The following is a 144,179-nucleotide window of genomic DNA, read 5'->3' as shown; positions in this document are numbered from 1 at the left end:
GGTAGGCATCATAGGCTGAGATGCGCACATGAGGGAGGGAGAACATTGTCTTATTTCTGTTTTGAGCCACCTTGCTCAACATTATCCTTTCCGAGTCTACCCATTTCTTGCAGATTTCTTGTTTTCTTTGTAAGTAAGGTTCCAGTTTGTGTGTGAAACATACTTTCATTATCTACCCGTCTGTTGGTTCTATTTGCTTGCTGTCAGAAACAGGGGAACAATTTACATGGGGTGTTAGATGTGCAAATGTCTTTGCGGGTAGAATATGGGGTACTTTCATATGCATAGGTTTAAAGTCAGCGTAGAGAATGAAAAAAACCTAAATGTAACTTGATGAAGTGTCTGACACCCTGAAAAGGTTTCAGGAACCTCAATATTCTACAGACTACACTTATAGAAATACTCTAGAATCTTTCTTCTTTCCCCAAATTATACCCTCCTCAATCTCTCTTCGTCTCTCTCCCCCTCATACATATACATGCTCCTTATAAAGATTTTTCTTTTATTTTTGAGATTATAATATAATTACATCCTTTCTCCCTATTTCTGCCTTTGAACCCTACCATAAACTCCTCTTTATCTCTTTGAAATTGATGTTCTCAACCCTTGTTACACACACACACGAACATGTATGGAAAGTCTATGTATGTTTTACCCATAGTGCTACTTTTAAATAAACTTTATTAAATTAAACTTTACTCTAATTAACTCAAAAATAAAGTTGTCATCAGTTAATTTAGTGAATGCATAATACATATATTTATAACCTGCTCAGTCTAAATAGCATTACGTGTGTGCTTGTTTCCAGATTTGACCATTTGGTCTTGGATAATAAATTGCTCTGCTCTTCGCAAAGAAAAGCATTTTTCCCGCTCTCAGAGTTTTTCACTTGTCTGTAGTTCTTCATACAGAGTTGAGGCCCCATGGTCTTTTCCCGTCCACTTTGGCATGTCTTTTGTGTTGCCCCTGTTATGCTCATGTTTAGGTACTGATGTTGCTGAGACTTCTGATATTACTAGAAGACAATCTCCTGTTCCTTTGACTCTTACCACCTTTTGATCCTCTTCTCCCATAGTGTTCTCTGAGGTTTAGAGTTGCTTTGGAGACACCTTATTGGTAGTGGATTCTATAACTCTGTCTTTTGAGTTGTTGTGATTTTCTGTAATGGTTTCTTTCTATTGCAAAGACAAGTTTCTTTGATGATGGTAAGAACTACATCATCTGTGGATATCAGGACAAATATTTAGAGTGTAGTTAGGGATTATGCTTGTTTAATAATATGGTGCTTGTAGGTTCTCCTCCAGGATTCGTGACTTCCTTTGCCCTGGGTAGTTGACTGAGCTTCTAGTACTGAGTATAGTTTGATCTTAAAGAGTGTGTTAAGTTCAATTAGAGAGCTGTTGGTTACCACCAATGGATGTGTGACACTATTGCACCCTTAGGGTTATTGTGCCATGCTGGTTGTTGTTGTGATTCATAGGCACAAGTAGGACTGTTGGTTGCTTTCTTGCTTTGTAAGCTTGCATAGTGCTGTCTGCATCATAAAAGCTCCTCTGGTCAGTTCCAGAACTGTGAGCTCTGGGCCCTGTGTCTGAGTGCATGGTGTCTTTGGCATTAGGAAAAGCCTTCCACCTCTGGCGGCACAACCAAGAGCATTAGCCTGTAATATCTTGAGGGTCTCTTGGACACCCTGACCAACAATTTAAAAGAGGGCTTCTCATGCTTGGTGTTGGGGTTTTGTTAAGGAGTTTATGACTGTTGGAGGGTGCATAGTTAGCATAGTGAGAAAATTTCATTTAAACTTTAGGGATAGGTTGTGGTATAGGCAGGAGCACTGGATGTGGGCCCTGGAAGTTTGGAGAGGATGAGGAGATTAGGAATGTCAAGGAAGTGCACCAGGCTAGGCCTCAGAGAATGTTGTGAGATCTGTCTGGGAAGACAGGTTGGATGTAGCACAGAGGCACACCTTCAGTCTAGCAGAAGGGCATCCCTCTATCCTTGGAGACCTTGGATGCACCAGTAAGAAGACTCCCTGCTCCTCTCCCACATTTAAATATTTCCCTACTGCATCTTTGTTTACACTGTCTCATGCAAACTGATCTGTCGGCTCTAATTGCAGCCTCAAGCTCAGCATCTTTAACTTGTTTTCTAGAATAGCCACAGTGGGCTCTCACCGGTAAGCGATCATGTCTCTTCTCTGATGTTTTCACTGTGGTGGGTCTAAGTTTTCTGTGTGCGTGGCCTTTCTTTCTTTCTCTCTTTCTCTCTTTCTCTCCTTCTCTCCTTCTCTCCTTCTCTCCTCTCCTTCTCTCCTTCTCTCTCTCTCTCTCTCTCTCTCTCTGTCTTTCTTTCTTTCTTTCTTTCTTTCTTTCTTTCTTTCTTTCTTTCTTTCTTTCTTTCTTTCTTAAGTGTAACCTGGATGCATGTAAGCACAACCCAACAGCTCTGGGCAGAGCGGTCTCCTCCACACTGTTCTGATTCTCTTCCTGTTTTGTTTTCCTTAGTGATCCTTTCTTACACATAGTCACCTAGGGTGCTCACCTGAGCAGAACACAATCTTTGAACTTTTTTTCTAATTAATTTAAACATCATGAGATAAAGTATGTAGTGGGATATTTAGATTTTTTTCTCCAGTACTGTGAATCAGCCTCAGGGCCTTGTCCACTTACACAAGTGCTTTACCACTGAGCTATAGCCTAAGCCTCTAACTAATAAAAAGAGAGAAAAAAGACAGACAGAATGAAAGAAAGAAATGAGGTAAGGAAAGAAAGGAAGAAATAAGTAAATAAGAAAAGAGAGAGAGAGAGAGAGAGAGCAAAAGAAAGCAAAGAAACTCACATATCATAATACTATTTGGATAGACAACTACTAGCCAATTTTAAGTAAAGTATTTGCTGCTTTAGAAATTCTTAAATCAAAACCAGCAACAAGAAAAGTCATCCTTTATGAGCTTTCTGGTTCTGAGTAAAATAAATTTTACCTGTTGTCACTAGATATGGCTAAATCAATAGTTTATTTTAATATTTTAGGAATACTTCAACACTTTAAAAAGATTCTCAGACTGCTGAGATGTCTACATGGGTAAAGCTGCTTGCCACCAACTCCGTGAGTTCAATCCCCAAGACCCACAGAGTGGAAGGAGAGCTGACTTCTGTAAATTATCTTCAGACCTCCACATAGGAACTGTGGAATGAGTGTTCCCCCTACACATACATAAGTGGATGCAATAAAAAAAAATTTAAGAGTTCTCGATAAATTCAGAGGCTTTGACAGTCCTCCAAAGCCTGACTTTCTCACACTGAAGCTAAGCAGTGAACACTGCAGACCCCATGCTGGTGAGGACCATCACCTCTCATCACACAGGCAGGCACTGTGCTGCTTCCTAACCACAGGGTTTATTTCCGGACTTTTGTTAGTGACTGACCAAATTCTTTAATGCCCATTGCAAAATAGTCTCCAGGGGATTTTTCAAAACATATTCTAAATTAGGGACACAAAAGAAACTGGAAACTGTGGCTTTCAACTGAACCCAGAACTGGCGATAAAAGCTACATTAAGGCTCCTCTCTATCCTCTTATGCAACAGTGCTATCTATGCCTCCTTATATAACAGTAATAGTTTGCACATAAGCATATTTTTCCAATAGCCAGTAAGAAAATAATTCCACACAGTACGAGCAACGTGTGCTGAATTACAAGCATGCAAATCTCAACCTCTAAAGGGAGCTTGGGGTAGTAACGCAAGAATGTGTTGCTTTCTGAGTTCTTTATTTCATTGAGTGCCACAAGACAAATGTCCATTTCTAGCTGAAGTCCTTGTATGAAGATGTGGGACCACAGAACACCACTGCCAGGAAAAAAAAAAAAAGTCTTTTGTTAATCTTAGCTCTGGTTTCATTTCCATTGCTGTAGTAAAATACCGTGACCAAAGTGAAACTTACAGGAGAAAGGGGTTTGCCTCAGCTTGCAAATCCAGGTTAGAGTTTATTGCTGTGGGGATGTCAAGGCAGGGACTTAACAGAGTTAGTTACATCAAGACTGCAGAGAAATTGATGCAGTGCACACACACTTGCTTGTTTGCTTGCGCTCAGCTTTATTTCCCTACCCTTATAGAATTAAGGACTCTGTCTAGGGAATGGTGCCCCCCTACAGTGGGCTGGATCTTCCCACACCACTTACAACAATTAGTATAATGCCCCCGCAGACATGCCCACATGCCCCAATGCAGACAATCCCTCAGTGAGATTCTCTTCCCAAGTGGTTCTACGTTAAAGCAACTTGGCAGTTGAAGCCAATCGTCACACCTCCCCCATGTCACTTGGTTACGTCCAAGGAGACATTGTCTAAAATGGAAGCATTGCCCACATGGAAGCGTATTAACTTTGCTTTGCATCACTGAGAACAATGTAGCATATATATACACCTGAGACCGTGTGGTGAATTTTTATCAGCCAATCTTTCGGCAGGGAGAAAGTTTCAGTCCTGTGTCTTCGCATCACCTTTACACTGTAACTGCTCAGCACTTGCAGGGTGACATGTATGTACTTACTAGTCTTAGACCACACAGTGGTTTGCACGGGGGCAAATTATTTGTGTTGCGTCCATTCCTAAGGATGTGGGTAGACCCTGTCCAAAAAAAGAAAAGAAAAGAAAAAGAAAAAAAAAAAACTGGGTGCAATGGCACACGCTTGTGATTCAAGGGATGGCAAGGCAAGAGGCAGAAACAGGAAACTTCTGGAGCTAGATGGCCAACAAGTCTAGCCTGTGTGATAAAGTTCCAGGCTGATGAGAAGCCCTGTCTCAAACAAAAGGCGGGAGGTATCTGAGGAATAACATCTGAAGTCATCCTCCGAACCCTATCTCCAAATGCACACAAATGAGGGTGCACCATACACCTTACCGGCACCTGTCCTAATGATTTCCATTGACAGGGGCTGGTGAGATGGAAGCTCAGTGCCATGAGGGCTTTCATTCTTCTCTTAAAGGACCATCTCTCCGGGGTAATTCTCTCTGTGCATCTGGGCAGACGAAATGTAAATAAGAACAAGATGCGAGATGAGAAAGGAAAAGGACAACTAAGCTCCTAGGGTAGATGGTATGTGTGGTTGAGTTGTCGAAGTATCTCAACTAGGGTCATGGGAGACACGAAGGACAAGAACTTTGAATCTGACAATGAGCATGGCTCTTCCACTTGTCTCTAAGATGCCCCCCAAGACTATTCTCCCCTCCCCATTAACTCTTTCGCTGGGGTGGGGGTGGGGGACTCTGCTTTAACTGTTGCAACTGGCTCGTATGTCTGGGATGTGAAAAGGCTGTTTGTAAGAGAGTCAATTAAAATAACATCCTCAAACAATGTTTTTAAAATTCAAGTTCAGAGCAAGTAGTTCCAACTGCAAATACTTCTCGCTTCACACCTGCAGTGACAGCAGGCAAGAGGACTCAAGAGCAGCTCCATTTCCATAGGTTACTTTGACCTTGGGGACTGAAGGATTTAAAAAAAAAAATTAAAAAAATGAAAGGGAAACAAAAAGAAAAAAAAAACAGGCCTGGTCTGAGCCTTGAAACTAAATAAGAATGAGATAAAAATCACAGTGGAAGTGTGTGTCATTGAAATAAAGTGACTTGTTTTTATCACAAGCCTGTTTGCAGCTACGTCCACTCTCCATCTTATCTCCCGCCATCCTCCAGGTTAGAGATAATGCATGACCATATTAAAATTCCCTTCTCCGTCTGAAGCTCCCTATCTCTGTTAGACAAACTAGGTCCTTGACAACTTGATTGCGTGTTGAGCTTTAAAGGACAACACGGAACTTGCGAGATTGGAATTTCCTGATTATCTTAGGCAAAGTTGTGCACATTGCACAGTTGTTTCAGAGAACAACTGCAACAGCAGCAGCCACGAGTGCATCCAATGTGTAGAACGAATAGCCGAGGCAACCGCAGATGTGGACTGATCTTAAGAAAGGTCTTAGCAACTGGGCAAATGTTGACAATCTCAGCACTCATGTGGTGATACCAAGAGGGTTGCACATTAGAGACCAGTCAGATTGTGTAGCAAGGTTACGCGCAACTGGGAACAACTTAGCAAGACTCTATATCTAAAAAGAAATGAGTAATTCCTTAGCCCAAGTGTAATGTGTATGTAAAAACATGGAAAATAAAATCTGAACTGCTCAGTCTGATGACTTTTCACAAAGTCGACACATCCCGCTACCCATCAATCATTTTAAGGAACAGGGCATTAGCCAGCACCCAAAATTTCCATGGGGTTCCCAACCAGAAGCCCCTAGAAAGCAACCAGTCCCTTGGCTTCTGTCAGTAGGCCTCAGTTTATCCAGTATTCAGAATTTCTATGAATGAATATGTGGTCTATGTATTTTTAACTTCTGACTTCTTCAGTGTTATTTTAGAAGAGATTCATTCATCACATAACACATGGCTATGGCAGAAGTCTGTTAATTCTCACTGCTGTGTAGTTAGTCTATGTCCAGGATATACATGCTCATTGGTATATAAGATCAATACTGTTTTGGTTCATAGACATATGGGTTTGTGTTGAAGATATACTGTGAAGGTTGTGAGTCTGACATTATATTACACTGTGTTTCACATGTGTTAGTAGATACTGTCAATTTGTTTCTCAAGCCTTTTTGCCAGTTTTCAGCCCATTAAAGGTGGATGCTGTTAGCTGACGGCTGCCTTACATGACCGTCTCTCCATCTAGTCTGTCTTTATCATTTTATTCAGGTTAGTTGGAGTGTGGATATTTCACATTTCAGTATTAACTAAAATTCCCTTGACATTTAACAAAGGTGGACAGTTTCCATAAGACCGTGCTGTTTTGAGCAGGGTTTGTTAAAAAATCCTTAACTCACTTTTCTCTTGGCAAGTCTTTAAATGATGGACACATAGGCATTTCCTGTGTGGTTCCTTTGTTATTTTTGCATTGATAATATCTTTTCCCTCTCTGGAGTTCATTTTGCATTTTTTTATTTGTGTGCTTTAATGAACTTAACTTTTGTTTGCCCAATTAGCCAAAAATTTCCTTGGCATCAGTGATTTTTACATCATTACCTCTTCTACTATATGTCCAAAGTAATCCATATCTTTTCTGACATCACAAGCAGTGCCCAATTTATCCTCAGACACCTTTGTAGCACCTCTGTTGGCTGTAGACTCCCAGCTCAATTTCTGGATCCACACTTGTATCTTATTGGCTTATCTATCAAGTCACTAAACCAGCACCACATGTCTTAATAATGAAACTGGAGAAAAGGCCTTGATGCCTGATATTGTTAGTCCTCCAGCTTTGATATTCCTCCAGATAGCCTGTCCCTGGTGCATACATATGTATTATATTAATATATAATTTGTATCAAATATATAATATTTTTAATTTTCTTTGCACAATAGTTTTTCACATTCTCTAAAATGGTGATAATTTGGGGACTATTGCATAGTTTAAATAAATATGACAGTTCCCACACATCAGCTCCCTCTTTCAACAATGACCATAACAGAATCTACTGGAATGGGGAGAGACATTGTTGGGATTGCACCAGTCAGTTTGAAAAGCTTAGAAAATCCTGAAGAAACTGGGCCTTTATCAATGGGTTCAACATTAGCTCCATTGTGATCAGTCTTTCTACATATGCTACCATCCACAGTCTTGCTGCACTTGGTTATAAACAATTTAGCACTGACACTTTTGTGTCTTGATGCTAGGTACTCCTTCTGCGCAGATGGCTCTGTGTACTGTTCCACTTCTCATATTAGATCAATTGTGGAGATGAAGATGAGGTGACCTTAGTATTTAGATGCTGCTAAGATGTGAGGTGGCCATCACAGATGAGTAGGGTGCCCTCAACGTTTTTGAATTAATGATCTACTATGACCAGAGTAGAACCTAATTAAATATGTAATAAAATATATCCTTAAGAATTCTGTCCCGATTCTGGGAATAAATAAATAAAATATTGAATCTTCATTCTCTGAGCATGAATTGTACTCTGACTTATCACGCTGTCCTTTAATTTCCCCAAAGTATGTAATCTTCATTGCACGGAGGTTTTTCACTTTTCCCTATATGTGGGATAACTTGGGGGTTACTGTAATTAGAATTTTATTCCTAAATGTAAATGTCATAAATATTTAATTTAGTGCATTCTTCTTTGAACCTTATCACTGAATGACTGGTCTACTGAAAACTGTTCTATGCAGAAATGAGAAACCAAGGACAACTTGAATTATCAGTAACCATCTATCATATTAACACAATTACCACTGTGCAGGTGAAGAAAGGGTTGTTGTTTTAAATGAACATTGACTGTTGTAAGGAGGCCGCTAGTCAGTTCCTGGCCTCTTAGCCCCGAAATAATCATACAGAAACTGTATTAATTAAATCACAGCTTGACCCATTAATTCTAGTTTCTTATTGGTTAACTCTTACATAATTTAACCCATTTCTATTAATCTGTGTATTGCCACATGGCTGTGGCTTACTGGGTAAAGTTCCATCTAGTGTCTGTCTCCGGTGGGGGCTACATGACTTCTCTGACTCCACCTCCTTTCTCCCAGCATTCAGCTTAGTTTTCCCAGCCTACCTAAGTTCTGCCTTACTATAGGTCTAAAGCAGTTTCTTTATTAATCAATGGTAATCACAGCAGACAGAGGGAACTCACGCATCATTTGACCATATTCTCTTATAATAGTAGAAGCGTGATTGCGAGGGATAATGTGTTTTAGGGACTTCCGATTCTTGCTTAATTCTGAAAGTTTTTTACATCAAGGGCTGCCATGAATTCATTCTGATAGAAGCAACTGTAAAAGTTGGTGTGAAGTAACTCAGGTCCATCACACCCACGCAGAAGGAGTCAAGCAATGGGCATAGAGTTATCCCGGTCTGTGAATCTCCATCAGTGTAAATGATTTGAACGGCTAGTAACCGTCAGCTTTATTGTCGTTACCCTGTATGCATCCACTTCTTTCAGGGAATACCAAATTCACAGCTGTGAGTTGCTATACTCCCTTCCCCTGGCCTCTGACAAAGTAGCTCCTGTTCATCCCACATCTCTCTGGTTAAGGCAGAAGAACAAGGAAACACTGGTACCCTGGTAGACAGTGATTGGGATAGGTTGATTCAGAAAGTGGAGAGAAATAGGGGCATGGAGAATAAAATGATGATTATTTAAGGGTTGTCTTGGAGGGTGGTTAGTGAGTCCTATGTTTAAACAGGAAACATATTACCTTTTTATTGATTTTATTGAGCTCCACATTTTTCTCTGCTCTCCTCCCTTCCTCTCCCCTTCCTTTCAACTCTCTCCCAGGGTGTCCATGCTCCCAATTTACTCAGGAGATCTTGTCTTTTTCTATTTCCCATGTAGATTACATCAATGTATGTCTCTTTTAGGGTCCTCATTGTTGTCTAAGTTCTCTGGGATTGTGAATTGTAGGCTGGTTTTCTTTGCTTTATATCTAAAAGCCACTTATGAGTGAGTACATATGATATTTGTCTTTCTGGGTCTGGGTTACCTCACTCATATGATGAAAAATATGAAAAAAATATGTTTTCTAGATCCATCCATTTATCTGCAAATTACAAGATGTCATTATTTTTTTCTGCTGTGTAGTGCTCTATTGTGTAAATGTACCACATTTTTCTTATCCATTCTTCAGTCGAGGGGCATTTAGGTTGTTTCCAGGTTCTGGCTATGACAAACAATGCTGCTATGAATATAGTTGAGAATATGTCCTTGTGGTATGATTGAGCATCTTTTTGGTACCCAAAAGTGGTATTGCTGGGTCTTGAGGAAGGTTGTTTCCTAATTTTCTGAGAAATTTCCATACTAATGTCCAAAGGGTCTGGACAAGTTTGCACTCCCACCAGCAATGCAGGAGTGCTCCCTTTACCCCACATCTTCTCCAACTTAAGTTGTCATTGGTGTGTTTTTTATCTTGGCCATTCTTATAGGTGTAAGATGAGAGCTCAGAGTTTTTTGATTTGAGTTCTCTGATGGCTAAGGATGTTGAGTATTTCCTTAAGTATCTTTCAGCCATTTTAGACTCCTCTGTTGAGAGTTCTCTGCTTAGGTTTGTACCTCATTTTTTTATTGGATGGTATTGGCATAAAAACAGACAGGAAGACCAATGGAACCGAATCGAAGACCCAGATATTAATCCACATACCGACGAACACCTGATTTTTGACAAAGAAGCAAAAAATATCAAATAGAAAACATATTCAACAAATGGTGCTGGCATAACTGAATATCAACATGTAGAAGAATGAAAATAGATCCATATCTATCATCATGCACAAAACTCAAGTCCAAATGGATCAAAGACCTCAACATAAAGCCAACCATACTGAACTTCATAGAAGAGAAAGTGGAAAGCACACTTGAACGCATTGGCACTGGAGACCACTTCCTAAGTAGAACCCCAGTTGCACAGACACTGAGAGAAACAATTAATAAACATGATCTCCTGAAACTAAAAATCTTCTGTAAAGTAAAGCACATGGCTGATAAGACAAAACAGTCGCCTACAGAATGGAAAAAGATCTTCACCACCCCACCTCAGACAGAGGTATGATCTCCAAAATGTACAAAGAACTCAAGAAATTGGTTATCAAAAGAACAAGTAATCCAATTTTTATTTTCTTTCTGGGTAATGCATTTGGAAAATATGTATAACACAGGCTTAACAAGGAGCTATGTTCCAGGAGATCTGACTTCTTCTGTGAAGTTCCTTCATAAATGCCATTCTGAGATGCTAGCCTGATGCCCCTCTCCAACGTTCTCTGGCCATCCCAGAGCATAAATATGCTGACCTTCAATGTCACTGAATACATCAAATTTCCAATATCTTTTACATTTGCTACTTCTGAGTGTTTTGTCAATTCTGTTTGTCTTCTTTTTTTCCTCTGTGAGTTAGGCAACCCAGAGTGGCCTCATATTTATGGTGATCTTCCTGCCTCAGCCTCCAGAGTCCCTGTACTTCAGGCATAAGCTATCACATTCGGTATTTCCACGGGAATTCCCCTTGCTAGTATTTTCTCTGGACCCAACATTGTGCTTTGTCCTGTATTACAGAAATAATTCTGCAAAATAATGAAGCAGAATGGAATAATCTGCCCCGAACAGCAGGTTTAATCAAAAGCAACTTCTAAAACATCAAAAAGAAAACCAAATCAAAGTTCAAAAACCATCCCCAACACTCCAACTCTGCATTTGTTCCCCAAAGCTCTGCAAACAGAAAAGCTAAGGGCTTATTTACACCAGCCCTGAATTTTGCTTTTTCTCCCTTATTGGTTTACTCTCTTAAGAGTTTTATTTTTTCCTGAAATAAAATTAACCAATCTCTGTTTCCCAGCATTCATGGGAAATCCATGACAAGAACCAAAAGAGCAAAAGAAGAAATTGCAAAAATGTACATGGAGATGCAGTTTGCTCTATTCCCACGTTAACTGCATTTTTGTTTTAGAGAGGATCTTATTACATGCTGCCCTTGAACACAGTATAACTGATAATTACCTTGAATGTAATTCTCCTGCCTCTGTCTTTGGAGTGCTGGTATTACAGACGTGTACCAATAATTCCAGTGTTGAAGAAGATGTTAGGTACAAATGCATAATCACTTTGGAAATAACCAAATAAACTTGAACAGAACTAAACATACAAAGGTATTTAAGTACTGCATGTTCTGGAAATTCAAATACATGAGATGAATCTAATGTGGGGGAAGGTGACCTTGAAGAAGGGGCTTGGCAAAGGAGTGCATTCAAGAAGCCGATGTATAAAAGGTGTTGCCTACTGAGAAGGGCAAAACCAAGGAGTGAATAAAAAAAGATACTAAGGCAGCAAGAAGCTCAACAGCTCATCAGGTAAAGACTATTGCTATGCAAACTGGATGGTCAGAGTTCTACCCCCAGAACTTCCACATAAAAGTAGAAGAAGAGGACAGACTCGCAGGGTTGTTTTCTAATTTCCACATTGGTATAATGGCAGGTGCATGCATATATATTCACACACACACAAGTAATAATGATGGTTTTTCAAGGAAGGTGGTTGAATATTGAGAAGAAAGTAATCTTGTGTCAGATTTTAGTGGGTGCTTCTGGAGGGGGACTCCTCCAGTGTTTCCTGGGTGACGAGGTTGGGGACTGTCCATATTGTATAAATGTTGAGGTTGAAAAATCCACATGTAGCCCATCAGAAACGAGGTTAGAAAAAAGTGTAGGCAACGGGATAATCATTTGGAAGCATCAGACAAAAGCTGTGCGAATGAACTGGTGAAATAAAAGTCTACTGGTCAGGACTGGAGTCTGCCAGACTCTCATGCCAGGCGGATAGAACGTGGACCAGGAATGTCAGAAATGGGACAGGCTCCTTCAGCAGGGTCTTCCTCACTAAGGCTTCCCTGCCCTTTCGCTGTGAAAAGGCCTCTCATCAGTGAGGTAGCACAGGCAAATGCATGTATCCATTCATCAAGCAGAAGAAAGTGTCTCGTAACAGAATGAGTGACACAGTCAGAATTCTGTAGCTTGCTTCATGGATGCTTCTGGGAAAACTGTCCATTTGGGTGACCTTTGCTTTCTTGTGATCATGGAGATATGACACAATCTCCTCCCTTACATCAAAAAAGGCAGCGAATCCTCCTCATTGCTTGGTTGGCTCTTTACTTCTAGGTCCCAGCCAACTTTGTTTTCCCTCTGGGTCTCCTCCTATCTGCTCTCCTCTCACAATGATATATTCTTGGATGTTTTGTTCTGTTTGAGCCAAACTTTATGTGATTTTAAAATATGAAAAGAGTGTATGTTACCAAAGTCACTCTGGACTTGCTGTCCATAACTCAGTGATAATAACTTCACTACTGAAGAGAAAAAAAAATGTAATTTCACCACAAACACTCCCAGATGATTCAGCCCTGACTCTTGCCAGAGAGAGGACTACGCCATTTTTCTTTTCCTCTTGCCAGCACACAAACTTCAGCAAAGAAACATCGCATCCTAATTCTTTTCTATATTAGGATAAAATGCTTTTTGACTTGTTGATCTTGAAGCCCTTAGGAAAGAGCAGGGGTGGCGGCAGTTTCTCATAAAGTCTTCCTCACACGTCTAGTTGGTCTGGGTCCTGGGAACTCAGAGCCTAGGCTCGTGATGAACCACAAAGATCAATAGCTCAGAGATCATCACCTCCAAAGCTGGCCAAGACGTGTTTACTCTTGGGGTGAAGATGGTGTCTATTTAGCCAGAATCTTCCAACTGTGGCTGTTCTTCACACCCTTCATTGTGACTAGCTTCTTATAACATTCGGGAGAGCCAACATACTTTCCCACAAGCTAACTGGCTACATCATTTGATTTTCTTAGTTAAGACAAGGACTCAGGGAGCTAGTGAAAATAGAATGGGGTATAGGAAGGAAAAGATTGGCCCAGTGAGAGCTGGTCCTCTCGAACACATCTGAAGAGCATCTGACAGAAAACATTTTGGGGTGGTGTTTCCCGACCAGTGCCTTCTGAACCTCCTCCCCCACCCTTTGTGAGGCTGCTTTTGATGAAGGCAAGGGCATGCTGTTCCCATGAAGATTCCTGACCCAGGTCAAGGGCATCAAGCCAGCGGAGGCAGTGTACAAGAAAAAGTATCACCTTTTAAAGGTTGTGGGCCTATGACATGAACAGATGGGATAGAAAACCCAGAAAACAGTCGAGATATTTGCTAGTGCTGATTCTCTCTCTCTCTCTCTCTCTCTCTCTCTCTGTGTGTGTGTGTGTGTCTGTCTGTCTGTCTCTGCCTCTCTCTCTTCAGTGCTCTGTGTGCTAATGACCAGACACACAGCATGCGTGGACACGGTTTTGAAGTGGACCATAAGGCACAACCTCTCTAGAATCATTTGCGTTTGCAGTGCTGTATGCTGCCATTCATGTTAGAATATAATAATTGCTATTATGACTGCATTGCAATGCTTTTCCAGACCCATTCCTTTGACGTATTTTCCTATCACTCATCCCCACGTGGCCCCGTGAAGCTCGTTAGTAAACACACCTTAACCCACAGGTCTCACTACCTGTGTGATTATTTAAATACCACGGGAATGCAGTTTTCTTCTCTCTCCAGGAAGATGGATTTCAAAGCCAGAATGAGTCATGCCTCAATCAAAAGGACAATTTTTTTTTTTAAGGCAAAGGTGATAAAAGAAGAATGTTCTGTGATGAACATTCGATTTTTCTCAAAGCCCAGACTTTCTGCCCGGAGCTACTGCATACCTGCTCTCGGGTTTAATACTGCAGCTTTCAAAAAGCCTCCCTTGTGATTGTGGGCAATTCACAGACCTCAGCTCTTTGCTCCTTGGTGAGGGTTGATGGGCCGGGGAACAATTCTTATTAGGTTTCAATGCATCCGAGGTGCTTAAATAAGAGACTGAAGCAGGCACTTGTTCCATGCTATAGGGTGATAAGTTGCATTAATTTTTATTTTAGGCTGTCTCCAAACATGGCTTTTATAGACTAATAAAAAAGCAATTTTTATAAGTTCACAAAAAACAATGAACACAGCCAAGCATAAATATCTTACAACCAAGGGCAGAGAAAAATTATGAACCAAGAAAATCTGCTGAAAGTAGCACAAAAAAAAGTACAATTTGTAGATATTGCCTTCTGGAGGTAAATTAAATTCTCACCTTCATGGGAAAGAAATCTGAAAATGTGAATTTCCACTCATGGGAACTTCCCTCCCCACTCTCACTTTCGTGCTCGGCAATTCTCTCTCCAGATCCTCTACTGATTTGCGGCTACCCTGCTGTGAGACGAGCCTCAGGGTCTCAGCAGCTCCTTGAGTGTCTCTGCATCCATGAGCCCCAGGTCTGCGTCTTTTGTACTGTGCAGCTCTCACTGGTCAATATTTTGCCTCTAGGGGTTTCACCTCTTACTGAACCTTGACTTTTCCTCCCTGTAACCTTAGAGAGAGATCCTGTCTTGAAAATAAGGTGGAAAGCGATTGAGGTATGTATGTTATAATGGACTTCTGATCTAACCAACCCCCACCCAACAATACCAGTTTCATCAAACATAGGAGCAAGGCTTGGTGGATAGTTACTAAATTCTTGCTATTACCAGGATTTGGGGGAAACAAAGGTATTGATACCCAGTCAGCCTCCTGAGTCTTGCCCGCCACGAGAATCCTTAAAGTCTCGTGTAGGAATCTTCATAAAATGGAAAGAGTGTAAATTTAGACATTCTCTTTTGCTCTTCACTGGATCTCACTGACCATGTCGGCAGAGAGCAATGACGCCAGCTGCAGCAGAACAGAAATATTACGCAGCCGCAGTTGAAGATTACTTGAACAGTGACAGGACTTTAGCCAGGCGGTTCTATTGAACACCACACAGCCTGAACCAGGGAGCCCCGAACTTACTTACTGCTCTGTCTGACTTCTAGTTCCCTTCTCTGAAGTCTACCCATACACTTACACTTCTCTGCTTTGTTTTTGGTACCTCAGAAAATCATCAATTAGTGGCCCACTACATATTCCATACTCTTCTTCATGGTAGACTGTACTAGAAAATACTAAAACCTTAATAGAAAGTGTTTCAGCAAAATGACTCCATTGTTGTATATCTCTAAAACCACATTATATAAATTTATGTGCCGAATCAGACAATGAATTTAAAGTACATTTTGAGTAATTCTGTTAGTAAAGGTAAACTTTTTGAAGTATCACTTATCACATCATCAAACAATTTATAATGCCTATGTAAATTTATCTCAATTAATACATTAAATATTTGCCCAAAAGCTTTAACACAAAGCATCAAGCATTATCTAAATCTTTTGTTTGCCTGGTGTTAAACATCTGAATAGACTATTTGGTCCTTCAAATAGCTGACAGAGATTGTGACTTCCCTCCACCGGTCTTGGGCTCACACAATTGCATTTTAAGTGTGAAGCATAAATCGTTGCTTTTACATCATCCGTGAACTTCATGCTTCAGCCACACTTTTAGTCCAGGGTAATTTTGTTGTTGTTGTTGCCTGGCATGCAAAAAGGAAGAGACCCAAGCAAGCAAACAGCAGTATGTCTAGGAAACGTAAGGCACACTCTGACACTGTAGACCCTACGCTTCATAAGCCGGACGTAGGCAAGGCTTCGCTGAGGTAGCGCTCAAGGCGGATGTGTTTACTGTTTACAAAGATAAGGAGCAATCCCAGAATTAAGTTGTAATGCCTTTTTAAGATAGGGAGAATGCTCTTCCTGCTCCGGTACTCCACCCAGCATCACACCTTTGTGTGCAGATGTGTGGCTTGTCCTCCAAGACAGCCAGCTAGGTCTCCGGTAATTAATTCCACTGAATTCTGACATTCTCTATGGGAATGCCGTCAGCACTCACAAGCGGAGAGCCCAGTGCTATAGCGCTGCCAGCTGCAGTTCCCAGGCTGTGACCTGGGCTTCGAACAGCTGGCTAAAAACTGTGGTTCTCATGATCTCTTCTTTGGGCTAGGAAATTTACTAGAGCCATTTGAAGAACTCAGGGAAACATTTCACATATATTCACCAGTTTATTAATAAAGGACATAATAAAGTTAGACATTATTATAAAAAGTTAAACAGAGCAAGGTCTGGGAGGATCTGAGAATCTTCTATGCATTAATTATCTATCTAAATATCTATTAATCTATCTAACTATCTATCATCTATCTATCTAGATATGTATATAGATATGTAGATATATAGCTATACCACCCACCTGGCATGTGAATGAATTTTTTTCAACATAGAAGCTCTCTAAACTTGATCTCTCTTAGTTTTTTTTCCTGCGGGCGTCCTTACATAAGCACAACGATGCTCTTGGTGATTTACTCGGCCTTTGCTCATTCTATAGACTTTGGAACCATGAATAAATCTGAAAAAGAAATCTTATCACAGAGGTGGTTTCCTTAGGAGCCAGTCTCCAACCTCAGGTATTCTATGGGCTCACCAGAGACCACCAAAGATGCTTTTCTCATCCAGAGCATTCCAAGGGATGCAGTAGCTCTCCTAGCACCTCAGAAATTGCAAAGGTCTTGGGAGATAGATACCAGGAGCCAGAGATCAAAGGTCAAAGGCAGAACAAAAGCTTTTCCAGTATCTCTATCTACAAGGAGTTCTTTATGCCAGGAATCAGGGTTGGGGAGCTGAATATGTATTTCCCATTATAACACATTAATTATTGCAGGATCCTATAACTCAACACACATGACATACCATGTGTCATGTGTCATTCTTTATGTACCCCATGAAGGGAAGGTGAGTGGTAAGAGATTTGGGGACTTACTGGCTAATCTATAATTTCTAAAGAGAGAGGATTTGGAGTCATGAATACTTATCCAAAAGATGGTTTCGCCTATAAGGGCATCATTTCAGTTAAATAATGTGTTTATTTTGAGATTTTTGGGATTTTTGTAACTAATAAGAGAATTAGCTATATTTAAACTTGAATCCAACAAGTCATTGTCTCAATGACTTACTTCATACGTGTCCGTTCACATACCACAATGCCTATCTATGGCAGACGATGTTTCTCTGAGGACTAATTCCTGGCCAGTCTTCTATGAAAGACACTTCCGTGAGAGACTCCCGGTGTAGCAAGTATAAGACCAACCCAATAAAGGCTTCTGAACGAGGATTTCTTTGTCAATTGCTCATGCCTAGATGGAAGTATGTACCTTCATCTAGAAATCAGTCATATGGCCACATTTAGCTGCAAAGATGGTTGGGAATGTGAATCTAGGTATGTACCAAGAAAAGTTCAAAATGAGTTTTGTGGTCAAATGGCAAGCTTGGCATAAAGCTGATTGCACCCTCTGTGCCACACTTTGATAAGATCATTGGCAGACTGTGGTTACCGTTTCCCAGTTTCCATTTTTGATGTGTCAGTTATGGTTCCGAGATTTCTCCAAAGACACAGCCACCAAGAAAAGGTCCTTCTTGTCACACAAACCCTTTATTGACTCAGAAGTCATGTGTCATAGAAGCTACGAGGATGATTTTCAAAGTGACATCCATCATTTTAAGCCTCCATGCCTAGTCTTCTTTTCCCTCTTTCTGCAGGCTTGACATTGATTTTCTTTAGCCTTGGATGAGTTTCCTTCTTACCTGTTTTTAAATTCTGCCAGGGTGGGAGTTCTTAATTGAGACTTTTTTCGTCTCATAAATTGAAGGCTGGAAAAGGTCTGATTAATTTCTAAGAGCGTAGAAAGGTTGGCTTTTTCCCACCCCCATATACCACAGAAAATTGGATCTGCTAATTTAGCTGAAATGTTATGAAGTATGTGCTACTGGGTTGCAACTGACGATGGAAACTCCATGAGTACTTTGCACTGTGATATCTCTTCAGAGACGCCTGTTCCCATTCTACCAAATGGGTTTCTAGTTCAACAATAAAATTGTAGATACACCCAAATACTGTAAAAAGAAATCTACCTACCAATTTAGGAGTACCTAGGCTCTCTGAGGAAGTTGGTTCCATACAGTATTGCAGACAACTCGTGTCATGGATTGTTCTCACATGGCTCTACATGAAAATTAACAAGAACTACCAAGACTGTATCATCATTATTATCAAAATTTGAAATTATTACACAAATTCCAATCAGTATAAGAGATTCATTAAAGTTCAAAAAAAATTCCCAATAGAACTGACAGTTGTTTTGGCAACCCACTAGCCTTGTGTAGGCTACCGACCCCTATTGAAATACTTAGTGAAAAGATAGTTGCATGTTAGATGCTGTGTCTTTCCTTGGAATTTCACTTCCCACGGCATTTAAAGTTCTTGGAATTCCACTGATGATGTTCTCACACTGTGCATGCTCAAAAATTCACAGACCGTACACATCTGTGTCTACCCTTTCCATCCTAATAATGTTCCTGAAGGATTAAACCATAACTTTAGACTCTACTACAGTCACATGACTTAAGTGTGGCCTAGCATGATCCTACCTTCCATAACAAGAAGTGTCCAAGTCCCTTCCTTCATCCTGGAAGCAGAATAATGCCAGAGCTATCCTTCCTGGCTCAAAGGAAAATTGATCCAATAGAGGGGTATCTACGGTGATGAGAGAGAAGATGTGGTCTGGAGAGTGGCTATGGGAATCTCTTTTCCTCTTCTGCCTTTGCAACCCAAAGAAACTCTTTCGAACTGGGGAGCCTTATTTTTTCCCAATATGTATCACAAGATGGAGGAGAATCATTCATTTTCTTCTATGTTGTGTAGCGTCTTGATTATGTTTCATAAAAGGCTATGAAGGAAAGGAACATAGATTCCATAATGCTAATTTATTACAACTCTGAAATATGATGGGTCTCAAGGAACCAGAAAGTACTGAACCTCAGATGCGGCCAGGATGCTTTATTTTTATTCCTTCTTCTGAGTCTTTGAAAAAATAAAATTATTGCTGGCTCATCTATTTGGGCTACAAAGTTAATTCTGAACAGCAGGTAAAAATAACGCATATATAAAAGCACACAGCCACCAGTCTTATCCTTACATTCCCTGACTTTCTCATTAAGTTTTTTTATATTTTTAAGTCACATTAAGTTATTTTTAACATACCAAATTTTAAAATAAAAGAATATATAAATTTAAAAAAAATAAATTAATGTGTGATTATAATAACACTTCTACAACTAACCATTTAATAGTAGAAAGTCTGAAAAGCTACCAGAGGAAGTTGGTATGTTTTAAAGTTTGTTTGTTTTGGTAGTATGTCTTTTAGCAATAGGAATCCTTCCCCCAACTTACTCAAGAAAGATAATTTGAAGTCATGACATTGCCTAGAAGTAATAAAGCTATTGGTATTGACCTTAGGGTTATTTTTATTCATTTTCTTTCTTTCTTTTTTTTTGTTTTGATTTTTGTTTGTTTGAGACAGGATTTCTCAGCAGACCAGGCTGGCCTTGAACTTACTGAGATTCGCCTGCCTCTGCCACCTGAGTGCTAGGATTAAAGGCATGTGCCACCACCGCCCTGCTGGCTTTACTCTTCAAACAGAAGATTTTGTTGGAGTTGTGAAAGGTGCTACCCTGAGAAGTTTAAACTATTGAAAGTGGACCACGACCCACGCAGTGTGTCAGAAATCTCCAGAGGCAGAGAAAGGTGCCAAGAAATCCACTGAGGTCTCCGGGGGCTAATATTCTCCTGAGAAGACTTTACCCTGTCCATCTCCCACTCACTGACATCTCACGTGGCGTAGGCTGAAGAACATCACCTCACAGGCACTGACAGACTGCAAACTTAAGGTCAAGAAGTTGGGTGACTTGCAGGCGCACTCCTTAGCCTCAGCCCTACCTGGCCACCATAGAACCAAAGACATCCATCCTCTTCATTTTTTGCAGCTGGTATCAGGAGCTGATGGCTTTGAGATGGCAGGGAAGAGCCAGGTGAAAAGAGCTTTACTGCAGATATTGCTACTGGGAAAATCTCCTTTTCCCTTCCCATCTTCAGCGCCTGTCCCTACGTTGGCAAAGATTTCCTTCCTGAGGGCTGTTTGTCAAAGCTGTCAGCAGGCTTTCAGGTAAGTACATTTGTGGAAGATAAGAGTTGTTTCTTTATTTTCTACCAATCAAAGACATTGATCTTTTCCTGACACTTTGAACCCAGTGGCTCCAAAATGTTGACATGACCTAGGTTCCACGGTAGACAGACAACCTGTTGTTGCTCTGAGAAGAGGTGGTTTATTGTCCTACACAATAAGCTTCAACCCGTGATTTATTGTACTTCTATCTAAAAATAAGTTTCTTAGTGCTGTTGTTTCTTGTTATAAAACTATAATTTTATGTACCTGGCAAAAATTACATTTCTTTATAATATTACACCCATGCACAGGTTTAAAAGAGGCATGGCTGTAGATCTATTCATACCTGCATGCATATTTAGATAATGAAGCTTACACAAGAACGGATCTGTTAGTTGAAAATAACACTTTCCCAGTGTAACACCTTTTCTCTAGTCGTGGAATATTCTAGCTCTTTAATAGTCCCATTGGGCAATAAAAAGATTCATTTGCTGCTTTAAGAATATTTTATTCCTGCTATTTTTTTAATGTCTTTTCTCCATTATATGTAGCAGACACGAGTACATTTTCCTGGGTCCCGAGACCTGACACCCTTCAGTTCAGGCTCTCGCCATTCATCCATTTAATTAAGAGTTATTGGAAGAAGTGATTCCCCCCCACCCCTGCTGTGTGTGTGTTAAGTACCATATGAGATCAATATTGCCTTGAACGCCTGATCTGCCTCTACATCCTGCATAATAGGTGTGTGTCACCATTTTTGCTTTTATAACAAACGTTGAAAGTAGGATTTCTTACCGTATACATAGTGACTCATGTATTACATATGCAGTCTCCTCAGCTCCTCGTGCGGGGCACGATACTTACTTATCTACATAAGTGGTGTAGATATGAACACATTTGTTCACTTATGTGTTCACTTATTTAGTGTGTGTGTTGTGTGTTCTATTACATGTGTAGTGTATGCATTTGGGATACAGGCATATGCCACTGAGCTTTATCTGTTGGTTCTGGGCATTTAAACTCAGGTCCTTAGGCTAATGTGGCAGATCTCCGGTTCCTCTCCCCCCATCTTTTCCTCTGAGACAAGATCTCATGGATGTAGCCCTGGCTAGCCCTAATTCACCATCTTTCTGTCTCAGCTTCCCACGGGCTGGGGCACGGGCATTTACTCCACTGCTTTTACTGAGTTTTCTCCCGTTAAGCTCCAAGTTTAATTCTGCTCCTGAATGGCTATCAGAACTGCTGAAAATGCCCACAATGACCAGATATTAAAAGTATCTCCCCTCATGGGTGTTTTACATTTTAAAGTATCTAACAGACTCCATTATTTTCCTCAGGAAAAAGACATTTCGTTGTTGGAAGGAGCTACCTTGTTAATTTGTGATAAAGAAAGGCTCAAAAAGTAGCTTTATGGCAGGGAAACCTACAGAGACAGCTGACCCAAGCTCTTGGGAGCTCAGTGACTCTAGATTGACAGCCAGGGAGCCTGTGTGGGACCAAAGTAGACCCTCTGCATGTGGGTGACGGTTATATAGCTTGGTCTATTTGTGGGTCCCCAAGCAGTGGGACCAGGACCTGTCCCTGGCATGAGCTGGCTTTTTGGAACCTATTCCCTATGGTGGGATGCCTTGCTTAGCCTTGATGCAGTGGGGGTGGGGGTGGGGAGCTGGAACCTGGCCCTGCCTCAGCTTGATATGCCATGCTTTGTTGACCCCCTTTCTGAATGGAGATGGAAGAGGGGTGAATGAGGAAGGTAGACTGGAGGCGGGGGAGGGGACCGGAGGAGAAAAGGAAGGGGAAACTATGGCTGGTATGTAAAATAAAAATTAATAAAAAATAAGATCATAACAATGAGGAAAAATTATCGAATACCAAGTGAATACATACCAAGTGCATGGTCAGCACTGTTGCTAGTCCTCACCAGAAATCAAGCGAGAGGGGCTGTCCACTGAAGAAGCTGCTGGCTGTAGTGGTCTTACGCCTTGCTCCCAGGGTACGCAATTCATGGAAGATGCCCACGTCCTGACTGCACTTCTGGGTTGTTGTAGTCACACAGTTCAGGAAGTTCTCTTCATGAGGCGACAGCCCTTCCAGAACAAAACAGTGAAACTGAAAACTAGTCTTTTGTAGACAAAGTGTACATTAGATACCGTCCTTGGAGATTCCGTTGACATCCGTTCGGTTAAAGTTGTTGAGAATCCTAATTATTTTTATGAACTATTAAGGCATTTTATGTGTTTTAGACATTTCCTTAATAAGGTTTTTGCACTGCTGGATAGGAAATGTCTCACTGTCTTTACTGCTTTGAGACTCTTCCCGTTTTCAACTCGTTTGTTTCTGCAACTGTGATTTCACGTCTATCACGTTTCAGAGCGCTGCCTCTCTGAAATTAAATTCTGGGGATATTTGCATTATCTCAAACTAAACTCCAAAGGGAGGTTTATAAATTTGGGAGATGTGTTGGGATTATGGGAAGCATTTGTATAATTCTTACTGGTAAGGAATGAATTTCCTGGATTTATCAACCAATTCTGTCACTTTGGTGTTTAAAGTATTTGCTACTTTGATTCTCCAGGAATATGCTTTTCTTCCCATGTTCAACACTTCCTCTTGGAGAAGATTTTCAAGGTGTTATGTGGGTCCTGCCCACTGTGCCCTGATTCCTTCCATGCAGAGTATAAATTTAAAAGCCAGATTTCCAACATGTGTTTTTTTCATTGGATTTATTCCTTGATATAAACTGGAATCATATGAGAAGATCTCAACTGAAGAATGGCTCTATCAGATTGGCCTGTAGTAATATCTGTGGGGTGCTGTCCTGATCACTGATTGATATAGGATGGCTCCCACTCATTGCACAATTCCTGGGCAAGTATCCTGGGCTCTATGAGGAAGCTAGCTGAGCATGAAAGATCATGAAAGCAATGCTCCCCATAATTTCTCTTTGAGTTCCTGCCTCAATAATGGACTGTGACCAGGAAGAGTAAGACAAAATAAATCCCCCTCCTCCAACTTGCTTTTGGGAATAATGCATACACAGTAACAGAAATCATGCTAGAATGGTGCTATTCCCTTCATCTGCCTCAGCAGTCACTTGGGCATTAATTTCACCTATTTTACGGTCAGCTCTTTTATTTTCTCTACATCCACAGCTGTCGTCTGTGTTTCCACCCAGCATCCTTTGGGTGACCCTGTTCCCTGGGCTGAAGAAGCATCACTTCCTTTCCTGGTGTCTCCAGCCTAGAAATGGGTATGGTCTCCCACTTTGGGAATTGCTTAGATTTCCCTACAGTATCTCATTTGGCTTCTCAATGCCTCAATGACCTGAGCAACCAGTTCCCCGGTCAGTACCCAAGCTGAACTGGTTTTGATGTCTCTGTGAATACCTGACTTATAAACGTCTTGACACAACAGTCTTCATTGCATGTGTGCAGCTCTTTTGGTGTATTGTAGTAACAACAAAGAGGAATACAGAAGAAGACAATAATAGGTTTAATTCTTATCAAGATGCTTAATCATAATTGTTGAACATTTGCATGTGTGTAACATATATATACTAATATATGTTACATATATATACTAATATATGTTACATATATACTAATATATAATAATACTAGCATATATACTAATATATTATATATTAATTATATATGCTAGTAAACAGACATGAACAGGTTTCGTAAAAGGATTTTTTTCATTGTCATGCTAAACATACAACAATCCTTTCTATTTCTACTTAAGGAAAATATTTTGGAAGGAAGAAATGCTCTCATTTGTGGGTTTCTGTTTGATTCATTTCTTTCTTTTTTCTTTTGATAGGTTAATGTCTGTTAAATCATCTAATCAAAACTCTAAACCAAGTACATCATCAATTATAATTTCCTACTGAGGTCTTTTACATATCTGGGCCAATTCAAATAAAGATGTTTCTCAGATGTTTTCGCAGCACTATTTTGTAAGATTCAAGCATACATAAAATTTCTTCAACTATATTCAAAGGATTAATTAGTAGTGACTGTGTGAATTTGTACAAAGTGTAAAAGAGGGTAATGTTTACTTTCACAGCATGGTAGTTTGAAAATGAAAAAGAACAAATAAGAATTTTCCACCATTTGGCTGACTACTCCTCCATCCAGGTGACTACTCCTCTATCTGGGTGACTACCCCTTCATCCGGGTAACTACCCCTTCATCCGGGTGACTACACCTTCATCCGGGTGACTACCCCTCCATCTGGGTGACTACCCTTCCAATCAGGTGACTATGCCTCCATCCAGCTGACTACCCTTCCAATCAGGTGACTACGCCTCCATCCAGCTGACGACATCTCCATCCAGGTGACTACCCCTCCATCCGGGTGACTACCCCTCCATCTGGGTGACTACCCCTTCATCCGGGTGACTACCCCTCCCTTCTGGGTGACTACCCCTCCATCCAGGTGACTACTCCTCCATCTGGGTGACTGCTCTTCCATCCAGGTGACTACCCCTCCATCCGGGTGACTACCCCTTCATCCGGGTGATTTCCCCCTCCATCCATGTTACTATATACCTCTTTCTTTCAGCTAAAAGTTGTATTGATAGAGAAGTTGTTCATTTTTAGTTCTGTTCCCAAATTACTGTTCAAACAGTTCTAGTTTCCTCCACACCCCACTTTCTTCTACTCCTGAGTATAGAGTTAAAACTATATTTATAGCTTCCATTGCAGAAAGATGAAGTCATGTGTCTGAGTTCTGGCCAGAGGAATGTGGGAGAAAGCAAACTGTTCCCTTTTCCGTCCTGACCCCCAGAGACCTCTTGAGATATTTTTCACTTGTGCTTGATTGCTTCAACATTGCCCAAAGAAAAAAATGTAATCGAAGAATCTGAGACTCTCAAAGATGTCAAGGTGCAAGATGAAGCTCAATTCATGAATGACTGGCACAAAATGCCTCTGTCCTCCAAAAGGCTAATAGGTATTGTACTGTGATATAAGGGGACATATTGCTTTAATTGGGTTATATCACTGAGACTCCCAGGTTCATATAGCATGGTTTAGCCTCCATTAATACTCAGTTGATACACTGCTCAGGTTCAATGCTGCATAGCACCTCTGAAGCAAAAGCATTTTCAGAACTTCCATGATAGCTGTCCACCAGCCATATAAGGACACAACACTGATATCCCAGGACCACCAGACACCCATACAGGCAGTGATGAAGCTGTGCTGTAAGTGTGGATGCATGACATATTGTCAAATTGATTTGCACCCTCCATTGCTTTTAATTCATATATTTTTGTATAGATTATCCTGAATAATATATGGAATTTGGTGATATCACAAGTCATATTTAATATAATATTTAGTATACTGTTTGTACCAGTTTGCTTTCCCTTGTGTATCTTCTACTGTCATGTCTGAAGCTAGGGTATGCTAACTTCCAAATGGCATCATGCTAGAAGGCAAAGAATGTTCCTCTGGGAGGAAAAAGAGAATTAGTACTATCATTGAGCAACCCACTTTGCTTCTCTTGATTTCCTTTTTCTTTGGAATTTATGACTCCTCCATCCAGCTGACTAACCCTCCATCCAGGTGAATACCCCTCCATCCGGGTGACTACTCCTGTATCCAGATAACTACCCTTCCATCTAGGTGACTACATCTTGTTACTGAGGAAAAATACCTGACAAAAACAGATTCATGGAGGGAGAGTTCATGTTAGCTCAGGGTTTGAGAGTCCAGTTTGTCATGATAGGAAAAGGATGATGGGGGAGGGCCAGGCGGCAGGCTCTATTGTGTCTGCAGTCAGGAAGCAAAGAGAGATAGATACGGTTCTTCATTCATTTTCTCCATAGGTTGATGCTAGCTGCCTTCGGGCAGGGTCTGTCCTCGCTGACATGCCCAGATAACTCTAAATCATTTCCAGTTGACAATCAAGAGAAGTCTACACCAGCTGCTTACATCACAGAGCTGTGAGAAGCAGATATGAGAGTACACAGGACTGTAGCCAGGGTACTGTGTGGCATATGGCCGTGACCGAGGAAATCTATTGGTACCATGAAATGATAGCCTCTGAAGGCAACTGGCGTTGACCTCTCTTAATAGTAGGCAGTCACCCTACTTTTCTGACATCCACCCCCTGCAGCTGATGTTCTTCCCTGCTGGCAAGAAAGCTGCCATGGTAGGAGAGCCATGTAGGTGAAAGGTTCCAAGTTTCCTCAAACCATGTGCATTCCACACATCATGCCTTGCTTGGAAACTAGCCCCAGACTGACAAAGATTTAATTTTTGTCACCCTAAAGAGAGTGCTGATCTTATTCTCTCCTACTCCAGTAAGTCTACTTGGAGTGGTCCACCATAGGCTTGCCTCCCTTGCTTCTATAGAAGAATAATTTCTCAGCCATTGCAATTACCTTCCTCCACAAACACTAACGAAACGTTCACTTAAGATAGTCAATCATCAATAATGAGAACAAAAGTGTAGTTGATGTTAGATAACCCTTTTTAATCTGCTTTTCAAAATTTAGTATTTAATTAGTATGAGGTCAACACAGTATTTGAATGTCTAAGTCTGTTTGAGTGAAGGTATATGCTAGTGAGAGAATGCATAGAAACAGAAACACGTGTGTTCTGGAAGACAGCCTGTGCATTATAACAGGAGACTGTTCATCCATACTTGTTGAGGAAATGAAGAGGCAGCCAGGGAGACATCATGGTATGATGGTAGATGGGAAAATGGTTGAAGTCATCTTCCTGGAAGATTGTAGTTTTGAGGAGTGATTAAGATTTGAATGCAAGATGAAGATCCAGACTTGGAAGAAATTTTAAGGGAAAATACACACACATGTGCCCATGAACACACATTCATAAACACACACACACACACACACACACACACACACACACACTCACGTGCACGCACGTTGAAATAACCAGGCTAACTAAAGGATACAACAGTTATATTTTTATTTATTATAAGAGGAAAACTCATGAAACAGGAAATGAGAAATCCAAGCACAGCAGTGTCCCGTGGGAATGACACAGAGAGATCACACCTGGGTGGTGCACAGGTTTTCCCTTGGGTCCCAGAAAAGCATGCCTAACCTGGGCTCCACCTCTTAAAGATAATTGGCTAGCAAGGTTTTCCCCATCATCTCTCCCTTATGTCTAAACAAGAGCAATCCAAACTCAATACAAAACTATATACAATAGAAACAGATATCAAGTATAAAATCACAAACAACATAAGCAATATTAAGCAAGGAACACATGACAAACATTTTAATAAACATTCTATTCCAAGGTGTCTAAATCTTACATCAAAAATAAACTTGGCTAAATCATAAGAGGAAGGTTAACTACTATTATCTAATCTTCAAACCCACTGAAGGCCTGAGAAGGGAGATAATATTACTGGAGTAGACAGGAAGTGCAATCAAGCAGCTTCCAAAGCAAGCAGAATACAATGGAGACAATTAGCTACCTGAGCAATCACCCAAAGTCTCATTTGCAATGTTGAAGCAACCAACTTTGACTAAGGCCTAGTGTAACCAACAGACCATTTTCAGAGGCAGGAAATTTTTCAAAACTATCTTCTTACCCTGTCTTGGCAAGATTTGACAGTCTTCTTTCCTGTGTCCTGCTTATCCAGTCTGGATACCATGTACTTTGTCAGTGGTTGAGGCATGGGCAGTTCCTTGCCCAAAGGCCAATTGTGCCAAGAAGAAAACAAACTCTGAGTGGAGTGCCTTTGGTGCTCAACATTCTCTTGGGAATAGATTGGTGTTATCAGGAGCAATCACGCCTTGTGTCAACAAAACCCTAAGTTATTTAAATGCCTAATTCTACAGCTCTTTGAAGTGGTTGAAGATTAGCTATCTAGACAGAATACAATCTCTATGTATCTAAGGAACCTAATTAATCTGACTGTATGTATAACAAACATGAACAACTATTGACCTGTAAATACCTGTAAAACTTAAAGACTAAGCCTTCATGTCAGAATATTAAATAATCTGTAAACAAATGCGCAGCAAATGAGAACAATGACTTCAAAGTATAAACAATATATAAGTATCTTGATAAGAGGTACGAATAATATATAATGCGATATGAAAATATATCTTAAAGGTTGTATCAATATACAAAATGTCCAAAACAGTGATAAAAACATACTTGTATACAATCTGACAGAATAACTTTTTATAGTTGTACAAATATTGTGAACAGAAATAACAAATATAATTTGAATCAATTTCGTATCAATATACAAAAACTATACCAATATAAATTATCCAAAAATAATAACTCACAAGTATTTACTCTATTACCCACTATTATTACTCCCCCCCCCCTTTTTCACAAAGTTTCCACCACAACCCTCTACCTGGTACAACGCCAAGTGTTGAAATAACCAGGCTAGCTAAAGGATACAACAATTATATTTTTGTTTATTATAAGGAAAAAACTCATGAAACAGGAAATAAAAAATGAAAAAATGCCCTGCGGGAATGATACAGAGAGATCACACCTGGGTGGTGCACAGGTTTTTCCTCGGGTCCCAGAAAACCACGCCTTATCTGGGCTCCACCTCTTAAAGAAAATTGGCTAACAAGGTTTTCCCCAAAAGACACACGAGAGAGAGAGAGAGATAGAGAGAAAGAGAGAGAAAGAGAGAGAGAGAGAGAGAGGGAGGGAGGGAGGAGAGGAGAGGAGAGATTTGCAAAGAACAGTATAGAAATTAAGAAAACAAACCACCATAATGCAACATTCAGCAATGGCAAAGGAATGATGTGTATGAGTTCAGGTCAGAAGTCTAAGCAAAGTGCAGAGTTAACATGGAAGGAAAACTGAACCCCCACTTGGTGGCAAGGGTACTTTAACAAAAAATGTTTGAAAGATGAGGCTCTGATGAAAGGAATGTTTAAATAAAGCTTAAGACTGGAGTTACGGCTTAGTGGTAAGTCAATTGCTTGGCGTCTGTGAGGCCTTGGGTTTGACCTTCAGCCCTAAACAAATCAAAAGATTAAGGAGATAGGTAATTAAAGACAGAAAAAAAAGATTATTCAAATAATTCCAGTTGTTTAGGATTGCTAGTTACCCAAAAAGCAGAAGGAATGGAAGATGATGATGATGATGATGATGATGATGATGATGATGATGAACAATCTAATATAGTTGTACCTAAGTCAAGGTGAAGAATCACCCAGAGTGAGTCTTGAAAACCATTGCTTCTCAACTTGGAATCAACTGTGCTTACTGAGTTCACTGAACATTGATTTCTGAGTTTGAAGCATGAGTCCTTGCCTCTTAGTGTGTGAAATCACAAGGCAGAAAAGCCTTCAAGACTGCAGAGAAGGAAGGATTGTGTATCTAATAGTAGATGCCAGGTATCATATTGCACATATTTCATCTCCTATAATCAGAATAGAGATCATGTAAATCAGGGGATATTATTTGCCTGCTTATTGAATATCATTCATCACCTGAAAACACACAATGACAAACAATTTTCTTCTCCCAAAAGCAGATTGCTAAATCTGCTGTCCCTTTTTGAGGTCAGAGCATCAAGTGAGTAATCCTGCTGCCCAGCAGTGCTGCTCTATGCATTTTGTGGAATTCTCCAAAATGAGAGCTCCAGGGGTACATAACTCAGCGCTCTCCTTCCAGCACGTGCATGGCTCGCTCTGCCTCGTATTATGTTCTTTGGACCCGTAGTCATGCAAATGACTCAAGTGAACAGCTGCACTCAGCGAACCAGATGGCCACATGTGGGAAGAGATGGGTTGGGGACGGTAGAACTAATAGCCTATAAAGTAGGCTAATGCTACCAAATTTCTACATTTTGCTATTAATACTAAGTGAAAGGTTAATCATTTCCATCCGTGTTCACTTAACAGTCAGAATTAACCTCAGAGGCACAGTAATAAATTTTTAACAAAATTCTAGGAGTGCTTATTCTAAACAGAGAAAGGGAGCCACTAACTGTGTGCTGGGGAGCAGGATGGGGATGAAGAGACTCCTGTGAAGCTCTCCTTACTTTGGATACCTGGGCACATTTGGAGCAGCTAGGAGAGGAACAGGGAAGGAAACTAGTCCATCTTTTCTTTCCCCACATTGAATGCCTATGAAGTACAAAACGGAAGCCTTTAGCTCTCAGATGCTATTCACCTAGGAAGCCCAAGAATGAAGTTACTTTTCTCTGGGCACAAGTATTTTGCTTAATGTGGTTCTCATTCAAAGGCACTGTGATCTGGGAGGGTGGCTGAGCAGTAGAGTACCTAGCTGGAATGTGGAGAGGGCTGGGTCCCATCCCCAGCACTACGAGGACAAGTGCTACCATAGTTGGTTCACATAGAAATACTTCTAGTCTCTCTAAGTTTCACACTCATGGTTACTCCTCTCTTTTTAAAGACCTTCTCTGCCAGCATATGTGGATAAGAGCTCCACACATCAAAGCACATTTCACCATATTTTACCCTCTGTCTGAGAGGAAAGTGGGTCCTCAGTAGAACTACCCAGATGTTTATTTATTTTTCTGAAGAACTGTAAAGTTTATGAATGGCAGTAAAAATTCTGGATGATGGTAGTTCATCCATATCTTCCTTAATATAAAGAGCATGATTGCACATGTTGCCTGGTTCTGAATGCAGCACAAACACCAAGGGTTGCTGTTGTGTAGCAATATTGTATGAGTTAAGATCTTCCACTTTGGAGCAGGACAGGCGAGGGGTGGGGAGGGTGGTAGTGGTAATGCCTTAGGCAGGATACTGAGTGGAGATGAAGTATTCCGTGTTGCAGAGAAGCTCTTTAAACTTAGGAAGTAAACAACTCAGGCTTCAGGAGTCCCTGAAACTGACCAGATCTCTAGGCTCCTCCCTCCACAAGGGTATGTAAGCCATAAGAGTTACTGGGAGGTGTTTTCAGACCAGCTGGGTTCCCAGGAAGAGGCCAATCAGTAACAGCCAAGGTGCTTAAAAGAAGAAATCAGCTTAGCTGCTTGGAAAAGACACCTCTTGGTCTCTCAAGCTGCCTGGAGGCTGAGCAGGGCACTCCAGGTTCCCAGCTTGGTAAGCTGTCACCCATGCTAGGTTGGGCTTTGGTGATACAGCTGTCTTGGAGTCATTTCTGCACCGGTAACAACCCCTCACCCATACTCTTGTAAGTAACCGCAATAAAATTCAGTGGTTCACCAAGGTGGAATTTGGTGGTGTCCTCACTTTGGTATGTCATTGGTGCCTTATCTGGGGTCAGTATGCTTTTATTCATGACTCTCCAGAAATGATGAAATAGACAAGAGACTGGGTACTTTAAAGGTAGTGACATAAAAAGGATGTTGCACTCCACTGCATGTTAGTGCTTCCAAAAAACAATGAGATACAGAGCATAAAGAAGCTACCTTACAGTTCTGTAACAGAATAAACATGTGGATTGGTTATTGGAAATAAAAAAGGCTTTCTATTCAATAAAATTCACTGAATATTAAAGAACTATATTTTTAAGTGATAAAAATAGAATCAAGTCCTTAGCCTTGACAATATTGCATAAGAATTTAGCTTATACATTTGTATTATTATAACGGTAAAGCATGTTTATTTGAAAGTAATTGGAGCAAAGCCAAGAGTATAAGGAATTAAATGAAAATCATGCTTAATTCTGGAGATAATTAGGGTAAACATTTATACTACTTTTTCAGGGTCAGCTCTTTATACATTGCACACACATACACATATATAATGCATTATATGTATATTGGGTATACTAAAGATAAGTACTAGAAACAGCTAATGTTCCTTTTAAAATGTAATGATGCATATTATTCTTTCCCTATACGAGAGTTCTTTAGTCATTAAGTGAGATGGCAAGTATATCAAGCCTATGTTTTTACTTACTTCCCAAAGGAAACACATATAGAAATGATGACATTGTATGTCAGTGGTAGAGCACACACTTATCATGTACTAGACCCTGGGTTCACCAACAAAACAAAACAGAAATCCAGAAAGTCATATACAAAGCCACATTGTGCTGTTACTGATAATGATGAGATAAACTGCTTCCTATTATAGGCTCCGTTCAATTTCTTTGCACAAGAATGAGAAGAACAAGGGTTAGCAAGCAAGCAATAAGAGCCAATGCTCAGTAGACAAAGTTCTACATTTCCTTTGTTTGGGAGAGCTTGGATCTTAGAATTTTCACTTGTTAAGACAGAAAAACAGAACACAAACAGCACCCCACTTTCTGTCTGTCTCCCTTCCCCTCCTTTCCAGGAACAAGTTGTATAACATTCTGCTTTGCACTTGCTGGGCTCAGAGTGCCTTCCAGGCATCCACAGAAAAAGTTTACAGACAGAGTTTGGAAATTAAGTCCAGACTGGAGACACAATGGTTTGGGACTCATTTGGTCCACAGTTGGGAGTTCACGCCATGAATGGGACTATAATTGCCAGGGGGAAATGTTGACTGAGAATTATTAAGAACACAGGAGTCATAAGTATGAAATATCAACACTTTATAAAGAGATATAAATGTAGAATGCAAATGGGGGCAGGAAGCATATCAGCAACATTTTTGAGAATATAATCAAAGGTTTGAAAGGGGCACATATAGAAAACGGAGTGCATTACTAGGAAGAGGACTATGAACCTTCTCTGGGCTACCTACTCATTTAACACCTTCTCTCCATCGTCCTTATTTCATTTTGCCCACTCTCTTTGTGTTTGGGATGATGTGTCCTTGTGCCACATCCACAAGGTCAGGCATAACCAGCATTATTCTAATGTCTCTACTCACTCACACCCCCCCCCCCCCCAGAGCACAAATAGCTCCAACGTAACCCCTCAGGGCACGGACGTCTTTTTCTTCCCTTCCATTATCCCTTGCCACTCCATAGGCCAACACTCTCTGGTGAACCTGAAAGAAAACTCTGACCCAGGAGACTGGGAATGCTTTCAAGGAACCGTCATGAGCTCTTGCACTTAAGAAAAAAATGAGAATGTTAGACAACAGGAGAGCGTGGTGCAGCCTCATCTGAGGACATTTTTTAACAAGTAAATAGTAGCAATTGTCTTAATAGGAAAGCAGTAGACACAGCCAGTTTCCTGGTAGAAGATGTAAATGAATTCCCATTAAAAATGCTCAACTCTTTTGAGGTGTCCATTTTAAAAACCCATTTGATGTTGTAAGAGACTGCTTGTTTGTTTCCGGCTGCTCAGCCTCGAAATAATCACACAAAAACAATATTATTTGCAATACTGTTTGGTCAATAGCTTAAGCGTATTTTTGGCTAACTCATATCTGAAGTTAACCCATCTCCATTAATCTGTGTATTGTCACGAGGCTGTGGCTTACCGGGTAAAGTTCCAGCATCTGTCTCTGGCAGGGCTACATGGCTTCTCCTGACTCTGCTTTCTTTCTCCCAGGATTTAGTTTAGTTTTCCCTGCCTACCTCTATTCTGCCCTGTGCAGGCCTAACACAGTTTATTAACCAATGGTATTCACAACATACAGAGGAGAATCCCACATCAATTCGGTGATCTGAAATTGGCATTTATATGATGAATCCATGACATTCATAAGTCTCTTAGCTAAAAGAGCTGGACCCTATGGAAGACAAAGTATATTGGCAAAATGGTTGTTGTCTTGCTTTGCTTTATTCCCAGCTATACTGAGTTAATGATTTAGGTGCAAGTGTTTCCCTTAAGTGTAATGTGAGTCAGCAAAGAGAAAAGGACGTTCAGCTGGGAGAGAAGGAAGTCAAAGAAGCATGTGTTTTGTCAGTTGACCCACCAAGCGACTGGAACACACTTCTGCTAGAGAACCCAAGGAATTCAGCTTCTAGCATTTGGCTCAGTTACCCTGACCTCTCCTTGGCCCCCAGGGTAGAGATGGAATCTTTACATCTACTGCTATGAATCCTTGCGTGCCAGTGCCCTGCAGGAGAAAGCACAGAAAGTGGATAGAAGGCTGCCTAGGTTTCAAAGAAAGATAAGCCCTGCTCTGCCTATTCTAATGCCCTTCTACCCTTTGATGCTCTGAGAGATTTAGCCTTCTCTCTCCATGGTCTAAAATTCTGTAGAAACGTCAGCACCTTCTGTTTCTGGAAAGAGTTTCCTTTAACAGTTATCATTTGGGGTTCTAGCTCAATAATATCCAAAGTGTTGCTATTTATGTTACTTATGAAACCCTCCTTATTCAAATAGACCTGTTCCAGATGGCCTGGTTCTGTCTTATGCTGTAGTACAATTGAAAGATGGGGCTCCACAGTGTGCAGATGGCTGAATAAGACCTGACATGAAAGAACATTGTTCTTCTTCTGGTGTTTCTTCCCTCCTCCTTACCCGTGACCTTCATCAACACAGGCTGGCTTTATTCCAGAAGAAAGAGATTACCCTCCAGATCCCAATGGGCCGCTGTGCAGTCACATAGCATGTCTGTTGTAGTACCAAAACATTGTCTCCTCTGCAGAGTCATTTAAGGATGCAGGCTGCTAAGGGCTCAGCCATCTTCTGACTGTGCCTCAGAGAACAGCAACTGCTTTTGCCAATGAAGTAAGAAGCGAGCTCGTGAAAGAGCTCACAAAGGTTTTCAGTGTCTCCACTCAGAAGTGGCAAGTATTTCGGCCAGAACGGCTCAGACTGCAGTGCCTTACTACAAGGGACTGACAACTGCGAGGAGACAGTGAGAATGCACGGTCATCGTTGTTTTAGCCCCTTATTCCAAAGAGAAGAAAGAAATGGAGATCTTCCCTTTGTGTGCTCCCCTCAGGCATCATGTGCAGTATCTGTTTCCAAAGGTGAGACTCTCTCACCCCCTAATACAAGCTAGAAAAAGGGGTTCTTTCACTTTCTCATATTACATACCTTAAACGGTTTTGTGGAGACTGAAGAAGAGGCTTAGCAATTAAGAACATTTATCATTATAAATGATATATATAAAGAACATTATCCTCTTGCAAAGGACCCAGGTTTCATCCTCAGCATCCACATGGTGGCTGCTCACAACCACCTATATCTCCAGTTCCAGGGAATGTGACCCCTCTTCTGACCTCCGACATGCGCACAGTACTCATCCTTACATTCAGGCATACACATGTGCACATAAAATAGATGCGTTTAAAAGATTTCCCTCGACAAAAGCATTCTACTGGGAAAGCAAAAGGGTAGAAAGCTCCAACTGTGGTCTAGCATTTTCATTGTCAAGGCAAGACGACCGGAGCCTCAGTGACATGGCTTTTTAGGTCACAGAGCTGACTAATAAAGACCCTTCTCCAGAACTATGCGGGGACACCATCTGCTCTGACATTGTGACTCTACAAATTCCTTCTTATTGGGAAAATTCTTTATCTAAGATGTTTATTAAGAGTATTTGGAAAAACTGAAGTCAGAAGTTATTTGAACAACGGGAAGAATTTTGAAAATTAGACGAGGAAGATTGACTGGCTGGCATGTGGGGAAGGTTGCTTTGGAAAAGTGGTGGAGAGAGCGAGACTCAGCCCTCAGGAGAGAGCCACAGGGTCTAGACTCCAGATGCGATTACACAGCCTTTTCGAGTTCAGCACTGGACTTGGCAAATCGTTCCCCCAGATGTTATGGCTGAGCTACAGATCCTTGCACGGGTGACAGAACTGGCTGTGGTTCTTTTTGGCGGCTTCCTTGTTAGTGTCTGGTCACTGCAGGCTGCTCTGAGGTTACACCACCCTCTTCTAATCCTGAAGTCAGCTCTTTGGCTGACCCTGAGCACATAAGGCACTGAACCAAAGCCCTTTAAGGGAGTCCCGAGCAGGTCTGGAGAGTCCAGATGAACTCCAGTTCATCTAGTGTGGCCAACTTCCCAAACAGCTCAGCCTGACTGCCCAGAGCAAAGCAATGGAGAGACAGGGAGCAAATAAGGTAGACATGGGCAGCACTGCTTGCTGACAGCAGGAACCTGGTACTCTGCTTTATCTTTCTTGGACTCGACTTCCTCAGAGGGATTTGGTCAAATGGTCTCCAAGTTCCATTTGCACACTGACACTGTGTAATCCCAGAAAATGGCACCACAGAGAAGGGATCAGCAGGAAAGCCGCAGCCTTTCCCAGCTCACAGGATAGAATGCAGAAGGCAGAGCACTCTGCTTTGTTAAAGAAACACGGTGAATGCTGGGATATAAGTGCTGCAAGAGCTATCTTTTGAATCTGGCAATGAGTTGGACTCGCGAGACCTCAGATGGGATGATATTAAAGAACAGAAGATCTAGGAAGAGGGTGCTATTGAAGAGCCAGTTCTAAGCAAAAGTCAGTAAATAAATAAATACTCTCAGAAGAAAACAACTTCTGTTGCACTTAACATCTACTCTTCTATCTGTTTTGAAATGTGTTGCCATAATTACTCTTCTGTATAATAAATCACTAAAGCTATTTTTCTTCTCCAGCTGAAACTTTGTCCCCTTTGACCAATGATACCTCTTTTCTTGTCCACCCTTCCGCTCCAATTTCTGGTAACAATCATCTCAAATTTTATTTTTTAAATTTCATGTATGAGTGACGTCATACAGTATGTGTCTTTCTGTGTCTAACATGTTACACTTGGTGCAATGTCTTCTGGACTTACAGACAATGTTTTAAATAACAGGATCTTTCTCTTAGTGGTGGATAGTATTTTGGTGTGCATATAACACAGTTTGGTATATCTAGGTGATGAGGGAAATAGGTTGTGTCCATATTTTAGCTGTGAAATAATGGAACAATGAGATTAGGGTGCAGATATCTCTGCAACTTATTGGGTTTCCTCCATTGTGGATACATAACCACAAGAGGAATTGCTGCAGCAGATGGTGATTTAATTCCATGATTAGTTTTTTAAAAGATGCTAGAGTTCTCTTTCATAATGGCTATGTTGTTTATATTTCCAAATATGTGTGTTCTTATTCCTTACATTCTTTTCATTTTGTTAATGCTTCTCATTGGCTGCACGCTGCAGCCTATAGGCTGATGAGAAAGCAAACACCTCAATCTTTATCCTCCTGAGGTTTACAGTCCAAAGATGGGTACAGCCAATAGACAAAACAGTGATACAGATGGTCACAGAGGTAGGGGTGAGAAGATGAGGAAGGCATCAAGACCAAGTCTAAGGACCAAAGACCATGGAGAAAGCAGGTTCTAAACACATCCTTTGTAGAAGGATCGCTCAGACAAATAAAGAAGACAAGTTAGGTAGATCTCCTGTGACCAAGAATATGTAACACAGTCGTCTTTCAACTCCGGTGTCCTTTTCCAGAGAATAAAACCATAATAAGTTATACAGAGCGTTGTTGTTGACATTAAATAAAATGTCAACACGCACACACACACACACACACACACACACACATGGTAATGTGAACACGTATTTAGTAAAGATGGCAAATTATAGTACTGTGGTGTTCTGAAAGGACAATACAGAAGCTGCTATTGTCTAAGCATCTAGCTTTTGTGGCTGGCTGAGTGTGCTCCATCCACCTTCTTAAGGTATTAAGAAAAGGTAGATTTGGGAAAGGAGATGCAGCAAGATAATAAATTCAATTTTGAAAATATCGACTTACAGGCAATGTGCAAACAGCAGAAGGAGTTCCCGGAAAGTAAATAACTGTGCATATGTGTGTGTGTGTATGTGTGTGTATACGTCTGTATGGATGTATGTTGAGAAAAGGATAGAGTTCTGGACTGGAAATACCAACTCAACACATGCATGTCATAACAAACATAACAATAAGCCCTTCAATTTCTCCTCTCAGTATTGCTTTTGGTCTTTCTGAAAAATTCAATTTCTTGGATCAAGGTTGGCATCACAACAACTGTCAACAAATAAGCTATTAGCTGATAAGGACTTACATTTTAACAGTATCTTATTGGAAATGTTGAGAAAATTAAACACGCTTTGAGGTCTTAAAAAAGAAAGTTCTCCACTTTCATCCCAGTAGCTGCTCTCTGTGACAGACGAAGACCATCATAGAAACACAAAACTGTACATAATGCAGAGGGCAGTGGAGAGGGGAGCCCAGCCTCCACAGATCCATCTCCATCACAGCCACATCTGTGGCTCAGGGCACATTGCAGAAGAGGGGATAGAAAGACTGTAAGAGACAGAATACTCGGAATTCTGTGAAACAGTCTCTTCTAGAATGAGGCTAGAACAATGCTAATCTCAATGGACATCTTAACATGGAAGGGGAGAATTTTCATGGAGTCCCACCACTAGACAGCGAACTACAACTACTGATTGCTGAGAGAAGGAGAGTTAGCCTCTTCCGGTAATTAGCTCCATTATTGATTGTCCAATGCAGAGTAGTCAGCTTTTGAAACCATATACACAGAGACAACAAAAATGAACTCAGCAAATTGTGTGTGTGTGTTTGTGTGTGTTTATGATTATATTTAATAGATATAATCAGAGAAAAAGAAGTTATCAACTTGAGAGTAGTGAGCACGGAAGAGTATGAGGGAGGGTGGCTGTGAGGGGTTGAAGGGAGAAAGTGATAGAATTCCATTTCAATAAGGTTATTTTTTAAAAAAGAAGCATTGCATTGTTGGACAAATTATTGACAAATGACTGGGGCTGGATCACTGGGCAGAGCTGGACACAGGTGCCCAAGGCAAATTTTTCTTTCTCCCACACATGTGTTGTTTTCTCAAAAGATGGGGAAGGAGAGCAGGTTAATTGGAGCCATCAGAGTTATCTAAAGAAAATTTTCCAAAAAATATTCCTATCTAGTGAATCAAATTGGTTACATCATCAGTGTATCAAATATGCCTTTCATTTCATTTTTAATTTCTAATTACTATCAGATAAAATAAAAAATGATCATGAAAACATTTTTCTGATCAAATCTATATACGTGCACAGCAAAACGGCATTGAAAGGGGGAAAACTGGACACATAGCTCAGAGAACTTTCTAACATGTATAAAGCTGTGGCTCTCAATCCTTGCATTGAGACTAAATGGGAAATAAAACTGATGTGATCGAACATTAAACACAGAATGAAAAATTTAAAGATTCCAGTTGGGCAAGAAATGAAGGTGAGCACCTGAGAAATCTCTGGTCAGGGACAGGAAGAAGCCTGGTGAGACGCCTTGGCTGTTTCTTTGTTCATGGACAGGAAGGCTTGTCCATGAACCTGGAGGTTTAACAATTGTTCCCAGCACGTTTTCAGTTGGAGGTCTTCATATTGTGAGGTTAACCTGCCCCCTATGTTATCACCACATTCCCCGTGCCTCTTATAAAATTCCGTCAAGCCTCTACTCTTGATCAAATTCTCATCCCAGTAGGCCTCATTTTCCACTACTTCCTATGACCTGAGACTTTCTGGAAAGCCAGCTTCCGCCCTGCTTTCCTATAACCCAGAGTTTTCTGTTGCAGGCACCAGACAGGCAATAGAAGGAGAAAGGCCATGATCAGACAAAGCATTAAAAGTATTTTCAAATGCTAACACTTCTTATAAAAGAAAGTCTGGCCCCCGCCCGATGACAGTGTGATGAAATGTAGACGAAGGTGTCCACTAGGGACAGTCAATGCAGAGCGTGAGTGCTTGCTCCTACCGCGGCTAAATGTGCAGACAAAGCTTGGGGCCTCAAAGCTGACTTCCCTATTCACAGATTGGACCATGGCCCAATTGCTCTGGGCCTTAGTGCGGGCCTAACCGTAGATCTTCTAGGGACACAATGCATATGTTATAAATCCTAGGTTGAGAAGTACGTGGTGATGCCTTTCCCCCCACATTGTGCAACAAGGGCAGCCTTGGGTTGAAGTAGACTTTCCGATTTCAAATGTCTTCTGAAAGCTAGTGGTGGACAAACATTTTAAATTCAAGAGGGTCACATTCCACATGAATTTTCCACTCGTCTAGATGAAGCCCCTGCTCACTCAATATGATTTCTCTGTCCCCATTTATTTTTATTATATTGCATTGTTTTAAATTATTTCAAAAATTTTAATACAGTATTCTAGGAAAAAAACAATTCTGAATTCATAAGCAACCCCTACAGCATGTCCTTGGCATTAACTGTGAAGTTTCAAAGTACCTCATTTATTGGATTGATTGATTTTTCTGTGTTTTAATGGGTACCAAGCCCAACAGCATATAATTTTTCTCTTACTAAAAGGAATATGAATGAAGAAATGATAATTGAGGTTTTTGTGTGTGTTCAGCTTGTTGTCGTTAGGCAGTTTCTTTTTCTTCCTTTCTTCCAGCTCTGAGGTAGACAAGAAAGCATCTTTTTTCCTTTCATAGTTCATCCTGCTCCTTGTTCAACAAAGTTGCCACGCAGAGCCGACTGAGCGCCTTGCTCTTACATAACATCTGCTGGCGTGCACTCCCTCCCCTGCTGCACAGATAAGCCACGGTGTCAATCAGCACAGCACAGACACTGAAGTGATTATTGGGTAGAGAAAAGAGCTCAGCTTTAAGGTCTTTGGAGGAGGTATTCCCATTTTCCTAAAGATTGCAGACTGAAGCATAATGCAGAGGTTAGGGCTTATTTTTCCAAGGAAGCAGTTGGATAGAACCTGTCAGACAGAGGAAAGCCTGTGCGTTGTAGCTTGGCCTTGAAGAAGAAACCCTTCTCTAATCGCTTCTATCGGTCCTCAGCTTGGAGCAGTGTGGAGCCTGCTCAGGAAAAAAAAATCTGGGTTCCCTTATCTTGCTGACTATAGCAATCACTTTTTGCAATCCCAGCATCAGGGTGTCAGGTTGTCCTGGAGGGGCCGGAAGGCTGGGGACAGCAGCCGGTGTTTGTACAGACTCCCTTTACACAGCCTGCTGGAGACTACGCAAAGCTGTCCTTTCCATAGCGTTATGAATCTATCGTGTAAGGAAAGGTTGGACAATGCTGGGGTTTGTTTTTAGGGTACTTCCTGGAGGTAGCAAACTGTTTCTGACTTTCAGTCTGAGAAGACATCTTCGCCTATGAACACAGTCTGTTTGAGGGAGAGGAGTGACGGTGCCACCAAAACCCTAAATCCTGTCTGAGTCGCAGGGGTGTCCTCCCACATCCATGCTTGTCACATATGCAAAACAGCAAGAGTAATGAATTAGTTTGTGATCGTTTCAATACGAGTAGTGAGGCATACAAGGGTGAGATCAAGGGAAATGGTCCTCTCATTTGCTTTTGCCATAAGCCTTTCAAAGTCCCCTGAAGGAAAATCAGTTATCAGGTGTGGATTGAATGCCAGGACCGTGTACCACAGACACTGGGTGGTCTTAAAAGGTATCATATTCTCTTCAGGATTAATCTTCAAGATCTAATGCCTCTGCTGGCTTTTCGTGCGCATCAGCAGTGGCCTCTAGATTTGGGACACGAGAAAAAAATCCAACAGCCATGTGTCCCATTCCAAGCCTATTGCATCACAGCTGTGGGAAATTGCAACTGCGGAGTTTGGCTGTGTTGAACTTGACCCAGTGGACGGAGCCAGAAGCACTTTTCCTGTGGTTATATGCAGGCAATGAGAGTAGAATCTCTCTGAGAGAGCATCTGGGGAATGTGTTGATGGACGGGCACACTGGCCACACAGGGAGGACACCCTCCAGGGAAGAGGAGAGCACTCACTCACGGCTCTCAAGGGCTCGCACATATCAGCACTAAGAGGCAATGCTCCTCAGGATGCCTCTTTAATTTTCACGAAAGCTCATTTCTTCATGACTTCCTGACCCAACTTCAGCACCAGAGTGAGTGAACAGACTTAATGGGACTTCAGAGTTAAAAAGAATGCCTATTAACTGGAACTCACCATTTACCTGTGAGGCAACACCGTGGCTCCCTCTATTTTGCCCCTTGTGTTTAAAGAGGAGGCATCCTCTTTAAACTTAGACTACAGAGACCCAGTACACTGGTGATGTCTTGGAAGTAGGGAAGTGTACATTCTTTTACCAAAATGGACTTTGGTACAGCAATCCATTAAAAGAGAATTCATCACCATCTTCGTGGTCAAAGAGAAAAAGCTGAGAGAAGAAATTGTGAGGCAAAATGTGTCCTACTATGTGGTTGGCTGTTTTATTCTCGCAGCAGAATCTTTCATAGCTAAGAGTGTTTAATTTTAGGGAGTGAGAATTGGTTCAATGGGTAAAATATTTGCCATGTAAGCCTGAGGACTTGAATTCAAATCCTCAGATCCATGTTAAGCCTGGCGAGGCAGTACACTTCTATAATTTCAATGCTTCTACGGTGAGCTTGGGGACAGAGATAAGAAAATCCCCAGCAGCTGCTAAGCCAGCTAGCTTGGCAGAGGCAGCAGTAAATACAAGGAAGACCCTGTCTCCAATGAGGCGGAAGGAAAAGGCTATGAAACCCAAGGTGATCCTTTTCAGACTTACACATGTGTGTACCATAGTATCGTGTGCTTGCACACACATCACACATACACACAAGCTTGCATACATGTCCCACACAAAAAAAAACTTACACAACCATCTCATGCAGACAAGAAAGATGTTTTTAACTTAACTTTAAGGGTTTATGGTGTATTTTAAGTCATAATTAAGTCTAAAGCCACCTACCTTCTCTCATACGCCACATTCTGAAAATGCTATTGTTTTGTGATTGCTTCTCTAGAGGTCTGAATCATTCTGAGTCATTTTTCTCAATCCTATTGTCTTTGTTATTTACCAAAGTTCAGCTTCATGGCTCTATGTGTTTGTGGTGGTAGCAGGTTTTGGGCCAGTTTAGCTCCTCTCAACTGTGATAGTCTATTCAACTGTCCCCATGGAATACAGCATGACAGTTTTCCCGGTGACAATGCTGTGAGAGGTGTAAGAAAAGTCACTGGTCCTCGGCTCCTTATTTGTCAGGATGGAAATAGTGACTACCAAGCTCTTTGCACAAAAGAGCAGAAATAGGCATCTTTGAGAATGTCATACAATGCATTTGGTCATATTCACACACACTCTGTTCCTCCCTCTAAGTCTTTCCGGCATCCCTGCCATCTTCATACCTGCCCCCAAATGGGACATCAAATTCACTGGTACTCCCTAGGTCAAGTACTATCACAGGAAAACAGGGAAGGGCCCTAAGTTCCAGCTGTGGGGAGACAGGGGTGGAGCAGTATCTCTGGACAGGGCCACTGTGTCCATGAACTCACAGCAGTGGTGACAGATTGCCCAAGATCTAGACAAGATCAAGCCAGGAGTATTCCAACCCAGAATGTGGAGGGACTCATGGGCCTCACCCCCAAGGAACAGTTAGGTTGACTACTGATGGCTTATGGGGGAGGAAGTCAGCTTTCTTTAACGGTGTAATTCCTGGTGGGTTGACCATGATCCAGTGGGTGGCTCACCAAGGTGAAGATGGGTGGTACATATTGGACTTGATAGGTTATTAAGTTTTTGAATTTTAATAAGCCAGTACCTATGTTTTCCACTACAGTATACTATCCTGTACCGTTGTTAAGGTCCTAAAATGTAGTGAGGAGCTGCGGGCAGGCCTGCTTTTCACCTCACCCGGCTCCCGCACAGCTAGCTTAGTCCCAGAAATAACAACACACAAATTGTATTCATTTAAGCACTGCCTGGTCCATTATCTCTAGAGAGTTAGTTACTGACTAACTCTCATATCTTGATATTAACCCATTTTTAATAATCTGTATAGCACCATGAGGTGGTGGCTTACCGGAAAAGATTCAGCATCTGAATCAAGTCTGACCTGGTGGTTGGCTCAATGGCTTCTGCCTCATAGCTCTCTTCCCAGCACTAAAACTTAAATACATTAAATTTTTTTGATATTTAACCCTTAAACTGAATACAGAATAACTGCTATCATATATTTATTATCAAGATCCATATGACTTACTGTATAGTGTTTGTCATATGTTTAGTTTTCCTTTGTAAAGTTCTTATATGCTACCATTGGAATTAATCACACACACCCAAATGTTTTATTCCCAGTTTTAATTTTCTGATAGTGAAATTGATAAGACTTGAGAATGGCAAGTTAAATTCCCTCACTAAAGTTCTGAGATCCTTCAATTAAGATTTTAAGGATATTTTATTTTAAGCTTTCTGGCAAATTTTCCATAAAACCAGATAGCTCTCCTTTGCATTTGAAGTGTAACTCTCCTTTGCGTGTTACTTGCTGCGTTTCTGAGGTTTTCTATTTCAGGCTCATAGAAGATGAGAGCATGAACAGATGTGCAATAGAATGAGGTGACACCCATTTTTGGTGGTTTCTTTTTTTCCTATGAATTTTTCAGGTGAGGTTTTTTCTCTTTAATTATTTTCTATTCATCTTTTTGTTCAAAATGAGCTTATGTTTGGTCATGGTTCTAACTCTGGACTATATGCCCGATGTACAAAAGTCCTTTCAGGTATTGATCCAATAGTCAGAAAACACAATAGCATGGTAAAGATCGGGAAATAAATAAATAATTACATTATGATTTTTTAAAAGAAGAGCAACTACAATTCAAGGGTAGCACAGACTGATGTCTCTCTAAATGTCCACTCCTTGCATATTAAGGTTGTGGCAAGAGTTGAAGGAGGAGGCCACTTGTTGGTTCCCAACTGCTTGGCAGCTCAGACCCCAAATAACCACACAGAAACTATATTATTTAAACACTGCTTGCCCTACTAGCTCTAGCTTCTTATTGGCTAACTCACATATTAATTTAACCCATTTCCATTAATCCATGTATCGCCACGTGGCAGTGGCTTACCGGATAAAGTTCTGGAGTCTGTCTCCAGCAAGGTTACATGGCTTCTCCCCAACTCTGCCTTCTCTTTCCCAGCATTCAGTTTAGCTTTCCCGACCTAGCTCTGTTCCGCTATAGCTCTGCTATAGGCCCAAAGCAGTTCCTTTATTATCAATGGTAATCACAGTATACAGAGGGAACTCCCACATCAGACAAGAACATTTCCGCTCTTCCAGGGCAGAGGAGGATACATGCTTAATATGAGGGTCCAGCTGTCTGGTGTGGAACAGCTGCTTCAACGGCATTTAACGTGAGTCCTGTCATGAAGAGCTCAGCCGGATGAAGAGCACAAGAGAATGAGAGGAGTTAAGGAAGAGGATATTCGAATCCGAGAGAAAAACGTGAAAGAAGACCTATGAGAAGAGGAAAAATGCAGCTATGAGCACTGTCTAAGTAAAATCAAACTTGGGGGAGACCCGGGAACAAAAGACAACCAGTGTGTTACAGGTGCTCTTGGGTCAATTTGATGTATTCTACTGTATAGGAGAAGGCGAGAGAAAAGGATAATGGACATGTCTACCAAACCCAACGCTTATTCTTTTTACTAGAGATAACAGGTGTGAGACAGTGCATGTCCATGTATCTGGTGCCCTGGAAAGCTAGGGGTGCTTCTGGCCATTGAGACAGCCCATTAAGCCTAAATTCATGGCTTCTGACTTAGGAATCACAATCTCTAATTAACTGAGCATATCTTTCTCGTGGACAGGTGTATCAGTGGCCTTTCTTGAGAGCAATCCTTCCCCAAACTGATGCCAACTTTTTGTCTGGTTCATTTCAGTAGATTTTAAAGAAATGCCACAAAGGGTTTCAAAGACTGTCTTGTAACATTAAGAAAGAGTGTGAATCATGTCTCCTAAAATAACTACAGTGGCACTAGTAAATAAAAATCAAATTTTGTGCCACAGCCTCAGGCTATAAATTTATTATTTAGAGATAGAGATCAATAGGAAGACTCTTAGGAGGAAAGAGCCGTGTGGCCTTTCTATTTTTTGCTTAACCAGGGCCAAAGTCTTCCAGAAATGCTAGCATTAAAAGCAACAGTAATAAATTCATCTTCCTATCTATTCCTTGTGGGAACTACCTACTCCAAAGACATTTAAATATAGCAAACTCCAAATTTTCTGTGAATTTCGTGCTTTCTAAGACAATGAGAATATTGGTTTGCAGTTCAGTTATAGCACCAAGTAGGTTCTTCTTTGAATTTTCTAAACTACCAGAGCCGAGCATGTGATAGATCGATTGCCGAGCATGTATGAGACAGTTGATTTAATGCTCAGCAATGCAAGGAAATAGAAAATTTGAAAGGGTTGGACGTGGTAGCCAGCATACAGACCTCTGAGATATCAGTACTTGTGAGGCAGAGGCAAGAGACTTATGATTTGAGCAAAGTGTGGATTATTCAGCTATACACTGTCTCAAAATAAGTTACCTAGGATAATTTTTCAAGAAAGCCATTTATTTATCCACCGGCAGTTTGTTAGAAATCTTGTATACAGAAAACATTTATGTTTACAAGTCATGGATAGAAAGAGAAAAAGGAAATAAATTATCTGTTAAGGGCCATATAACATCTGCTATAAGATGTGTAGGGAAAAAAAAGGAAAAAAAAGGTGGCAGCTTTCAGTGCAATGTAATTTGAGCATAAGCCAAGATAAAAAGTGATCTACTTTGAGTATCTGTTAGTCTAATTATCTAGCCAGTTGTACTCAATGTCATTATAAAATGTGATTTAAATAAGAGGCATTTTGACACTCCCCGCAATACCTATCACGTTACCAAGATGACCCAGTCTACATCACATGAAATTTCCCTGATGGAATCACTGATATGTGAAGCAGTTGAGACAGGGAGTTAGTTCAAGAAGGCCAAGACAGAACCTAGTAAAGAACCTGGGTTTCCCTAGAAAGAATACAGTGGAGTTGCCTCTCATTTCAAGACTTCTGATGACACCAGGGTCAACATTTCTTCATCTGTCTGATTGCTGATTCCACAAAACCCACCTGAGTCATCCTATTTTCTTCAAGCCAAGAAGAGAACTGAACTATGCAATGATGAATGCCTATAGAAGGGGAGTCTGAGCTTTGGAAACATGGAAGTATTTCTATTGTTACTGGGTGTTTGTAGCCTTCAAGTATTAACTGACCTTCTCAGTCTTTCTACCTCTACCTATAAAGACAGTTGTCATTATCTCTGCTTTGTAACAGGTAAAACAGACCTAGATATACATGTATGATATATATATATGTACATACATACATATATGCATATTTCCATTACATGCACATACTGTGCATCTCTACCATGGGGCCTTTTTCACTCTAGTATGAAAATTGTTCTAAATTCCCAGACACAGTTCAGATCATAACAGATGGCTGATTTGCTACTGTGAATTTAATATCACCAGGCTTGCATAGGTACCATCATTACTACGCTTATTACCTAAAACATTTTATGGTCTCCCCATAGAGTTGGAACAGACTGAAAATGAAATGAAGTTGGGCCCACTTCCCTAGAAGTAAAGAAGGAGACAGCCAGGCCTCCAGAGTTGTGACTGGGCCGGCCAAAGACCACTCAGGTAAGTTGTTATCCGGGCAGACTTAGCCGGAGTCTCGATGGCTTGTCAAATTGCATAAAACAAGAGAGGCAGCATGCTAAAGGCAACGTTTCCTATTCTCATATGAATGACTATGAGAGAGAAATAAAGTTTACCAAATAAGCATTTATTGGGACAAGGAAGGGAACACAGCTTTCCTCAGGAGAATCTGGGACAGCTGCAGTCCCTCATGAGAACATCATCCCCTGTGAGTTGCAAGGCTTCTGTAACACGTGACCTTGAACTATTTAGAAAGAGGAGAGTGCTCCTCTAAGAGCCAAGATCTGAGGCTTAAAACATAATTGATGTTTCATGGACTTTAGAGGGTGCACAATGAACCTCTGCAGTCAGAAAACATACCAACTCTGACCTTTAGAGGTCCGCAAGAGAATCTGGCAACAGATAAGACGGAAGTCGGCCCCCAAATTAACCCAAGTCTTTCCTTAAATGTTAATATTCTTCACTGACTTGCTTACTTTGTCTTTGGACTACATTTTTTTTCTCCCTATTTGCTGTGTGCTTAAGGTCTCTGGGCTGGGTCATGATGACATACTTAAACATGTAAATCAGAAGAGTACCTACTGCATCAGCCCCCACCACTTCTCCACCAAGCACTATGTGGGACACATTTCTTTGTTGACAGGATGTCCTTTGAATCTCACATTCAGCTGATGGAGGTGAGGAAGCCTGGACAGGGAGAGGACAGTAGCTGGCGCAGAGTATCCAGGGTTCTGATTCCAAACCTTCTATCATCAGTCAGTGTACTGATGTGAGATTTCCCTCTGTATACTGTATAATGAATAAAGAAACTGCTTTGAACCTATAGCACGGCAGAACTTAGGTAGGCGAGGAAAACTAAACTGAATGCTGGGAGAAAGGAGGGCAGAGTCAGAGAGAAGCCATGGAGTCGCTGGAGACAGACGCTGGGAACTTTACCTGGTTAGCCACAGTCACGTGGCAATATACAGATTCATAGAAATGTGTTAAATTAATATGTAAGAGTTAACCAATAAGAAGCCAGAGCTAATGGGCCAAGCCGTGATTTAATTATTACAGTTTCTGTGTGATTGTTTCAGGTCTAAGCGGCTGGGAAACAACAAGCGCCCTTCCTCCAACAGTGTACTGTACTAACTCAAAATAGAGACATGGTCTGACACCTTAAGCCTTCCTTTCTGGCAGCATTTTAAAAAACAGTTAAACAAATGGCAGAAGACTCCACTTGAATGGCTGTGTTCCAACTTAAAAAGTGGCAGCTGATAGGTAAAATGGTTCACACCTGTAATCCTGAACTTGGGAAGTAGAAACAGGATCAGGAGTTCAAGACATGCCCTGGTTACATAGTAAATCCCAGGCCAGCCTGGCTACATAAGACCCTGTCATGTTTTTCTTCTTTTCAATTAGTAGCTTATACTCTATCTGAAACATGACTCTGTTTCAGCTAGAATAGAGAAGAACCACACAGTAGGCTTCCAAGCTACCTGACTGTGTTTGAAAAACTAGTTTTAGAATGTTTTCATCACCAACCATAGTAGATTGACCTACAGTTCTCTCTGCATGCAGAGATACTTAGGTTCCATTATCAAAGCTTTTCCCAGTAGACATTGAAGGTTTCCTCTCACAGTGATTCTCCAGGTTGGTTTAAATGCCATTGCCATGGTTCTCCTTTAAAGAGCTGAATTCCTCTATGAAAGCAGATATGCCTGCTGCTTTGTTGGGAACAACACTGTGCCAGTCTGAGATTTGTTTATTGTTTTAATTTTATGTGTATGAGTGTTTTGCCTGCATGAATGTACAGGCACTGCTAGTATGTCTGGTGTCCTTGGAAGCCAGAGGAGAGCACCAGAGGCCCTGGAACTGGAGTTAAGGAAGGTTGCAAGCCACCATGTGAGTGCTGAAAACTGAACTCTGGTTATCTGACAAGTACTCTTAATATCTGAGCCACCTCGCCAACCCCCAGAGTGACAGTTTAATCTGGAGCCTCCATTGAAGCTATCTTCCTTAAACCTTCTGTGTGTTGTGATGTTTTATGTAAATTTTATTTTCCTTCATAAAATTGACTTCATTTGAGTTTTTCCAATCGATCTCTTATGAATCTTCAATTTCTTCTATCTCACATGACTAGTTTCAGTGGTGTTGTTCAATATAGACTTCATTGATTGCTTACATTGCATTTCTTCTTTCTTTTCCTAAGCTATCAAATGACCTGCTCTTTTCAGACAACTGGCTTTCCCTTTACCTGTTGTTTACTTTACTTAAAGAAACTAGTGCAAAATCATGTATTTCATTGTGATGTTTCCATTCATATGTATTTATCATTTTTACAGCTCCCGTTTCTCTTCCCATTTTGTCTACCACCTTCTATTAGTCCCCTTTCTTGAGTCCCACATAGTTCTCACTGAGCTTCCTTGTTAGATAGATAATATAGAGAGATTATAAATAGTAAATAAACAGATGATTAATAGAAGATAGATAATAAAGGAGAAATGACAGATAAATACATAGATAGATAGATAGATAGATAGATAGATAGATAGATAGATAGATAGATAGATAGATTTGGGTGTCTGATCATTAGTTGGTGGAATTGTTTGGAGAAGGATTAGGAGCTGTGACCTTATTGGAGGAGATTTATCACTGGGGTGGGCTTTGGGGATTTCAAGAGCCCACAGCAAACCTAGCCTCATTCTCTGCCTCCTGCTTGTGCATCATATATAAGCTCCTAGCTACTGCTTCAGTGCCATGGCTGCCTGATGCCATGTTTACCAACATGACGGTCAAGGATTCACCCTCTGAAAATGTTAGTCAACTCCCATTGAAGGCTTTCTTTTATCAAGCTTCTTGGATCATGGTGTATTTTCACAGCAAAAGAAGAGTATCCAAGAGAAATGGATACGCGATAGATAGATAGATAGATAGATAGATAGATAGATAGATTGATAGATAGATAGATAGAGATAATAAATAGATAAATGATAGGTAATAGATAGGTAGATTAGATATAGATAGATAGGTAGAAAACAGATAAATGATAAATAGACATGTGATAGTAAACCTAGAGTCCATATATAAGTGAGTCTTGTCTTTCTTTTCCCCACCGCCCTACTCTCACACAGTCCCCTTCTACTCTCATGTAATAAGTACATGTTACTTGTTCTCATGTCATAAGTACATGTTATTTGTTGAACTACTGGAGTCTTTCCAGAAAGTTCTTACCTGTGTGTAGATCTTGAAGTGTCTTATTCGTGTTTTGCTCTAGAGGTTTCAGTTTCAGGTCTTACATCAAACTTTTAAAATCTGTTTTGAATTCAGTTTTATCCATGGTGAGAGTGGAGACCTAACTTGATTTTCTAATTGTGATTATAGAGTTTTCTCATCAACATTTTCTGAAGAAACCATCTTTTTCCAGTGTGTACTTTTGACATCTTTGTAAAAAAAAAAAAGCATAAACCGATCATATTTCTACTTCTCCTAAACTAGAAAATATGAGACATAGTATCTCTGTCAGAATCCCTTCTGTCATTATGACACATTATGACAGCCATGGATTGCATGCAGATGAATCAGTGCGACTAATCAAACAAATTTCCATTATTGAATTTCATGCCATGAACTTTTTAATCATTAAAAATAGAAAAATTGTCTAGATTGTATAGGACATACAAGATTTCAATCAGATTTAATCTGTATTCAGGGATGATTTGCTGGTGTCTACTCCATCTACTGTCCTCAAGGTATGTTTCTTTATAATATGTAACTTCTTAAATATGAAAAATAATAGAGACCTGGCCTTTTATCCATCTTCCTTCAAGATCCTTCTTCTTCCTCCTCACCTTTATAGCTTGCTGGATTCTGCAGGTTCTCTAAACACACACAGCGAAGGACTCCCTGACGCCAAGATCCGTATAAAATGAATACATATCACATTTGTATTCAGATGCTTTCTTTCCTTTCCCTTGTTCTCTTCCCAACATTTGCTTCCTTGTTTTACTTTATGCTGTTAAATCATAGCATGTTTTTATGCACATTCCTCGACTAGCTTTGACTCCGATCAATCATAGATGAGACAGACCACCAATGTAGCCACCTTCATTCACCCATCAAAATCCTTTCAGAACATGGTATTCATATAATATGAGTATCCAATAATTTTTCCATATTCTAACCACATTTGTTTCAGCAAAAGATAAAGACTAAATCTGAGAAAGAAGTAAACAGTATATTTTGAGGACACAAATCTTTGGAATCCCTAATAACTCTATAAACATAAACCATGAGGCTCTTGGTAAAGTGGAAGCTAAACATCAAAGGGACAATTACTCCAAGGGTTGCTTGGAAATGGAGAATTTGAAGATTTATTAGAGGACTGCACAAAGTCAGTTCCCAGTTTCTCACTATAAGCGGATCTATGAGTTCTGGAAAATTCTTTCTCACTCCCATTCTGTCCCACTGAGTATTTTCTGTCTATCTGAAAACATCTCAAGCCTCAGAAAGAATGGGGTGAGGTAAAACCATCTTCAGAGAAGAAGGTTTCAGAATTTAAAATGACAACAGTTATAGAGACAGACATATCTGCACCTATATATCACATACATGCTCCATAATCATGGATATAGCCTGTATCTTTCATCTATCTATCTATCTATCTATCTATCTATCTATCTATCTATCTACCTATCTATCTACTTTCTACCTATCTAATTTATCTACCTATCTATATAATTTATCTATCTATCTATCTATCTATCTATCTATCTATCTATCTATCTATCTATCTATCTACTATCTACCTATCTAATTTATCTACCTATCTATATAATTTATCTGTCTGTCTATCTATCTATCTATCTATCTGTCTATCTATCTTCTATTTTCTTTGGTCTCCATAGTCTATGTGAACTTCCAGAATCAAGCCAGGCTCCCAGAAGCATTTTGGTTGAAGGGTTCTTGGCAAACACCAGCTTTGCAAAAAAAAAAAAAAGTCCCTTTTAGTCCTATCCTGGATATTGAAACCACGCCAGGATAGCTTTGAGAGCAAAGGGGACAAGCAACTTCAGAACATTTCATGTCACATGTTTACAGCCTCTTTGCTTTATAATCTTATAAAAACGAATTTTTCCGCCCCTGAATGCTTTAGCCTGTCTCTATTAGTCATCTCAGAGGGGATCACACAAGGCTTAGCAGGCCGGTCTCTCAGTCCTCCCAGCGGCCCGCAGCCCAGCGCTTTCATTGCAGCACTATTTACTTATAAGCTTGGCTTTGGCAGCCAGTGAGTTTATTTTACATTTTACTGAAGTGTGAGGGGAAATGCTGATAGAAAAACTAAACAAATTCCCTCACGAAGTGGTATCTCCAAATGAGCAAAGTACCTAAAGGAGTCAAACATCCGGGCGCCCAGATCGCAAAGCCTGAGTTTTCTTCCCTATAAGGCGCCCTCAGCATCTCCTCCTGCTATGCCTGGTGATAAGATCGCCTGGAGATTAATCACTACGGCAGAGAAGGCTGTGTTCACTGTCGAGCTTCACTGAAAGTCTGAGGCCGGCCTCCCAGTGTTTCCTGTCATAAGCTTCAAAGAACCAGGTGTACAAACCTCCTTGTTGCTGCTTTAAACAGAGAGAATACTGATCCCAGGAGAGTCACACTCTTCGTTCATGTAAAATACTGTAAAACACTGTGGAAATTGTCCTTTGTAAATGATCACCTATTTCACCATAACACACACACACATGCATGCACACACAAACATACATACACACAAACATATATACTTGAGGCACAGTCTCACTATGTAGCTAAAAGTTGGTTACAGGGATATAAAAAAGGCCAGGGTACTATCTCTGAGGAGTAAGAACTTGGACATATTTTTGAACATAGAAATGCAGATGGATGAAAGGGTTTTACATATAGGAAACCCAATAACTCTTTATAAGGACACAAAGTAGATGCCAGTTCTGTTTCCAGCTTTTTGTATCCCAGGATGACACTCAAGATTTTGTGTGTCTTCTCCACAGTAAAAATATTATGGGTTGTTTATGAGACACCATTGGATCCCTCTACCAGGGCCTCCCACACTAAAGATTGGCCTAGATAGCAACCTAAGTATAGATATAATTTTAGAGATTGGTCACTTCGAGAACAAAAACACCATCAGAAATCCACCTGGAAAGCTAGGTGATGGTGTGGTTCCAAATGCAGCTAAAACACTAACGCCTCACCCAACAACATCTTTTTTCCTGTTCATTCTGTGTGCCCAGTGTGAGAGTCTCTGGAATCTGCTTTGTGTCTCTTCGGTGAAGATCCCAGGTTCGGAGGCCTGCCACCATCATTAGAATACCAGATCCCCTGGTAGCCAGTGGCGACTCAGGCTGGAAGACATGCCACCATCCTTAGAAAAGGCAGATCCGTCCTGACAGGAAGCAGAGAGTTCGTAGCTTTGCAAAGTACCTGTTCACACTTTTACCCAGATTCCATTTTCCAAGTAAATTAAGGCTCAGCTTCCCAAAGTAGAAAATGCACTCTTCCCCTGAATCCAGAATGTGAGCGCTAGATTTAAATTGAAGCCCGAAGGCTTCCCAGAAAAAACATCCCGTTTGCATTATATTTCTCTCCATTATTACCGATGAAAATTGAAAAATAGAAAGAACTGCTTATTAAACTTCACTGTTTAATTTGACCTCCCAGTGCTTTTGCATATATGTCATATAAAAAGTGCCAATGTTAGTAAATAGTAGAAGTTTTACCAAGACCCTGTCCTGGGAGGCTTCTGCAGAGGGTAGTTGAGGAACACAACCAGCTCCAGGGCTCTGGCACATGCAGGACCAAGGGGAAAGCAGCAGCTATGAAAGTTGAGCCTTAGGTTACAGGGTCAGTGGGAGCCATAGTCAGGAGATGTGGGTGGTTGTCTGCACCCTAAGACTGAACATTCAAATACCGGAGCATCCCAAGCTTCCATGCCAGGCTGGCACATACTGGTATATTCTGAGAGAGGCAGAATATGCTGAGAGAGCCTTTTCCAAAGCACTGTATTGAAAAAGACCAAAAGTTGAGAATCGAGCAGACATTGAAGGAAAGAAAAACAAACAAGCAAAGGCAATTGCAGCAAAAGTCCCCAGCCTAAACACGAAACATCAGCAGACAAATTCATGGTACACTGAGAGTGACCACAGCAAGACTCCTCAAACCCAGACTACCTCCTAACCCTGTCCACAGTATGTCACTATGAGGAGTGACATCCTCATCCCCAGAAACAAACACCACACAGCTCAGTCTTCATTGTAATGCAGAGGATGGCTAGATGTCAATAAAAATCATAGAGAATAAGAAAACAAAGAACCAGTGAAAGCCAGAACATCATCCTGAAACACAAATCTCCTTTAAAGCAAACACAGATATAACACAGATGTTGGGAGTATCTGGCAAGGAATTCCAAATAACTATGACTGATATGTCATGGGCTCTAATTGCAAAGACCTGTAAGGGGCTGAATGGATGGCTGATTGGTTAAGAGAGCTTACTGCTCTTCCAGAGAACCCAAGTTCAGTTCCCGTCATCCATGCCAATTTATAACTGCCTACAACTTCGGCTCCAGAGAATCTAATGCCCTCTCTGGCCTCCAAAGGCATGTGCACATACATGGTACACACACACACACACACACACACATTAAATATTTTTAAAAGGTAACAAGCAAAGAAGATCAACAGAATATCCTCAGAAGATAGAACTACCTACAAGAAAGTATTAAGTACAGGTGTGAGAACTGAAAAGCACAGCGTTAGAGGACGGCATCCCAAACGGGTTCTGTCGTAGGCTTGACACACTTGACAATACCGGTGCTTGTTCACCTGGAGCCGCAGAAATTTATTTTTGTTTTCTCTTTTCTCGGAACTTTGCAGATTAGAGATCTGAGCACCACATGTTGGTGGAGTCGGTTTCTTCGGAAGCCACTCCACTCAGCCTTTAGATAACCATCTCCCAGCATCTCTGTGTGGTCCTTTTGGATCTGTGTCCTCCTCTCTTTTACAAGAACCTGAGTCAGATTACACTGGGGCCCAGACCAGTGACCTCATTCTACTCCGGTCACCTCTTTAAAGATTCCATCTTTAAAACAGTCAAATTATGCAATCCTAGGTCTAGAACTTTCAAAATACAAATAGGGAAAAGGATGGCCTCAAACTCAGCCTGTGCCATAAGAAAAGGCTCAGTAAACTCGAAGACGGAATATGAAAAAAAAATGCACAAATAAAACAAAGCAAGAATAGGGAAAAACTACAACTAGACCATCAAATGACATATCAGGTGCACAGATGAAGATGATATTGAATGGGCTAGTATACATAACTGCTTGTAATCTAGAGAGGAGAGAGACTGGAAGGAATGGAAAGGATTAAAAATAGAGAATTAAAAAAATCATGGTTTTCTCAGAGAAAAACAAACAATGGTAATGTGGCTGAGATTTGTTAAGGAACTATTTGATGGCTAAATGCATTTCCACCACGTGGGAAGCTGAAAGGCCAACATGAGCTAAATATTCTGGGTACAAAATAAAACACACTGTCTCAAAAAAATCAAACAAAAAAAATTACTTGAAATCTCTTGAGAAGAGGACAATCCCAATAGCAAGAAACAAACTTAGATCTATGCACAACAAATAAATAAAATAAAGCACTGAAATAAGATATAAGACTTTTTTATATTTTATTGCTCTGGAGAGACAATTGTCTGAGCCATAGATAGAAACAAGTACTAAGTTTTTAGCATATATTAAAAGAGTAGCGTGTGACACAGCAGCACAATAGAAGAAAACAGAATTAGCTGTGTATCTTTAACAGTTCTTACTTTACGCTTAAAGAGGTAGCATATTTAAGCATAAACATTGACTAATTAAATACACATGAAGGAAAACCCAGGAACACCACTAAACATTCTTTAACGCACATGGGTAATATGTCTGTAGAGAAAGTAAGATGAAACCATAAGAAAATGCTGTATGATAAAAGAGGAAAAAAGAAGGGAAACATAGTAAATTACTATAAAACTGCTGGAAAGTTAGATTTGAATTCAGTGATGCCAGTAAGCATCAGCTTAGCCGTGATGTGAATAAAGGAGCAGTGAACCAGGAACTGTGGCCGAAGTTAAACTCAGGACCCTTGTTTACGAGAAATCCATTCCATTAATAGATATGACAACTGAAATGAATCTTTTTTTTAATCTTAAGTGAGTTTTGTTAGTTTCAATCTCTCTGATATTTGCTTGATTCTATTTAAGTTATTGAATTTGTAGGCATCAAATTACTCACGATATACTCCTACCCCAGTTCTAGTGTCTGTAGAGTCTGTAATGATGTCTTACTTTTCACCATTAATATGAAGAATTTACATTCTCCTGTTGGGTTTCCTGGACATTGAGGCTAGAGCTTTATAAATTTTTATTAAGATTTATGTTATTTGTTGTTCAGTTTAAAGTATCATGGATACACATTTATTATTATTTTTCTTCTTTGAGTTATTTGAAGCAAAATTTTAATCTCTAGTTTCCTAAGATCAAAACCTAAATTATTAACCTCAGACTTCTCCTTCTTTTAACATAAACATTTAAAGTTGTAATTTTCTACAATATATTGAATTAATAGCATCTTGCTTACAAGATTGATATGCTGCATTTCAAATTTGTTTTATCCTTTGCCAGTTTAAAATGTTTTAAAATTCCCCTTGAGACGTCTTTGACCTATGGCTATTATCATTCATCTTAGCTTGGTGAGTCATTGAGTTTATTGGGGTTACTACAGGAGAGTGGGTGACTTTTGAGCAGCTGCACCACTGAAAAGCTTACCCCAAGATGGGCAATGATGGGCAAAAATCTTCATGACTGGAGTTCTTTGCAATTTATTGTACCTACAGCAGAGAGACGCATTCACCCTTGCAGGTATTTACTGGGGAGGAGCCTCGTAAGGCTTATAATTTTCATGTGGCTTTCATGAGCATCCACTCTTCTCCCTCAAGAAGGAAATCTTTAAGTAGGAAGAACAACTATTATTTTTTATTTTTAATTGTTCTAAACATTCAAATAACACCGAAGAGGGCCTGATTTTAACTGGGTCAGACTTCAGACCAATTTATGTTCTTGGGTATTAGTAAAAACAGTGGCTCAATTATAGATGCTAAAAGCTTAGTATGGAACATCTGGCAGAACAACTAGAGACCTTTAGGGAGAATAGAGAAATGTACAACCAAAGCAAAACCAGTAGCTAAAGCCATTGTCATCCTTGGCCCTTGGGGGTGGTAGGGATGCCAGTGTACATACTGCAAGCTGAGTTCTCTAAGGAAGTCTCATATTGTGTCAGTTACAAATGCCAGTGCGATCGTCTGTCCAAATCAATCAATCACCAAATAAGCAAAAACCATAAATTCTTGTTTGAGGGAAATGAAGGCAATATATAGAGTTGCAATAATACTCTATTTCTATTTTTAGACTTCAAAAAAACTTACAAAATACGGAATGATGTAAGGAACTTTGAGTCATCTTTAGAGAAATATGTGTGAAACCTTGAGAAAGTCAACAAGGTGTCCTACGTATCACACAAAGCCATCCGAATAACTGAGATGAATTTGCTCAAAGAACAAGTAGAAACCATTCTTTTAGAGTGAAGGAAGGCTGTAATGGCAGACTTGAAAAATAGAGACTATTGGTGAAGAAGTAAACGAGACAAGAAGCAAACTAAAGATTAATTTGAACAGCACAGTAACTTAAGTAAAAACTCATTGGACCCAATAGCGGAAATCTCAAGCATTTCATCAAACATAAAGAGTTGCTTAAATGTATATGAGGTATTACAAAGTAATTTTGTATTATTTCGTTATAAATTTTGGTTATTTATGTTGCCCAAAAGATTTTCTTACTTAGTTTTATATAGAACTAGCTCTTGTATAGAGTTGTTAATAAGTTAACTCTTATTTTTAACATTTAATATTTCCCTTATTTTTTTCTGAGCTATTGTGGATACATAATGTCTACCACTGGGTATTTTATTTGCATATTTTCATTCTTTGTAATATAACAAAAATACTCAGGAACGTGAATTGTTGTGTTAGTAGACCTTTGGCCTCTTATAATGATACTTTCTTGGGTGCTTTGAATTTGAATATATTATTTTACTGCTTTGTTCGTGATAAAATTTCAAGTAATACAAACATACATAGCTTAAGAAAAAGTAAATTCTCTTCTCAGCCTTGCCTTTAACACTTCTGCACTGTTACCCATTGCTAATAGTCTATTATTTCAAATATTTTTATTCACATAAATATGCATTGAGCTTTTTGAAGCCTGAAAATGTCCTTTCTTATGCTCACATTCTTGCCTGCATGTGCAAATATTTTCCTGTGAGAGATTCCAGGGAGTGGGTTTCCTGGGTCAAGGGGTATGTACATGTTTAAATTTGATAAGTATTTTCAAATCGCACAGCACAAAAGGCTGTATCAGTTCACACGACAGCAGTGTGTATCCATACACACTTTCCTACATCCTGGCTGACCTTGATAAATCACCAACATTTCAATTTATAATTTGATCCCTGCAGTATTTAAGCAGATAAGCATTCATTTCTAATGGGCTTGTTTTTTTCCTTTGGCTATTATGGGCTGTTCAGCATTTTATTGTTCTTTGAAATTTTCTTGCAGCCTTTCCATTCAAGAATCTGTCTGTAAACATTTGAATTTTCCAGTTGTTTTGAGATACTCTTCTGAAGTTTGTGTAGGTAAAGTATGCCATGACAAAGTGCCCTAAGCAGTATTTCCTTAATAGAACACAGAACTTCACGCTGACATATTATTCATAACATTATAGTACTGTTATATTGTACTAGTTTTCTGTATATTCTGTCCAGTTGTTTATACAAAACTGAGGCATGTTTAAAATGTTCATTATGATGTTTATTTCCCATATTGTCTAGAATCGTTTTCATTTAGTTGAAAACCTCTATATAATCTCTAAAATTAAACTGTAGAATCCTAGATGTTGACATATATAGTTAACATCTAATGTTAGCATAAGTTTACAAATGAATAACAACTTGAGACTGTAGCATGAATTTTTATAGGAATCTTTTTCTCAATTGACGTAGCGTAGGTACAAAATAGAGCAGATCAGAACTCTGGGAGCCTTTTCTCATAATCTGAGAACATTATAGAAAACAAAAAATTGTGAAAGTTTCTATAGAGTAGAACTTGGTCTTTCTCCAGGGCACAAAATTATGTTATTAGCTATCATACCCTCTACCCCAGTGTTGGGGGATCAAATCCAGGACCTTGATCATTTGAAGCGAGCACTATAGTAAACTACATTCACAGTCTGACACTGGATATCCAAACAGCAGCACAAGCTTGAGATGACAATGTTTCATTTTGAGTCTTTCAAAGGAATTATATCCAAAGTCAGGCACGACGGCACATGCCTGTAATTAGGGGGCCAAGGCAGGGGGATTGTTGATATGAACCTGGCAATCCAGCAAGTTTCAGGGCAGCTCATCATACTTAGTAAGACCATGCCTCACAAAAGGGAAGGGAAAAGGAGGGAAGGGGAGGGGAGGAGGGGAGAGGAAAGGGAAATCAACTTTAACAACAAAAATTATGTACATCTGCATTTGCCTTTGAGCAAAAGAAGATTAAAGATAGTCTCAGTTGCACAGGAGCTGAAGCAGAACCACAATATGAACTGTTTTAGAAAAAAGTGTTTAAAATTTTACTTCAAGGAGGAGAAAAATAAATGTAGAAGGAAAAATGTGGAAAAAAAACAGAGGGATGAACTTAGTAAAGTGTGCGCTCACCCAAATATGTAAATGTTTGTAAAACTTAATTTCTATAATCCGGCATTTAAAAAATAGTCAAGCCTATAATCCTAGCTACTCTAGAGTCTAACACGGGAGCATTAAAAGTTCAAGGTCGGGCTGGGCAGCTCAGTGAAACACTGCCACAAAATCAAAAGGAAAAAAGAAAACTACAGACGTAGGTAGCTACGTGATACAGCATAACCTAGCACGTGCGGGACCTGGATTCAATCCCCACTACAAGAACAAACCAAAGACGAACGAGATCTAGAAAATACTAACAAGGTGGGGCTGGAGGCTCTAATGAGGGAGAAGACGGCCTAACTAGGGATCTGACTTACCCTGTATGTTACACGGACATAAGTAGCTTCACTGCTACTAATAAGTCAGTGCCATGCAAATACCAACATAATGCACAGGTAGAGAAAGAACTACAGAGACAGTTCATTGATTAAGACCGTTCTCTGCTCTCACAGAGGATCTAAGTTCAGTTCATAACTCCCACTTTGGGTAATTCATAGTAACTCTGGCACCAGGGGAGCCAGTGCCCCTCTTCTGGCTTCCCTGGGCAACGGCACTCATGTGCATGACCGTAAGCACACACAGAATTTTTAAATCTTTAGGGCAAACATAGAGCATTGCCATCTGTGTACATGATAATGCAAACAGTTTTCTTCTGTTCAGTTAACCGATGAGAAAGTCTGTCCCTCCAAACTATGAGCATCGTACAACCTCTGCCTTTAGACAATTCCTCCTCAGGTTCAAAGATGCCTTCACAGAGACCCCCAATAAAAGAGTTTTCAGGCTGGGTGGTCTCAAGGAACAGCTCTATCACCCCCTTGAGGCTCAGGGGACGTCACAGGAGAGGGGACAGAAAGAATGTAAGAGCCAAAAGGTGAGATGTGCAATATGAAGGTGTCTTCTACACATGGTAGAGCCATGGCACCCATGAGCTCACTGGAGCTGTGCTTGTCTATGTGAGAGCCACAAGACCTGTACAGGATTGGGTCCCTCAACACATCATCATGGATGGAAGAGGGTCCCATAGAACCCCACCATTCCCCAAAGAATATGAGCAACTCGTCCTTTGTTGAAGGAAAGCGTACCATTTTCTTCAGTGGTGTAACACTGATAATTTGCCATACTGAACCAAGGGGTTGACACAGGTAAGGAAGCCATGGACATAAGAGAGAACTTGAGAAGGAAGACGCCAGGAGGAAAGAGAAGGGGAGGGGGGTGTGAAAATGACTACAACTCATTACATACATGTATGAACCTCTCAAATAATTTTGTAATTGAAGAGAATCTGTGATTTCTAAAGGATAGTTTAATGTTTCCCTTAATAGTATAGGCAGATTCCGACTCACTGCATTCATCACTACAGAAACTGAACATCTGCATTCATGCAGTGACCAGACCACAGCTGTCCTAGCTAGAGTAATTTCCCTGGTAAGGAAGGAAAGCTAGAGTGGGTGATCTCCAAACTTTCTCTCAGTTTGTGCATTTTCTGCTTCCTTTCCACACTAGCTTTGTCCTGAAAAAAAAAATACTTATTTCAGAACTGGCACAGCTTGCTTCCTATTCTATATTGACAGACTGATTACAAGAAAAGCAGAAAAATATCACTTTTAAATCTGACCACCTCTATTAGCCACTAACAGTATTTCATATTTTGGTACCAATTTCTTAAAGTCTTCTTTAATTGAAATCATGTTGAGATAAAATTAGACATCATATTTTTATTATTGAATATTATCAAAAGTAGAATTTACATATTATTGAAATTTATGTGATTCACTCCATATCCTATTGTATGGTTATATTATCATTTTTCTTCTCTTATTTTTCATGTTTAAACTGCTTCCAAGTTTACGGAGAAGCAAAAATTGCAATGTATTGCTCTCTGAATTATATATATATATATACTTTATAGGAGTTCTTTGTTAAATAATGTAAGTCATATATGAAAAGCATTTATGGAGGATTGTTCTGTGGCAGACTTCATTCTAGAAGCTTCCTACACATGCATCCCAAAGCATTCATGGAAGATTGCTCTATGGCAGACTTTATTCTAGAAGCTTCCCATATGTGAAGCCCTTTAGTTCTTGTACACATCTCTTTGGGTACTGCCATTTTTATTCTGGAGTGACAGAGTCTAAGGCATGAGGAAGTGGTTAGGCACTTTCCTCATGACTAGGTGCTAAGTAGTAGACCTGAAGATGAAACACATGTTCTGAAGATAGAACATTCCAGGAATACCTGTGAACAGACACCATCACGCCTAAAGAATGAGCACCAGTCTTCATTGGTCACAGCATAGGGCAGGTTGCTGTGTCAGTTCTCTATTAAAATTACCAGCATATAGAAGAATCTTTGCCTTGCTATTTAAATACCTTCCCCAGATAGAAGTGTGTGTGTGCAGATAGAAGTCTATGTGTGCAGATAGTGTGTGTGTGTGTGTGTGTGCAGCATTCCTGTTCACAAGTAGTTTATCTGCAATACGAGATATAAAAAAAATCTACATGCTTCCACACCCACGTATTATGTACAGAAAAAAAATACAAGGAATCCCAAAAGTACCCTAATTCTTAAAGCTAAAATTCTACAGCAAACACACTTTTAAAACATATTAGTCTGTGTGTACACTTTCTTCATCAAACTGAAGTCTGCATTACTACTCTCCTAAAGACTTGAATCTTGACCACTGCAGAAAGTTTGCATCCCTTTCTCTCTCATCTCTCTGGGCATGGTTGACGTGTTTGGTGGGCGAGGCACAGAAAAGGTTCAAATTCAGCAGAGACCTAATAGCACAAAAGGCGCCCTCAGGTTGGATTACGTACAACTTTACTGTATCACTTTCAGACATAGGTTTACTGTTTAATTAATCAAGTTTTCATCCACACTGCCTATTTTTCTACGGAGTCCTGCCAAAAACACTCTCCGGCAGATGGTAAAATAATGAAATCATTGGCTCTAAATTCCAAAATCTTGGAGATAATTAGAAGACTTGATACAGGTAACATTTATTAGTCATGAAGATTTTGACAGCCTAGAGAATTCTTCAACCCACACAATTTCTAAAGGAAGAAAAAAAAATCTTTTTTTGAACACTGAACAAATTATGCTTTTTTGACAAGAAAGAAACACATTTCACATGGTTTAACCAGTGAGGGTTTCTTTTTTTTCATTTAATAAAATTTAAGCATGGAGAAGGAAAGTCATGCTTCATAAAACCCATTCTATATTGAGTCACAGGAAGTTTGACTGTAGCTGGGAGGTGGTCCATCAATAAAGTCCCCTGGTTTGTCCAGTAAGGTCTCCCCATGAAACCATGAGGACCTGAGGACATGACTTTGGTCCCCAGAACACACCTAGATGGTCTGACTGTTGAGGTACATGCCTGTGACTCCAGCACCTGGGAGGCAGAGACTGGTGAATTCCTGGGGCTCACTGGCCAGCCAGCCTAGCCTACTTCACAATGTCTGGATCGATGAGAGAGTCAGTCTTTTTTAACAAGGAGCCAGGGGCTAGGGCATGGGAAGCAAAAGGAGAGACACCAGCCTCTTGGAATATACCTAATGGTTGCTGCTTGTAGAGTGTGGCAACAGATGTCGTAAAAATGCCTTTAATCCCAGCACTTGGGAGGCAGAGGCAGGCAGATCTCGGTGAGTCTGAGGACAGCCTGGTCTACAGGTCTACAAAGCAAGTTCCAGGACAGTCAGGACTGTTACATAGAGAAACCCTGTCTCAAACAAAACAAAACAAAACAAAACAAACTTTTTTGAAAGTGAGTACTTCCCCTTACTATATTTTCATAAATGTTCACAACTCACTAATGAACTTACCGTCATCTTCACATAAATCACCGCTTTGCCAACCAATTTTTTTTCAACATTTCTACAGTACCTATTTCTAATGAATTTAAACAACTTTTCTTTTATGCAGGGTCATTAAAAAGTTATATTTAAAAATAATTTTCAAAGAAAGACTTTACAATTAATAATATCTATAGGTAAAGGGGGACATACAAAATAAGAGTAAAGGGAGGGGAAATGAAGAAAAAATAGTAAGAAATGGCAATTGCCTTGGAATTCCCAGCCTTGTCAATATTCTTGATCCAAAATCTTTAATTTATTGACAGTGGTGGTCACCAGTGATTAAGGGCATATTAGATAATGTGTTTGTCCGTTTTCTAGTTGCTGTGACCAAAGCTGTGACAAGAAGCAGCTTAAGGGAGGACCAGATTGCAGTCCCTCACAGTGGGGAAGGTGTGTAGCTCCATATTTGCGGCACTGTGCAGCTGGGACCCCTCTCTCTCTCGCAGCCCAGCGGAAGAGGAGCAGAGAGACAGATAAGGCTGGAATTTAGGCCAAGCCATAGCAATAAATCCCATCTCCCAGCCATGCATTTCTCCAGCTAAGCCCTACCTCCTGTTCCACAATCTTCCAAAACAGTGTCAGAAAGCTGGGACCAAGTGTTCAAACTCATGAACTTCAGGGCGATATTTTACACACCAAACGTAATAGATATGAAAGAACGAGTTAAGTTAAACCTGGAAGGGATTCTTTAGTCAGTACTTCCACTGAAAGAGCCTGAGATGGAACCTTTGTCGTTGTTGGCTAGCTGTGGACTGGGCAGTAGCAGGAAACCCTTCTGCCAGCTGGTCTTCCAGTGCCATAATGAAGGTGAAAGCTGTGTTTTGGTTTGCAGTTTTGGAGATGTCTGTTCAAGATGCTTGGCCCTACTTCCTTTGGGACCGTGGTGAGGAAATACACTGTGGCAGGTAGAGAGGAGAATGCTCACCTCATGGCAGTCAGGAAGGAAAAAGAGGGCCAGAGTCTGCCCATCTGGGGGCATTGCCTATTGCGAGACTCGCCTTTCTTTAACTGGGACCCACCTCTTAGTGTGCGCTGGGCTCTCAACAGTGCCACAGGCCAGTTCTTCAGTCAATGGGCCGTGGGGCTTACTCATCCAAACCCCAGCACTTACAGATCTACACCTGAGGACAGCAGGCTCCAACGGCCGAGTTTCTCTTCCTTTATAATCTTCTCGTCAAACAATTAGACAGCACTTTTTCCATGGACAGTGACCGTGCTGGGTTTGCTTTTTAATCTTTGGAGCTTATTTCAGGGTAGACTTCTGCATTGCATGTGAGAAAGGATAGCCTGTGTGGCCGTGTTGAGAATTGCAGTGTCCCAGTTTAGAACCCGACTCTACCTCTGGGTGTATAAATCCCTGAGCGGGATACTGCGTGTCCGTGCATCAGCTTCTGCGGTGGGATTGTGGAATGGTAACTGTTCAAACTCAACAGATGTGAGGATGCCAAGGTGGAAGTCACGTGTAATTCTGAGAATAGTGCCTGAAATAGTACATGTTCCACTCGCGTATGTGCGTATCTCCTCGTTATCAATTTTTAAAAATACCGAGCCTATTTTCCAGCTAGTATCCACCTTTTGATGGTGCTTTCTATCGATTTCTGCGCTGTACTCTTCCACGCGCCATTCCCGAGTGCACTGATATCAGTGTGCCTGCCAGGTGAGGGGACTGAGGAGCTCTTTCTCTGGACAATGTTCCTGAGTAGTTACAGGCCGGGTGCCCGGGAGGCCATGACTATAGAACAACTCTGATTGACCGCAGTAGTCAAATTTATCTTGCAATTTCATGCAAAGTGACTTCACGTGAGGAAGAAAAAAAAAAAAGGTGTCCCTAAAATCTGTGCAAAAGCTACGATAATATTTGTGGTTACAAATAGAAAGTGGTTCTTCCCATTTGCTGCACCCTGCAGTGTTTGCTCAGGTGCAACTTGGCTTCCACGTGAGCTGAGTTGGAAAACCCACCATTGAGTTACAGAGACATTGTCATGCCCATCTCTGATACCTTCTCAAACAAAATCATACTCCCAAAAAAGCTCTTCCGTGCAGTCCCTCCGGCAGGTCTCTCTGGGAAGTTGTGCCTTCTTAGGAGCCCCACCAGAGTCTGCCTTTAAGCATGAGCACATTTTTAATCAAGCAAGGAAATCTGTGAAGTATAAAGTTCACCCAGCGCTGGAGCTGCAGGGAACTGCCTTGTCCCCTTGGTGAAGGAGCCCGGCTGGACAGTTTATTCCAGTTGCCCCCAAATCCTCCTCCCTGTGCGCCTGGCTGCATTTCCCAAGTGGCCAAGAAGAGCAAACTTCAAGGAAATAATGTTGACTTACTGACACGCAGGCTCCTAACGCCAGATGGATAGCTTTATTTTCTTTTCCCTTAATGAAAGAAGTGTTTCCAAGGTCTATTCACCAGAGGCGTCTTTATTCAAGAGCCATATGAGACACAAAACAACGTGACGAAGTTCAGTTAACTCCAGAAGTTGACTTCAGATTTGAATACTCTAAGAAGTGGGCAAATTGCATCATGGAACACGGAGGGAGGACATTCTGTCTCTAGGACCACACCCATCTGTCTGCTAAATGCTTGAGCATAGATTTCAGGTGTGAGGTCTTCTGAATGGGAAGCAGCCCACTGGGGCGGGAGGGTGGGGAGTCTGTTTATTTCAGTGCTTCTCAGCCTTCCTAGTGCTATGTCCCTTTAATACAGTTCCTCATGTTGGGGTCATCACCCCACCAGCCGCAGCATAAAGTTGTCTCTTTCCACTTTCTGATTGTAACTGTGCTGCTGTCGTGAACTGTGATGTAAATTTCTGATGTCCAGGAGATCTACTACGTGACCCCCCCCCCCCCCCCGGGTAACCAGACCCACAGACTGAGAGTCGCTGCTTAACTTGATCATTTATCTGTTGCCTAAACCGCATGCATTCCCTCAACTTGTAGCTCAGAATATTTCACCGACTTTTTACAAGCCTGTTTGTGGTAATTGCCCAGAGGGATAAGATAACTAAAATTAGCCTTTCACTTGTTCAAAAAATATTTTTAAAGCTGACTTTTGAGTGCATATTACTTTATTTTAAAAATATGAGCTTGACTCACTCTGTCTACATGACTATAATTATCTGTGTGCTTACATACATTTCTATGTTTATCTATACTGCAACTTAAAAATAAATATTTAGGCAGCGTTTACAGTTCACAGGCCAATGAGGTATTTCAAGCAACCCACAAGTTCAGCAGCCAATAGACGACATCTCAGATTCAGCTAGCGTTCCAAATGCAGTCGTCAGCCATCTAGAGCTGGCGTGGTGCTACTTGTGGGGAATGTGCAAAGGATGAACCTGGAGAGACTAATTAAAAAGAAAGAAGAGTCAGGAAAAGTCTAGATCAAAGCTTCTTAAACTGTCAGCTGAGACCTCTACATAGGTTTCATAACTGGATGGGGGAGTTGTGAAAATTTTGGCAACAATATAAAATTTCTGAATGCGGAATATCAAAAATAAATAAGTAAAGGAGGAGGAGAAGGGGAAAGGAGGGAAGGGGAGAAGAAGGAGGAGGAGGATAAGGAGAAGGAGAAGAAGAAGAAGAGGAGGAGGAGGAGGAGGAGGAGGAAGAGGAAGACTCAAAACCAAAGGTGTGTGAATCCCCAGTGTTTCTGACAGAACTGGTGCAGCAACCATGACATCACTGTGTTACTGACACAGAGTGTGCCCTTTTGCACTGTGCATGCCATCACGCCACACAACACCAGTGAGCACTGCATGTAACAGCTTAGACTGGAAGCCATTGTATGCTGTGACTTGAGGTGGTCTTATTGTACATGCAAACAGTTTTCTGGAAAGATCTTAACCATTATCTCCCCCAAAATAATGGCTCGGTGTTCTCCTATATTCCTCAGCACTTATCAGGTTAACACATCCTTATGCTGAATTGTATTAGACAGAACTGCAGGTCCATCTCACTTGTATGTAAATGTGCTTTTGTCTTTTTATAAGTGGTAAGAATATATGTATAACTATCGTGGGTAGTTTTGTGTGTGTGTCAACTTGACACAAGCTAGAGTCATGAGAGGAAGAAGCCTCACCTAAAGAAATGTCTCCTTGATAACCAGCTGTAAGACATTTTCTTATTTAGTGATCAACTGGGGAAGGCTCAGCCCTGGGTGGGTGGTGCCAACCCTGGGCTGCTGGTTCTATAAGAAGGTGGGTTGAGCAAGCCATGGGAAGTCAGCAAGAAGCTCCCCTTCATGGCGTCTGCATCAGCTCCTGCCTGCAAGATCCTTCCCTGTTTGAGTTCCTGTCCTGACTTCCTTCAGTGATGAACAGCAATGTAGACGTGTAAGCCTAATAAACCCTTTCCTCCCCAACTTGCTCTTTTTTCATGGTATTTTATTGGAGCAATATGAACCCTAGCTAAGACAATAACCAGGAAGTGTTTTTAAAACAAATGGTTATTTGACAGTAAATTTCTGACTTGTCTACCTGTTTTACAGACCTATACTCCCCGCATTATAAAACAATTTCTAAGTTGGAAAGGAGTCAGGAGTGGATAAAACCTTAAGAAGGTAGAATCTGTATGCTGCACCTCAGTGGTCGTCATATTTCTTTAGTGACTGAGCTTTCTGATTTATTGCTTGGCAATATTATATGCTTAAAGGGAAATAGATGAAAGTAGCTTCTGATCTAATGTCTTACACTTGCGTCCAAACCAAAGTGAATTAGAATCGTTCTCATTACCAAGCTCTGTCCAACAATTGTCTTTCTTGGACTTACCGACCTGATTTATCTGTCTGCACTCTTGTCCAAATGCCAATTCCAGCATTACTCAAGTCACGTGACCCTCGGACCCAGGGCTCTGTATTTGGCTCATCCCAGGAGTGCTCTCTTTCATGGAGTCCTACACATTCGACTCTCTTCTCCGTTGCTCGACAGCAATATTTCTACATATGGGGCAGGATGTAGGGACACAGGAGCGACTTTCACTTTTTTTGCCAACCCATGGTTTTGTGCTTTGAAAAATATGTCACAGTCAGAAATCATTCCAGAAGGAGCTCAAGAGATGTCTCGGTATGTGAGAACATTTAATTTGCATGAGGACCAGAGTTTGAGTACCCAGGACCTGGGAAAGCCTAGGGCGTGACTGTAAGTACCCCATTTAAGACTAAGATGGGGAAACCCCCAAAGCTTCTGGCCAGCTAGCCTAGCTGAAACAGTGAGCTTCGGACCCTGTCTCAAGGCAATAAGGCAGAAAGGGACAGAGTAAACACTGAAGGTCCTGCTTAGGCTTCCTCATGCATGTGCACAGGCAATGTGCATGCCCACATACCATGCACACACATATACATACATAAAAACTTGCATATTCCATATATAACCTACACACTACACACATATCTGCACACTACATGCACATATGCACATGACACACACACACTTTCACACTGTACACATGTACACACACACACACACACACACACACACAAAATCATTCCAGGATTATCCTCATCCTCTCCTTTCCAACCTCTCCATCCCCACATATCTCTTTCAAAAGCCACCCAGCTACATTTTGGAAATAAAAGTTCTGTTTTGTTTTGTTTTAATGTGGAGACTGATATTATCATTACCTTTCACCAGTGACTTGCTTAATAACGGACAACTTCATACAAACTTAAAATGAAGATTATCTTCTCAGTAACAAACTTTTAAATAAAACGGCTGGGGACACTTGTGTTTTTACAGCTGGAAGGGATCTTTGTGACTATTTAATCCCGCACCTTTATTTAATAAAAGAAGCATGTGAATCCTTGAAAGGCCAGTGTCTTGTCACAGCCAGAGCCAAGTCCCTGGGCTCCCACACAGACTTCATCCAGCGCTCTGCTCACACTGTGTGCAGTCTGCATATAAATGTTCCCCCTAGGGTGATGTGCCTTAGCGCTTGGTGCCCAGGGGTAGCGTTGCTTTAGAAAATTGTGGAATCTTTAGAAACTGGAACCTTGCTGGGAGAAGTGGGTCACTGAGGCTGGGCCTTGAGGTGTCATAACCCTGCCCCACTTCCTTTTCACTCCCAGCTCACAACTGTGGGTAGACCGTGGCCAGCAGCCTCGTCTTCTTTTTGCCATGTCTTTCCTACTGTAATGGACACTAGCCCCTCAAACTGTGAGCCAAAATAACCTTCCAGTTGCTTCCTGGCTGGTACCTGGTGATAGCAACATGAAAAGGAACTAAGATACGCAGGGTGAGCATTTGGGTGCTGGACCACACCAGAGAATAGAATTCTGAATCCCATGTTATCTGTATTTTATCATTAAATGCTGGCCACTTCGAATAAATCACTGAAGTGCTCTGTATCTCACTATTGACACTTCTTTAAATGCATAATCCATGTATCAAGAGTTATAGGTATGTGTGTATTGTGTGCACATTCATGTACAACACAGGTGCCCAGGCCCTTTCAAATCCAGCATTACTTTTGGTGTTATTTAGAAACAGAGGTTTTTTTTTTTTTCCATCAGCAACAGCATGATCAAGAAAGGAAATAAATTGCCTTCAATCTCGAAAGCACCAAGAAGACTCCATCTCTTAACCTCCAAGAGCCTCATTTAATTACCTACAGTGATACCAACTCAATGGACCACCTATCCCAATTAAGCAGCGGTGCATGCTAATTATCATTAGACTTAATTGGTTTCCCAATTCAGCAACTTCCCTGATCAAGTCTGCCCCAGTTAAGTGGCATTTATTGAACTACCTGAATCTTGCTTAAACGAAACAAAAGATTTCCCAGCTCAAGTTCAGCAAATATAACCTACTTTCACCAAGTCACAGTAGCCAGTTTCTAATTAATTTTGCAAAGCAAACAACCAGGGTTGGGAACAGGAATCATCGTGTCTTCGAATTAGAATGGATATTTTAGTAAAAATCAAATAAAAATAAGCAAAACATTTCAAACAATCAGCAAATGTGTGAAAATGAACAAATATTTACTAACATACTCCCTTTTCCTCCTCAGATGTATCTTTTGACAAAGCTGTTGTGACTATTTCATTCTTTCATACGGTCTGCTCCGGAGAGCAGGAGCTCCCCTCTTTGGCAATAGCACATCTCCCAAGAGTGGGTCTGCGTGTCGAAAGGGAAGTTGTTCCCTTAGGCTCAGCATTCCCAGAGAAGTGTGTGCGCACAAGAGTTCACTATTCTATGCAGCTGGGTATGGTGACACATGTCTAAGATTCCCGGATTCAGCATGTTGAGGCAGGAGGGTCATGATATGAACATAATAGGTCTTGATTTTATTGATATAAGGCTGAAAATACTTCAAATTTCCCCTACCCAAAGAGTGTTTCAACAAAAAGGGGTCTTCCTTCAAGAAGCTAATGCATAGTGTCTGAGCTGATGGAACTATTACTTCGGCAGAGAGCACTGCAGGCACCACAAGACACAGAAAGCAACTTAGTTCTCTAGAAGGCTATTTAGCTAATTAAAATCAATGTTCCTTGCAATATATGAAATTGACTCAGATACAATTTCTATATGTCTCCTCATAATTGAATTAAAATGTTCCTGCCTAAAGCAAATCTAAGAGCAGAATTGTTGAAGGTAGAGCTGAAAGGGGTCTTTGGTATTACAAGATCCCAACTATTCATTTTACATTCAATTATTTTAATGATTTATTTATTTTTAATGCTCAAGAATTTGTGTGTGTGTGTGTGTGTGTGTGTGTGTGTGTGTGTGTGTGTGGTGTGTATACCAGGCCTATGCAGGCACCTATAGAAGTGAGAAAAAGGCCTCAGATACCCTGAAACTGGAGTTATAGGCAGTTATGAGCATCCCAATACAGATGCTGGGAACTGAATTTGAGATCATCGCAGGTTCAAACAATGAGTTATCTGCATGCACCCTTACTGTTACAATGCAAGCATCTTTCCAGGGATCTGTGTCCTTCGGGCCCTTCTTCTTTGCAGCACAGATAAAGGTCTGATGCTAGTTACCTATGACTGTGCTTTCTGGTTCCTCCCTGACAACACTGAAAGGCAGTTTCATGTCCCTGTTATCTTCTGAGGACATGGGGTTCCTTTCTAGACGTAGTCAGGGAGCAGTGAAGACAAGAGGAATCACAGGCTAGTCCGTGCCTTGGGAAATCCTCTACTGCTTCTCAGAAAGTGTATGAGAACGTTTGTTTAAGATTCACCTCAAATTAAAATTTGAGAGGCTGGAGAGAAAAAAAAAAGAGCCTGTGATTATTACTGCTCATTCATAAACTGATGAGCAAGAGATTAAAAACTATAAAGATCTGTCAAAAATAATACTAATTACAGTTATGTGTGTGAACTACTAAATTATTGGCCTGAACTACCACAGAACAACACATATCATTAGATATGTGTCAGATTAATGTTGTTGCAAATTGTGTTTCATTCATTCTCATCAGCAATTATCAAACACCTGTTCTACACAAGATTGCTCGCTACTATTTCTTTCTACACTGCTTCCCAATGCTGTCCCCCACTGTCTCTCTGCCGTCCTCCTTATCCCTGTTGATCAGGAGAAACTTTCTCCCCTCCAGCTTCTTCTCAAAGTTCAGAAACTGGATGGTCCTAAATCTGAAATGCAGAACACTATAAATTGAAAGAGAATGTTTTCTAAGGCATCTAGAGAGGCGTCCTCTGGGTTGTGCAAAAATGAAGGCTGCATCGGAAGAGCTGAGGTGGTTAAGCAAATGAAGCTGTCATGGCACTTTAATTGTTATGTTAGCCATTTGTCTCACCTGTGACAAAATGCCTGAGCAAATAAACTTAATAGATTAAAGGACTTTTTTGGTGTATCATAGCAATCTTTCTTGTTGGACTATCTTTGGAACCCTAGCCTGCAAATAATGACCCAGAGACTTATTATTAATTAATTAATTAGCTTAGGCTTTTACCTAACTAGCTCTTATAACTTAACTTGTTTCTATTAATCTACATTCTATCATGTAGCTAAGTTACCTCTTCTTAGTAAGGCACAGCTGACTTGCTCCAAGTCCACTGGCAAAAGTGCTCACCTAGCTTCCTCTTCCCAGTTTCTCTCTCTGTCCAGAAGTCCCCTTAACCTCTTCTTGCCTAGCTACTGGTGAATTAGCTCTTTATTAAGCCACATAGAAGGTGCTTTGGCAAAGACAGGTCTTCACATTGTAAACAAATATTCCACAACATTTTCCCCTTTTTGTCTAGTTAAAAAGGTAAGGTTTTAACTATAAAATAGTAAAACTGTATACAATAAGAACAGTTATCAGATATTGTCTAAATAAAAAGGAAGGGCTTTAACTCTATCATAGTAAAACTCTATACAATAAGAACAATTATCTGGTAAAAATTACATTTACAATATCCAGTCCATTTGTATTTGGTAAATTGGAAGAAATTCTTCCATTATGTACCTGTCTTGGTAAGTCCAAAGTTATCACCTAAGTCACTCTCTATCACAGCTTGTATTTCCAAACTAAAAATATCTTTTAAGGCCTAAAAATATGTTTTTAGATAACCAACTTAAACTTTAATGTCTCTCAACCTTATGTACTTTACATCTCTTTGTGAGGTATTGTTTTTAATTTGGTAATAAAGAAGACTATAACTATCTAGTCTACATTCCCATCAAAGACCTGAGAAAGATATAATATTACCTGAGTAAAAAGGAAGTGCAGAGCAGACAACTTCCAAAAGTACAGAAATGGCAGAGACAGCTGGCAGACTGGACAGCCACCCAAGATTCCTTTACAACGTTGAAGCATCTGTCTTGAAGCTACATGCCTCGAATATCTGACAGACTACTCTGTGATGCAGAAATTTTGAAGAACTTTTCTACATTGTCTTGGAAAAATTTGACGGTAACCTTCTTTCAAGTCTTATTAGTCCAGTTTAGACAGCATATTTCCAGCAGTCAAAGCAAAGGCAATTTCTTGCCCAAATGACTAGCTTCGCCACAGCTGAGAACAAGCTCCATATGGAGGTTCTTTTATACCCATCATCCTTTTTTGAAGCAAATTGGTGCTGCCTGGAGCAAACATGTTTTATTAACATGAAAAGCCTTAAGTTATTAAAACATTAAATGCCACATCCTGTAGGTCTCTGAAGTGCTCTAAGACCATCTATCTAAACTCAGTCTCTAACCTTGAAAACATACCTAACATGACTACAAGTTTGATTATTATAAATGAACAACTACTAACCTGTATTTCTTAATTATATATTACATTTTTAAATAAACTTTGTAGGCAAAGTAACTTAAATAAGAATAGAAACAAAAATAGCCTTAAATTTGTATCAATATACAAAAATCTATACCAATGTAAAATATTTAAGACTAGTAGTTGCTTTTATAGTTTAAGAGTAGAATCAATAATCTATCATTTATCCTATCATTTCTATATGCCCTTTGTCTCCTCAAAAAATGAGGGCCCTGAATATGAGCTCCTTTGCTCAGCTTTATCCCCAACCATGACCAACATTGACTTGTAACCAACCACCTTAAATTATGATAAACATCAATAATCCATTGAATGACCTAAAACATCCACCCCACCTCTTGGAAATGTGGTATTATGTTCTCTAGACTGCTTCCTATTGTCTTGGGCAACAACATCTTTAGGAGACCCTAAGAAAATTGGGACAATGGTCAAGTCCTGGGAGAATTAGCTGTATATTGTTGTTTAGTCTCTGTGATGGGAAAGTGTAGAGCTTATCTGAAGTCCTGACTGAACTAGTCTGTGTGGCTGAACGATCTCAGCCAGCAGCTTTGAAGTTTTTCTGGGTGCAGAATTTTGAAGAAACTGCAACAGAGGTACTCTGAGAGGCTGGATCACCTGATCTACTTGCCTTTATTGGTGTCTTGCCCTTTTTTCTTTCTGAAAACACACAAACCTTAAAGGTAACATGTATACGTACATTAACACAAGTACAGAATTTGTGGTGTGTACAAGTCAGTTAAAGATAATTTTCTGTTTTATGTTTGAACAAGTAAAGAGCATCTGCCAATTTTATAAGTAAGTTTGAATTGTGTAACCAAACCTCCATCCATGCCATATGAAAGGATGACATGTCATAATAAGTCATGAGTACTCTGTAACTAACAAAATTTATCATATCTTATTCTCTCTCAGTGCTGTTCCTATGTGGAGGAATATATATCACCTGTCTGTTATGGAATATTATTTTATCTGGCCAACAATGTATTACATTTGTTTATGCTGTGGAATATTATTTTAATTGTGTAAAGGTGTGTTACATTTGTTTCTACTGCCTTTAGTAATTATATAAAAATGTGTTACATTTGTGAATGCTGCATTTGCTTAATTATGAAGAAGTGTGTTGCTGTTTCACCTTGCCTACCTAAGTCACCTAATTGGTCGAATAAAACCCTGAGCAGTCAATAGCTAGGCAGAGAAAGGATAGGGAGGACTGGCTGGCAGAGAGAATAAGTAGGAGGATGATAATATAGGCTTAAGGGAGAAGAAGAGAACAAGGGAGAAAGAGAGTGAGATGCCCAGGACCAGCCAGCCAGGCAGCCACCAGCCAGCTAAATGAGGTAGGACAGGCAGAAGGAAAGGAAGGTAAAAAGCCCTGAGGCAAAGCACAGATAAAGAGAAACAGGTTATATTAAGTTGAAGGAGATAGTTAGAAATGAGCCTAAGTTAGGCCAAGCTTCATAACTAAGAATAAGTCTCCGTGTCTTGATTTGGGAACTGGTTAGTGGTCCAGAAAAAGAAAGCCTGGTACACTTGTTTTGTAGTTTTTCTTTTGTTTCTTTCTTTATGTCTTTACCCAAGATTTTCAAAACCTTGTCTTTATTAATTTCAGAGAAATCCATAACTTGTTGTTTCCTGCTAAAACAAAAGCAAAACCCTCCTCCAATGCAATATATTTTCTGCATCCTGAAGCTAAGGCATTCTTAAAATACATTGGTTGGTCTAATTTAGCAGTTTCCATAATTCGCTGTCTCTCGGCAGCTATTGTTCTTCATTCACTACTGTTTAAAACTTCAAAGTCAACAAAACACCGTACAGGATCCAGACACCTGTTTACTTCCCATACGTTTGTGGATTTCCCTTTTATACTACTTACTCTTTCTTTAGAGACTTCACTTTATTATTTTTAAACTATTTATTTTTCTATGACTGTCTATGGCCATTTTTTAGCATCTAACCATATTTTTAAGCATTCTACATCTGTCTAGAGGTATTCTCAGTCTGAGCATGATTTTCTGTGTGTCTACAGTGGGGTTTTTGTTGGGTTTTTTGTTTGTTTTGTTTTTTGTTCTTTCTTTCTTTCTTCCTTTCTTCTTTCTTTCTTTCTTTCTTTCTTTCTTTCTTTCTTTCTTTCTTTCTTTCTTCCTTTCTTTCTTTCAGACACATGAGCCAAACCTTAAACATGAGCCACCATGTGCTCCACTCAGCACATGGTCTGGCAGTTGGCTCCACCATTGAGAGCAGAGCCTCATGCCCGTGGGCCCCTGGCCTGGAGCAGGTCTGTCTGCCGCAGCCCCAGTGGGTGCATCCACCTAGTCTCCTGCCATTGAGGTGTATGCTGCTGCTGCTCATAAACACCAGTCAAGTACTCACTAGCAGGGCCTCCTAAAAGAGACGTGCCTCTGTAGGCCACAAGCACTGAGCCTACTCAGAAACTTGAAACTCTCTTTTCCAGCTTTCTCAAGCTTTGTGTGGAATTGCATGTTCCACATTGAGCACTAAATATAGCAAGTTTTCTTGTCCAACTATCTTTGGAGGGCTAGCCCACAAATAATGGCCCAGAGGCTTATTTTTAATTATAAAAGCTTAGCCTTAGCTTAGGGTTTTCTTTCTAACTAGCTCTTATAATTTAACTAATCTATTTCTATTAATCCACACTTATTAATGACCCAGTTACCTCTTCTTAGTAAGGCCCATCTGACTTGCTCCAAGTCTGCTGGCAAAAGTGCTCATATAGCTTCTTCCTCCCAGTTTCTCTCTCTCCCTGCTCTGAACTCCTACCTAATCTCTTTCTGCCTAGCTATTGGCCATTTAGCTCTTTATTACGCCAATCAGAAGGTGCCTTGGAAAAGACCCATCTTCACAGTGTAAACAAATATTCTGCAACAGTGTACGGCTTCAGAAGCTTCCTTCTGTGCTTTCCCCTCCGTACTGTGGTCTCTTCCTGCTGTTCCTGAGCTGTGCTGATTCAGAATATCTTGGCAGGAGTGTGGGGGAAAGCAGAGGTGTTTGGTTCATGGCGTGGGGAGGTGGAGGGGAGGTAGGAAAGGGAGTAGGGGAGGACAACCAAGAACAAATATATCCTTCCTTCAAGGACAACCTCCAGTGACTTACATTATCCACTCAGACTCTACTTTCTAGATTCTATCTCTGAGAAATGCCAGCCAAGTATGACTCCACAATGGACTTAATCCATCAATGTATTGATTGAGTCAGAGCCCTTATGATTCTTTCAGTTCCCTAAATATCACCTCTGAACACTCACAGAGGGGCCAAGTCTTTGACACATATGTCTTCTGGAGACCATTAATCTCCAAACTCTAACTGAAATCACCTGTTCTTACCCCTGTGGTAGGCTACATTCAACGATGTCACACTAGGATTCCTGGTGAGTTAAAGGTAAATCCTTGTCTCAGAACTAGTGGAGGGAGACGAAACCCAAGAGTAAATCAAAGGATGGATGTCTCATAAGAGAAATTCATGGATTGTACCGCTTATCCAATAAATAAAAGAGAATGTAGTAGTTCAAGCAATCTATCAACAAATGTTGAAAGGGTGCTATGTGTCAGGCAGGAGGATAGGTGTTGGGAACATGTGTGTTTTCTCAGAGTTTCCACTCCTTTCCACCGTTCAGTGACTCCTTCGTACCACACACATAGCTGGCTGATATTAAATTCTGAGGTAAAATAGTAAAAAAAATGAAAATAATGCTTTCGCTTCAAATATTTGTGTTGGCTGCCTCCCAAGTTTTATGGTTTGATGCAGTTTATTTTTAATGAAAAATGTATTGTTATGGAGGGGATCGCTACAGCGGTTGCTGAGGGAGAACAGGGCTCTGCTTGGAGAGCCCAAAGGGCTGTATCTAAGTGGCCCTCTGCTGATTTACAAAGTGGCAATCAGATGTCTTCCCCACACCTGGAGAGACTGAGCAAACAGAACCTGCAGGTGTCACTCAAGTCTGGCTCCCGGCTGGCTCCAGAGAGTCTAGCCAAGACATGGTTTAGCTATTCTCAGTCCAGAGAGGGTTGCGTACCTCCCGGGAGCTTGGAGCTTGGGCATGCATAACTGTGGGTAGGTGGCTGAGGGTATGGCCATTGCCCCTCCGACTCTCCATCTACCTCAGCATCTAAATAGTCGTCAGACATTTAAAATAACACCAAGACATGTTCCAGCTTGCCTTGCCAGTCAAAAGGGGAAAAGGGGGGAAATTTTCTTTTTGTTTTGAAACCTTGCATTTCAGGACCCCAAGGGCTTTCTGATTTGTTAGCCTTAGCGGGTTAGAGGATTTAAAAGGCAGGAATATTAGGAAAAAAGAAGAAAATCAAACAGCCAACACATCCAACGAAGCAGATCTAATAGACCACAGGGCCACAGAAGAAAAGATCCCTGCCACCTGAGCGATCGTATTTATTATTCTTGTTTCACAATTAAACTTTTAAGGAGCGCATAGTAATTTCCCAGACATCTTTGCTGTCTTTGCTATGCTAGTCACATTCCCCAGCCCTTTATCAACACTGCTCTGCATATGAATGGGCTGTAATTGAACTGTCGCATTCATGAAGGTCAGTAACCTTTCATTAGGAAGAATGTGTCTTTCCTGATAAATTATAAAGTCTCTGAGGATCTGAAAGCATATTTAAAAAATTCTCTGTACTATATCTTGAAAACCAAAAACACAGATTTTTTTTTTTCCTGTTATTTCTTGGTTGGTTGGAGCAGTGAAAAGCAAACACTTCCCTGTCGCTGTCTGATTTCCTTTGGTGCAGGATTATTTACTTGGGGGGAAAGGTTCATTTATTTGGGGAAGGGGGTACCTGTGCTTATGGATGTCAGAGGTCAGAGGAAAGCCTTAGGTTTTGCTTCTCGGATACTATCCATTTTCTTTTCTCCTGAGACCGTTTCCCAGCCAGCCACTCAGGAAGCCTCAGGGTTCTGTCCCCATCTTCCCAGATTCAAAGTGCATACCACCACACCCAGCTGGATTCTAGGAATCAAAATCAGATCCCCAAGCTTTCAAGGGAGGCATTTCACCACCTGCGCAATTGCCCCCAGCACCTGGGTTCCATTTCTTCAAATGCTATTCTCTATGATTTTTCAAAGTGAAATAAACAGCAAGATTCTCTCCCCTTTAGAGTCCCTGTCTGTTCATCACAGAAGGGCCCAAAGTTATTACACACAAATAAAAACCCACCTGACTTATGGGAGTTTGAACGCAGGACCTCTTGACTATGCAACAAACACCTTTATACACCGAGCTATCTTCCCAGGCCTCTCTGGGGATTTTTAGAGTTTCCAACCCAGTTAACACTGGCTCTCCACTAACTCCCCTTGGGCTTGAGTGACCTTTGGTTAAAAAGTGCAGGTAGGAGTTAAAGAAATGGCTCAGGTAGTTGAGAGCACCTGCTGCTCTTCCAGAGGCCAGTCCTTTGGTTCCCACCATCCACATGGGAGCGCACAACTGCTCATCTCCTCTTCCAGGGGATTTGATGCCCTGTTCTAGTCTTTGCAGGCACTAGGTAGGCACATGGTTCATACATACAAAAACATTTACATAAAGCCAAAATAAAGACTTCAAAAACTCAAGTAACACGTACCTTTTAATATGCGCCAATGGTTTAAAGCAGAACTATGGAAGATAATTTGTCAGTTTGAACAAAGTTTCTTGGATTTGGTTTTGCCAATATTAAATCAGATTCAGGGAATTCTGGCATTGTCGATACCGAAAAGTACATGAACTCGTTAGCAAGAGATTACTATTGAGAAGGGTGAAAAGCTCAGCAATTTCATAATGATTGCCTCAGTGTTTACATGATGCACTTAAGGCTCCACGTCTTTAAAAACTTCCCTGCTGTTCAGGCTGTGGACAAGGATCAGCGTAGAACTCATATGCTTGCTGGGAACTTTGAGTTTCTTATGAAAGGGGCAAAAGAAAGCAAAGACATAGTCTGAAATGGTTTTATCTTCAGAGTACTAGTCTGGCAGTGTAGCTCTCTATGTTGCGGTATGACAGATAAATTGAAAGGATTTCTATTGTTTTATAAGTGATATTATGGAAACTGGAACCTGTCTTAGTCTTATTAGTAGCACAATTTAAGAACAAACCCAAACAGAGGCTCAGGATAATTGTGTGAGACTTTAAAAGAAATGCCCTTGCCCCAGGACAGGAAAACTGTAGATCTCTGAAGCTAGACAGAGAACAGAGGTAGGGAGGGAAAGCCCTGGCATTTGGAATAACTGCATGGGGGTCAACCCTAGCGTAACAGGCAGTCACGAGGTAGAGATGGAAGTCAAAGGGAAAGAGTAAGGAAGTACAGCCTATCACAAAAGTATGCTTAGGTCTGATCAGCATCCAAAGGAAAGAGAAAAAGGGGGAAATTCTTATCTTCCTGAACCAGGATTCAGAAAATTGGGCAAATCCATCTGAACCTCGTAACTGCCCATCTTGTAGGAGGATGGAAATTCTGGGAAGGAAAAGCATAGTATCTCACTGAAGGAATAATTGCCGCCCCCATATCTTCAGCATGCCTTAAGATGATCCTGCCTTTCTAGGGGTATTTTCTTGGTTCACCTGGAATATTAGGTCTCCACTCAAGCCAGAGAGAGTCTATTCACTTGACAAGAAGAAATTTTTCACTATTTGGACATTTATTATTACTCTAATAAAAGTAGTGTACAAAGTTGATTAGGTCCTGAAGTGAGATGCCCCTCTGTGTGCTGTGAATATGATTTATTACCATTGGCTAATAAAGAATCTGCTTTGTCCTCTGGCAGGGCACAATATTGCAAGGCTGGGAATCTGAACAGAGACATAGAGAGTTGGTAGAGTCAAGGAGATGCCACGTAGCTGCCAAAGGAGAAAGACATCAGAACCTTACCTATAGGTCACAGCCTCGTGGTGATACATACATTAGTAGAAATTGGTTAATTTAAGATGTAAAAGCTAGCTAGAAATATACCTGAGTCATTGGCCAAACGGTGTTGTAATTAATATAGTTTCTGTGTGATTATTTGGGTCTGGGCAGCCAGGATCCAATGAGCAGTCTCCTTTTACGGGTTCCAGCTAAGAAAACAGAACTTTTACCAGATAACTCAACAAAAGAGATGAGATAGTGGGAAATGCTTTAAACACTACTAGAATAGTTGAATGAGCAGCCAGAGATGATCAGTAACAACAACAGAAATTGGATACCCTGCTTAGAGCTGCAGGGAGAATGAGAGGAGATGGCATTGCTAGGGGTTGGATGGCAATTGCAGCTACCAATGCATGCACACTAGGATGTGTAGCTAAGAAACACGATTCCAAAGAAATCAAATCAACTGTCCAATTATGTCAAAGTCTGCATCCAAAAGCTCTGTTGCTAGCAGCTGGAGTGTGTCTGTGTCTGTCTGGTGACACCTGAGAGTCAGAAGGGATCATTCTGGTGGAACCCAGAGCCACTGAGGAGATGCAGTTGAGATCTTAGTGGGTATATTAGTCAGTTCTACACTTCTATGACAAAATACCTGAGCTAGAGCAAGTTACCAAGAAATAGGAATTTTGGTTCATGGTTTCCGAGGCTTCATTCGTGACTGCCTACTTCCATTGCATAGTGTGGATATAACAAAGCACAGCATCATGCTGGAAGAGCATGGCAGGGAAGAATGGCTCATTTTACAGGAACCAAACAGCAAAGAGAGAACAAAACTCTGTCTCTCAATAATATCACAAAATTGCAAATTTCTCAATGGTTCAATTCACTGATGAGAGTAGAGCATTCATAATTTAATATTTTCCCAAAGATCCTATCTCTAAACACCACCTCACAGATACCACACATTTAACGCATGAGTCTTTGGGCACATTGCAAATAGGAACCTTAGAAAGAGAGAAAGAAATGCACATAACTGAACTTTTCCTTGCTGCTATTAGTGTCTCTGATGTTACATCTTACCTACTAATGAATTGCCAAGGAAGCCTGGTAAGGAGTGATAGAGGTTCAGCACCCAAAGCAGAGCACTTCATAAAGACACAAAAGCACATTGGAGAGCAAAGGGGTAAATGTGTTTCCAGGCCATGACCTGCTCTCATTGACTGTCCGAATCCATGCTCTCGGGCAAATGTTGCTATAGGTCATGTCCTTAAAACAGTAAGGACATTAGCTATTGAACTCATTTTACTGGTCAACCAAAACAGTTCCTGAGCAATTTCTCAGGAAGTAAAAAAAGAACAATTTTCATAAAGATGTTTTATCACTAGTTCTTTTTCTCCCAATGTCTTTACCGGTAAAGCCAGCAAAAAGCACAGCCCCACGCATAACTCTCCCGGTGGCAGAGTGAGCACTCGCTCTCCATTTCCTGACTGAGTCTGTTCGCCATTTCCTGACTGGGTCTAATGACTCTTCTTGGCTTAATGGTTTTCATTGCAGCTGCTAACTCTGTCCCCAGTGACTCCATGCAAAGAATCATGACTGCACTTATAAAATGGAATTCCCAATAAATAAAACCACTGTCTTTAAAAAAGGAAAGAAAAAGCGCAAGTCAGGACGTACATGTAAATATGTTTACTTCTTCAATTCCTTTGAGAGTTTTAAAATATTTTGTTCTCAAAAATTCCATAAAACTAGGAGTTAGCAAGGAAAAGCACTTGTGGCCACACCTGATGACCTGAGTTTAATCTGCCCCCCCATGGGAAAAAAACCAACACTTGCCGGAAGGAAGAAATTGACTACCCCACACTGCCTTCTGATCCCTCTCTCTCTCTCTCTCTCTCTCTCTCTCTCTCACACACACACACACACACACACACTCACACACACTCATACATCACACTCACAAAATAAATAAATGGAAATATAATAATTTTAAAAGGACACCAATCTAAAACACATTTCCTATGTTGTAGGTGTCCTTCCTACCACATTCTGCTTGAGTCTCACACATAATTTTCTATCCAGAAATTACCCACCAGGTGACTCAGTGATTTGGCTTGTTTTGCCACCTACCTGCAGATCGTTTTTTCCGGGTTACTTCCTACGAGCAGATGATGAAGCGTTTCCATGACACCGTGGACGTGAAACACCATCTAGCAAGTGAGCCTTGGACATGAGCTCAGAATGTCTCGGCCCTTAGAGAAGAGAGTCCAGGGCTTTTCGTAGCCGTGTATTAGTTGCATTGCTTGATGGCTATCCTATGTCTAATGATTGTTTTCAGATTAGAATCTTACAAGTCAGCAGAAGGGACAGAGGGATGGATAAAGAGCAGGGAAGGTCTGGCTTGAGCAAGGTGGAAGAGTTCTCTTTGCCTCTGATCCTACTTGAGCCGTTAAAGCTTTCCTAATTAAGGTATGACATCACAGTTGACCTCCTGAACCAAGCTCTCTTATTTTACAATAACCTTCCACCCTGAACCACGAAGAACTCATGGAAGTTGCGAAGAAGCGCTTAGGCCCAAGTCATCTCTGCCCTTATGCCAATTGGCTCAGGGTTTTGAGCAGGAACCAAATAGTGGGCACCACTCCTCTGTAGGCTTGGACCTTGCTGACCACATTGGGAAAGGAAACGAATCCCATGTTAAATGAGAAATTCTTTCAGCCTGCAGATGTGAACAAGGAAGAGCTATAACCATTAGACAATGATATCTTGGTGTAAAATAATACTAATATTGTAGGTATTACTATTACACAATGTAACAAATGCCTCCAGTCCTCTACCCGTATATACCTATCTCATTTACTGCTGAAGCTTAGGCCTGTTTAGTGCTGGGAGGGGGACACAGAAAGGGGATTCTGGGTATTTCCTAGTCCATGGTTCAGGTAGCCCGGAAACTCACCTTACACTACCAAGTCTTCTCATAGAAGCCAGCAATGTCTCTATCAAGTGGACCTGTTTGGGCTCAAATTTCATCACCTGCAGCAGGAACTATGCACTAAGGGTGTCTTTCTTTCAGAGTCTGGATACCATGCTCTAGTGTCAACAGATACTTCTCACACTTCTAATTTCAGACACTGAATAAATACAAATAAAGAGACTGTTGTGTGATATAGCCCAGTGATCCTCCTAACTCAGCTCTGAAATGCTGGGGTTACTGCATCCAGCTTTAAACACAGAAAATAGTACATTCTATATTAAGAGGTCCTCCCTTTACTTCAAAGGGCTTTCTTACCCATCAAAAACATGGCGGCGTAAATGATCCCTAAAACAAATCTGGGAGCCAGGTGAAAGCTCTTGCTGTTGTTTTCTGTTTTTACCCTCAGTGTCCCTTTCCTCCTAGTAAACAAGAAAGTAAGTGAAATATGCAAATCTATAGAGAGAGTATTCATAGTTGATCAGAGAAATACTGGAATTACATTATAACCTTCCAGATGAATCTGCATTAGAGTCTCAGATGTTGTAAACAAACACTGGATATATTGTTATTTTATTTTATTTTTTTGAAAAGATATTTCATTCTTGGAGTTACTTGAATCATAAATATCTCATATTTGACCATGTACTTCACACGCAAACCAACCCCAGTGGTAGCAGCTTTCGTAATGAAAAAGGCCTGGCTGCTGAAGGCAGGTATTGGGGAGCCCCACTCCTAATGCTGGCGTGAACACCATCCGATATTCAAAGAACTGCTCACGAGTCTCCACTGGGTCCTGGCAGCCAGCCCTTCCCACCCCCTTCGCATTGGGCACTGCCTCATGTTTACACAGAGAGAGCGAAACTGTTGCCAGTGTTAACACAGCATAATTTATAAGCTGAGAAGAGAACTCAGCATGCATTCCCTTTAACGGGGAAACAGACTTACTTTCAGAGCAACTGCAGGGTGGAGACGTTTCTTGGAAACCAAGGTAACTGCTGAGTGCCCACATCCTTTCTGCCCCACAGGATCTGCTTCTCAGAGGTTGGCAGGACCCTCTTGGGAAAGATGGCTCTGACAACTCCTCTCACTGAATAATAGAAGGAAGATTTGAGCAGCTGAGACTGTTATTTCTAAAGCTCTTGACATATTCCTTCCTTCTCCAACCTGAGAAGAGGACTCAAGGGCTCTGAAACCAGGGGTTCCCTTAGCAGTAAGCTAAGTATGAGTCCAAAGATGCTGAAGTGTTAGAGGCTAGACATTCCCGAAGTCCACTCCTTTGATGTTGGTAAAAGATTTCTATATACCTATAATCCCCATCCCAGTCTAATACACACAGTGGGAACATTCAGCTGAAGTCCTCTCAAAGCAAGTATCATCCATGTCTTCACGTACCCCAAAGATGAGAGCTCTCAGGGCTCCTGCTAAAGTGTTAAATGTCCTTGATCTGGCCGACCATTTCCTGATGGTGAGAAGTAGCCAGGCTTCCCCCGGATTTCAGTTCCTAATTACTCTGTTTCGGGTCCCCAACCCATTTACTCCATTCTCCTAATTATTGAACCGATGAGACTTCCTTTAGAATCTGTTCTCTCAGATTTTCCCTAAAGGCCTGACAACTTTAAACAAAGGTTTAAACCTTTAAACAAAGGTTTAGAGGGTGGGCTTGAATTGGACTTCAAACAATGGTCTTGGCCTTTCTGTTGGGTTTGGACATATCAGGTTTGTTGGAGTTCACATTCCTGCTTACTTGTCCCTGGAATCCGGTTCTGCTATGTAAAGCCCTGAGGTTTTGCCAAACCCCATGCTAACCATTTGAATGACAACTGAACAGCAGTTCTAATAGACTACAGAGCCCTCAATCCCCCTTGAGACACACTGCTCAGGATGGGACCCGGTCAATTATACTGATTATCCTGCTAATCCGCACCATTAGGATAAAGCCCTCTGGTAGCCAGGCACGGAAGGGTGAGATCCTCTAGAGCAAACCTGGAAGGTGGCTGATGCCTGGAAGGAATGTGATAATGTCCCCATGTCACATTCCAGTCTACAGACTCCAATCTCCAAGTTAGGTATGCAGTGCTCTGTCTTGTAAACTTGAGCTTGGTCTTTGAGATCCAAACAGACTCCAAAAGGGCACACACCTTGGGACTCTCCTGGGAGCTGGCTTAGGGCTATTCGCAGACTTCTCTACACAATACTCCATTGTTCAACCATCTTATTTGGATGCTATATCTCCCATTCTAAAACAATCTGACATTTACAAAGACAAAAACTACCAATCCATTTCTAAGCCACCAATGCTTTATTAGAAATTACTCATTTGATAATTACTTATTGTTACTATTTTTGTAGTGTAAGAGCTGGATGAGGAAATAAGTTTGGACTTATTTTTTTCTCTCTTTCGACTTTCTGTTGGTGGGGAAATAAGACAGGGGCTCACACAGACTGAAAGGCTAGGGATGTACCTGTGGGGTTTGTTCAAGTGAAGCATTGCCACTAGATAAAATGAACCAAAACTTGTCAGGATGAATATAGAAGTCCTAGGTTGGGTGATATTTTCCTTCCCTTCCCTTCCCTTCCCTTCCCTTCCCTTCCCTTCCCTTCCCTTCCCTTCCCTTCCCTTCCCTTCCCTTCCCTTCCCTTCCCTTCCCTTCCCTTCCCTTCTCTTCCCTTCCCTTCTTTTCCCTTCCCTTCCCTTCCCTTCCCTTTCCTTCCCTTTTTCTTCAATTCCCTTCCCTTTTCTTTCCTTTCCTTTCCTAGCAAGTATTTGATCCTTGCTAAATACTCAACCTATGCTAGCCTTCCTTTTGCCGGGAAGTGTGCTAATCAAACCAAGATAAGCATGAAGTCATTTTACCACATTCATCTTACATAGACCTCAGATCTCTCTCTCTCTCTCTCTCTCTCTCTCTCTCTCTCTCTCTCTCTGTGTGTGTGTGTGTGTGTGTGTGTGTGTGTGTAAACACTGTGTCTCAGGACTCACCAAGTGGAATTATGATAACCATTCTCTTTTCCCTGCACTCCTTCAAGAGAGATAGAAAGAACAGTGATGCAAGTTCAAAGAATGTGTAAAACCAAACCATGCCAGATCATCTTGGTTGAGTCAAGCAGATCTTATTAAACACCAAACAAAGCAAGCGCACGCAACACAGACCAGCCATGAACTGCCATTAATTCAGTTTCTCCTCTCTTGAACCCAAGCCCTGTTCTCTCATGATTCTTCTCAATCTGCCCTTCAGTGGATAAGGACACACTGATAACTCATGGGGAGGCTTGCTCATGGTCACCTAGGTTTGCCTTGCTTGGACTATTCTAATATTCATGACGGCGGTGTCTTTTGGAGTTACCGTGCTTTGTGTGTTTTAAAAACTACCAGGTGGTAAGTCCACAGGCTTTCTTCTAAAATACTGGCAACCACAGGCAGAAGACTTATTAGGAGACACTTCAGGTACACGGGAGAGGAAATTTAATAATAAAAGGAACTTAAAAAACATGTTCCAACTGACTAGGCCCAGCACATCCTCCCCTCCAGAGAAGTGAACTGAATTTGAGCAAAAACGTTTTTTCTTTATGGTTCTCAAAAATCCAATAAATGTGGTGGTTAAAACTTTGAAATGTCAGGTTTTTATCTGAAACTATTCTAAGTCTACTTAACGTTATTAACTAAGCCCGAGGATGAAGGATTAGGGCAGCATCGGCGCAGGCACGATCAAGCTCTAGTTCTACATATCTTTCCATTTAAGCACCAAATCAAAACTTCTCTCATTATATAGTTTAAGAAAAATATTTAGTTGACCTTTGTTAAATTGTCAAATGGCCCTTTAAAAATTACAGTTCTGGCTCTGGAAAGTCATACTAAGCAGAGCAAAGAGAAATTTTAGACCAATGGAAATACTCTGTGTGGTATGATAATGGTAGATACGTATCGATATACGTTTGTCAGAAGTTGTGTGATCCACATCAATAAAACAGGCGGAGGACTTGTATGATGAGAATTTGGCAATGTTCTTTCATCGGCTGTAATGTTGGGGGGGGGGGCGGTTGGAGAGATAGCTCAGCAGCTAAGAGCATTTGGCATCCACATGGTAGCTCACAATTATCTGTGAATCCATTTCTGGGGATATGACATGCTCTTCCGGGCTCCGTGAGCACCAGGCATAAATGTGATGCACAAACACATATATACAGGCAAAACACTTAAACTTAAAAGAGTAAACAAAGAGTACCCTTTTGGTGGGTGCTGTTGACATTAATAGTCTATACACATATGCAAGAAGACAGTATAGGGATTCTCTCCTTTTCCTTTCCAACTTGCCATGGACACTAAACTAGTTTTTGAAAGGTCTATTAAAAAATTAGCAAGGTATTATACACAAATATAATACATTCTTGCATAATAATAGAGTCCTACTGGCCTAGGCACCACAACAGCCTTAGACTGTTCTCTCTGGGTCTGAGGTTGGGAACACCAGCTGAATGGCAACACTGGGTGTGTATCCTTGGGTAGCTTGTATGGTCCTAGAAAATGAAGGTGCCTGAGACTCCTCATTGTCTGTTCTCAGAAATCCTAGATGCCCCGTGTTCATTTCCCTCATATAGAAACTTAGTGTTTTACAGAATTTCACTAATGGACCTCAAAATTACACTTGGATTCATGTTAGGATGAGTTGGCCATATACGAAAAACAAAAGAAGGTCCTCCCTTCTTCCAGAAATAATTCAAAGGCAGAAATAGAATGTGGCTGAATTATGGAAATGATGTCTGAACATTCTCACACTCTCCAAACATCTCAGGAGATACTTAGGCACTACAAGTTTCAAAATTTTTAAACATTCTTAATTGCTCAACTCTTTATCCCTGCTAAGGACAGTGTCAATGTTTGAAGTCACAGTGACAATAAGGTCTAAAGGAATCAAATCCTCTCTCCGTCTCAGGAACAGGAGTAGTGTTTGCAAGAACTTTCCCACATCACTCCCAGATGCTATTGCAAAAAGACCAGGGACCCTCAGAGAGAGAGAGGTTCACCAGAAGTTACAGCCACATGCTGTACTTAATCTCTGGTCAGATCTCTAACAGGAATACAAGTTCAAATGTCCATATTTAGACATATACATATATGCATGTATATACATTTGTATACAAACAATCATATATGTGCAGGCTTATTTTGGGATTGTGGGGATGACTGAATATTAATTGCTAACTAAGAGAGTATAACACGGTATACATTTTCAATGTCTTGAGTGTGTTAAATGTTCTGTGGCTACAAAGGGAAATTCCTTGATGCTGAGGAGATACTATGGTACCAAACGAAGGGTTTGTGAGGAGCTCGCAAGTGGTTCAAAACATGAGACAGGTGATAGACAGGTGGTAAGTAAATAGGAGAGAGGTAACTGATGCTAGTAGCTAGGTGAGAAATACAAAGGCAAGGTGACAAAATGCTAGCAATGGGTGATTCTAGGTGACAGTATAAAGTTGGGCTCTTCCCACTTCTACTGGAAAGGTTTACCCTTTTTATCTTTTAATTTTTTTACTGAAAAGGGGAAAATCAAATGATTCATTATTGGGGCAGTAATATGTTGAATATGCATGAAAAATAAACTATGTCAATGGACATTCATGGTGGTTGGGTGCTCAGGAAAAGTCCATTCATCTGGGCTTATCTTAAGTACAGTACAGTGTTCATATTAAGAACTGCTATTTCTTCTTTTGAAGTAGAACAAGAAGACACCCATGTCTGGAGTGCCTTCTTGCTCTTTCTCTGTGCTCTGTTGGGTTCAAAGCCTCTTCCCTCTCCCAGCATTCAGAAAACCAGACACAGATGCCACCTCTGGTTCCTGATCGGAAAGAGGCATCTAGAGTGATAAACTTGTGTCGGTTAGCTTGGCAAACCATTTTCCTCTCCATTATTAATGTCTATGAATACTCCAGAAGGTATAGGCTAGTGGTGAGGAGAAAATAAGGCAAAGGAGAATATATGTTGTCCATACCCATTTCAAGGCGCATAGATGAGTCTTCAAACAAAAGGCAGGTTAGCCAGAGATGAACATAGAAATTTATTTAATATCAGTTGCTTGTGGCATGGAGTCTTCAGAAATGAAGTCCCAAAGAAATAAGCAAAGTCGAGTATTTCACGCTGGGTTAGGAGATAGCTGTGGGGAAGTGTGGTAGGACAAAGGAGTTGGTGCCAGGATGTAGGTGAGATTCTTGTCTGTATCTTTAGGAGGAAAGTATATTTGTTCATGTAAATAGAAAGCAGCTTTCCAGTGAGAGTCTTAGGCTCTGCTTTGGGGAACAAGTGTCGGGGAAGTTGAGCGTGGTCTTCCCATTCCTGTTGTTTTCTCAAACGTCAAGGTGCTGGGTCACATCCTAAGCTTCCCTTACGAATACATGAAAGCAGGACAGCGCACAATCTTCTATAAAAATGGTTCCAGTGTGTGTGACGTGGCGAAGGAGTAAACACACCTCTGTTTGTAATGCATGCAATGGACAACTAGCAGGCTAAAAGGGGAAGGAATTCTGGAGGCAAATCACTGTGGGTAAAATGCTTGCTAAGCAAACATGTAGACTTGTATTTGCATGTCCAGCACCAATAGAAAAGACAATGTGACTACAGGGTGCTTAAAACACCCATTGCTCAGGGGACAGAGATAAGTGGATCAGTGGTGTTTGTGGGTCATCCAGTCTGTCTGGATCAGTGTGAACTAGATTCAGTGAGAAATTCTATTTCAATATATAGACAGAGGAAAACACCCAGCATCTATCTTTGGCCATAATATGTGTACCCATGAATGCTTACACAAGACTATAGCAAATCACAATTCCCCTCCCTTCCCTCTACACATAAAGAAAAACAAAAGGAATTCTGATCTGATTCATTTTGAAGACATTTTGCTGCCTGAATAATAAACAAATCATACAAGAACAAATACATTTGGTCCCACTTGTAAGATTTTTTTTTAGAGTTATGAGTTCAGAAAGAATCCAGAGGTGGTTGCCAAGGGTAGAAGGAAAAGCAGGAAAGACAGTTACTACCTAGCAGGTTCCAGGTTTCAGTGTGAGGTGATGGAGTAATTCTGAAAACAGAAGCTGGTGTTGCTGAGCAATGGGGATGTGCTTGAGACCTTTCTATGCTTTAGAAAGATCCAGAGAGAACATTGTATGTGGTGAGCTTTATCACAATAAGAAGAAAGACGGGGTAGGAAACAGAGGCAAGGAAGGAGAGAAGGAAAGACAAGGGGAGAATGAAGGGAGAAGAAGATAAGGAAGGGGAGAGAAGAGGGGGAGGGGGAGAAGGGAGGAAAGAAAGTAGGGAGGGAGGGAAGAGGCAATGGAAGGGAGGGAGGGAGAGGGAGAAGGAAGAAAAGGGAAAGAGAAAAGGGAAGGAGGAAGGGCAAGAGAGAGGAGCAGGAGGAGGAAGGAAGGAGGGGAAGGAGGGAGGGAGGACAGAAAGAAGGGAGAGGGAATAAAAAGTCAGAGAGAAGGGGAGGCAGAGAAAGTCTGCAAACTTTGATTTTTTGAAAGGCCAAAGCATCCTTGCACGGATGTCTGCAATACTAGGCTACTAGGCGTCAGAAGTTTCCCAGAGCTGTGTAAACTGCAGCTACTGGTCAGAACCCAGGGTAGCAGAACGAGGGAATACCTTGTCAAGGATTGGGAGCCCTGCCTTGTGACGCCCCCTAGTTAACCAGCAATTCCAGCGTTGCCTGAGACAGGGGTGGTGGTGAGGAGGAGGCTGGACTAGTAGCTTGTGCTTCTGCTAATACCTCGTTAGAGTTTGTGATCAACAGGGCCGGGATGAAAGGATTCTGGCTTCAGATCAGAAACATCAGGCTTTAAATTAAATCAACGCCCTGCTGCGAGCCACTTACTCCCTTTCTTCCCCACAGTCAGGGAAACAATTCAGAGATTTCTCCGTGTGGTTAGCAGCAGGAATGACCTTCAGTCTCCCCCACTTAAAATCGATTCAAGATGATAACACTGGCTTAAATAAGTCTCCATCCCGTTGTCCTCCATGCCTCTCCCCTTTCTGGAACCCCGGGCCGTTCCTCTCTTCTGTGGCTCTCCCTAGCACACAGGCACCCTCTCACAGTTTTTTCTCTCTCATGCATGCTCGTGGGAGATGCTGTGTGCACCTCCAGATGCCTGGCCTCTCCACCTGACTGGGCTGACAGAGGAGCATTTCCACCTCCTAGCTCTCCCTTCTCTGCTCTGCCAAACAGCTAGCCAGATGGCCACTCCCCAGTCTCCCAGCATGAGTTTGACTGACAGGAGCCTTTGATAAACCTCGGAAGGATGAAGTCATCTCCGGGTCACTGTGACTGCCTGGCCTCTAACACCCTGCACAGACCACCATTATCTGTGGAATAGGAAACAAAGGAAATTAGCCCTGCTTCTCCATCGTCACCACTATTTCCACGCTGACTTAAACTACAAGGCAAAGAGATGCCCTTCATTTTTCTCCAAAAGGTACAAATGTCAGTTGTTAAAAATGCAAACAAGAGGTTTCTCTCTGTTAATGGCTGGCGGTCTTTGTTCTGTAGACAGTGCATTTTATTTCGCTGCCAACCAGGAAAGACCTAACAGGCTCCTAGAATAACTTCTTTACCTCCACTTCCCTGGGAACCATTGATGAGAGCTCCCAAGCCTGCAGGGCAAAAGGAGGTTTCTGTTTTCTTCTTTAACAGTGGCTAGGCAAAGAATCTGCAGAGAAAATTGACTGGGAAAGAAAAAAAAAAACTTGTTGACAATTTAGCCCTAAAGCTGAGAAAGAAAGTAAGGAAATCAATCGTGTGCCCAGTTTATTCTCAAAAGAAGAATTTTCTTCCAGAGATTAAATATTTAAATGAGCATGGCTCCCTTTGGCCACTCCCTTTGGAAGAGAAGGTTGCACTAACCACCCAGGTTCATAGGTGTGTGCATCCATGCATGCTCCTGCAATTTTTTTTCTTTGTAGTTGGTGAGCACCCTGTTTGGAAGGAATTTCTTTTTTTCAACAATGCCACACTGTTTGATTATCAGGAACCAAAGTAAATTCTCTGTGAACGACATTCTAAACCTCCGAAAAGGGAAAGTTCTTTTTATTCGTCCGGGCTATAATGCGTTCAAGCTATGGGTGCCACAGATATGGAGAGAGCTAAGAGAGCAAGCCTTAGAGAAATCAGGGCAATTTCATCAGTGAAGGACTCAGTCAGCACAGGCATCAGATATCACACCGAGTCTTTCAGGGGATCCTAACCGAGAGACATGCACTCCACAGTGATACCCAATCCAGAAAAGGAAACAGGAGTGAAATTAGGTCCCACTAGGTACAACCTGTTCATAGGGGAAAGGTACAGAAAGCCCTTCTCCCTAGAGAAAAAGGAAACAAGAACTCAGTGTAAGGTAAGAATCAAATTGTTTAGTGAGAAAGTCACCTCTTTGCTATATTAAATGGGTGGTTTGAATGGGAATGCTTCCACAGGCCCACATATTTTGATATTTGGTACCCAGTTGAAGGAAGTGTTTGAGAATGGTTAGGAGGTGTGGCCATGACAGAGGTGTGTCACCTGGAGCATTTAAGGTTTCAAAAGCCCACGCGATTTCCAGTTAGTCTCTCTGCCTTATGTTTGTGGATCATGATGGAAACTCTCAACTACGGCTCCAGTGCCATGCCGTGCCCAAACCATGGCAGTCATGGACCCACCCTCTGAAACTGTATGCCCCCAATAAACTGGCTCTTCTGTAAGTTGCTTTGATAATGTATCTTAGTACAGCAATATAAAAGTTACTAAGGCATCAAACGACTCTTCCATACATACCCTACAAACTGAGTGACTTATACGATAGAAATGCCTTATTCGTTATGTTCTAAGTCAAGGTACATGCAGGTTTGGTTTCTCTTGAGACCTTCTTGGTTTACAGAGCACACCCTTCCCCATCAGTCCTCATGTACCTTCCTCTCTGGCCGTGAATATGCCTGGTATCTCTGAGGACAGCAGTCCTACTGAATAGGCCTCCAGCTTTGTGTGACCTCTTTAGTTATGATCACACTGTAGAGTAGTATTGAACGCCCATGCCACTGCCTCTTCCCTTAAGAGATGATACACTTAGGTGGGTCGTTCTCCTGGCTAAGGGACTGCCCCTTAGGAAGGAGGATTCATCTTAAACTACGCTTAAGAGATGGGGGGGGGTAATTATCTTTTTAATGAGATAATGAACTTTTCCTTTCTAGGATCTCTGCCCTCAGTGTAGCTGCTCACAGAGTCAGGGCCTTTTAGCAAGCTAAGTCTGGCCCCTTTCCTGAATTGTTCAGAGAAAACACAACTCTTCTTTCTGCCATTCTATTTCTCGGCCTCTCCCAGCATTGTTTCCCTGTCACCTGGGTGTCAATCTTTCTCTAAAGCTTCTCTTGTCACATGAGGGCCTGCTTGTTGGGGTTTCTGTCCTGCCCGGTTCCCACAGTCGTTATGCCCCAAAGAAAATCACATGAAGGTCTATATTAATGATAAACTGATTGGCCCATTAGCTCAGACTTTGTATTAGCTCTTATAACTATATTAACCCATTGTTCTTATCTACGTTAGCCACATGGCTTGGTACCTTTTTTAGTGGGGTAGGTCACATCTTCCTTCTTCTGTGTCTGATGCAATTAAGCTAACATGAGATTGTTAGGTTGACCCCTACTCCAATTTGAGTGATAGTCCCACAAGAAGAGATTGGGAAACAAATTCACATAGAGAAACCTAAAAGCAATACTGGGAGAAGGCTGCTGAGGACAAAGGCTGCCCAAACATAATCCTGCCCACATTTTGATCTTGAGCTTCTACATTCAAAACTATAAGGAAATAAATTTCTGCTGCAGAAGCCATGCTATCTGAAGCACTTTGTTGCTGGAAGAGCCCCATAGTGTGCAAGTTAAGACTTAGAAAAAAGATGCTGTAGTTATTTAACTGGTGTATATATGTGTGTGTCTGAGCTTATGTGTACCATGTGTGTGGAGGAACCTGTGAAGGCCAGAAGAGGGTGTCATATCCCCTTGGTCTGAAATTATAGATAGTGATGAGCTTCCTGATGTGGGTGCTCGGAACCCTGTGGGTCCTCTGGAAGACCATCAAGTGCTCTTAACTGCTGAGCCATCTTTCTAAGATAGCCCCATTATCTTTAGGAAGAGACTAAAGAAAGTTTGGAGAGAATCTTACCAAATATTTAATTATCATTTTATTCCATGACACAGTTTCCTCCTTAGCTGGCTCAAAAAACCTGCTGTAGTGAGGATATTTTTTATGACATTTGAGTGATTTTATTGATGCTTGATACCATAGAAACAAATGGTTTGCCTTTCCCATGACTGATTTATAGAATCACAGAACTCAAGAATGCAATATGACCCTAGAGCTCTCTGTTTAAATGTATGATTTAGTTTCACTGGGTCAATTTAAGTACTTTTCTAGCAATCTTGAGATCAAATGAAAATCATTCACTAGTTAGCCTGGATTGACCTCTGATTTATGGTGATCCTCCTCTCTCAGTCTTTCCAGTGCTCAGATTATAAGCATTAGCCACCCTCCTCAGACAGAGCGCTGCCATTCTTAAAATGGTGACCTGGCCAATAACATGGATTATTGAGTAGAGACTCTTGATGCTAAGCCTGGCAGTCTGAATGTGATCCTAGTGATTCACATGGAAGAAAGAAAAGAATAGACCACCACTCAGTAGCTTCTGACCTCCGTACATGTGCTATGGTATGCACATGCACAAATAAGCTAGCAGATGATAGATAGATAGATAGATAGATAGATAGATAGATAGATAGATAGATAGATAGAAGATAGGCAGACAGATGATAGATAGACAATTGGTAAATGATAGATACATAGATTTGAGAAGGTAATTGTTTCATTTTTAATATGTAGAACTTAGATTCGTTGACATTCATTATATAAAACAATAAGGACATTTTAAGGAAACAATGCATCATGGTACAACATGGAAATTTAAAGCCTTTCTTGAGTAGCTGTTACCCCAATCAAATCCTCCTGTGCAGCATGTCACCCGCCTACTAATTAAATCCCTTCACTGATCAGACACGCAGCTTCATGAGGCTGCCTTACATGTGCCTGTCAGTGGCTGTGAGTCGTTTCTGCTGGTTGGTAGTTTCCTTTTCCCTGAATGCTTCCCTCCTTATTTCTCTCCTTGTCCATGAGACGCGAGCAAAGAAAGGCAATGTCCTTTCCGAGCACTGTTTTTGACCGAACCCACAAAGAACAGACTCTTTCCCCTTTCTCTGGTTTGAAAGCTGACATATTCCAGTGAAACATGTAACAAAAAGGCCGATGGAATATTAAACCTATTTCAGAAGGGTGGTGTGTGGAATGGGGGGAGAAGGGAGTGAAGGGTGAGGAGAAGAGACAGAGAGAGAACCTGATTCTAGTTCCTTTTGTGGTTAGTCCCTAGTCCTTCCTCTGCTTTTCTCATGATTTGGTTACTGGAACCATCAATCCCTCTTGTTTTCAGTAGACAATGGAAATAATATTACTTTAATATACAACTACAAAATTGGGTAGGGGAACAAGCATGATTTAACCTCCTCAACATAGTTCTTAAAATGATAAAAGCCATCAGTAGATGGATAATACTTAGTCTAAATGAGAACTTCTAAGGAGCAAGCTAGAATGTGACTTCACAGTAGCCCGTGCACAGTCACGGCAGAATGTTCCAGTGAAGCCACCATTAGCCTTCCTACCCCTTTCGTTTTCAGAGCATGTGTGCCTGATTCCTTCATACTTTCTTACAAGTCAGAATTTCACATCCTCTCACAACCCCGAGGGGGTGGGGGCCTTTGAACATCTGGCAGTTTGCCCACATCTTTCACAGAACTTGGAGTTAGGATTGAATGTTGTCTTTGAAACATGGCTGATTAGGAGAGGGGATTACTAGCTTTGGTGCTTACTGGTACCACCGAGCAGACTCAAATTGAATCTCCTCTTCTGCTCACTCTTTCTAGTAAACAGCACTTTGTGGAGTGCTTGGCACCTGGTTAGTGCTGAAGGACCAGAGAATAAGTATCCTATTTTGAGGAGAAAGTTATATATAATCCAGTTAACTTTGGAGGATAGGGCTTCATGTGTTTCTGTCTTAAATACTGTCGGATGAAAAGGGCCAAGGAAAAACACCCTGACTCTGACTTGACCCCAGAATCAGGCCTTGAAACTCCCCCAGTCCCTGAGCTTGCACCAGAGTCAGGCTGCAGAATCCCACCAATCCCTGAGCACAGAATCCCACCAATTCCTGAGGTCCCTGATCATGAAATTCCGCCAAACCCTGAACATAAAATTCCACCAATCCCTGTGCTTGTCCCAGAATCAGGCCACAAAACCCACCAATCCCACCCTGGAAAGCTCCACCCTCCCTCCCTGAGAAACCTTTTATAAACTCTGTACCCTCTTCAGTTTGCTGCGGCTTCTCATCCTAGAGGTAACCACACTCCTGGATCTTTTTCCTTCCCAGTAAATCTCCTTAGTGAGTAACACTTTCTCGGGAGGGGAGCTCCTCTGTAACAACTTTCACCTGAGCCTGAGCATAGCCGAGCTGCAACACTTTCTCTGGCGAAACTTTCCCTGGAGCAGAGCTAGAAGCTGCTATGCTTGCACTGAGTTTTTGGTGTTCGCTGGCTCCCGATTGCCAGGATACCCTTCTATCCGAGCTGCATTGCTTACAAATACCATCTTGTTAGCACCAATTTACTCTACTAGGTAAATTGTATCATTTTAGGGAATCTCTGCCCCTCAGTAGGTTTTGTGAGCATTCTATCTATGTATAGCATTATTAAACTTTGGCTGTTGCTCAAGTGTCTCAGATGCAGACCCTCTCCTAAGGACCGCCAAGCATTTCAATTTACATAAAGTCTATAGCAACATCACAGGATGGATGCTAGCCTTATCATTCAGATTCCAAAGGATCAAGTCCATGTTGATCACAGAGATAATGGTGGGAGAGCCAGGTTTAATGTCAAATGATTTATTTCTCATGTCTGTGCTCTTGACCCTATAGTTATTTTCACTTAAAAACTTGACCCAAGTTGGGATTGAGGTCGGACAGAAACCATGACACCCCAACAGGAATACAACAAATGCTTAGTAAATATGGTCTGTCCCATCAGTCACTTTGGAGGCCAAGTGCAGGATAAAACAGAAAGCACCAGAATGTGTTTCTTGCTGAAACACAGGTGATGTAGCTGTGCACAGCTCATCTGTTATTTCAACCTCAAATTCCCCTGGAGGCCAACAACGAAACTGGAGCCTTGGTCCTATGGGTTCCTTGTTCTCTTCTTCTCTTCTTCTCTTCTTCTTCTTCTTCTTCTTCTTCTTCTTCTTCTTCTTCTTCTTCTTCTTCTTCTTCTCTCTTACTTTCTCCTCTCCTTTCTTTCTTTCTTTTCTTTTCTTCCCCATTTCCCTTCTATCTCTCCCCTTTCTGCCTTTCTCCCTTCTCTCATTTTTCTTTCTCCTCCCCTACTTTCTTTCCTACTACTCTGACTTTATCATTGTCTCTCAAAATCAGCTGTTCTCCCAACTTCTCAAATAAAGATCAGAGCAACTTCCCTAAGAAACCCACTCCAATATTAAGCTTCCAATTTTCTCGAGTGGATATTCAAATTATAGATACAAATCTGTAATGTATTCACCTAGAAAATTATAACTCACAGCAAAATCTTTAAACTTTTACAATTAGTTGCACAAAATCTTGTTAGACAAACCGTGACTTCAGCTCAGTTAGATATTTTTTTCCTGCATCAAATAGATCTCATGTGTTAAATCTGAGTCTTGACCCAGACTAGGCTGTGCTATTAACATCGTAACTGCCATGCAGAGAACAAACAATGGCTGCAAGGTCAATCGCTTCAAACACAGCACGGAAGTTTTTGAAAAACTCCATCTTTAAGTCTGTGGAGTGATACATGTGGCGTGGGAAGACCTGAGGAGCCACCATTGTCATGATCATTCTACACTAAGGTCCTTTGCGGGGAAAGAAACGGAAAGCTGTGTATATAGCAGTAGCCATGGAAATTAACTTGACTACATATACAGAACTTAAAATGGATCTCAACAATCCTGAACTAAAATCCAATTATAAATAAACATGAAGAGGAAAAAAACAAAACAAAACACTACTAGAGGCTTGGCTGGCTCTTGGGTGCCCATCAGCCTGGTTCTGGGAAGGGAAGAGCCAGTGACAAATACACCTCTCGGGAAGATGACTGTCACCCATGTGAAGAGCTGACTAGAAGGAATTTAATTTGCCTCACGGGCTCTTGTGTAATGGCAGACAGCCTTAGAATAGAGAGGGCGTTGAGGAGAAAGTAAAACTTGCAAATGCATGGCTACATAGTAGCCTCATGTTGAGAGATGCCTGCAGACACAGCCACCGCGAGACATGGCCCTGAGCACTCATTGCTCTCCTTCTGACTCCTAAAGCTCCATCTCCCACAGAGAAGGACAGAAGAGGAAAAGGCCCCCAACTGCTCCCTCTGTGAAAGCTTACAGTGACCTTCCATCAGACAGAAGCCAGCTCTCTGCTGTGTGGACTGAGTTTTTTATCACTTAGACGTGTATACATGGCAGGAAGAGCCAAAGAAGGGGGCTACTGTGCACCTCGTATATTTTTAATTCCCTGGGATTTATTGGTGTTGGCCCCAAAATGTGGGGCGTAGAAGGGAAAAGTAATAATTTCCTTCAGACCTCTGTGTATGGTGGTAGCTTTAGAGAAGACACAGTTTGAGATTTCTGTGTGTTCAAGAGCACAAGTCAGCCATCCATTTCACATTTCAAATGCAAGCTTCCTCTTATTTGTTTGTCCAATAATTTGCACACGAGGCTATGCTGATTGGGTCTTAATACATGTGAGAGAATGAGCACGTGTAACGCAAGGCTCACTGATCTGATTTTGCCCTTTAACCTTCCCAAGTAACACAGTAAAACCATTCCAACAGGCAGAACCGGCTGGCGGGCCTTTGAAGGCCTCTCACTTTCTACAGTGAATATAGCTATTGCAGAAGCGATTCCCAGGGGTAAAACAAAACAAAAAACAAAAGCCGGCAAGATATGTGTTTGTACAGACAGTGCAGCTGCTGTTAGGTTCACAGTAAAAGAATGCAGCATTATTGACTTGCTCCTCTCCTGAGTTTTCGAGTAGAAGCACTCCATATACTCTTTTATTTACTGTCATTGTTTTGTTACTCTTACCACTTTTCCTCCATCTTCTTTTCTATCATTAAATGTCTTAATCACTCAGATATTTATTGGGCACCTATTATGTACAGCGGGTGTGTGAGGCACATGGAAAGCGACAACGAACAAGGCAGGCAGTTACTAATCTGCAAAATCTAGAGGATTTTCCATTAAAAAGATGACTCAAGGGCCATTGCCATAAACTTGTGATGAGTTAAGTTCTAGACATGAGCCGGAATCAATGAAGAAATGTCTCATCTATAAAGATGAGGGGAGCTGTAAGCACATGGGTGTTAATAAAGAAAATAATATCTCAGCAAGACATTTGTGGGAACACTCTCTAAGTGTCTCTCAAAGTCTAGATGAGTAGAAAATAGCCTTTACTATTTCCTTCTATAACAATTGAGTCTGATTCCAAAGTCAAGTTGGTTTCCATTTTATCCTAGGCTTGCTTCTTTTGTCTGTTTCTGTCTCTGCACCCCCCCTCCCTCCTTCTCTCTCTCTCTCTCTCTCTCTCTCTCTCTCTCTCTCTCTGTGTGTGTGTGTGTGTGTGTGTGTGTGTGTGTGTGTTCTAATTTGTGTGGATGGTGCTGAATTCAGTCTTCAGCCAGTCCTGCATCTCTGGGGATCATTTGGAGTGTATCGTATTGAACATCCATCTATGTACAGTGAGGTAGCTCCCTGGCATGTACACTGTTCACAAACATAGGACCCCCCACTCACACAGGTTCCAGCTATGCCTTAAGGCTAGGTGGATGTTGACATAGAATTCTTAACATTGGTTTAGACAAGAGACTCTTCTAAGCCTCGTAAATTATTTATTCAGTCTTATCCTTAGAATTCATGGGCAAGAGATGGAAAGGATTGAATAAGGATTGAATATAAGATGTAGTAAGACCCTTTTGGGGGACTAAGCCTGAGTGTGCGCACACACACTAAGGTTTAATACATAGTCCCATTTTGAAGATAATGGTAATGGATATATAGTCATAAGTGATGGAGAAATTAAAAGACTATTGTAAAAATGTTTAGCCAAGTAAAATTTACTGAGCAACAGTTCTTAAAGATAGAACAAACAACTCTTCAAGATTTCACTCATTAACATACTGATCTCTTTGGCAGTCACTGTGTTAAGGGATGAATGGAGAAAGCTGAGGATTAAGCTATGTCTGAGCATTCCTGTGTAGGAAGCATACTGAATACCGAGACTGGACTTAGGTGTTGGTTCAAATGCAGGGCTTTAATCTTCTTTCACAATATAGTCGGAGCTAGTTAATCATTCAGAGTCTTGCAAACTTTTTCTACCTACAAAACAAGGCCAAGCATGTTAGTTGAGAGAATTAAATTAAATAGCATAGGTTAAACTACCTATCTGAGTCTGCACTGGCTGCTAAGCATTGAATAAGTCATTATGATGGTTTGGTATAATTATCAGCCCGAGAGATGAAAATAGAATTTTCCCACATGAATCCACCGAGAATAAAGTGTTATTAATTATTAGAACTTAAAAGATCAGGTTTCTGAAAAAAATACATTAAAATTACTCTTCAGGTTTTTTTTTCATTTTCTTAACACTGGTCAACAAATATTGGCAACATGAAGAATCTTCTCCTTAAATTGTGTTTTCACCCCCACACGTGCAGGGACAGGAACCCTTAGACACATTTCATCTGGACTCCCATGAATTTTAGTTCTGGAGAACATAAAAAATGATTTGGAGTTTTTAATTAGATTAAGTTACCGAACACCTCTAGCTCCTCCCACCCCACAAATGACTTCTCTTACTCTTTCTAGAATTCAGCTAGACAGGAATTTGGAGTTTTGTTTCAACACTGGGTCAGTCTGCACAGGTCAATCCTGTATTGCTAATGGAGGAATAATCATTGTTCGTCTTGACCCTTCCAGTTAACTCAGACATTGGACATGTACTTTTTCAACCCGAAGAGCAAAGTTCTCATCAGTTAGATGACATTCATATAGTTCTAAGTGGAAATATTATTACTATATTCATGTCATTCCTACCTTCCTCCTGGTGCCAGAAGGTGCACAGGAATTTACCACTGTCTTAGGGACAAACAGAAAACAAGGCATTACAGATGGAGACAGATTCGTGGAAGATACTAACGATGCTAGTGTCTCAGAAAGGAAAGAGATCATCACGTCCATCACGAAACAGCTTCAAGCTGGATGAGGGGTATGTACCTGCAATCCTAGCATGTGGGGAACAGAGGCAAGGAAACCAGAAGTTCAAAGCTAGTCTATGAAGAGCAAGTTTGTGTGAGCTCAAGCTACATAAGTCCTGGTAACAAAGAATAAATAAGCATAAATGAAATTCAAGGACAGCTTATAAGCAATGCTGCTGAAAGCACATGTGGCTGGACCCGTGGTGACGGTTCACACAGTCTTCTTACACTGAGAACATTCTCGGTGTTAGTCAGAAACTATTTGAAAGCATCTTCTGAGAAGATATTTGGAGGGGTAAATACTTGGCTAAACATAGATACATAGCCCCCAAATAGCTAAGCATACTAGCTCCATTTGACAGAACAAGACATTGAAGTTTACAGAATCAGAGAAACTTGGCTAAAGGTTTTGACCTGTAAAATCCAGAATGGAGATGTAAACACCCCAGGAAGTCAAAGACGAGGCTCTTATCCGGATGTCACCCCACTTACCCTCCAGCTCTAAGTCTCTCCCACTTTCATCATCTAGAGCTGAGACTGTCATTGAGGAGTTAACTTGCAGACTTGCAACAGGGAGAAGATGGGGACAGATACCATTTGTCCCCTTACTCAATTTGACAACCTAGAGTTGTCTGAGAAGAAAAACATGAGTTCAAGAATTTCCTAGATCTGATAGACGTGTGGACATGCCTGTAGGGAATTGTCTTGATTATTAATTTATGTAGAAGGGCTTAACCAACTGTGAGTGCACCATCCTAAGGCAGGAGGACTCAGCCCACTGTGGGTGGCACCATCCTTAGGCAGGTGGTCCCAGACTATGTAAGAAAGTTAACAAAGCAGCAGCCAATGAGTGAACAAGCCAGAGAGTGAGCCAGTAAACCCTGTTCCTCCAGAATTTCTGTTTCAGGTTGTCATTTTGAGCCCTTTGAACAGTGATTTAGAAGAGTAAGATGAAATAGACTCTTTCTTCCCAAGCTGCGTTTCCTCGAATCTTTTATCACAGCAGCAGAAAGGAGCACTGGTCAATAGTGTCTTAGGAAATCTATTCATTCACACGCGTATTAATGCAAGCCACACTCCCTACCAGTTCTCTTCTTGTAAATGAGAATGATCTCTTGGGATGTTGGTACATGCCTATAACCCTGGCACTACAAGGCTGAGACAAGAGAATCATCAGTTCCGGGCCAGTCTGGACTACCTGGTGAGACTCTATCTCAAAGCCTAAAAGGACTGGGGGAGAAAAAAAATAGAAAAACAAATGAGAGTTATTCGCAGGCACAGTGCAAAAGTCTGAGGTTGGAGGATGAGGCAGGAGGATCAAGAGTTCAAGGTGAGCTGAGCTAAGTAGCAAGATCTTATTGAAAGAGAAGAAATAGAAGTTTGTTATTGTTGTTGTTGCTGTTTGTTGTTGTTGTTGTTGTTATTGTTGAGCTAGACAACACTTCCAGGACTCAGAACTCTTTAAAGTCTAGCATGACCTTGCTATTTAGTTAAAAATTCAAGAGTAAAAGTCAACAGCTGGGGAAGTACTAGTTTTTAAAGAGTTGCATCGTTCACCTCATGAATAACAGTGTGTGCTTGGCTTGCTGAACACTCACGCTCAACTTCATCCTGTCCGAACACTGTACCTAAGACATTCTGACTGTGCGTGTTGACCATCACTAACCATCACTGCTGCAGACATGTGGGGACGTTCCCCAACCTGCTGATGTGGGGTTTGTACACCCAGAAAGCTAAAACACTTTAACAAGTCTTAGTGTGTCTGCTGAGGGAAAATGAGAGGGTTGTTTGGGGAAGTAGTCACTGTCAACAGAACTGGTAAACAAGGCATGAAATGCTCTCTCTCTCTCTCTCTCTCTCTCTCTCTCTCTCTCTCTCTTTGGCAGAGGGATGCCTGGGGCTCACTGGCAGCATGGGTGACTTCCAGCCAGGTTCAGTGAGAGGCTCTGTCTGGGGTGACAGGATGGAGAGCAACTGAGGAACATACAAGAGGTTGACCTCTGGCCTCTGCATGTGTGCTCTGTGCCCTTCCCCCTCCCCCACTACTATGCCTTGTTAATTTCCTTTCTCTCTCTCTCTCTCTCTCTCTCTCTCTCTCTCTCTCTCTCTCTCTCTCTCCACCCTGAAATCTGAAATGTACAAGATCCCCACGATCCCATATACCCATCCTACATCTGTTGCTTCTTTATAGAAAATAAGAAGGGGTCAACCCAGAAGTTTATAGAATACCTGTGGGCCTTGCCACCCAAAAACCCCAGGCAAGCATTCAGAACTCTGTCCACATAGCCACTGAAAGTGACAAACTGGAACAAAGAAGGGACCATATCTCGTGACTTTTTAAAAGCCAGCTTTTTAAAACTCAGGACAACTTCCCAGCCCATATATGTTATTACTATATATTTTTATTCTGGACTCAACATACAGATCATTTTGTTCAGGCCTTCTGTTCACATGTGACCTCAGGGAGTTTTCACAGCGTGCTAACTAAATTATCTCTATTAATAAGGAATTACATCTATTCCTTCTTTCTCATTTTCTTCTGCTCTATTTCTCTGAATAGCCACAGTGACCACGTGACCATTTTCAACGCATCTTCTGTTCATTGGTTCCATTTTTATCTCCTCCTTCTGATGTGCATGAACCAATACAGGAGATTTATCTAATTGACCACTGCACTCCACCCCCTCAAGCCGTCCTCCAGGCCGGTTAGGGACTCGATAAATATTTGCTGAATTAAATACCTGTGAAAACAAGGCAGAGCATATGGAGCTGGCAGCAGTACACAGACCTGCTATTTTCTGATGTCATGTTCTCACCTAATCCCGCCTGAAGGGAACCTTTTCATGGAGGTGATGTTTCGTCCAAGTTCCCTCCGTTTCGTCTACACTCTGTGTAATCGGCACAAAGGGGATTTGAGCTCCATTTGTGGAGATGTCACAGATAGAAATGATAATGTCCCCTCAACTTAAAAGGGGCATGCCTGTTTTGAAAGTGTTTTATGAACTGGAAACCTTTCTGTGAGCTATCCCACTGCAGCCCCGTAAAACCGTACGCCCTGTTGGAATTTCATCCTGTGAAATTTGGCTGCGCTCCTTTGCTCGTGTAATGAGCTCAGCCCGTGTTTTCATTTCGGTTCAAGCCTAGATACAAATCAGTGTCGCGGCCATAGGCAGCCACACAGAATTCCCAGGCACTCCTGGCTGAGGGCAGGTTTAGAAGAATGGATGCCAAATCCCCCCTTCACAAGGGGACTCTGGGGTATTTAGTGTCTTATGCCCTCCTCGGTGCCACGTCCCAGAGAGCTGCTGGCTCAGTGGGCTTCCGGCTTCTCTCTGGCTCAAACTCATCTTCGATGGATTTCCTGTGGTAATCCCTCTCTGTGTTCCTCTGAGAAACAAGCTGTAATTGCAGGGGTTTCCTCCCTCCCAAGAGCAAAGGCGAGATTGGGGGCGCAAGTGGTTTTAGTTAGAGATTCAATAAGCGCTTTGGCAGAGATGAGGGAGGTTGCAGAGCAAAGGCCCAGGGGTCCTTCCTGCTCTCCTGGGTGGGTGTTTCACTTGAAGAAGATGCTGCGTGGTTGGTAGTAAGAGACACTACATCTCTCCTCTGCTAATATACCAAATTAACCAAAATCCAATTCTATTATCCTTTTTAAAATTTGTTTTATTCTCTCTCTCTCTCTCTCTCTCTCTCTCTCTCTCTCTCTCTCTCTCTCTCTCTCCCCCCCCCCCAGACATCAAACCTAAGAGACCCATGGGTTATAAATACATGTTCTATCAATGAACTACATCAATACCCTTCACTGGCTACTTTTCATTTTAGTGTTTTTTTGGTTGTTGTTGTTTGTTTGTTGAGACAGGGCCAGCCGATGTATCCCAGGTTGGTGTCACATTTAAAATCCTCCTTCATGAGTACTGGAATTAGAGTCACACACCACAATAACTGATGTACTAGCTCTTTTGAAAGCTAGGTTGTTTACAAATGACTGCTATCGTGGGGACAGTGACAGTTAAAGCACCCAGCGTGTGGAAGTCCTCCTGCCTCCATGCCCCTTGGGAGTTTATCCGGATATTCACTGGCTCTGTGACTTCCTTCAAGCAGATACCTGGACACTCTTGAGGGCGGGTCCCCATGACATTTGGAACAATGTCTTTATGTTAGTGTTCCATCAAGAGTACTGCAGCCTCACTTCCCCAGACAAGCTTGCCTGTATCAGAGAGATGGTGTGAGGGTGGTAAAAAAAAAAAATGCAAACAGTTTACGCAGCACAAAACTCCAAAATATAATGAAGAAGGCAGTTAGCAGACAGTAGAGAGGACGAAAGAGAGACAGAGAACAAGGAAAAGGTATGTGTTTTCTTCATGTCCAAGCAAAACTCACATGCACACGCACCTGCGCGCGCGCGCGCACACACACACACACACACATACACACACATACACACACACACATACACACACACATACACACACATACACACACATACATACACATGCACACATACACACACATACACACACATACATACACATGCACACATACACACACATACACACACATACACACATACACACACACATACACACACATACACACACATATACACACACACACATACACACACACACACATACACACACACACACACACACACACACACACACACACACTGCTAACTGCCTTGTCTGACTACAGATGAGCCGCTCTGGCCTCTCCAAACCAGAGGGTCGAAGCCTCAAATTCCAGAATTGTTAGTGCTGCTGCTTCCCTGAATGGCAGGGGTGAGAGTCACCAGAGCCTGTCCAGAGTAGTTGACACACCCCTCTGAGGGATCAATGTGTGGGGTTCCTTCAGTAGGAAGAGTCTAGGCTGTGCCATAAGCCATACCTTCTTTGTGTACAAATTCAAACATCGTTTAGACATCCAGTGGCACCTCTTAAGATTTGTTTATTACAAAGAATTTTATTTCCACACTTACTTTTGGAAATTATTCTAAACCCTTATTTTTGTCCCACTACATGAGGATAAGTATGTCACAATTTGGCATAAAGTTGTGCACTTTCCAAATCATCCCCTAACAGGCTAAAATGCATGTGTGTGAAGTCCTTTAATGTGATAGCTTGTATGCAAATGAGAGTCATCCTTTTAATTCATGTACTTGTTTACTTATCATTTATTCAGCATCTATGGGTTTCAGGCTTTGGTTGGCATTGAAAATAGGAGCCAGGCATTGTGTACGTGCTTATAATCCCAGCGCTAGGTGGGCTGAGGCAGAAGGACTCTGATAAACTCGGAATCAGCCTGGTCTACACAGCAAGTTTCATGCCAGCGGGGCTACACAGTGAGATCCTGTGTCCGACAAAGAGATGAATAAAAGCCCTTGGGGGGTAATATGAGGAATAATTCATCAGTAATACAGAGGAGATATCATGCTGAGGGAATTGTACATAAAAGCTATTTTAGGTCCCAACTTATTCAATTTCAAGCAGATTCTATTTTTCTTATGCATGTAATTCTTGACATTTTGAATGGCTATATTTTAAGCTGTCATATCTCGGCCAGCATCCAGGAAATGGCCTTGCTTTTAAAAATGATGTTTCATTAGGAATTTTGATGTAGTATGACATCAGTGTACCTGTTGTAAGAATCTATTTTAAGTCCAAGAATGGGAGCTATTGTCTCCATGATCCCTGTCACACCTACAGAGGAACTGGGTGTCACCTTGCAAGTTTACAACCTGGGGCTTCACTTCTGAGGGATGGATTCAGACAGATGCCAAAATGAAGCAATAGTCGCCTCCTAAAGAACTATAGGGAAATCAGAGACGTTTTTGTGCTACCAACAGGAAGCAGGGGCTCTGACTTATTAGGATGTGCAGTCTGTGATTTCAAGGAAGAAGATGAGAAAGCAGAGAGAAGCTGATGACAGAACTCAGCCAGAGCAGTGAGGAGGACCGCAGGAGGAGGAGAAATGGCCACTGATACCGAGGGCTGATGTTTCAAGTCAAAGGAGGGTGAGGCTTCTATGGAGCTGGGAAAGGTCAATAAACCACCACTCCTATCTTGCAAACAGAGCCTGCGACTTCAAAAATTAGCTCATTTATTCTGCACAATTAAATTTATTGAAGTGTGACAGGGAAAGTTTAGCAGGCAGTGGAGCAGAAAGCCAGCGACAGCCGAGCCGAGCATCTGAGTGAATGGCACAATTAGTTGATTTTCATTTTATTTATCAATATAATTATTGAATTGTATTTATCCTCTTTTCACAGATTTCTACAACTATTATTGCAAGGGCCTCGAGGGAAAGAATTAGTTTAAATTTTCCATCTAAGTTAATGTGATTATGGAGGGGCTAATAAAAAAGGGTCCTTAAAGTGCCACACAATCTTGTGTTCAATGTCACTCCCATCATGGGGCTTAGAAATCCAGTCTCTTTTCATATGAATATGGCAAATTGAATTTCCATTTCTTGAAGGTCTCAGATTCTCCAGGTAGATACTAAATGGAGGATCACCAGTGCCTGGAGCCCCCTCTATAGATATTTGGAGAAACTTTATTTAAAACTGGAGGTTTTGCAGTTTTATTGTTGTTGTTGTTTTGTTTTGAAGATGGTGAAAATTAATCCCTCCAGTCACTGCTGGTCTTGATGAAGATTGAAAACAAAGACAAGTAGAGGTGATGAGTATTTTAGAATATCGCTTAAAGATGTGCTACATTTGTTTAATGATGTGAAGATGTGCTGCATTCTTTTATGTTGCATTTAATTAACTCTGTGAAGCTGTGTTACTTTGCCTGTCTAAAACACCTGATTGGTCTCATAAAGGGCTGAGTGGCCAATAGCGAGACAGGAGAAAGAACAGGTGGGGCTGGCAGGCAGCGAGAATAAAAGGAGGAGAAATCTAGGGGGTAAAAAGAAGATTGAGGAACGAGGGAAAAAGGAGAGGATGATCTTGGGGCAGCCACACAGCAAGCCATGGAGTAAGAAGAAAAGGAAGGTATATATAAAATAGAAAAACCTAAAAGTCCAGAAGCAAAAAGATAGACAGGGTAATTTAAGTTAAAAAAAATTGGCTAAAAGCAAGTCAAACTAAGGCCCAACATTCATAAGAAAGAACAAGTCTTTGTGTATTTACTTAGGAGCTGGGTGGAGAGCCCCCAAAGTGTAAAGAGTAAAGATATAAGCCACGACAGATGAGGCCACTTGACTTTCTGTGGGATCTAATTTTGTTTAGAGCCTGGAGTTCCACTGTGCATCTGTAAAAGTACATCAGTAAGAGAAGCTAGAGAAAAGTTGCTTAGGTGGGTCAGTGTTCTAGAGAGGATGTGGAGAGTGGGTGGTCATCTGACTGCCTTGTCCATCTAGCTGTGTGTGTCCACGACAGTCATCTGGTCCTACAACACTGTCTTCCCTTCACTTCCCTGGGGGATTTCAAGCTTCTCCTTACCCTTGTCTGGGACTCTTTAAGTTAAATCTCTGATTCCTTGGGCATCTGAGAAATATTCAACTTGAAGTGATGGAAACTCAAATTTGCCTTTTTTATACAACATATTTTGACTAGGTTCTGTCCCCCAGGGAATGAATGTCACCCCAGAGAATAAGTTACAGCACATTTCTAGATCCCTGGTCCCACACCCTCCCACTCACCCTCTTCAAGTTCTTCAAGATCAACTTTTAATACGTCTAACAAGTATGTCAGTTCCAAAGCAAAGTAGGTGTTTTCTTCTTTCTTTCCTTTCTGTTTTCATAGTATGATTAACAAAAGCTGAAATCGGGGTAAAATCCAAAAAGTAAAACAGCCAGCCACTGCTCTTACCTCTACCTCAGTCCAAAATGGAATCTCAGAATGTAACTGTACCAGAAAGCTGTCTCCTCCTGTATTATAATCCTCTCTAGACCTCAGATTAAAGGTGTGTACCATTGAAACTAAAGGTATGCACCATTTTTTTCCCAAAAAAATAGTGTGGTTACTGGGATTAAAGGTGTGTGTTACCACGGACTGACTGTAAGGTTGACCAGTGTGGCTGTTTTACTCTCCCAATCCCCAGACAAGCTTTATTTATTAAAATACAATTGAAACACCACTATGTTCCTTCCTTCCTTTCTCTTCTCTCTCTCTTTCTCTTTCTTTCTTTCGTGTGTGTGTGTGTGTGAGAGAGAGAGAGAGAGAGAGAAAGAGAGAGAGAGAGTTGTGGGTTGGGGTGTACAATAGATATACATATGCATGTGTATATGAAGGCCAGAGGTTCATATTGGGTGTCTTTCTCAATCAGTGCCCACAATTTTTTATTTGAGAAAGGGTTTCTCACTGAACTCAATACTCATGAATTCTAAGTCCCAGGGATCCTTTGATCTCTGTCTCCTTAGTGCTGGGGTTTCAGACACATGCCACTGGGATTGGCTATTTTTTTTAAAATTTGCATAGATTTTAAGGGATCTAACTCAGGTCCTGGTACAGTAAACACTGCAAGCTTTTTTTATGGACTAAGCCATATTCACGTCCATTTTTTCAAGGTGAGAACCGCTCAAGAGCATGGGGACATGTTTAAATGAGGTTTTGCAGATTCTGTCTCCAGGCAAAGACACTGGTTTGCCTTTTAAAAATGAACTCTCAACTGCTCGTGGTCTTGTAACCGAATTGAAGAATTACCAAAAGTGCCAGAGTGGAGAGAAAACCTGTTCCCCAGTTAGGTAGTACTCTTGCCCAAAAGACTTGGAGAGCTAGGCTCAGAGGTGAAGATGTTCTTGTTGTAGGACGTTCTCACCTCTGTAGGGGTATCCAGCATGCAAAACAAAGCAGGGCTTATCAATGCCATGTGTTCATGTATGACAACTTACCCAGCCATTCATGTTTCATTGTACTAATACTGCCTGCATTGTGACCTAAAACAAATCCTTATCTCCGCCACACCTTTTTTTTTTTTCAGTTCTTCTATTTCTCACCAAGATTTGTTGTTTCTGCATCTAGTTTTTCATAATCACATGATCATTATTTCCCACCCCAGAGGCTGGCACAGCTGGAGTGACATGTTGAAGATGACATGTTCATGTCCACCCAATTGCCAAGTAACAGAGTCTTATTAGCCTTTGACCTTGTTTTCTTTCAATTCCAGAGTATCCTTCATAATAGTATTCATCTTTCTAGAAGGTTCTTGCTGAATGTAAGCAGGATGCATGCTGCAAAAAGTACAAACTTTCCTCAACCTATAAAGGAGCAACGTTATGCCAGCCCACTCAGTGTGGAGATATGTAGTCGTGCATGCATGCCACCTATACACCTAGCCTACTGTACACTGTACGTCAGCCACACAGCTGTCCCTTCAGAACTGATGGTTACACAAGGATCTGCAGCTCACTGAAGCTTCTCAGTACCACTCAAGAGTGCTCCATCGCCTGGGCCAAGTTCAAGAAAACATAAAATTCCAAAATCAAACGATGGGTTCTGCAGAATGCATATCGCTTTTCTCCTTAAGAAGGTGGCAAAATTCTAGGTTGGACATACCAAGTTGTGAGCTATCTAGTGATGTGGGAGCCCCTCTGTGTGCTGTGATTACAGAAAAACCCACAAAGAAAACAGATTCTAAAGTCACATGGCAAGATTTCAGGAAAAGCTCTTGCTTATTAAATGTCAAATCAACAAATCACCGAGAGATTAGGGAAGGGGCTGCTCTTTGTGACTCGTCCCTTCCTATTCTTGTGCCACCTTAGGCAAAAACACACCTGATCCTTTCACTATGGAACAGAATTCTTTGGCTGCATGTTTAACAGAGATTTCAAGACCACTGTTCTTTTTACCCTTGTACACTCTGACAGTCTAGCAATGAATTGCATGTTAGTCAAGCTACAAAAACCATGACTCAAGGATGTTGGGTTCTCGCTACAAAACATGCAAAAGTCTGACATACAAAAACTTCCATCATCCCGGACTCTCAAGGGAGAGTTTCTTTTCAGTGTCAGGCCGTATGCTTTCCAAGTGCCCCACCAAGGTAGGGAGAAGTTTAGAATGTCTGCGAGTTGTTGGAGAAAGGCATGACTCACCTCTGAGGTGACTGAACCTCATCATAAAAATACGGCAGTTAAACAAAGCGTACAATTCTAGGCAGTATGTTTCTCTTGAAGGGAAACGGAGAGGACCACATAGTTCATGTTGAGTTAAAGGAGGAAAATAAGATGTGGAGTTTATAATTTGTTCTATGGTGTTCCAGTTGTAACACCACCCATGGCTACGTATCAGTCTCCATGTGTGTGCACATTTCAAACGTGGCTTCCAGCGGCACAGGAACAAGGTAAATGAATCCACAGAGCTCTGAATGGCGCATTTCTCTCGAATTTTGACTTCTGAACCCTGTAGTCATTTTGGTTAAGTTGCCACTAAAACGCTCTTCATAATTCCCAGCACCAAATGAACAGAGGGAAAATCTTGATGAAATTACCACTTTATTTCGAGTCGGGCTTCCCAGAAATCCGTCATAGGTTTCGAGGCACGTGCGGCAAATGAACCAGCTTTTGTATTTCACTAGGGCAACTGCTTTCGTGATACATCCTACGCCAGGGACTGAAAATCCCTCCTGCATGGTAGGTTAGAACCATGTACACGTTGGGATGAAAATCTTTTTACCTTCCCAGATTACCATCCCCACCCCATCTCATTAGCAGTGACTAATCACCCACTACCACGTGCACTCACACACACAGACGCACACACACACACTCTTCTGGAATTTAGTAAGACACCATATGTAAAATGCAAGTTCAGTCTCTGGAGAAATAATTGACAGAGCAGATGACAGAATTAGCTCCTGGCTAAGGAAAATGAGAGACAGAGCTAGGCCAATTTTCCGCTCCTTCTCTGTCTGCGGGTTACTCTGGAGTATGGCTTCCCCTTACAAACTTCCAGCACAATTCCCATGTACAACATGGACTTTCTGAGTTACCAGCTCTACTAAAAATTGTGCTCTGGACTTTCCAGGCCCCCTTGCTCCTGTCCAAACCACAGGCAAATAATGTCTTTTGACCTAATTTGGTAATGTAAAGGGACCTGCGTGTCTCCCCTGCTTCCTCCCTCCGATATGAGGGTAATAGAAAGAAGATTGATAGCTAGTGTTAGCTCAGTGTCAGGGCACTTGCCTAGCATGTCCAGGACCCTGGGTTCAATCCCCAGTGCTTCTCCTCAAGACTGAGAAGCAGTAAGAATCTAAGAGGCAGCTTGGCTAACAGTGAACAGAAAGGATGTCATATTTACAGTGGGATTATATAGCCGCTGCCCCACAGGGCCACAGCCGTTCTTCCAAGCATTACAAGTGCATTTAATCTCCCTTATGAATAAAGCATCATTGTGCCAACTTTACAGATTAAGAGGGATCATGGCTTGAATAGCTGGGTGGCTAATAAGTTAGAAAGTTGGATTTATCTTTTGGCTCCAACTCCAAAGCCTGTCTTCTCCCTTCAGCACCGTGAGTACCATGGGGTTATCAGAAGTAATAGGTACGTTTTGACAACATTTGCTACGTATCAAATTATTTCTTCAAGGATAATCTTTAATTTAGAGGTTTGGAAAGAGATTCTCTTTTCAAACTATCAATGCATGATAATTTCCTTTCTTCTACGTCTTAGAGAAACCAGACACATCTAATCTTCTTCAAGTCGTCTTCAATGTCTTTTCCTGACCTCTATGATGTCAAAACACATGGTTATTCTTTCTCTACTGACTTGGATTATACAAGGTGCATTTTGAATGGAAATTTTTGTATTTTTGTTTGTATATTTTTTCTGCTTAACAAAAATCTTGGCAAAAAAAAATCAGTTCCCATTGAACCTATGAGTTAAACTGCTTTGCCCATGTTAGGTAAAAGAAAACTAACAGGGTCACAAAGTAGCCAGAGATGACAGAGTCGATGTCATACAGAAGGAAGTCCAACCCTTCTCATCCACACCACTTTCAAGGTAGCATCCTTCATAACCAGTTACCGGATGCACAGAGACCTTGTGTGCACACCGTGCTTTGAAAGTCATTCTTCAAAAGCACCTTCATGTCCTGACAAATAAACAATCAAACAAACAAGACTACTAGATGACAAGGAATACTTTCTAGTAGAAGACTCAAACGAAGACTTTCATCCCCTCTCCTCCAAACTCTTCCCATTCAACATCTTCCCAAGCACCACCTGACCTGTAGCAGCCCTTCGAATTATTTAATTCTAAGAGAGGCAACCCATCCAGACATCTCAGATCCCGAGATATAGACACTGCATTCATAGCCTACTATGAAAATAAAGACTTCTGGGTCAGTTTGAAACCTGCGCCATATCGTTTGCTCTTGATGAGGATTGTATGTGTGTAGACTTTTTTCTGAATGTAGAATTAGCCAGAAAGAAAATGAGTCCTGTGCGGGTAATCTTTGTCTGAAGTAGTGTCACCTAGACTATCACACCAAGATAAGAACACAGAACTTGCCCTTCACACACCTTTCTCTGTAGACGATTTTCATCTCCAGGAAGCTCTTAATAGTTTCTGGGATTCAGAACACATAAGCTTCTAGGCCATATTCTCCGAAGATGGATGACATTAAGGGATTACAGGAAAAGATGCTTTAGGAGGTGAGTGGGGAGAGCCACTGTGTGCATGTGTTTGTGTGTATGAGTAAGTGTGTGCATGTGTATGTGTGCATGTGCACATGCACACATATGCATGTGTGTGTGTATATCAAGAGAAAAATCAAAGCTGCTAATCAGGAAAAGACACTCTCCTGAACTGGAAGTCACCCCACACAGTATTTGCTACCATCTATGAGAAATGACTAAGTTGCATTTGATCCCCATTTGTTCCTGCTTTAAAGCCAATAATGCTATAAATGTAGGTGCAGTTTGTACTGTGCCCACTTTTCTGTGCCAGTTTTATTTCCTTCTACAAAAGAATCACAAGATACAGAGTCTTCCAGATTTGATGATTCCATTATAGAATCATTCATCGCAGGAAAGACATATCAGCATTGTCTATAAATACCTAGGAATGGTGAGTCAATAAAACTAATCAAAGACAAAAGGAGAGTTCCCAACATTTTTGCCAACGTTTTAAAATACTAGCATATACACATCCTGACTCTCCACCAAGAAGAAAAGAACACTTCACAGAGATGCTGGTACGAGAAATGCCAATAGCTCAGGCATGGTACCACATAGTAGCCTGACATTATCCGACAAAATGGCAAGCCTCGTGGCCCTCAACTCTGTGATCTCTCTATTGGAGACAATGTGGTGTGTGTGTGTGTGTGTGTGTGTGTGTGTGTGTGTGTGTGTGTGTGTGTATGTGATCTTAATCCTCTACGTCATTGTTTCCATATTTTAAAAACCTATCAAATATCTTATATTCATTCCTTTCTTCAACTGGCATTCTGTACGCAGAATTACTAAGTGATAGGTACAGGCTTGGAATTAGGAGCACTGAAGGGACTTTTGAACTGTACTAAGGCTAATAACAAAATAAGATGGAAGTGCATGTTAGTCATTTGCATGTATATAATGATATTTATATACAGGAATATTGTTCAAGTGAAGGCTACTTTGCTATTTCAGTTTCACAGCGGCAGTAAAGGCTAAAAAAAAAAAACAGGATTTCAAGCACTTCCGTGCTGGGCTGATAACTTAATTTATTTCTTTAATTTGTTATAACACTACAAAAATTACATTCTTTGGGGAGACCTTGGTGGCATGAGTTCCGCATTATTATTTTCTGTAAGATATTAATGAAGGAACCAAAGCAATTTCTAATAGAATCCCTTGGTTTTCACCCTGCAACTACAAACTAGGATGCCAGCTCAGCATTATGAATCTGCTAGTGTTCCTGCAGAGATGGAGAGAAAGTATAAACTTCAGGCTAAGGATACAAAGGCACATGCTGTCCCATATCACATGTTTCAGCTTGAAGGCACTAACTCTTTTGTCTTCCATATATATATACATCCTCACTTAGCGGAAACCCTCAATATTCCAAGAGGGTTGCACAATCTGGTGTTCCCAGAATGTCCTAATAATTCTAATACAGAATGTTCCAGTGTCTAATTCTTGTCCCATTTATCTACAGAATTTACAGACTACCAGTGTATAAGAAAGTCTCATCATTGCGCTCTCTTTGCAACATTATATTTAGTATAATTCAGCATGAAGTACATTAGGACATACCTTGGAACCGTGATATCTGAAAGGAAAGGTAAAGATATTGTGAAGTCACAGATGAAAGACATAAAAATGTTATGGGTTATGTTTGAAAGAAGTCTATTCACTGTTAATTGATTAAAAAAAAAACTCAAGCATTCCCCAGATGTTACAGAGGGTCCCTGGGGCCACACTGCAAGGAATGGCTAGATTTGCATCTTTCAAATGGCTCTGTTGCTCTGTAGAGTAAGAGGGTCAGGTGACAGTAGCCCACGGTGCTTTGACAAAAGTGATGTTTCTCACACCAGCCACAGCAGGAGAAGTGGGGCTTTCTAAACTGTCCTTGCCTCTCCTTCACTTCCAGATGACCCTGGTGGAATAGTCCTCCCGATGTAAATGGCCCTAAAAAATATTTCTGAGGGAAAAAACATTGGTAGGAAGAAATTTACAAGACTGAATGATGGGAACTCCAATCTGAGTGAAAATCAGAGAGAATGGAAGCAATGAGAACAAGACATGAATAACTTTTGATAGGATAGATGGTCCATCATTACTTTCTATATTTCTAAAATAGGAAATAGATATTAAACATACTTTGAAGAGATGCAAACCTTTCAGCATGGGCATGTTCCTAGACATTGAGTACACTGCCCAGATTTGCACCATCCTGCCACAAATCATTCTAATTTTCTTCACCCCCAAGTTTTCACCTCGGCTCTGAAAGGTTGAAAAATGCAGGTACCAGGGAGTCAAATTGTCATTTAATTATCATCCCATTCTAACAGAGTTAAGTCAGATTTTATAAAAGCTAGACTATTCGTTATAGGGAAGATATCAAGACTGCAAACAAGCTTTAGGAAGAACCAGAACTGGATAGGTGTCAGGTAGTCTGAGGTGGATAAGAGTGGGGTGATCAAGTGTCTGACGGAAGCAAATCTGCGAAGGGGACAGTGCAATGATTCGCATCTGTGATCTCAGCACTTGAAAGACAGATACAGGAGAATTCTGGACTTGAGGCCAGCCAGAGACACACAGTAAAAGCAGCCTGCCCCAAAACCGAGATGTTTGAAAATTAGCTTTCTGCTACTCTGGTGAGAGAGAGAGAGAGAGAGAGAGGGAGAGAGAGAGAGAGAGAGAGAGAGAGAGAGAGAGAGAGAGAGAGAGAGAGCGCTTGTGCATGCATGTGAGCATACTCCTCAACAGGAACAAGTATTAATTTGTTTATTTGCTGTATAACATGAGCCACATTGTAGCATGAATAATAAAAACCCAGAGACAGATATTGGGGTTTAAGCTGAAGATCTGAAAAACAAAGCAACCAAGCTACTAAAGAGTTCATTTTATATAAATTCAGTGGTTCAATGTGCAAAACAACTTTCTATATATTGAAAATTGGTAACTATGTTGAGAAGTTCCTTAAAATCCATTAGTACCATGCGATTAGTATATCATTCTGACTTTTGAACAGAATCGTAAGGACTTTGATCCATTTTACTTAAATTTTATGATTTTTAACCTGCCTTTTCTGATTATTTGTATCAGTATTGAAAGTAGGGGCTTCAGTTATTGGTGTTTTCCATACAATGCAAGGAAGAATCCAGGTAGTTCTCTTTATATGTTGAATTCTCTTGCTTTGGGGATATTTCTTGTTAGTTTCTTCCAAAACAATTATTACAAGCTCTTTGCCAGGGTTCACTTTCTGCCAATAATTTGTCAATTTCATCGTTAGTGAATGGTACTGCAATTTTTGCTGAATAAATTCCTGCTAATTAATGAAGTCCCAATTTCCTTTTTACAATTAACTCAGAAACTCTTTCCACATAAATTTTGTTTTTTTATTCAGTTTTTGTGGTTAAAAAAACATTCTAAGATAATACCTTTCCTCTGCATTTAGAATCCTTTGGGGGGTGTTTGGAGGTTTGTAGTAGTAGGCCACTTGTTTGTTCCCAGCTGCTGAGACTCCCAAAATAATCACACAGAAACTATATTATTTAAATCACTGCTTAGCCAACCACTTGAGCATATTGCTAGCTATCTCTTTTATCTTTGGTTAATCCATTCCTATTATTTTATATTTTACCACAAGGCCCATGGCCTACCAGCAAGTTCCAGCTGGTGGCCTGTGTCCTTCTCCTCTGGCAGCTCCATGGCATCTCTTGACTCTACTTCATTTCTCCTAGAATTCAGTTTAATTTACCTAGAATTCAGTTTAATTTACCCCACCTAGTTCTACTCTACCCTATCACAGGACAAAGCAGATTCTTTAGTCATTAACCAATAAAAGCAAAACACATACAGAAGGACCTCCCACACCAGAGGGTATTATGACCAGAATGCAGTTAAGCTTCAGATCCACATGTGCCATTTGTAATTTCTCTCCCACCAAAGCTAATTCTTTTTCAGCTTCAGAAGATAATTTCCTTTTACTATTTAAGTTCTTGTCACCACCCAAAATTTTGTTTTGAAATTAACCATTTCATCAAGTTTTATCCCAATAGTAGACCATACATTGAAAATATCTCCTAGCAATCTTTGAAAGTTATTACAAGTATCCAATTGATCTTTTCTAATTTACACCTCGCGGGTTCTATTTTTGTGTGTGTGTGTGTGAACCTGTTTTACAGCCTAAATAATAAATAGACTCTCCTTCTTTTTCAGGAGCAATTTGTCATCCCCAACAAGGCAAAATTTTCTTTACTTCTTCAAACATTTTTTTCTAAAGTATCTATGTTTGAATCAGCTAATATGATGTCGTTCCTATAACGGTAAACTGTAGATTGAAGAAATTGTTTACATATTATTTCCAATGGCTGCCATACAAAATATTTGCACATGGTGGGACTATTTAACATTTCCTCTTGGAGAATTTTCTATTAATATCTTTTAGCAGGCTGAGAATTATTATAAGTGGGTACAGTGAAGGCAAATTTTTCTCTGTCTTTTTCTTGTCAAGGCATAGTGAAGAAACACTCTTTTAAATAAATAAAAGTCCATCCTTTATGCAATAGAGAAGGCAAAAGATTCCAAACTGCAGAGAGTCCAATGGTTGAATCACTTTATTAACAGCTCTTAAATCTGTTACCATTATCCCTTTTCTAGATTTCTATTTAATAAAAAAAATTACAGGAGAATTCAAGGGCTGGTTGATTCATCAATATGATGAGCATTTCCTTCCTCCTGCACCAGCTGTTCTAAAGCTTGCAGTTTCTCTGTTACTAAGGGCCATTGTGCAACCCTTACAGGTTTGTCTGTCAACCACTTTAAAGGTAGGGCTGTTGGTGACTTTGGAAGAACAACATCTGTTGTTCCCTGTTCTTATACCACCTGAATGGTTGGTGACTGTTTTTTCATAATACCTTCTAATATTTTTCCCAGAAGCATATGTTAATTTATGGTTTGTTTCTAAGATTGGGGGAATGTTAGTATGAGTATACCGTTGCTGTAACAAATCACGTCCCTACAAATTCATTGCTATTTTCACCACATATGGCTTTAATTTTCCTCTTTGTCCTTCTAGTCCTATACATTTGACCCTTCTCATGTTCTGTTTTAACTGAGATAAAGTTCCAGTCCCTAATAGCTGAACATTTACCTCCTGAAGAACTCAATTTGGATGCCAAGATTCTGGAGAATTTATTGTTACATCTGCATCTATGTCTACCAGACCTTCAATGACAACATCATTTATTTGTATCTTTAATTTTGGTCTTTGTTCATTTATAGGAGTGTGCCGGAATACTTGTTTTATTGTTTCTCCTGAATTTTTTGTTCTCTCCTCTATAACTGTTTTTTATTTAGAGAAATATGCTTTTTGACAAGAGCTATTAGGCTCCTTAATTACTCTGGGAAAGCATTTCCTCTAAAGATGGCAGAAAACAGTTGAACCAGATTTGGCACAGGGGCCTATGAGAGGCCCCTCAAGGAGTTTCTCATTGGTAAAGGGTTACCTTGAATATCTTTTGTTGATCTACATTCATTAGTCCAATGCCTGCCTTTGCCACACCTTCTGCATAATCCAAAAGGGAGGGGCATTCTGTTTGGATTATGCTTAGAAAAAACATTGTTTCTAGGAATGCTCTGTTTACAATCCCTTTTAAATTGACCTTGTTTATCACAATTGAAACATTTGACATTTTGATTTTTTTTAAACCTCTGGAAATCACCTCTCTTATCCAAGCCTCATTAAGATCGTGAGATTCAATATTGATTGTAACTCAGATCCATTCCTCAAAAAGTGATGACCTTGCCTTTAAAGGTCTAATTATTCTTTTGCATTGAAAATTAGCATTTTCAAAGTCCAGAGATTCAATTATTCCTTGTCTAGCTTCTGAATTTGGTATCATTCTATTATCTGCTGAAGTCAATCTTTGTAAGAAATCCATGAAGGTTTCCTTTGGGCCCTGTACAACTTTAGTTAATGACTCAACTTTCTTCTCCAGTTCTGTCCAAAGCATTCAAAGTTGCTGCCTGGAATAAAGCCAGGGTGTGGTCATCATATAATGATTTCGTTTCTTTGAAAATCTTGCAGCATTCTACACTGAGACCATCTGGTTCTGGGCTTTTTTTTTTTTTTTTTTTTTTTTTTTTTTTTGGTTGGGAGATGTAAAAGAAATGGACAATTTTCTGGATAAATATCACTTACCAAAATTAAAATCAAGACCAGATAAACAAATTAAATAGACCTATAACTAATAAAGAAATAAACAGTCATCAAAAGTCTTCCAACCAAAATAAGATTTCCTTTCTATAGTAGCATAATCTCCTTCTCTGAGAAGTTGATCTTGGAGATTTCTGTTCCTCTAGCTTTACTCCATTGTTCAATAGTCTTAGCCTCTTTCCTGAACCACATACTCCACTGTAATTGTGGCCAGGTTCTAAAACAGCTTTAACCAAGTTTATCCAGTCTTTAGGGATAATTCTACTATAACCTCGCCCTGAGATTAATATTTGCTTCATAAAAGGTGAATGCATGCCACATGAGACTGTTGATTCCTTGAATCTTCTTAAATTTAACTTTGGCACAGGAGTCAAATTAACTCTTTCAGAGCCTCTACCATTCAGCAATTTCCATAAGTTTACTGGATATATTAAGGTTGTTTGCTTGAAAACCATAGTCTGTTCCTCTCTAATCTTATAAAGCAATGCTGAAATTGGTTCTCCATTAAATTCCTCTGTCTGGATCTGAATATCTCTATGATCTGTTTTATTAAGTTTTTCTAAGGCCTGTATCTTGGCAGTCAAACCAAACAACTTTTTAAGAGATAAACCAAGAATTATCAAAATGACAACAAGGATTATCAAAGTGATAATTAACACGGCGTCAGTCCTGGTTAAGTTGATTTTCCCTTCGTTTAGTTGTTCCATTTTAAAATCATGCATTACATAATCATACAGAGACCTAACTTTCTCTTTTGTAATTGTGTTTCCCATTTTTAATGTGGGAAAAAAATCCCTTTTAACTAATTCTTTCTTTAAAGAATTCTGAATTTTCTCACAAAGTCTGCCACCGATGATGATGAAGACGTGAGGCTTAGTGCTGCTGTGTGGAACAGTAAAAGCCTGACTAGATTTCAAGGCAGAGCCTTGTTTGGCAGCAGCCTGAGAAGAGAGTTCAGGGAAAACCATGAGGAGAGAAGAAAGGAAATCTTAGCTGGTAGGATGGTAACTCTAGCCGCTTGTAGCCCCAAACTATGCTAGAGGCTGCAAAACCACAGCCAAACGGCTTCTTTGTGTGTGTGTGAATTCATACCCCAAAAGTTGGGCAACAGATGTAGTATGAATAATAAAAACCCAGAAACAGATATTGGGGTTCAAGCTGAAGATCAGAAAAGCAAAGCAGTCAAACCACTAGAGAGCTCTTACCTCTACCAAGACTCAAGACAAAGGGGTGATCCTGTCCTCAGTGTGACTGCAGACTGTAATGCTCTCCCCCAAACCTCAGACAGCAATGATCTCTTGTCTCCTCCTGCCTTTTATTCCTCTCTCTGCCCAGCCATATCACTCCTGTCCCCACTTCCTTACAGTGGGGTGATTGCGTTTAAAGATCTGTGACTCCTCAGTACTGGAAGCACCTTTGTGTGAGTTCTATTTCTCTTTTAGATAGATATTCATTCTTGTGTAGCCCAGGGTGGCCTTGAGTCCTGGGTTTAAAGGTGGGTGCCACCACTCTCTGACCTCGTCGATCTTCAGGCAGGGTTCATTTATTAAAAACAAATAAAATATCACTATATCACATTTGTTTAGGAGACCCATATGTTACACCTGTTAGTATTCCTAATTCTTGGAAAATAGCATGTTTTATATGATAATTAACTTGTGAGTGAGAGGGTAAGCCCATCTTTCAGTGACACATGCCTAACACACAGGTCAACCTCCAAATCTAAGCTCCAACATTCTCTACTACAATACAGACTATTAAGAAAACAAAATGATATTTCTAAATCTGGTTGAGCTGTTGTAAAACTAGTATTAGTTTTAGAAACAAATCCTTACTTTGGTTGGAAAGACACTTCTATTTGTATGCTTTAATGGAAGGATGAATTGTGATAAAAATTATTGCAAGCCAGGGGTTTATTTCTGTCTTACATGGAAAGGTACTGGCAAGCTCTGATATGTCCACTTGACATTGTTCTCTACAGAGTTTATACTTGAGAACTGCACAATGGATTTACCACAGAAAATCACACACAGACACACAGACACACACACATGCACAAACTCACACACACAAGCACACGTTTTAAGCAATTTATGAGTTTGTGTCGTGTATATTCATATCTGTGTGGAGGCTGCAGATTGAAAATGGCCTAGTCCATAGCATGGCTCTTCAGTGAGTCAGAGTACATCTGCTATCTTTAAGACCAAGTTTCCAAAACTATGCAGTCACCCTGTCCCTGGAGAAGGAGGAAGGGGGCTCACTAAACCGATGAGCATCTATAGGCCAAGCATGGAAGAGGCACCATCAGTCACACTCATGTCATGTTCTGCTGTTTAAAACTTACTGACCATCTATCCCAAGAAGGTAGGCTTGAGTTGGAGACACATAGCACAGAACCAAGATCCAGAAGGCAGTAACAAAAGGAATTGGAGCCTTAAGACAAAGCTTGAATTCATTTAAGCGGGCTATCTGCACTTACCTTGAAATGGGATTTGACGTGTCTAGCTGTATTATTAAAATAGTCATTAAAATGACCCTAGAAAGCTGGAGCCTCTCAAGTGACCCCTGACATAGATAACTAACCATGGTAGACAGGGGACAGGGTTTGGCTTAGAACTAAGGCCAGGCCTTAATCCTAACCTTGCCACTACTTCGTTAATTGATTTGGAACCCGTCTTCCCATCACCATGGACCTCATCTTGCTATTAAATTAGACAAGGACATCATACATAGGGATGCTCAACAGTGGAACAAGGTGAAGGTTGTAAAATGAAAGGTGAATCGGCTCTGCTAGCCTGGAAGAGGTACTGAATGTCACTGCTCCACATGTGCTCAGAAAACACTTGTGGTTGCTGGTGAGGCAGTTCAGTGAGGTCTGAAAACTACCAGGAGCACAGAAAGAGCTATTAAGGAAAGATTTTGATTTAAAAAAAATTATACACTAGTCATACATTTGTCATGAGTTTCAAAAGAATTTTTCTTCAAAATGTGATATTTCATCAATCTCTCCTATAGTTTTTGAGGCTCTTTTATTATTAATGAAAAGGTAGAGATACTTAGAGTTCTGTGTACAAGAGGGGAAGCTGAGTACATTTAAGATTTAACATTAAGTCAGATAATGGTTTTATTTGTGTGTGTGTGTGTGTATGTGTGTGTGTGTGCACATGTGTACACATGAGAGAGAGAAACAGAAATAATGCACATGTGAGCTTAAACAAAGCTTTTTAATAGTGATGATTTAGCTGCTTTTTTCCTTCAGACATGAATGTGATTTTTCTTATGTTCTTTGGAACTAATTAAGTAGCAGAGAAATCTTTTACTGTCTCAAGTTCTGCCTATTTTTGAGGATTTTGTCATTGACTTTGGTCCAAACAGGTCACCGTTAGAACATTGGCAACACTTAGCTGCTCTTGGGAAAAACAAATGAGTCATTACAGTGTTGATATTGTTATTTTCTGACTTAATATCCCTGCTTCATCAAGTCATCATATGTATCCCCAAATCCCTAGTGGCAGGGAATTAATTTGGAGGTTCTTTTTTTTTAATCCTACTTTCCAGTGTAGGGTACAAAGAATCTCTTTGTGTATTTCTTTGCAACTTCCTGTGAATGGGTAATTGCTTTAAAAACAAATAGCTTTCCTTAAATATTCTCAGTACATAGAAAATCAATGGGAAGTCCATCTAACCATCTGGTTTAAGTGTCTCTATCACCTCCCAAATGCAGGGGTAGATGTTTTTCCTGGTAGACTTAGAGTGAAAGATAATTTTGCATTCGATGCTACTCAGGTTATAGGGCAAAAATTATTTCTGAAAATGGAGGTTGCACCCTTTGATTTAGAAGAAGCCATTAAGAAGAACCACCACCACCGCCGCTGCCGCCGCCACCACCCACCCACCCCCAGCCGCCGCCAAAAGAACCCTGCAGGCATTATATCAGACCATTACTTCTGGAAAAGAATCCCTTGTTAGAAAGGACAGGTTGTGTGATCACAGCCATCTATTGGAATCCTCAAAACATCAATAGCTAACAAAAGCACCCTTTAGGTGGCAGGTGTTTAGAAACTTCAAAAAATATTTACTGAACTTTTTTTTTTCATGTAAGAGCTACTGTGTTAGCCTTTAGTGTAGTGGCAGGCATTTCATTTTTATTTTACTAAATAAAACTTACCTGAAGTTCAGGGAGTGAAACAGCAACGCTGGCCAGCTTTCCAGACCAGGCTGCAATAGCACTTACCTTTAATCCCAGTAGCCACACTAGTTTGCCACGGGAACTGGGCAGTGCATGCCTTTAATCTCAGTGGTGCATACCTTTAATCCCAGAACTAAAAAGGATTATAAGCCAGAAGGAGACTGTTCTCCGATACAGTCTCATTCTGAGATTCCTGAAGGCAGGAGATCATTTCAGACTGGGGTCAAGGTACAAGAAAGTGACTAACTGTTTTGCTTTTTGGGTCTTCAGGTTGAACCCCAATTTCTCTCTCTGAGTTTTTAGTTACTGTGCTTCACTTTAGAGAAAGTCAAAGATTAAGAATGCACACATTTTTTTTTATCAAGCCTCTAACCTTAAGGTTTAGGGATCTATGTGGAAGAAGAAGCAGAAAGTTTGTAAGAGCCAGAGGAGATGGGTGACTCCAAGGACACACTAGGACACTTCATGTCCCTGAGAATCAGCATTAACTTGGCTCTGAATGGATGCATTTTCATCTTTCCTTGGTATATGCTTAGCTATGTGACTCTAGGTCTCTTTAAGGGGGAGCCTGTTGGGACCATTCTGCACCCAGTTGTCAGAGAGTTGCAATGATCCTTCTAGGAACCTAGACTCATCCTGTCAATGACTTTCAAATCTAAAACGTAGCAGATTCTGGAGAGCAGTCAAGTGACTTATTAAGGGGGGGGCGGGCTTCCCCAGCTCCTGATAGCCTGTCATTCATTTCTTTCTACAGATTACACAGGATACTTGTAGACTGACACTTACCTTGTCCCCAGAATGTCACGCTCTGTTACTAATCTTCACAGCATTCTACGGTTTAGGCTCTTGGCTGCCACCCAAATTTGCAGTTCCTTAATATGACTAAAACCACATTTTCTGGAAATGGGTAAGTGCTCCAATTTGTCTTTATTATTTGGGCATTACCTCTGCCCCATCGCTCCCAGGGAGTCCTGCTCTGAAGCCATGTTCCTTCTCATCACCCTGATAACAGTTAGGGATTCGGTGTCCCTTCCGGAGCACAGTCCCTATCACGTTGGTGAACAGTGTCCCCTGTGAGCCCTTCTGCAGAGCACAGTTGGCTAATGGATTTGCTGGCTGGGGGTAACCACTTGCTTTTGCTTGCCTGCTGTTTGGAATCTTTGAATTTCTTATTTTACCATCTGCCGCTGTCTCTCTGGAATTTCATTTCCTCAGATGTGAGGACACTGCTATTTCCAAGCTCAACCAGCCATCCCAGTGACAAGTTAGCACCATTTACTCCAAGTTTCCCAGGGTGTTAAGGCCTGCGTCAGAATAAAGTGTTTTTGGGTTGGTGACCTCTCCTTCTTCAATGTTGTATTCTAGTCTTGTGGTCTAGCACCCATGGATTACAGTTCCATGAAACTCAGCTAGCTCTTGGTAACACACATTGGCTAAGTCTCATGCATGGCCTTTGGGATATAGTTTCTTCTTTCCTTACCAAACACAGAACTTGCCAGCATATTACTTAATCAATGAATAATAAATTAATACTAATTTCTTGCCCAGTAACTAGGAGACGGTTAGATTACCCTCATAACAAGGTTTACATTGGTCTGCAAGGAAGACATGTCTTTGTTGGCTACAAGAGAGAAGGAAGTATTTGTCTTCAAAATAGGGGAAACAGCCACTTTACCTGAGCACAAGGTTTCATGGCCATCTGAGATTTTGAATATTATTGCTTGCTTTAATGTAAATATAACAGGATCGACTTTCCCAAGAAGGGTTGTGACCTTAGGAGAACAAGGGTGGAAAGTGTATCCCTAGAGACCTGTGGCCCTCACAGTTACGTTCCAGGGCCATCGGCTTCGCCCTCGCCTGCAGAGGTGAGGCTTTCTCCAGCAACGACTTGGGTGAGACATTTGCTAGTCCGTCTTTTCCTTCCCTTGTTCTTCCACAGATGTCAGACCCACATCCCAATCTGAAGGACCTCTTGCCTCCTCCCCCTGCGATTCACGTCTCTCATACACTGAATTTGCTTGAGGCCCTGTAACTGACCCAGGAATCCTCCTAGGGGCTTCGCTTTTCGGGAACAAACATTAAAGTCGGGAGGGAGAGGTGGAGCGTTGGCAATGGAGGGGCATCTGGTCTTGTGAGACACTCTGGACCTCGGATGTCCTCTCAGCATGACCCCAAACTGAAGCAAGAGCGACAACCCTCCCCACTCCGCATCCATGACTCACTGAGTAAATGCTGCCACCAGGGAAGGATACAGCACTAGGCAGTCAGCTCCTGTTAGCTGAAGGCAATGCCCAGGGAACGACCCAGCTGTGAGCCATTAGCAGCAAACACTCCCAGCAGCAGAGGGAATAAATGCCCAGGTTCTCACTGGGGACTTCAGCAACCCAAGGCTGCTTCTACAAGAGCAAGCTGGAAACTATTGTTACCGTTAAAGAATACAGATGGCAATCCCTGCCCCCTTCACAGAGACAAGACATCACCTTTAACAGAGATGTGCAGGTTTATCAGAGTGCATTGCCTTGGCTAAGAAAGATATTAACAATTGTTCAGCCCTGTTTAAGTCAGAAACGATGTCAAAATGAAGGGACACCTCTATTTCGAGTGTACACAGTGTTCTCTCTCAGCAAGCACAAACAGCAGTAATTACAGCCACAGTCTACTGACCACCAGCAGACATGTTTCTTACAGTGTGGATGATACTTTCTGCATTCAGTTCCCAGGAAACCTGTATACAGGGTTATCTTCTCTATTGAATGGCTCAACCCACTGCTGATTGGAGAGCGGGTGGCTTTTCTGACAGTACACAGCCAAGCAGCAGCGTACCTGGAATCAGACCCAGCTCTTGTTGGCTGCAAGAACAGTTTCCCTTACACCCTCCCCTGCTTTCAAACCCACATGGAAATTGGAGTTCCCATTAAAAATGTTTTCAGGAGCCACCACGCACTTCATTTTGAAGGAAAGGCAAAAGCTATAGCTTCAGAGCCCTTTGCTGTAATGATCAGACGCATTGATAGCCACGACTATGTGATAATGGCACAGGTGTTCGATGCAAGGGTAACAGATTTCATCTGAAGCCCGGGAAGCTAGTCTGTGAAATGTGTGCTCTCTGCCAGTGTGCGTTCACTAAGCTCCCTTGTCCCACAACATCTCTGTTCTTCCACCTGATTATATTCTCGCTTGGCAGTCAACATCTGAAGTGCTGTGGGCACACACACACACACACACACACACACACACACTCTCACACACACTCCTCCCTCCCGCCAGCCTTCAATTATCAGGATGCAGCAGGCTGTTAAGGGCTTTTATTCTTTTTCTACCTTGAACCTTCTGGCGGGTTGCTTATATATTCTTTACCCCATGAGCTAACAAGACTGTCTATGAGCAGAGGTTGGTGGGCAGCCAGGTAGAGGCTGGGAGAGCTGTCTGCTAGGAGGGTGTCCTTTACAGAACAAAATGTGGTGCACCCATTGCTAAGGGTTCCGTTTGGATAGGAGTTCGGCCATCACATCAACGTCTTCGGTCAGCTAAACCTGCTGAGCTGTTCTCCTGTTCTGTAGGTGTTTCCTCCCCCCTCTGTTTTATAAGGAACCCTTGCTCCCATTTTAAAAGGCCTAATGATGATGGTAATCTCTTCCTAATAAAAGGGAGTTGACGGCAGCCTGCTTGTAGAAACCAATGCGCTGAAAAGCGTCTGGGGATGCAAATGACTGAGACCTGTGTGCAGAACAGCAGCGTGCAGCTGGAGAAGAGAGAACTGCCACACCCCGAGAAGGCCAGAGGTGATGCTACCTGACAGGTGCAAACACAGGTCCTTCCTACTCAGAATCTGGAAAACCACCTACCCTACTCTCTACCGCACACCCTGTGTGGGACCCTTAACCTAGCCAATCCATTTCCTCCTCCCAACTAGTCCTTTTTCAAGCCTTTTTCAGTCTGTTCCAGTGGTCCAGTGAGTTGAACAAGGGTTGCTTTGCAGAGAGAGGGGAAGGGTTAGGATCATGGGGGAATCACGGGAAACTTGGCAGTGGCTGCACCACCAAATAAAATGACTCTCCTTCCCCGGAAATTGTTAACTGCTTCTGTCCCCAGGGAAGGGTGGGCCCTCAGGAGTCCCTCCTTCGCTCGTACTCCCCAAAGCTGACCTAATTCCTCAATAGAACAGAAAAGGGTGGGGCATACATAAGCAGACGGGGACCGTCAGTATCTCTCTCAACCTCCCAACAAGCAATTGTCCCATCCAACAGACCACTCCCAAGTCACCCCAGGCAGAGTCCCTGAATGACCTGGCTAACTGATTCCGTATTGTGTACACAGCAAGATTTTCTATCCACTATTAAGGAGCAGAAGACAGGCTTTGACACATTCAAGTGTGTGCGTGTGTGTGTGTGTGTGTGTGTGTGTGTGTTTTAACCATGTTGAGACATAAACAGAAGAATTATGTGTTTAATCAACACAAGCAGATGTCAAGGAGTGCAAAAATATGCCTCTTTTAAAGTCAGTATGTCTGCGTGTCTGCGCCGGCATATGCCCGGAACATGTGTATTTTGAGTGGTAAGCAAGGAAGAATGACTAAAGGGACAACAAAGCTCGTCCCTAAGAATGGTCTTCTTTTAATGCCTGTTGTGTTGTATGCGAAATGTCGCATCCATCCAGGAGGCTGGAGAGACGGCCGATGTGACCTGAGACAACATGGCAGCACACGCTGAGCCGGGGCCCTATGTCGCCTGCAACTGCTTTTTTCGTGGAAATACATATAGTGCAAGCTTTCCCTCGTGTAGAATAAGGTCATACCTAGAAACACACCTCAGAGAAGAGCGTAAGTGTAGAACTGGGTTAAACGGAGACAATAACTTTTTTTTTTTCCTAAAGACAGGGCCTCACTGTTTTAGCCTTGGCTGACCCGGAACTTGCTTGTAGGTGAGCAAGCAATTCTGATGCCTCTGTCTCCCAAGTGCTGGGATTAAAGGCATACGCCACCACATCAGGCTAAACTGAGAAAATCTCTTTTAAATAGGGACGAAATTAAGCTGGGAACTCCTGAGCGAGCAGAGGTGTGACAGATCATTCTAGATAGTACCATGGTAAGGACTGAAGATGCTGAACTTTCCCACAAGAAAGGGGGGGTGTGGATTTGGCAGTAGTTCAGAGAAACATCCTTCAGGCAGTTTGGAGCAAAGGGAACCGATATGTGAGCAAGCAAGAGATCCTCGTCTGTCTCGCACTGAGTTAGGCACTGCATACATGTTAACATTGTTTAATCTTTATGGTGGCTACGTGTGACAAGAGCCCTATTTCACATTTACCAAGGGGAAAACTCTCAGGTGACAGGTTAAGTGTTCTTCCGAGGATCATGTCACACAACTAGTTTCTAACCACGCTCTGATTTCTGACAACTGGGACCCACTTGAGTATCAGGGACAGAAAGCACACCTGAGCCAGGTTAGGGGCAGGCTACCTGCAGGAGTCTTCAGGGGGTTGATGGTAAAATGTCTTAATCATTGCAAGAAAAGAGGAAACAAGTTCTCGAAAGGAAAGGGAATTCTCCAGAACTTTCAGAGGTGTCAGCTTGAATCGGACACAGGCTGAGGAGTTAAAAGTTTCATCTGGAGAGCACAGAATAGGGAGATGGCAAAAGATTCTGAAAGACTTCTGTAGGCTTTTAAACAACCGTGACAGCCTTCACTCAGAGCTCCTTTAAAGAGCAGATGTGCAGCCAGGCAAAACGTTCAAGATCAGCCACAGTACACCTGGAGGGCACATTTTCTCGAGGTTAAGGGAGCCATCATCAATAGCCAGGTCCTCTGGATAATGACGGTGGAGGTACTCCCTAGCACCACAGCCAGTGCTTTCTCAGAGCTGACCCGCGTCCTTTTTGTTTGACCATTCCCTATTCTCCTGAACTCCTAAGAGGTGTCTGCTAACACCCCACATCATGGTTTGAGGCTCCGTCTTCATTAGGTTTCTATTATTGCGAAGAGACGTCATGATCATAGCAACTCTTATAAAGGAAACCATTCGATTCTGGTGGCTCACTTCCAGTTCAGAGGTTCAGTCCATTGTCGCGGTGGGGAGCATGGCGGTATGCAGGCAGACTGGTGCTGGAGCCTTGACTGCAGCAGGACCATAGACCTTGGCTCAATAATAGCAAAAAGAAAGACAAGAGTCATCCCAAAGAAAAAGCAGTCAGGGACAGTCAATCCCTCATTGCCAGAACCAGAGGCTATAATTAGCACAATAATCAGCCAGATCAGAAGGACAGCAAATTTAAGTGGCAGAGATGGTTAATAGAACAAAGTGCCACCAAGAGGGAAACATACAAGAAAGCAAGGGTGCTGTTTATAATCGTAAGTACCGGAGTACCAGGACACAGGGATCTCAGTGAAACATCATGACATTGATTCAGCAAATCACTGTTTTCAGGAAAGAAGAAATGGCTCTGACCTATGAAGAGCAAACAATGATACTCTTGTAAAGATTATACCCAACCCTAAGTTCACTTCCCTGTGTACTATTAGAACAAAGACATCTAGGTTATCAGGATGTCTATCAGCCAGCCACACAGATCGATGACATCAGCCAAGTCAAGCCTATAGGGTAGTCTAAGCCACGGTTGGCAGCAATGCTTGCTGCGTTGTGGAAGGATTCATATCCTTTACTGTCTGAAATAAGCCCTATAGAGATTCAAAGATTTGTTTCAACTAAGTATTTAGGGGTCCAATAGTCAGGGTATGCTGGGATACACATTAAAGATGAATTTTCTCTTCTTGCACTGCCTTTCATGAAGAAGGAAGAATATTATCTGAACAGAAGTCCCATATGGATCTTAACGAGAACACATTCCTCATCTAAGACGGCCAAACAGCGGCTGAGAGCCCTTACTGTTCTTGCAGGGGACTCAAGTTTGCTTCCTAGCACCCGCGTCAAGAGGCTTAAAATTGCCTATAATTCTAGATCCAAGGGATCTGATGCCCAGTTCAGGCCTCCATGGGCACACACAGGCACATGGCACACCAGGGAAACAAACAATCCTACATATTTGAGAAGATACTTGTCTGACCTGTGTGCCAAAGATCATGGAAGTCTGCCAAATTTGCGCGGTACATGAACAGAAAAGGATACGGATTCAAGATGCAATTCTAGCAAACTTGCCTTTTGGAACAAGTGATTCTGCAGGCTTATCTTATGCACGTATCTCTGGTGGGAAAAGACACGCTATAAAGCTTATGGGAATTCAAAGTATGGGAGTGGGGTATCGCAAATGCAGCAAAGGAGGAAGGCAATGGGGAGTTCAACACATTTTGAGAAATACTCCCTGGCTGGTCCCTAGACCTAGGCATGGAAAGAATGCAGTGAGCAACAAATTAATGGGTACTTAGAACTTCCCATGATGCACTGGACCTCATTAAACCTACCCAAACGTCAAAGATGTGCTTCCTGAAACAGCTGGCTGAGAGATGAAAGACACATGTGCGGAGCTGAGCAAGGTCAGATGACACACATGGGCCAGCACACGACCAGCTCCCACCTCAGCCTCTGCCCCGTCCCTCTCCCGGTTTACTCACAGATGTACAAGAACCCCTTCTACAATTGACAATGGAGAAGGAAACAGCTTCAATTTGTTTTCGGACAAGTCAGCCAGCTCCATGAGTGAATCCGAACATAAATGGTGGCTGTGCCATAGCAACTCTCAGGAGCAGCCGCTCGGGGAAACCGGCTAACAGACACTAAGTAGTACATCTTGCCATCTACCTTGTGCAGACAATAAGGGACTCAAGCACAAATATATACAGACTGCTCAACCGTGGCTAATGGCCTGATCATTCAACTCTGGTCCTAGCGGATAAAGAACTAGGAGATCAGATCACATATTTAGGGTGGGCATATGTGACTAGCGCATGGGGCAGCATGAAGTGCATGTTAATGCCTACTAGACAGAAGTCACACTAAACAGTAAAATAGTCATCTTTCAGGGGAAAGGATTGGCCTTCTCACATAACTGCATACAGTGGAGTCTTCACAATGAGCATATGACTGAGCAGCCATGCTTACAGAGACAGGGAAGATGGAAGTGCCCAACACTTTTCAAGTCAGTCTAGCAATATTGCCTCTCCCAGCCAGAAGTCAGTGCTGAAGTCCTCTTACAGGACAGGTCGAAGAAGCCAAGTGGGTACTTCATCTTGTCTTACATATGTTGGCAGTTTCATTCCACAGCTGGATATCTAGCTGAAGGATGGTTTTGATGCTTTCACCAGTGGAGTTTGAGGCAGCATCACTAACAAGGGCGGTCAGATGTGTGATTCATGTGCCTAGAGTCCCACAGCAATTGTGTGAAGATCTGTGCCGATTTGGGAAAACCTTGGCAAGGGCCTAGAATCGTAGGTTCCCTTGGTCATGTTACAAACCACAAAGTGTACACGCACCAACCTGAGATGCCATCGAAATTACTTCCTTAAGGTATAGTTGACGCAGCAGCTCAGAGCCAACACCCTCCAGTGGTAAAGTGCTCTTTTCCAGGCTGCCTATGCACACTGAGTCAGATATTTCTGAAAGGTATTGTTACTATAACAAAAAGAGGCCATGGCTTTATACACTTCTACTCTTAGAGGTCTGTTGTGATTCAGATCCCCGCTACTCTGGGTTCCCAAGTATTAATGCCCTTATCCCCGCCCCACCCCCAGGAGCATGCACTCATATCAGGGGTCACAGCAAGTTTCCTTTCCTTTCCTTTCCTTTCCTTTCCTTTCCTTTCCTTTCCTTTCCTTTCCTTTTCTTTTCTTTTTCTTTTTCTTTCTAATTCTTTTTTTTAAAGATTTATTTATTTATTTATGCACTATCCTGCCTGTAGGCCAGAAGAAGGCACCAGATTTCATTAAAGGTGTTTGTGAGCCACCATGTGGTTGCTGGGAATTGAACTCAGGACCTCTGGAAGAGCAGTCAGTGCTCTTAACCACTGAGCCATCTCTCCAGCCCCTTCTTTCTAATCCTGTACTACCTTCCCTGCCCCTCTTTAGGTCAAATCCCCACCCCTGTTTTCCTCCTTTCCGGCTTCATAGCACTGACTGCCCTCTCTAGAGCCCCTTCTCCATGACTTCCCTCACTGTCTCTTTCTATTGTTCTGGCCTTTGCAGTGACTTCAGGTTGTATATTCAAATCTAAGGATTTGGATCCACCAATAAGAAAGAACGTGCGGTGTTTGTCTTTCTGTGTGTGTGTTAGCTCACTCAATATTTTCTAGTTCCATCCATTTGTTGGTGCCTTTCACAATTTTATTTTTCTTTACAGCTGAATAGAATATCATCATACATATGTACCACATTTTTATTACTATATCACCAGTTGAAGAATGTCACATGCCGAGGAGCGGTATAGCTGGGTCATATGATAGATCTGGTTTTAGCTCTCTGAGAATTCTCCACACTGATTCCCACAGTGGTGTCAGCCTGCCATCCCCCCTCCAACAGTCAGTGGGATTTCCCCCTTCCCCCCATCCTTGCTGTTTTCTTGATCTTAGTTATTTTGACGGATGTAAGATGAAATCTTAAGTAGTTTTTAATTAGCATTTTTCTGCTTGCTAAGGGTATTGTAGTTTTTAAAAGATTTTTTTTTAAAAAAAATATATTGCTGTTCAGATCCACGGACTACTTATTAGTTGGGTGATTTGCTATCTTGGTGTTCAATTTTACTTAGTTTCTTGTATATTATGAACATTAATCTTCTGACAAATACAGAGCTGGCAAATATTTTCTCCCATTCTGTAGGCTGCCTTTATGTCAATCAACAATCTCCTTCAAGACACAGAAGCTTTTTGATTTCATAAAGTCTCACTTCTTGATTATTGTTCTTATTTCCTGGATGATCAGAATCCTACTCCAGAGTCTGCACTTGAACTTAGACCCTGAAGTGTGCTGCCAGCTCTCTCTTCTAGACGTTTCAAAGTCTAGAATTGAACACTGAAATATTTGATCTGTCTGGAGTTGGTTTTGTGCAGGGTGATATATATGAGTCTAACTTTATCATACCATTTATCAGGGATGCTGAATTTCCCCAGAGATTAATTTTGGTATTTTTGTCCAATATAAGATGACTGTAATCATCTGCACTCATGTTTGGATCTTTTTTTTGTTTCATTGATCTGCATGTGTGTTTTTGTAACCATACCATGCTGTTTTTCTTACTATAGCTCCATAATATACTTGAAATCTGTTCATTTCTTCCCCATTGTTTTCGTTCAGAATTACTGTGTTTATCTTGGTATCTTTTGTGCTTTGATGTAAATTTTTGTATTTTTTTCTGTGAAGAATATCATGGAATTTTTATTGAGAGTAATGTAATTACTTTTGGTATAATGGTCATTTTCACAATATTAATTCTACAAAACTGTGAACATCAGAGGGCTTTCTATCTTCTATTGTCATTCTCAGTTTCTTTCTTCAGAGACTTAGGGTCTCACTGTAGAGGTTGTCACCTCCTTAATTAGCTTTATTCCACATTTTCTCTAGACTATTTTGAATTAAGTAATGTTTCCAAAATCTGCTTCTCAGCATGCTTGTACGTGGTATATAGAAAAGCTATTGAATTTCATGAGGATTTTGTATCCCACCACTTGCTGAAATTGGTGGTCATTTCGAAAAAAAAAAGTTCTTTTAATGGGATTTTTGGGATCTCATCTCTATAGTACGTCATCTGCAAATAGGGATAATTTGACTTCCTACTTTCTTATTTGTTCCCCTTTAGTTTCTTTTTCTTGTTCTATTTCTCCAGCTAGTGCTATAACACTATATTGAAAACCAGTGAGGACAGTGAATAGCCCTGCCTTATTCTGATTTTAGTCGGATTACTTCAATTTTTTTCTCCATTTCGGATAATGTTGGCCCTGACTTTGTCATATATAGCCTTTATTATATTAAGGCATGTTCCCTTCATTCCCATTCTCTCTAAGACTTTTGTCATGAACACATGCTGCATTTTCTCAAAGGTCTTTTCTGCATTTATTGAGATGTTCATGTAAGTTTTCAGTGATGTTGGTGTGCAGCTTTCTTTTATTGTTTTATCCTTAGGTGATCTTGGCAAAGTGATGCTGGGTTAGGAGCAGGGATTTGGAACCGGAGAAAATAATCTAAGACTTGTTGGCTGCAGTTCTTTGAAGGTCTGGTAGAATTCTGCTGTGAGTTCCTTTGCAGTTGGTGCTGTTGCCATAAAGCTTTTTCTTACTGTGTCAATCCCATTGGGTGTGAGTCTGCTTACGTGTTGATACTCTCTTCATCTAACTTTGGTGGTGTGGATAAATCTAGAAATTTGTCCATTTTTATCTTCTAGGGATTCTTCTAGGAATATGGAGCATATTCCATTATATTGTTCTTAGTTTCCAGCTGTCTGTGTGAGGGTTCCTTATTCATCTATGAATCTGGTCTCCTCTTTCTTCCTTTGGTTTATTGGGTTACAGGCCCATTAATTTTATTTTTATTTTTAAAGACTCAGCCCTTGGGTTCACTGATTCTGCATTGTCTTCTTCACTTCTATATCACCAAGTGCCACCTCTCTCCAGGCAGTTCCCAGCGACTCCCAGACAATGGTTAAGCACAGTGGCAGGGCTGAGTGGTACCTGGCATGGCACGCCTAGCTCAGAACTCCAGAAGCCTGTGTGCTTTGTTCCAGGGAATCTCATCAGCCTGTTTGGGGTTTATTCTCAAATTATTGATTAAGAATTTTATTCATGCATGTAATATGGTTTAATCCATTCTCTCCCCTTGAATTCCTCCCCCAGCCCCTATCACCACTTTTCCCTCCCAACTTCGTGTATTCTTAAAGCCACTGAGTTCACTTCATGCTGCCTGCACGTGCATGGTGCAGGACCATCTGAAGCACGGTAGCTTCTCAGTGAACACATGTCTGAGACTATGACTCATCCTCTACTTACGGCCACCAATTGGCAGTAGCTTTTCAAATCAAAATGCTTAAGACTTTGTGGGACTAAAACAACAGCTTGAGCTTTTTCTATCCAATTCCCCTTAATTTTTTTCTCCTTCACAGATGACAGATGTGCATGACAATCTGAACCTCACTGTCACATTCGATAGATATCAAATTATCAATCATCAATGCATCTTTGTTTTTCTATTTGTCTTTGTTTAGGTATGTGTATGTGTACCTGATTGACTGTATATGTGCCATATGTGTGCAGTGCCCTCAGAAGCCAAAAGAGGGCATCAGATCCCCCTAAATTGGAATTACAGATGGCAATCAGCCACCAGTGTGGGTGCTGAGAATGAAACTCAGATTCTTAGCAAGAGAAAGCTATGTTCTTAGTCACTGAGCCATTGCTCCATCCTCCCTCAAGACAGGTTTTTAACTTTTAATCCTGTCTTTCTGTTCTTTCCCAAGAGAACATAACCATCATGGAAAGGGAGTCAGAAAGTGCTGTTGAGAAAGGCAAGCGTGGAGCCATGGCTAACATACTGAAGACAGACTGCTTCACTGTTTCTGTTTGGAGGGTTCTAGGAGCCGTGCAACAGCCTCGGAGCTTTGTGTATTTGCTTCACTGCTGCGAAATTGTGTTGTGCTTGAGGTAGAAAACAAAAAGTTCTAAAACTAAAAAGGAGTTGCGGTTGATGGTTTCAAAGAGAATGGAGAAGTCAAAAACTGTGGTGTTATATTCTGTGTTTTGTTTTGTTTTGTTTTTTCAGATATGTTGGGCAGAGAAGAGTCAAGCTAGGAGAAGCAGCTGGGGACAGGAAAACAATGAAGTTGCTACTCTACAGGTGATGAGGAAAGACATTCAGTCTGCTAACAAGAAGTGTGATCGAGGCTGCACACTTTCCCACAGAGATGTATTTAAGACATCTGTGTCCAAGCCAGTCTAGTCCCCAGGAAAAGGGGACCTGAAACAAGATCTTGGTTTGGTGTTTGCGATGTTTATGAACACAACCTGAGCTGCGTTAGTAAGGCTCCTTAGGAAGGCAATTTCTAGCCACAGGGAAGGCACACCAACAACATCTTTGTTTATAATTGTCCAAGCAAAGGATAAAGGCACGAGATATTCTCCTAAGTGTCAATTCAATTCCAGAAGAATGCCTCACCATAGTGAAGTAACTATTTATCTCTAAGATTGTTTGGAGGATGTCGAGGGGAAAATACTGTTGACTGAGCCAACAGTGGGAAGAGGAGATAAGAGAGACTATTGGCAAAACTCAGGCCAGGATATAAACGTGTGCCTGCTCACACCCAGACGTATGATGCTCTCCATTAATTTAGGGATTTGCAAAGCAAATGGGCCAGATGTCATCAATAATAAACTTGTATGTTCTGGTCTGGTCCGCACTCACAGCCCCAGTAGGAATGAATACATATAAACAAAATATAACAGCACACATAAGATACAAAACAAATCTAATTGCTAATATTGTTGCGTTTGTAGTTAAATTTTGTATTAGAGTTTTCACAAGTTAAATTTTCTATTACAGTTTTCAATTGGAAAATTGAATTTTCCAATGAGACAAATTCTGCCTCACTGTGTCTTGTGATCATCATTTTTGTGGGCTGTGCCTCAACTGTTGCTAGGCTAAAATTCCCTGGCCAAAGCAGCCTAGGGAAGGAAGAGTTGATTCTGGTTCACAGTTCCAGGTTGTAGCTCATCATGGCAGGAAAGTTGCAGTGGACGAGCTGGAGTGAGCTTGGACCACTGTCAGAAAGTGAGGAAGGCTAGTGTTCTGAGTACTTGGCCCCATTTCTCCACGTCTATCAGTTCAGGATCACAGTTAGCTATGGAACGGCCCCACCCACAGCGGGAACCTTCTCACCTCAGATAACACGTTCTAGATGATTCCCCACAGATATGCTGAGAAGGCCATCTCTCTGGCACTTCTAGGTTCTGTATGTTGACAGGGAACACTAGCCATCAGAAGCTGAGAGAAGTTGAAATACCCAGAATCCAGAATGAACACCAAGAGGTGAGGTTTTTGCTGGATGATATAGCCCTGTAAGCTACCCTGCCTCTCCGGAATGTGTATCCCACAGTGCTGATTATGAAGAAAATGGAAAAAGTGTACTCAGACCTATTGTCAGGTTCCTTGCATACAGTAGGCACTTAATAGAGAGCTAGTAGTGGTTATAGAAGTGAGGCACTGTGGCAGTCATGGCTTACTGCAGTAGGAAACACGCCAGAAACAGGAATCGAAATGCAACATAGCCAGGAATTCTTATCAGAAACTTGGATAATACATAAAATTAATCCATTTGTCACAGAAATCATTACAAACTGGTTATTTTATTTAACTTCGATCCCACCTGAAATCGTCAATGCCATCCCAGTCTCCTGAGAAAGGCCCTGCAGCTGTTTTCAGCAGTTCAGTCGTGGTCTGTCTGTCGTACCCCAATGGCTGGGAGACACACAGAGCAAGATCAAAACACTTTCTGTAAACCGTACATTTGTTTGGCATTTTGTCATTTAAATGTTTTTATTTCTACATTTTACCTTTTCTTTCTATCAAAGGCAACCCAAATTCCCAGCATTCAGAAGGTGAAGGCTAAAGACCATGAGCTAAAAACCCACCTAGACTACATATAGAGAGGGTCTGCCTCAAACAAACAAAACCAAGGGAAGCATCTTCTTCATCTCCATATCTTTGTTCTTAGAAGCATATATATACTGCTATACATTTATAGGACTCATACTATAGACATACATATATTTGTCTTTACTCATTTTATGGTACACAGTGATAATACTTCTAAGTAAATAAATGTAGACATGACTGTTTAATAGCTGTATAGTATTTCATGATATGGACTTATTTCCATTTATTTAACCTTTCCCTGATGACAAGGATTGAGAGTTTTAAGATATTTTTTCCCTATAAACATACTTTAAGAAACATTGTTTCACTCTTTTTCTAACCCCAGTTCTAATTTATAATAGCCTTATATAGGGATGTTTGTTCCTATTAAGAGACAAGGACTATGAAAAAATAGCTGAGTCAATGGCCATGTGTTCTTTTAAAGCTGATGGTTTTTTCTAGAACAGCCTTCCTGATAGCTTTGCAGATTATACCGTTCCCTCCACAACCCCGCCAGCCACCATCCCCTTCATCCCCGTGCCTATTAATCATCAAGTTCTCTTTAATTTACCATTAACACCTGTGACCTGGAGCCTGGCTCCCTTGAGCATGCTTCTGTCTTGTTCCTGGCATTCGGGGGCTTTTCTGGCCCCAGCAGCTGTTGAAATGCAGCCCAGTGTGTGTATTTCTCTCTGACTGCTGCCTCAACATGTGATAGCCACCATTCAAGTTCCCTGTTCCACGCTCAGCTGCCCTTTCCCTGAAGAGAGATGGCCTTTTGCGTCATTTTTCTGTGTGCAACCTGAGCTCCTAGTACAAAAGAGATCTAAGAGATTATGCCTTCCTCTTCTCTCTCTCTCTCTCTCTCTCTCTCTCTCTCTCTCTCTCTCTCTGTCTCTCTCTGTCTCTGTCTCTCTCTCTGTCTCTCTCTGTCTCTCTCTCTCTCTCTCTCTGTGTGTGTGTGTGTGTGTGTGTGTGTGAAAGAGAGAGAGAGAGAGAGAGAGAGAGAGAGAGAGAGAGAGAGAGAGAGAAAGAGAGATTGGGAACTGAACTCAGACTTCATGCATGCTAGGAAGCCAGGCAAGTTCTCTGCCACCAAATTACCACCAAGTTACACTCTCCAGTCTTTTTTTTTTCCTTTCTATTTTCTGTCTTCCTTTATGTTATTTTATGTTTTCCAGAGGGTTCTCTACTTGAAAGGCTGTACTAAATCATCATCCCAAAGCAAGAAGTGAAAACAACACAGACTTAGCATGATCCTTTTTCACTAACAGCTTGTGTTCTTGGAAGAATCCCCCTGGGTCATTGCTTTCCTTAGAGCTCCAAGCTCTCAGTCCATGGCTGTCCAGGAGTTTGAATTAGCACCCTGCACTTGTGACTACCAAACGTCATTTGCCCGCACATGTGTTCAAGGGCATTTGCTTGTATTCATTACCTCTAGTGGGAAATTTTATCGCTGACTTTTAACAATGGTGCAGTTACTATTGTCACCATCATTATTATAACACAGAGTTACTTTATGGTGTAAAGCTACCCTCAGACTCGCAATCCTCCGGCCTTAATGTGGTGAAGTTTTGTTTGTGCTGTAACAAATAAAGCTTGCCTGAAGATCAGATTGCAGAGCAAGCCACTAGTTAGTCATAGAGACCAGGCAGTGGTGGCACACACCTTTAATCCCAGCACTTGGGAGTCAGGGGCAGACAGATCTCTGTGAGTTCAAGATCACCCTGGGCCTCACAAGGTTGATTCAGCTTAAAAAGAGAAACAGAGTCAGGCAGTGATGATTTACACCTTTTAACCCCAGTACTTGGGAGTCACATGCCTTAAATCTCAGCACTTGAGAGGTGGGGGCAGGAGGGGATAGGCTGGGTGGAAAGAGGAACATAAGGCAGGAGGAGACAGGAGCTTAAGGCATTTCAGTCTAAGATTTCGTAGAGACGGTGTTCAGTCTGAGGACTTGTAGAGATGGGATAGCCCATTTGGTCTGAGGATTTTGTAAGGTAAGACCTAGTTTCTGACCGCTCTGCTTCTCTGATCTTTCAGCTTTCGCCCCCTAATATCTGACTATGGTTTTGTTTATTATTAAGACCAATCAGAAATCGCACTACACCTTGGCCCTTCCAGAGCTGGGATCAGAGGAATGTGCCACCACGGTCAATTACACATACATCACGTGATCCTGCCACTCTAATCAGTACTTGGTCAGCCCTATAGAACCCAGAGAAACCTAGTGTTTTTCAAAAGAGGAAATCTAGTGTTTTTCTAAGGCTAAAGGGGAAATGCAGTCATTTGAATGATTCTCGTCTCTCCTTCCAAAAGTCTGTCTTTTCTTCCTTTTTCAGAAAAGAGGATGGAAAGAACTAAAATGGAGAATTTCAGAGCAGGGTGCCAGCTACTTCCTGTTTCCTAGCTTCTATGACACGGGGCGCAGAGAGTGAAAATGAATGTGAACCTAAAATAGGTCTTCTTGCTTTGCAATCTGTCTTTGACCTTGAATTATTTATGATTCTTGGAACAAGAGGGATCAAAATGATTGACATGATAAGAACCAAAAGGTTTTACTTCCACAGAAAGGTATTTTTCAAAAAATTGCTATGGATGAGCTGACCCAGCTGGGACAGGGAGCCTGGGTATAATTTCCTTTCTCCTCACGCCATGTTTTTGACCAGGCAGGCAGTGAATGGCTCTGTATGTGACAGACCGCTGGGACAGCACACAAGACAGTGATCTGCCTCAGACAGAACAGAATTGACAAACTATCACCTTGTAGAAATATAAGTACCAGAAACACAGTTGGAATTTTGATGGGTAATAATTATTAAATCTGAATAATTAAGCTTATCTATTCTTAGAGATTATCTGACCCAATAATTATTACCCAGAAAACTTAAGCATGTGTTTGAGATCCACACTTTATCATCAAAGATAAGCCTGTCAATTCCATCCCATTAGCTAGGCGTTTGTTACCGTCAAATGTTACTATGGATGAAGTGTGCTTCCCAGTTGGCAACCAAATACACTTAGAAGTTGTATGGATCATAAACTATCAAAATAACTTGTTACTTATATGCAGAACATCTAGCAAGCTGGCTTTTAAAGCCAACTAAATAATATTTCATTAATGCTCATGGTAGCAAATTCTCTAAGAGAAAACCAAATGATGTAAGCAGTGGTCCCACTGATTGTGCACACACAAAGTCGAGTGATTCACCTTCAGAATTCTGCTTAACCCATTATTCATCATGGTTCTGAGGAGCTGCAGGTGGAAGAGGCAAGTCCGTTGCCTGGCTCCCAGAGCTGTTGAGGATAGAGGTGGGATTTAAACCCAGATCTTCTAGAATCCTCTTCTTAGGCTCTGAACATGAGATGCATGTTCCAGTAAGAGAACTCACCGAAGTTCCAGGGACGGCCACACTGGTATCACTACTAGGGGTGAAAGCAAAGCAGTGACCGATACTCTCAAGATGTGTGTAAAGCAGAATTCTAAAGTCCAGGGGACTTTTAAAATAAATCAATATTTTAGTGCTTTTTTTTGTATGTGAGAGATAATTAAAATTGTGTTTCTCAACTCCCCAGGGACAACTTGTTTTTATTCTATTTATTCATTTTCTTACTGCCGCCAGGCAACTTTCAAAGATGGCTTGGAAGACCTCCAAGGTGGGGTGGAGACAGATAAAGCAGCTGAGCTGAGGCAAATGCCCTAGGATAACCT

General features: G+C 41.3%; 1 long non-coding RNA gene across 1 annotated transcript; it reads left to right on the top strand.

The window, feature by feature from the left end:
• Positions 1-38,691: 38,691 nt before the first annotated feature.
• Positions 38,692-139,284, top strand: LOC125399579 (uncharacterized). The gene is made up of 3 exons (XR_015004978.1): positions 38,692-38,792; positions 47,686-47,794; positions 138,599-139,284. It is a non-coding gene; the product is annotated as an uncharacterized LOC125399579 (long non-coding RNA).
• Positions 139,285-144,179: the final 4,895 nt, after the last annotated feature.

The sequence above is a fragment of the Myodes glareolus genome, chromosome 14 (assembly GCF_982192425.1).
Source record: "Myodes glareolus chromosome 14, mMyoGla1.1, whole genome shotgun sequence".
NCBI classification, from domain to species: domain Eukaryota; kingdom Metazoa; phylum Chordata; class Mammalia; order Rodentia; family Cricetidae; genus Myodes; species Myodes glareolus.
This window is presented reverse-complemented; position numbering and strand designations above follow the sequence as displayed.